The sequence below is a fragment of the Vipera berus genome (assembly GCF_964194415.1).
Source record: "Vipera berus genome assembly, chromosome: 3".
Classification (NCBI taxonomy): domain Eukaryota; kingdom Metazoa; phylum Chordata; class Lepidosauria; order Squamata; family Viperidae; genus Vipera; species Vipera berus.
In genome coordinates this window covers 125741676-125868958 of record NC_138204.1, presented here as the reverse complement: position 1 = coordinate 125868958, position 127283 = coordinate 125741676, and the positions used below count along the sequence as shown (strand labels likewise).

At 38.8% G+C, this 127283-nt stretch overlaps 1 protein-coding gene across 1 annotated transcript; it reads left to right on the top strand.

Annotated features, from left to right (window-relative positions):
* Positions 1-22727: 22727 nt before the first annotated feature.
* Positions 22728-118301, top strand: ADAMTS16 (ADAM metallopeptidase with thrombospondin type 1 motif 16; the record flags this gene model as incomplete). The annotated part of the gene is made up of 23 exons (XM_081323585.1): positions 22728-22787; positions 23066-23153; positions 31588-31913; positions 42848-43121; positions 47329-47528; positions 48507-48590; positions 53889-54048; positions 54633-54738; positions 55757-55894; positions 62115-62268; positions 63824-63919; positions 71051-71199; positions 73566-73738; positions 74808-74938; positions 79291-79414; positions 81586-81830; positions 85147-85285; positions 91893-92019; positions 102364-102565; positions 103271-103465; positions 107911-108129; positions 117381-117528; positions 118178-118301. 23 exons carry the CDS (start codon positions 22728-22730, stop codon positions 118291-118293), a joined length of 3654 nt encoding a protein of 1217 aa, XP_081179711.1. The 3' UTR covers positions 118294-118301.
* Positions 118302-127283: the final 8982 nt, after the last annotated feature.

Genomic DNA, 127283 nt, shown 5'->3' with positions numbered 1-127283 from the left:
GATTCCATAAATCCGGGGCGCCCACAGAGAAGGACCTCCCCCTGGGGGCCACCAGGCGACATTCTCTGACCGGTGGCACCCTGAGGAGGCCCTCTCTGTGGGAACGCACAGGGCGGAGGGAAGTTGACGTCGGCAATAAGTATTTACAGAATGTTAGTGTTTGTTTGATAGTGTAATCCTTAATTTACTTCCAAAGACTGCATGAAGTATTCTTTAAAATCTGCACCTCCTATTTTATATGCAAAGAATTCCTTACTGTATTTCTCTCTGGTGACATTGTATGATGTTTTTTACTGACTGTTTTAGATGGCCCGTTTATCTTCAATAATGACACTGTGGTACAGAACAATTCTGTTATTTAACTGCATGCAAACATTTCCCTAGCATTTTCAGAAAGTAAACATTTTTTTTGTTTCAGTGTACTTTTGGATATTGAGAAGGAACAGCTGACATCAGGTATTAGCAAGTGGGAAAAACAGTGAGATTAGATATTAGATCTCTGGTGGGTTGGATGGGATCCATTGGGATGTGTAAAGCTGATAATAGTTGTCTTATCTCATGCATCTGAAGGACCAAGCTAATTTAAGGATTCTTTCACTAGATGGAAAGGAGGTTAAGTTCTTTGCTCCCTAACTAAAGAGCTTTAGCAAAAGATAAGATTTTGTATTTATAGGATTTTTGTTATGAAACTGACAGTGGCATAAATGCTTGAAAATATGAGCAGGGATTACCCAAGAAAGATCAGTGATAAGCACAATGAACTTTTGCCCCAGAAAGACAACATGGCTGCCTGCATGAAACGACTGCCAGATGCAGATTTACAGGCTAAGTATACTTTTATAAATAGAGCAGATTGTCATCATAGATAGAAAATTATTTTTTTTAAAAAAAACCCTACTCAAATAACACAAGCAGTAGGGCATTAGGAAACCTAGGGAATAAATCCCATCCCTAGCAATCTTCTGAAAGCCACCTTCAGGTGCCAGGTGTGATACAAATGTTTCCAATGAAAGGATTTCCATAAGAAATGATAGCAATACTTTTATTTTATTTTTTTCTCATGTGCTCCTTTTGAATGCTTTCATAAACAATCCCAAGTTGCATTGAGTAATAATGGTTTAGTTTTAATCAAACACAAAGTTGGATCATTATGAATGAGAGACAATAAACTGTGAGAGCTGGGAAATTATGAAAGTATTGTGTGTTTAAAAGATGCTTTAAAAATCACATCCTTGGGCCAAAATGGTTACAAGAACAGCTTTCAGAAGACCCATAATAACGATCTTTGTCTGAAGAATTACAATTCAAGGCATAGGGGAAAAAAGAGTTGCCACGCTTTGCATGGCAGAATGCAAAATCAGGCAAAGGAAAAGAGCAAGTGAAGCTGGAGAGCTGGAAATGGCCAAATCACAACCATTAACTCTTAGCTACTTAGTGACCCACTGTAGTTTTATCCGTTGGAGTTTACCTGCCATCTCAGTTACTCTATTCTTTTTGCCTTGGACAGGGAATTATAAGTGAAGTTTAGAATCCTCAAATCCTATCTGGATGATTTCATTGCTTTATTTGTCAAATTTTATGGTACCACTTTATAATTCATACTACACTGGTTGTAAATCTCTTCTCTCTTTTGCAGCATATTACAGCATTTGGTTTTTAATATTGTTTTTAGTCAAAATTAAATGCAGAATTCCAAAGAATAGCTAGAAGAGATAAGAATGCCTTCTTAAATGAACAATGCAAAGAAATAGAAGAAAACAATAGAATAGGGAGGACCAGAGATCTTTTCAAGAAAATTGGAGAGATGAAGGGAACGTTTCATGCAAAAATGGGCACGATAAAGGACCAAAATGGCAGGGACCTAACAGAGGCAGAAGAGATTAAGAAGAGGTGGCAAAATTACACAGAAGAACTATACAAGAATGAGCTTAATGTCCCTGATAATCACAATGAGTTGGACACTGACCTCAAGCCAGACATCCTAGAATGTGAAGTGAAGTGGGCCTTAGAAAAGCTGAGCAACAACAAAGCTAGTGGAGGTGACAGTATTCCAGCTGAGCTATTCAAAATCTTAAAAGACGATGCAATAAAAGTGCTACACTCAATTTGCCAGCAAATTTGGAAAACTCAACAGTGGCCACAGGATTGGAAAAGATCAGTTTACATTCCAATTCCAAAGAAAGGCAGTGCCAAAGAATGTTCAAACTATCGCACCATTGCACTCATTTCTCATGCTAGTAAAGTTATGCTTAAAATTCTACAAGCTAGACTCCAGCAGTATGTGGATCGAGAACTACCAGAAGTACAGGCAGGATTTCGAAGAGGCAGAGGAACTAGAGATCAAATTGCTAACATACGCTGGATCATGGAGAAAGCTAGAGAGTTCCAGAAAAACATCTACTTCTGCTTCATTGACTATGCTAAAGCCTTTGACTGTGTGGATCATAACAAACTGTGGCAAGTCCTTAAAGAGATGGGCATACCAGACCATCTTATTTGTCTCTTGAGAAACCTATATGCAGGCCAAGAAGCAACAGTGAGAACTAGACACGGAACCACTGATTGGTTCAAAATTGGGAAAGGAGTCCGGCAAGGCTGTATACTGTCGCCTTGCCTATTTAACTTATATGCAGAGCACATCATGAGAAAGGCAGGGCTAGATGAATCAAAAGTTGGAATTAAGATTGCAGGAAGAAACATCAACAACCTAAGATATGCAGATGATACCACTCTAATGGCAGAAAGTGAAGAGGAACTAAAGAGCCTGTTGTTGCGAGTGAAGAAGGAGAGTGCAAATGTTGGGTTGAAACTAAACATTAAGAAAACCAAGATCATGGCATCCGGCCCTCTCAATTCCTGGCAAATAGATGGGGAAGAAATGGAGGTAGTGACAGATTTTATTTTCCTGGGCTCCAAGATCACTGCAGATGGGGACTGTAGCCAAGAAATTAAAAGACGCTTGCTCCTTGGGAGGAAAGCCATGGCAAATCTAGACAGCACACTAAAAAGCAGAGACATCACCCTGTCAACAAAAGTGCATATAGTCAAGGCTATGGTCTTCCCAGTTGCAATGTATGGCAGTGAAAGCTGGACCATAAGAAAGGCTGAGCGCCAAAGAATTGAAGCCTTTGAACTATGGTGCTGGAGAAGACTCCTGCGAGTCCCTTGGACTGCAAGGCGATCAAACCGGTCAGTCCTAGAGGAGATCAACCCTGACTGCTCTTTAGAAGGCCAGATCCTGAAGCTAAAACTCAAATACTTTGGCCACCTAATGAGAAGGAAGGACTCACTGGAGAAGAGCCTAATGCTGGGAAAGATCGAGGGCAATAGAAGAAGGGGACGACAGAGAATGAGGTGGCTGGATGGAGTCACTGAAGCAGTAGGCGTGAGCTTAAATGGACTCCAGAAGATGGTAGAGGACAGGAAGGCCTGGAGGAACATTGTCCATAGGGTCGCGATGGGTCAGACACGACTTCGCAACTAACAACAACAACAACAACAAATGCAGTATTGGGGTTTCTTCAACCAAAAGTTTTGGGATTTTGTATTGATGCTAATGGCATTCATCCAGCTGAGTCCAAAGTGAAGGCCATTCAAATGGCACCTAGCCCTAAATCAAAAGGAGAGCTACAAGCATTCTTGGGCCTCCTCAACTTCTACCATGCGTTTCTGCCTAACAAGGCTGCATTGGCAGAGCCACTTCACAGGCTCTTAGATAAAAAAAGCTTCATGAAAATGGACCAGCATTCACGAGAAAAGTTTCCAAGACCTAAAGGCACTTTTGTTGGTTAAATCTACTGTCACTCATTTTAGGGAGTCTAAACCAGTCTGTTTAGCATGTGATGCATCCCCTTATGGGGTGGGGGCAGTGTTGAGTCATTTAGAGAAGAATGGAATACAAGTTCCTATTGCAGTTTATTCAAGGACACTGTCCTCTGCTGAGCGTAACTATGCTCAAATTAACAAAGAGGCCTTAGCCATTGTAGCAGGAATTAAAAAATTCCATGACTATTTATATGGCAGGGACTTCACTGTCTTCACAAACCACAAACCACTACTGGGACTCTTTACAACAGACAAACACCCCACATACTTTCCCCAAGAATGTTGAGATGGTCTATTTTTCTGTCAGCCTACACGTTTAAACTGGTTCACAAACCCGGCAAAGAAATGGGCCATGCTGATGGCCTGAGCAGACTCCCACTGCCACTAATTGAACCAGATCCGGCCCCAGTGGCCAGAATCCTGTCCATTCAGGATTTGCCAGAATTTCCCCTCCACACAGGGGACATAGCTGCAGAAACAGCTACTGATAAAACACTTAGTAGAGTGCTTTCATGGGTACACACAGGGTGGTTAGATAAAAGCCCAGGCTCTGAATTCCAGAGTTATTTTGTTAGAAGACATGAGCTATCAACTCACAAGGGTTGTATCCTATGGGGAAACAGGGTCATAGTCCCCACTTCACTGAGAGATAGAGTTTTACAGTCACTACATGAAGGCCATCCAGGCATTGTCCGTATGAAAGCTTTAGCAAGAAGCTACCTATGGTGGCCAGGCCTAGACAAGGCCATTGAGGCACAGGTGCATGGATGTTATACATGCCAGCAATCAAGGCCTGAAATGCCACATGCTCCAGTTCACAGGTGGGAGGAAATGCACACTCCCTGGTCTAGAATTCACATAGACTTCACTCATAAGTGGTAGACAGCCATTCTAAATGGCTTGAAGTAATCCCGGTTGCAAACATGACTACTGCTAGGACCATCCAGGTGCTGAGAAAACTCTTTGCCACACATGGGTTGCCAGATATCTTAGTATCAGACAATGGGGCCCAATTCACTGCTGCTGAATTTCAGGCTTTCCTGAGAGCAAATCTCATCAGACATGCAACGTCTGCCCCATTTCTCCCATCCAGTAACGGTCAAGCTGAACATATGGTAAGGACCACAAAAGAGTCACTAAAACGCATAGTAACTGGAGACTGGCATTACAGATTAGCAGATTTTTTTACTTTGCTAGCATTCCATGCCCTGCACTGCTACTGGGAAAAGCCCAGCAGAATTACGTTGGGGAGACACCTGATCACGACACTGGACAGGTTGCATCCAGATAGAGTGGCAGCAGAAGCCTCTTGTCCAAAACCCCCAAGGGGGCTGCAAGTGGGTGATGGGGTGTGGGCTAGAAACTATGGGCATGGGAATCTGTGGGTTCCTGGAAAAATCACTAAATCATATGGTCCCATTACGAAGTGGGGCTGGAGGGAGGGCGACTTGTCAGATGCCACATTGACCAACTCAGAAAGCAGTTTCCAGAATGGCCACTAAGCGAGGACTGTGTCATAAGTCCTTCCCAAGGTTCCCAAACTGGCAACCAAGCCAGCCCATGCATAGACTCTGAAGACTCTCACAGCACAAGCAATGAGGAGTTGGCCGTATTTAATTTAATTTTAATTTAATTTTAATTCCATTTATATCCCGCCCTTCTCCGAAGACTCAGGGCGGCTTACAAGCTTAGCAGTACCCTTCATTCTATGTATATGCCTGCTTGTTAGGGCTTTCACACACCCCCAAGCGGCATTATTACAAAGTCAGCTTAATTGCCCCCAACAATCTGGGTCCTCATTTTACCTACCTCGGAAGGATGGAGTAGAGGAGAGGAGAGGAGTCCGGAAATGCATCATGGATCCCCTGATGGAGCAAGCCAACCTGACTTTCACAACCGCTGTGCCAACTCTACTGAACAGTCTGACTCTGGGGTGGGCCAACCTGGAGAGGCCAGCCAGAGAGCACCAAATCCTTCTGGCTCAAGTGCATCAAAGGACACTGGTCTGCCCAGCCCGGTGGGTAAGCTGGTAGACCAGAAAGTGACTGAACCCCTGAGGCGTACCACAAGGGCACGCAGTCCTCCTGCTTATTTAGCAGATTATATAGTAAAATAAAGGAACTATAATGTTGTATGTACTTGTGATAATTGTTGACTATGAGACTGTAGTAAAACAATGATGGAGCTATAATGTCAGTAACTCTCTTATTGTATTGTAATGGAAACCTATTCATACTATTGTTAAATCTTGTAATTTGTTATTTTCACACTTGTTGCTATGATGTTTGTTCATTCTAAGAGGGGAGGGGTGTTATGTATTGGGCTTAATTGTAACACCACGTGGTAGGCTGGAGCTAGCTAATAGCTCCCAGCAACTCAGACACCCCGTCTCCAGTGCTGCTATTGGCTGCCCCAAGGTGGCAATGGGTTGCTTTAAACCTATTGGCTGCCGCCTAGGGGCCAGGCTATAAATTGCTGCAGGCTGCAGCTCAGTTCCTCAGTTCAGATCCTGCAAGCAAATAAACATGCTCATTGCTGAACTCGCTCGCCTTGTCTTCATTCCTGTGCAACGAACTCACTACACAACAGTTCCTAACAGTGACATATTTTTGAACACTTCAGTGGATAGCTTTTTTCAGAATGCCACACACAGTGTTTTGAAAGACTCTGTCTTGTAAAGACTTATTTTCATGCGTATTAACGTGAAGTCATGATTTTGGTACACTTGGCAAATCTCACAGTGTCAGCCATCAAGTACTCTTAGTGTCGAAACTGGAGGGCAGCCAAAATTCCATCAGCTCTTTGGAAGTATACTCCTAGCAATTTAGAGATACTTTATTCCCAAGCTACCACAAAATGGGGATCAAAACCCAGCTCATATCTTTCGTGCATTGGCACAGTAGCAGTAGCAGCAATAACATGGAATGGTTCAAAATATAACTGTGTGTTCATGTAGAGAGACATTTCATAAGGAGCCAAAGAGGTTTAATTTCATTGGATACCCCTTTTTGTTGGAAGCAATGCCTTTTACAATACTTGGAAACAGCATAGACATTTTAAGAGCTAAAGGAATAAACGAAATATAATATCTGTAACTTACATAGGCTACATTACAAAGATGGACAATATCTGTCTATTTTTTCCTGCCTCTTTGTCATATAGTTAACAATCTGGCATCTGGAACTACATCAAAATCATGAGACAAAGAATATTTGTGTCCAACTTTCCAAAATAAGCACTCTGCCTACTGACTACTAGGTAACCAGAGTGTAAACTTGCCATACAGCATTAACATATTTAAGCATACATTTTCCTCTAAGGAGTACAATACAGCCACATACCATGTTTCCTCGAAAATAAGACCCAGTCTTATTTTATTTTCCTCCAAAAGAGGCACCAGGTCCTATTTTCTGGGGGTGTCTTCCACTCACCTCCAGCAACAACAGCCCCACCCAGCCAGCCCACTTTTTCTGCAGCCAAAGGAGCAGCTTCATTCTGTAGCTCAGGATGGAGCTCTGGCTTGCATTTCACAGTCAAAGGCCTTTCCAGAAGGTCTCTGCAGCTGAGAACTGAGCTATGGATTAGTTCTTGGCTGCATTGGCCTTCCAGAAAGGCCTCTGACTGCAAAATGCAGGCCTGGGGATGCCGCAGAAGTGGGCTGGCAAGGAGAGACCTGGCTGCAAGGTAAGTGTGTGGGCAGCCTGGGGCAGCTCCACCCCCCACCCCCCCTAGCTTAATTTTTAGGTGTGTGCCTCACCCCAAAACTAGGGCTTATTTTTGGGTAGGACTTATATTAGGCCCACCCCAAAAAATCAAGCTAGGGCTTATTTTGGGGGTAGGTCTTACTTTTGGGCAGTGCTTTTTTTCTAAAAAAAAAAGGTGCCAGAACTCTCATCTTGTTAATCTTTTATTTATATAATTTTATTTATATATTTATTTATTTCTTAATTGGCTTATACTCTTTGGTTGTGCTGTGCCCTGTTTGCAATTCCGCTACTTACTGAGAGACAGTTGGTGAAATAGCTTCCCGGGGGCACAAAAATGAGGAAAGATTGCAGAGAAGTGCACTTACCTGTATACTGGCATTGTGAAGATTCTGGATTTCCCTCTCAGCCTTCCTATCCTAGGAAGATCCAGCAGAGATTGACCAAAAAGTTCATCTTGGGTCTGAATTCCCATGCAGTGAAAAGGAGAGGGCTTGCAACTTCTGGTTGTAGTTATCCACGTTTCTGCACACTGAGATAATTGGGCACTTGTACAAATACAGAGCCTATCATGCTTTTATATTTATATGGAACAGATACATTACCTGAAAATTTAGGGGAGAAAAAATTGTGTATATATGTATTTTGGTTCTCACTTTAGAAGCATTTGGCATGTCTGCAGTGCCAATTGTACTGTTAATTATATACAACACTTGTGACATAATTTTGGGAATGTGTAAAAAATTTGAACCAGCCCAGAAACTCATTTCCTATTGTGTATATATAGAAAGTAAACTCTGAAATAGATTTGGAAAGAGCAAGGACTTTGATTAAATGTAAATGTTGCTAAGCATAGAACTGTTGAGTTAATTTGCAGCTGTTTCTTCTGTTTTCTTTTTATGTGCTTATGATTTTACATCACATTTTAAAATCAGCTAAATTGAATAGGAATAAGATTGTGACTGAAAGAATACTAATTCTGAAATATAGTAAATATCTTTAACAAGTAATGTTAACTTTAGCTTTAGTGTAATTTGCTTGCTTACTGTAGCTAAAACTGGAAATTATATTTCTAAAGCATTAGTATGGATCATTGAAAAGAACAAAGATTTAATATTTATGATTCAAAAATATAAATGTGTGAGAAACATGTTTTTAAAGACCTTTGCAGCTTGTTGTCATATATACCCTGCCAAAGGAATAACTAAAATTATGAATTTTAGAATCTACCAAACTTCCCTCCCATGGCCAGAAGACAATCCATGGGAAATGTGAATCAGTAATCCATAAGAATGATAGGCTCTGTATTTGTACAAGTGGCTGATTATCTCAGTGTGCAGAAACGTGGATAACTACAACCAGAAGTTGCAAGCCCTCTCCTTTTCAATGCATGGGAATTCAGACCTGAGATGAATTTTTTGGTCAACCTCTGCTGGATCTTCCTAGGATAGGAAGGCTGAGAGGGAAATCCAGAATCTTCACAATGCCAGTATACAGGTAAGTGCACTTCTCAGCAATCTTTCCTCCTTTTGTGCCCCCCGGGAAGCGATTTCACCAACTTTCTCTCAGTAAGTAGCGGAATTGCAAACAGGGCACAGCACAACCAAAGAGTATAAGCCAATTAAGAAAAAGGTGTTCAAATATTTCCCTCTCTTCTTTTCTCCTTCGAGTGGTAGGCCTGCTTTCGGGGGGAAAGCGGAGGCATCTATTTCTCATTTCTCCTGATGCGAGAGCGGGGCTGCCTTTCCAAGTCGAAGCCCCTCATAGGAGAGGGCACGGTAAAGGCAAATGATTCCAGAAAAGAACCGGCACATTCGGGGTTGCTATAGCAACGGACTCCTCATTGGAATTCACGGCAGCCGAGAGGGTGCCAAGGCCATGCCCTGACAGCGCAGCAGTTTGACATTGCTGCGGGCTGGATGCTAAGGTCGAAATTGACATTTAGCCATGCAAGGTTAGGGATTCCTCTTTTTTTCCCAGCACTCGGAAATCAGCAGTCACACATTTCTACAAAAGTGAGGGAACAGAACACAGTGGAAGTGTGCATCGCGTTGAGGACCAGGCGCTGCAGGGCAGCCACTTAGGCATGCAGGGAGAGGCGACGGTGGCCCAGGTCCAGCACTGGGTAGGTCACCAGCCTGGCTGACACAGGTGAGCACAAGGAAGGAGTCCACATGAACTCTGCAGAACCCACCTCCCAGTCCTTGTCCTCACTTACCTACTTGAGATGGTGTAGAAGGGTGCAAAGTTCCTGCCAACTCTCCTTTACTGCAGACAACTTGCCTGTCCAACGTTTGCTTGCCGGGTCCTTTGGCATGCTCAGCAGCATTTCCTATTGGCTTTCAAAAGCCAATAGGCTTTCAAAAGCCAATAGGCTTTCAAAAGCCAATAGAGGAAGTAGCACAACTTGTGCAATAGCTTTTTTTTTAATGCAAAAAAGGTGCCAGAACACCGTTCTGAGCATTCTATGAGAAAAAAGCCCTGCTTTTAGGGAAACACAGTATTTTATTATCTCAACAAACTTGGTAATAATTGTTCAAAGATAAGTCAAGAAATTTTTGAACTAAAAAAAATAATCCTATCCTTTTATCCTACACTCTAAAACAACAGAATGGTTACAGCAAACTGTCATAGACAAAAATGCTCTAGGAGAAAAAAAATCCTGAATAATTAAAACTTGGCAAGATTTGCTCTGAGTATATATTTCAATGTCACAGTTGTTATTCATGACTTTCCTTTGATAATCAAAGAAATGTTTTAAGAAAATTGAGGTTAAAATAAGTTTGTCGATTCTATAACACCCAAAATCAGTTTATACACAAGATATCATTTCTGCCTTTGCGTTTCTGTAGGAAAACTATATGAGGCAATTTCTTGGCACCAAGCAAATGTCTTAGAGTTTAGTTCTAGTTTACTAGCAGAAGGCAGTCTTTCTATATGTAATGAAAACACAATATGAACCATTGCTTACCTTCTCTCTGATGCTTTGTTAAGTATGTTATCTAAATCTCTAAAACAGACTCCCTAGATTGACAGCAACCAAAAATGTTTATTTCATGAGGAATGCTGGCAGATTCCATTGTAGAATGCATCTAAGTCTTAGTTTTAGGTCCCTCTTTAATAGCTGGAGACTTATACTATAATAAAGAGAACAGTGGCTTCAGGAATTCAAGGCAAAGATACAGGTCAACCAAAGAATGTTCCCCACATTTTATTACTTATTTTGTATGTTTCAGGGCATCCAGTGATATGAGAAATATATGATAAATCATTCAACTGAAATAGGAGAGGAAATGTTTGTCTGCTAACCCATCTAATTGGAGTATAATTTATTTTATTTTAGCCCTGTTCAAACATTCATCCTCATCATTTGGATGATCATATTTCCCAAATCTAGACCCTCAGTTACATTCATACTGATTGGACCTATATTCTGATTTTGACGGGATTGATTCCTTAATAATGAATGTACACATTTATTATTTAAGGCATTTCCTGTTGTTCTGTTTTTTGCAAACAAGTATGCTAAAAATAGGTTTTGAGCAAGTAGGAAGAAAAAGGACAGAAAAATTATCCCAGTGATTTGTACGGCACAGCATAGTTGCAGAGATTCCTTTTTAAATTCATTGTTTTATTTTGAATTTTTTTTTTTAAATAGAATGTTTAGTCAATCTGAAAAAGTTGCAAACTGAGGCCTGGGAAACAAGTCCCCAAGGAAATGCTGTGGTTTTTAATAGTCATTCTTGTCAATGGAAAAACTGTAGATTACTCAATTCAGTTTAAAATTTAAAATATTTATATTGCAACTGATATTTTTTTTAAAAAAATCAGACTAGTCCCATAAATGTAATGACAATACATGATTAAAGGAATCGAGGGGAGAGGGAGAGGGAGAGGGAGGGAAAGGAAAGGGAAGGGAAGGGAAGGGAAGGGAAGGGAAGGGAAGGGAAGGGAAGGGAAGGAAAGGAAAGGAAAGGAAAGGAAAGGAAAGGAAAGGAAAGGAAAGGAAAGGAAAGGAAAGGAAAGGAAAGGAAAGGAAAGGAAAGGAAAGGAAAGGAAAGGAAAGGAAAGGAAAGGAAAGGTCTAAGAATTCCCCAAGATCATTTATTTATAGACAAGTAAGTATTAATATTTTTTTCACTGGAGTTGGGAGTTGGAGTTGGACATTTCATTATCTGCTAGGTTGGTATTTTTTGCCTGCTAATATGCTGACACTATGTGTATTAATTCTAACATGGACCTTATATAGTCCAACAGAGTTACTTAAACTAAGCCTATGCAATGTCATTATGAATTTCTCCAAGAAGACTTACTTGGGAAAATATTGAACCTGACCAAAATATCATTACATGTTTCCAGATGAAGAGGGATAAAATACAAATTGTTCACTTTCTCTTCTAGCTAAAAGAAAGGGTGAGGCACAGGTATGTAGATGTGGTCAGAAAGCCAGGGGGTGGTGGTAGTGGGGTTCTGGATTAGATGTCTTCTTCACATATCCTTTTGGGCACTCCACCCTTCCATTTTCCCCTCTGTCAATCCTTACTCCTGTTACTATTTCTCCTTCTCTCCCCTCCTGCTCATTCTGCTTCTCCCTCTTTCCTCCCATCCTGCTTTGCTGGATAGTGGCCCAATCTTATTTCTTTCTCTTTCTAAAAAGTGGAGATCATACTAGGGATGATGCTATACAGCACCTTCATTTCTTCAGAGAGTGTCTAGGGGAAGGACCAAACGTGGATGTCTGTTGGGGGTCAAGGGGGGCAAATGATGTGACTTGAGTACATGTGTCCACTGTCATTATGTAATTATACAATTGTGCCATTTGCAAGATAATTTTTGTTTTTGAAATGGTAATGGCTTGTTATGAATGCCAATGAGTGCAACACAGGACATTTGCTACTGTTATTATTATAAGTAGGGCCCTGAACCTGAGAGGTCTGGACTGATGTCTGATGGCCCAGATCTAGCATCACTGCTGCATATAGGCATATATTTGACATGCTGAAGTTCCCAGGAATCAAAAGAAGTGACTTGGAGTGAAGTAAAAGAGAGAAGGTCAACCCTTAGAAGATATTGGGTGACCCAGGTTAGTGTGCTTTAAATTCTGTAGACCAAGCCAATAATCCACTATTTATAGCAGCATCTGAAGAGGACAGGATGGGAGAGCACCAGAACATATAGAATGATAAATTGGGAAGTTGAAAAAAAGACATCATGGAAGAAATTAATGGCAAGCTAAGATAACTACAAGAACATGTTCATTTAGTCACCAGGATTTGAACTGAAAGGAGAACTTTCCACATAGATGGAATTCCAGCCTCTTTTTAAAAACCAGCTTTTGGGAAATAATCCAAAAATGAACTGCCTTTTGGAAATTCCAATATCTTTGCCTTTTCCATCACTGCATAGTTTGTTTCTCAGAGTTTGTTATGGTAAATTATCTTACATGATAAGTGAAAAATAGGATGAATCACCATTTAGTATTCTTTTCATTCTTTTTTTGACTTATTTTTTTAAAAAAAATCAGTCGCACACTTCAAAAGACAATTTATTAAAAACTGATAAGAGAACTCTTGGTAATTTTTTTTTTAAAAAGTCAGTTGTGAACAATAAATGTCTTTGAAATATATAGCCATCACCCAGCACCACTTTTTCTGCTACACGTGTTAGTTACAAAGGTATGTGGATCAAGGATCACATTTTATTCATGGTCGTAGAGAACAACATTTTGTGCAAAACATTAAGCAACAAACATCTAATAAACTATTAAGAGAAAAAGCAGCTAACTGTATTTTGACATGGAATAACCAGATCTAATTTCATTAGAAGCAATTGTGCCTGAGTAGTATTGAACTTTGAAAAAGCAGAATAGGAAGGGTATTGATGCTTTCAAATTTTAGCTTTGGAGAAGACTTCTGTGAATGCTCTGGACAGAGAACAAAGAGATGGATCATCAAACAAATCAACCCAGAGCTCTCACTGAGGCACAAATGACCAGACTCAAATTATCCTACTTTAGATACATTATGTGATGATTCAGCTTCCTAAAGAAGCTTTAATGTTGAAAAAGGTAGAAGGAAAGAGAGAAGATAACCAACAGCAAGGTGAATGGATTGAGGTACAGTGGTAATAAGCAGGGCTTTTTTTCTCATAGAACGCTCAGAACGGAGTTCCGGCACCTTTTTTGGGTGGAACCTTGTAGAGTAGTCAAGGCAGGTTGCATGACATGTGTGAGTTCCGGCACCTTTTTCTTTTACAAAAAAAGCACAGGTAATAAGTACACCATTGGAGAACTGAAAGAAAAAAATAGGGACAGATGTATTCACTTTCATGATACAGTTGGAGGAATTGTTAGTGATATATCAGTTCAGAGTACCATGAATGATATAATGGGCAGCTTTAGCAGAATATGTGTTGCTGATTCAGTCCCACACTTCACCCAAGAGCAGATTTGTTTCTGTAAGGGAATGTTGCTATACCTTCCTTCTGGTTTCTTGATAGCAAAGCATTAAGCCTGGGAACAGTATAAGCTTTTCTGTTAGGAATGGAGATAATGTTATATAAATATTTAAGAGTAGATAAAGGCTTATTCCAAATGCCAAAATGACAGTGATCAGAAATTCTGTTCCTGTTTTTCTATAAGTCTGGATCTAAGATACATTACTTACTCTCTTGTAAGGCCCTCTCATTCTCTAGTGTTCCTGGTCATTGAACTGAAAATCTACAATAAGTCAAGGATGAGGCCATGATTTTTCCCCATGAGTCAAATTCATAGACAAGGATTAACTAGGATAGAGATCAATATGAAACAAATATATTTACTTAATTCTTCAATTGGAAAATCCCCATGCAGGTTTCTATTGATACACAACATAGTCTAGCCTTAAGTTTACACTTGAAATTCAGCAAGAGACATGCAATATTACTTCCATTTTTGTACGACCTTATAAGTACAAATTTATGTGACATAAATAACAGGCTTAGTATTTTGGCCCTAAAAGTATGATTGCAGTGGGAATATAATTGTTCCCTTGGTGGTTGACATGTCAAATTTTATTATGAATAAATTGTGTTATAAAGTGGAAAGCATTGTGGACCTATCAGTTACCATTCTTTAAAATTAGTTTTTTCAAAAAGCAGCTAAAAACTGCAAAGGAAAGCTCCTTAAAACTGATTAGAGAAGTTCAGTGAAAAGGTCAGTTGTGCACAAATGATGTCCTCACTACCAACATTTTTTTCTCTGCATAGGTTGCAGGGTGGCCTGCAATTTTTGTCTTTGCCTAAAGCATTCTAATAAAATAAAACAAAATAAAAGGCACACTGAAGTGGGGAAAAAAGAGCCTGATAGAAATTTTAATAGAGAAAATAAGTCACAAGAGGGTCATAAACCTTACTCCTACAAACCAAAGCTCTAATCAGTTTTGCTGTCTTAAGCCACAGTTAATTTCTTCAAGAGAAACAAGCCTGAGAAAAAATATACAATAAATACTGTCAGAAATATTCATTCTCCTGAGGAATAATCATAATAGGAACTTATGCCTCCAGTCCATATATAAGCTGCTGAGATAAAAAGTAAGGGAATAATCGTTACACTGATTGATAAAGGGTTTTTAACAAGAGGAACCCTAACATGTAACTTGTCAATTCACTTGTTATCAATGGGAAAAGAGATTTTTTTTTATTATTGTCATCAATTAGATATGGCTACTGGGTACAAAGCAGGGTGGTTTTCAGTGTCTTCTACCCTGAGTGGAGGCAAGATGGGGCTGGATGTTTTCTTTCAAACAATGCATCTTCATTAGACGGTTCTTAACTGCTTTGTCACCTTTGGCAAAGTAGCAAAAACTAATCACTCACCAGATTTTTTTTAATGGGAGGAGGAATGTGAGTATTCAAGTACTTTGTTTAAGGACCCAAATATATAGCACTAATTTATTTGTTGATAATTAAATGATTCATATAGCTCCTTATCTCGCGAATGTGACAATTTACTCTACTGTTCACAGAAAAATGCAGAAACATCTAACCTTCCTCTCATTGGCTGCTCGCACAACACCTACTTTGGGTTTCCTACAGGGGGTTAAACAGTTTGTTGGAAACCTACATTAAAAGCAGTCATGCTGTGAGGAACAAATCTTGCCCATGATTGGGCAAGAAAAGACATCTAGAACCATCTTGAAACATGGTTTGTAATTTGTAAGGGTACATAAACATAAAATTGTCTTAGCTGGAAACCTCAGTTTCACTTAGTTTAAGCATACCTATCTTTATATAAAGCTGGCCTGTATTGTACCTACCGGTAACTAAATGAGTAGGGAAATATTACTGAAGTTAAGCTTTTCGTGGTTATGCATACTCACACTGACACATTGCTTGGTTTCCCAATGTAACCTCCAGAATGACCACAACACAATGCATAACACAAATGCTATCACACCATCAGTCAAGCCAAAACACTGAGTTCCACATCAATAAAGCTTCCCTCTGACACTGGAACACTGTGGCTTTGCATGTTATTTTAGACTGGCTGGGAAGGACAAAAGAAACCATACCCACATGCCACAAGAGCAGGACAGTCAAAGGGAATTTGTAGAGTTATATACACATCTGGACAACATCAACTTGGGGGGACTGCATTACATTGTAACATGGCAGGGGGTACAAGTCTAGTCTCCTTCTAGCAATAAAACTAACTCTATGAGAAATGGTTGTAGCTTTTCCTTCCATGGGGAATAGGAAATAAAAGAAAACTAATTTTCTCTTTTGAATTCAGTTTACCAATACTGAACAATTCCCCTCCACGAAGCAAGCTGCCTGAGGAATCGTATATCAGCTGCAGATATTACCCAATGTACAGACTCTCCTTAAAGATAAATGGGGAACTCCCTGTCTTCAGCCCCTGATTTAAGTGTAAGACCACACAGAGAGGTGGGATTGGTGAGATCAGTTTCACATAATGATAAGCTTCTAAAGTTCCCATGGCTATCACAACCAGTCTGTTACACCTGGCCTGTGCAGAAATCCTGGGAGATAGTCATCTGTTTTGCTGATGTTGGCTGATATTGGTGTAGCTTGTTTCTTATCTAATGAATAGAATAATTTGTCCACTGCACAAGGAATTGGGGGGGAGGTGTTTCACATGTGAGAAATGAAGCAGCTGCGAGATGAGTTCAGTGGAGCAAATGTGTAACTGAGATCAAAAATTGGCACATTGGTTCTAGACATTTGTGCATAGTGTATGATTTTTTAAAAATGTGGCTATTCCTCTTCAAAAAAAATTTTTTTCCCCTAAACAACCTTCTCCAGGCACTGAAGTCAGTAAAAGGTGGATATGCTTTAATGAATAACTGGGAGGTGCTATGCTTACATGAAGTGTGAAATGCTTTTAAAAATAATAATTTCAGAATAGCTTTATTTTAAAATACAGTCAAGTTACTAGCTTAACTATAGAAGACAAATCGGTGGAGGAAATAGTCTATCAAGGATTACTACCCATGATGCCACTAGCCAAAAATAACTTATCCTTTCCCAAACCCACATTCTGAGTCATTTACGCGAGTTTGACATGCCTGTTCTAGAGGGCAGCTGCTGTAATAGAAAAGGCACATTTTCTTAATCTTCACAATAACACTGTTTTATCTAAAGAACCTGATTAAACCTGAAGGGATCCATTGATATATCCAAAGTGTTTCATTGACATTCAGATTTGGGGAATCTAATTTAACACTACATTAATATTTTAAATTTTACATTTCTCCCAAGAAAATTGCTGTAATAATAACTAACCAGTGGTGGGATTCAGCTGGTTTGCACCACTTCAGCAGAACTGGTAGCTGATTTTTTGTTGCCCAGGCCCAGAATGGACTTCCGGAAGCGGCATCCACACAGAGAACCGGTTGTTCACACGTTTGAATCCCACCACTGTAACTAACCATAAAAGAATTGCAATAGAAATAACTCAGGCATATACATTAATGTCCCTTTAGATTTATTACAACTCCAGCATAAGAAAGATTCAAGTGTTTTTGAATATCTGTTTTAAAAATATAATATACTCAAACAAGTTGTTTATTTGATTAACCTAATTTTTAAATCCTCCAAAATATATTTAGTGTTCCTTAAAATTTGAGAACATTGCCATTGTTATATAGGTAAAGGTAAAGGTTCCCCCGCACATGCATGCTAGTCGTTTCCGACTCTAGGGACCGGTGCTCATCTCCGTTTCAAAGCCAAAGAGCCAGCGCTTGTCCGAGGACGTCTCCGTGGTCATGTGGCCGGCATGACTGGATGCCAAAGGCGCACGGAACGCTGTTACCTTCCCACCATAGTGGTCCCTATTTTTCTACTTGCATTTTTACGTGCTTTTGAACTGCTAGGTTGGCAGAAGCTGGGACGAGTGTTATGCGGCACTCGGGATTTGACCCGCCAAACTGCCGACCTGGTCAGCAAGCCCAGCGTCCTAACCCACTGAGCCACCGCGTCCCTAGTGTTGTTATATAGATTATAACAATTTACTATTCCAAATTCCTTGCATATTATCCAGACAGGGAGATAGATAATACTGAATACTTTAGCTTCCACAAAAAAAATATAATATAGTCAAAGGTACCAGAGTTTCAGATTTTGCAATAGCATCTGGGCCAAAAAATATTTTATCTGATATATAGCTATTCAATTTGGGGGAAATTTTATTCTTTTTAATATTTTAATATTTTCCAAAGATTTTCATAGTCTCAGTACTTATTAAGAGTAACCAGCTCATTTTCACTTCATGTTTTATTTTTGTTTCTTTTTCAACAAACAAAATAGAAGTAAAATAGAAGTAAAAGTTATTTACTTCTATTTTTAAATTATTCAGTTAAATTATTCAATTAATTTCTCATAATAAATATCAAATTTTAATTTGTTTTCCGATAAAGTCCAAATATGTCAAACTGTCTTGAGGCCTTGAATATCTCTGGAATTCTTGTTAACACTGGAGCCAAGCACTTGCCAGCGTTTCAACAATATCAAATGTAATTCTCAAGTTAAACCCACAGTAGTATATATTTAATAACATTTTCCTTCTAATAAGTTATTGAAGTTAACAGCCTTGTTCAATGATAAACTTTAAAATCAAGAAACTAACATCTTATCAATAGGTTATCAATTTACTTAAAATATTTAAGGAAAACCAACATAGGTACAGTTTTCAGAATAATGTATGAATTTTGAAACCATAGTCATTTTCACCATGTTTATTCTTCCTCACAAACTCATGGTACTTTCATCCATCATGTAGACCCCTTTTATCAGGGTAATACAGTTTGAAATATTAACTTTCACTTTCATTTACCTTCCAAATATCACTAGATATCATGAGCTAGTTTTATTAAACTTGCCAAGCTCTCCAACCTCAAATGAAGTATTAGAGTATTAAAGATCCTTCTTTGGTGCAAATTTCAGCAGAAGAGTTGTCATGTAACCCAGGGATGGATAATGTTTTCCTGGTTTTCATTTGGTTTCCAGTCTTAGGGTTTATTTTGTTAGTTAGTTAAAACATTTTTATAACCACCCATCTTCTAACCAACTCTGGGCGGCTTCCAATCAGTTAGATGTTATATGCCCATTTGGATTACTTCAGTTTGCATCTTCTGTTCCCTCCACTGAAGGCACAGAGCAAATAAATTGTTCTGTAGCTGTAAGCATAAATAGGAGTTTAATGTTTTAGTGTGAGTTTGGGGAAGAGAGACTACTGAAGAGCAATTCTAATGCTGAGTCAACTATATAGTCTGTACAGACCCCAGCTCCCTCTTCTGGGTGAGCTCTCACTCCTACAGGCAGCCAAGTAATGTAATTTGCCACAGCACTGAAAACTATGTCATGCCTTATAGTGTGCCAATTTTTTTTATTCTCATGTTTTTGGTTTAGTCAGCTAGTAAACAGGGAGTTCCATAGTACGTAGCAGGTTAGCATCAAGGATTATTTTATATCTAAACATTTTTTACTATTGTCTAGAGAAGTAATAGGTGGATGAACAACACATTTTTTGAAATCCTCAAAAACTTTTTTTTTAAAGAAAAATAAAGCAGGAGGCAAAAAAGGCCCCAAGAGATACCACCATTCACTGCAGCAAATGTTGCAGGTGAGTGTTACACTGATTCTTTAATGTGCATTTGGAAATAAGCCTCACTCAGGGCTTTGAAGTGGGATATGTCAGGTGGAACAGCTAGACACAATCCATTTCCAGCTGCCATTATAATAAATTCTTATATCTAGCTCATACTAAATCAGATTGACCTCCCCCCCCCCAAATCCCATTGCAACGCATTGGTACATTCCTTTCCAAGTAGTTTAATGCACTTTATTATATAATTTCTCCTACTTATCCCAATGCACTGCAAGCACTGTGCATGAGAAAGGTAATCTCCAAATCTGGAGAGTTCAGATTTACAGAAGGCCCTCCATAGCCATTGATAGAGACCTCTTTATGAATAAACTGGGAGGAAGGCAGAAATATTTGTTGTCAATATTTCCTAGTGTGTGGTTGTAGGAAGAAGGATAAATTCACAGAAAGATTCTCTCTGTGTGTCTCTGTCTCTGTCTCTGTCTCTCTCTCTCTCTCTCTCTTTGGTTATTCTAGTCTACTTCTAGTTGCAGAGTCCCTGTCTGCATGCAGACAAGGATCTCTACATCCTCTGTTGAAGAAACAATGATTATTTCAATGTAAGCGTGTATTGAAATAATTTCAATATATAGAGATGTCTACAACTTCGGGCCATTTTTAGAACTGTCTCTTCAAATTAATGTCCCAATGGCCAGCGAGAATGGCAACACTTAACAAATCTTTGCTGATTGCAAATGGCTTGTCCGCATATGCCCTCACTGTGACACAAACGTGTGTTGCTAACCATTCTTTAAGGACATGTGTTCATGATGTAGTCCTTGTCTCATATCCAGCGCACAGCTGAACCCCCTGCCTAATTCTATGAGAAGCTGATCAAATGTCAAAGTGGCATTTTCTATCCAGAAACATGCTTTACTATATGCTCAATTTTCAATGCTTTGGTTGTGGCCATGGTGATGATGCAGTCATGGACTGGGATCTGCCCAGCTTCGGTGGCTGATTTCAGCTGCAGCACAGACACTCACACTTTTCAGGCCCAGCCTGTGGGGTTTAATCTTTGGAAAGAAAGAACTATTCTTTTCCCTGGGCAAAATCGTCTCTTCCCATTTGTTAAACACTTCTGTGAAACAGCTTACCGTACTGGTTATAGGCTGCACACATGAACCTAGAATAATCCAAACCTTCCCACTTTTCAAAATCCTTTCTTTCTGAAGTGAGTGGTGCTGCTGGATGCTATTCTGGCAGCACAGGTGGTGGAAATGACAAATTACAATGATGGAGCTAGGGAGATGGCAGAAATAGCAGGAAGTCTACCTTCCGATGACTATTAAGAGTCCACCTATCAGCCATATTTGAGAGAATGAGCAAGAACAAGCCAATGAGAAGAGTGCAAGAGAACCATCAACACGGACCAAGAAGAAAACCAAGATCAAGAGAGAGATAACAAGCAAGAGAGGTAATCTGCAGATAACAGAGGAAGAATGTGTACTGTAGCTCATAATCTGTGGATGAGCAGAGGCTTCTTGGCAAAGCAGGAGAGACCCATGACTCTAGACCTCTGTCGAAACTCATATTTTACACTAGCACCTCTACATGTTAGGTAGGAAGACTGACAGATCTTTTCCCTACTGGCAGGAAATCCAGCAAATGTAACATCCCACATGGATGTTACAGCACTCTACTGCCTTGTTTCTGAGGGAGCAGTGGCTTCCGGGACGGGGAGCATTAGATAGCAGACAGCGTTGTGATGCCCCTTTGAACATACTTGCAACTTCAGTGCATGTACAGAAAGGCTGGGGCCTGCATCATGATGCCACTCCTGCCATCTTACTCATTTTCACACATATACAGATGTCACTGTAAAGCAAATTGGAGTTTAACTGTCAGGACAGAGCAAATTATACTGGCATATTTTAGTGCTCCTTTACAAATGGGAAGGAAGCACATTAAAATGGCTGCCAGAATGAGGCCATACCTAAATTCACCAGAAAGAAATTATTGATAGTAATTAAACCTGTATGCTGCCCAACTCTCGGTGACTGGGACTTTATCTTATCAATGGATCAAGATGAGATTTTTAAAAACTTCCAAGAGAATCAAAGCACTTCCAAACGCTTCTGGTCAATTAAAACCAAGTGCAAGGACCTGCCTTCAAACAGAAAAGAATTACTTCACCCTGGCTTCTTTTTTTTCCTTCCATTTTAGTTTTTATTAATACTTTTAACCAGGGTAACTTTTAAAAAAGTTTATTCCCTCCCCGCACTCCATACCTTATACACATTTGCACTGAGGAATGGTAAGAGTTCAAATGTATGATTTTTTTTTCTTTTCTTTTCTGGTTCAGGCGGCTATCAGTCCTCCTTTCTAAAGGCCAGAAGACCTATATGCCCTCTGCAGATGCTGGAAAAAGCACTTGCAGGGCTGAAGAGCGTAGCGAGCCCCGGGGTCCCGAAACTCCTCTCCCGTCCGCCTTTTCCCATACCTGCCCGCCTCTTTGGCTCCGCAGGACAAAGGCGAGCTAGGCGGACGGCGAGAGCAGAGCCCCGCCCACCAGCCACCTCTCCCATCCGAGCGCGCCGGTTATTCGCAGCAGCGGCAGGTGCGGGAGGGGCGGGGCCGAACTGACTGTCATTCAGCGGGAGCCGGCTGGTTACCCTCAGCCGTGCCGCCAAGCGGAGGTCCTCGCAGAAGCTCGCATGGGGCGACGGGCTGGAGAGAGACACCTGGCGCGCCAAGGAGCCTCCAACCGTCTGTCCCATCCACGCCCGCTGCTGCCGCCGCCGCCGCCGCCGCCACCAGCAGCAACAGCAGCCGCCCCGCCACTTTTGGTCAGGCACCCTTTAACAGCCACTGGGCGTTCTCCTCGCCACGGAGCCGCCGCCGCCGGGAGAGAGATCTGTTCATTCCTGTCATTAAAGTCGCTTTAGGCTGCCTCTCTGCACAGCGCGCACACACACACACACACACACACACACACACGCAGATGCAGGTCTTTGCCACCCTGGAAGAGGGCTCCACTTCCCTTTCCAAATCAGGAGTCAGCCTCCCTCCGTCCGATTTTACCCACTGCTTACAATTCATCACTTCTCGGGAGGATGCCTTCAAACAGCTTAGCGGGCCTGTGGTTTTGGCTTTTCTTTGAAATACAGGTTAAGGTACGTTCGCCCAGAGCAACTAAGGCTGAAGTCGTTGCCTCCCGGTTTTGTTTTGTAGTTTTTTGTCGTTGTTTTGTTTTGGGTTTTTTTTTCTCGCATTAATGACGTCAACGCGAATATCTCAGGGATGTTCTCTGAAACAATGTTAAAAGTTGTTTGTATGTTGCGTTCCCTGAACCTTTGCAAAATATTGAGGGTAGGGGAAAGATTGTTGCGCTCTGCCTCTCTTTCAAATTTGCTTGGTTTCTTCTTCTTCTTCTTCTTCTTTAATTTCGTAGGGATGTGTGGGTCAAACAGCTGAAGGGAGCCAACATCTCCCGTTTTCCTCTTTGCGTTCAGAGTTGCTGCACTTCACAGATAATAGTGGTAAGTCAATAGAACTCAGGATATTTGTCAAGCACCTGAATTATACTAATTTCCTAAATGCTCAAGTTATGTAACCAAAGGTAGCAATACTGCATGTAAAGTGAGTTCCACCTGAGAAACAACCTTCTGACTTCCTTTGCAATCTTTTGCAAATGCACCAACTTTTCACTGATAGCATCTCCAGAGTATAAATGCAGTGCATGTTTACTTGGAAGTGAATTCCATAGTGTTTAGTAGTGTGGTTATAAGGAGTGCAATTTTAATGTGCTGTACTATGTTGTATGAACTTTCAGAGAAGCTAAACTAAGATTTCGTACATTAATGTGATCCTATGAGCAGTGCAAAAGCTTCTGTTTCGGAGCTAGGAGAACTGTAAAACTTGGGTTGTTTACATTGTTTAATCTTAAGCATGTTTGGCAATATATTCCAACATAATCACTGAGGGAAGTACACTTTCTTGGAATTTAGCCCCACCAAAATAATGGAACTACCTGTCAATTAAACTTGCATAATGTTGGCTGTCTCATTCTGTGGGGATTCAGATAAGAATAAGCTTAAATATTTAAAACAATTAACCTGTTAAATCTAATTTATCCAGTTGTAAACCCACATGGGAGTAAATGATATTGAATTTTGAGACTAATTCCAAATAAAATGCTTATAAGTGGGCTGTTAAGAAATCTTGCTGCTTTTTATAGGTGCCAAATTCTGTGTTTTATTAGTATTGAATTTATTTGCTGATATTTGGCAAGGTAATAATTGTGAAATGTGGGTTATATTTGATGTGTTTCATTGCTCTGTGTCAAAGGATTGAACATGACTTTCTTAAATTAAACTGATATATTTGTTACTGGCTTTTGTCCAGTCTAGAATTGCTGCCCTGCAACTTAAAACCTAACAATAATAACTTAATGGATGAGGAAATAACACCCACACAAACTGAAGCTAATGAATAACTGTTGCTCTCAGTGAGGTCTTATCACATAGCAATAGGAACCTAAATAAAGATCAGAGCCAATCAGTGACTTGCTCTGTTTGCCTTGCAAATATTTCAGAATAGGTGAGTAGCTATCCTGTGTGAGAACACAAACACATGCACCCTTTTCTCACATTCAGGATAGCAGGAAATCCAGCTTTTATTAAAGTCAAAAAACAACCAAGCAAATTAAATCCAACAGTAAAACTATCCAAATAATAGTAAATAACAAATACTCACAGACACCCAGAGACACACAAAATATAAGTAACACCTGGCGGGTGTTAATATTAATGAATAGTAATATTTTTGACTACTCATCTGGTCACTTTAAGTGCCAAGGAATATTAACCTAGTAGTGACTTCCAAAGGGGAGACCGATGCTTGCCCCATCTTCTACTGATATGCAGGAGAAGAACTGTGTCTTCCTTCTCTGGTATAAAAAGTGTTGGGATGTTCAGTCCTCTCACAAGTCATTTTTAGAGTAGACAGAGAACAGTGGAATCTCCTTCTTCTCTGACCGGCGTAAATACCTAAAGCATTTATCTGTTGATAAATGCTCATAATATCTCCAATGTTATCTGTATTTTTATCATGACCTGCTCAGTTAAAGTCCTAGCAACTCACCGTATAAGTATGCATTACATCTGACAATGAAACAATGCTTTAAAAAAAACAAGTTCACCCACTCTGTGAACTATGTTTGTAGAAGGTCAATAAAGAAGGAGCAAGCAAGTCTCGAGAGGCAAAGAGTTCAAGAGTGTGAGGCTAACCACAGAGAGGATTACTTTGGGGCTTACGTGTCTTACCCCTCTTGAACCCTATTCATGCAGGGATGGAAGCCTCAGCAGCCCCTCCCTGCTTCAAGGATGACCTCATCCAAAGCTAACAATGGAATTGTTGTGAACTGGGGTGCCTCTGGATCAACAGCTACAGCATCTTTTCGGATTCAGTCTGAGTTTATTTCTTCCTATCCAGATCCTTACAGTTCTGGACAGAATTGTTGTTGTTAGCTGTGAAGTTGTGTCCAACCCATCATGACCCCATGGACAATGTTCCTCCAGGCCTTCCTGTCCTCTACCATCTTCTGGAGTCCTTTTAAGCTCACGCCTACTGCTTCAGTGACTCCATCCAGCCATCTCATTCTCTGTCGTCCCCTTCTTCTATTGCCCTCAATCTTTCCCAGCATTAGGCTCTTCTCCAGTGAGTCCTTCCTTCTCATTAGGTGGCCAAAGTATTTGAGTTTCAACTTAAGGATCTGGCCTTCTAAAGAGCAGTCAGGGTTGATCTCCTCTAGGACTGTCCAGTTTGATTGCCTTGCAGTCCAAGGGACTCGCAGGAGTCTTCTCCAGCACCATAGTTCAAAGGCTTCAATTATTTGGTGCTCAGCCTTTCTTATGGTCCAACTTTCACTGCCATACATTGCAACTGGGAAGACCATAGCCTTGACTATACGCACTTTTGTTGGCAGGGTGATGTCTCTGCTTTTTAGTGTTCTGTCCAGATTTGCCATGGCTTTCCTCCACAGGAGCAAGCATCTTAATTTCTTGGCTACAGTCCCCATTTGCAGTGATCTTGGAGCCCAGGAAAATAAAATCTGTCACTACCTCCGTTTCTTCCCCATCTATTTGCCAGGAATTGAGAGGGCCAGATGCCATGATCTTGGTTTTCTTAATGTTAAGTTTCAACCCAACTTTTGCACACTCCTTCTTCACCTGCAACAAGAGGCTCTTTAGGACAGAATTAGGACTGTCACAATTTCTACAGCCTGGCTTGAGGGGATGATGCACAAATGAAGGTTATCAGCAAAACTGATAATTCCTCAACCAGAGTTGGTGAAAGAGCTTCCCCAACAGTTCCATGTGGATATTAAAATGCAGTAGGAAGCATACCAAGCCTATAGTACCCACATTAGAGCACTCACTAGTTCAACTGCTTTCCCCTTCAAATGGAAATGTAGCATCTCCAACACTAGTAGGCAATCCAGCAAGATAGCATGGCCAATGATAACAAAAGCCATTGAAAGATCTGACAGGACCAAATGGGTCATACCCACACCATTGAGATCCTGGTATATTCTATTTCTTTATTTTGCTTGGTTTAGTTTGATTTTTATCCTGCTTTTATTATTGTTTATAAATAAGTCAAGGCAACAAACATACCTAATATTCTTTCCTCCTCCTGTTTTCCCCACAATAACAACTCTGTGAGGTGGGTTGGACTGAGACAGTATGACTGTCCAAAGTCACACTCTGGTATCCACAAGAGTAACCAATACTGTTTCTGCCCTGATCTGAAACCTGGCAAAAACTCAAATAATCATTTTCATCTAGGCTCCTCTATAACTAGGACATTGCAACTTTTTCAGCAACATTCACCAATGGGGGTATTGGAAACAACATATATCGAGGTATGGTTCTTTGAGAACACACTTTTTTCAAGGCTGAAGACATCACATCCTTTCCCCCCCAAAAAAACCATAAATCATCTCTTGAATTCAGGCATGCATGCCTTCCAGATGGCTGAAGAGGATGTGGCTCTAAAGACATGTTGATTCATGCTGTAATCGTAGCCACTTCTCAGTCTCCACAATCTCAAATGAGTCCTATGTGACAGTGGAATACTTAGAATGTGATATGAATCACAGAGCAATCTATGTACAATTTAATTACCGGTACCAATGAATACGAATAATTCCATCTTCAGAAAACCTTGCTTCATTTCAATTCATTCATTCATTTCATTTTATTCATTCACTCATTCATCATTCATTCATTCATTGTCTTCAAGAAAGTTACCAATGCCTTCGCCAAAGGCAAAGCACTCAATTGGCTTAATCCCAGGCACTCTTGTCCTTCTGTTTTGGGAACCACCAAACATCTGATCCTTCTTTATTAAGCTACCTAGTAGTAGTATTAAGTGCCTACTAGTATTATAGTAGGCATAAATTCCCCTACCTGGTAAGAGTACATCTGGGCAGACAATACATGAACACATCTTGAGGACATCAGTCTTAAAAATATAGGACAGGAAGGACGATCAGAACCATGAATCGTGGCATTAGTATGTTACATCAACATAGCAAGAATTGGTGTTCTGCTAAGGATCCCTAATGTGAAAAGTCTCCAAGAGGGAAATTCATTCTTTCTTTCTTTCTTTCTTTCTTTCTTTCTTTCTTTCTTTCTTTCTTTCTTTCTTTCTTTCTTTCTTTCTTTCTTTCTTTCTTTCCTTTCTTTCTTTCTTTCTTTCTTTCTTTCTTTCTTTCTTTCTTTCTTTCTGCTACTTATCTGTTCTGCATTTGTGTTAAATATAAAACAGGGTTTCTCAACAACCTTAAGAGGTGGGACTTTAACTCCAAGAATTCCCCAGCCTGGTTTGGGTATAGAAATGTCCTCATCTTAAAGTTGCTGATATAGAGAAACATTAATGAAAATGTTTTTCATAACTGACGATAAAAGGATGTCTTCTGCATCTTTACTTTTCCTATGTGCTTGGCATGAAAAGCAAGTAAGCAAGAATACTTGATTTCTTCTCTGAAAAACATTGCTAGTTTGGCACTGCTTTATAAGAGTTTCTGGGGGGGAAAGGATGAACTCTGTTGAGAGTAAAAGGCAGACCAGTGAAAAAAGTTTGCAGTCCAATAACCTTTGGGTGATAATTTACTAGGATGTATTAAAGGAAAATAAATACAAATGGAGAAGAAATGTACCCTAAAGGGAGCTAAATGTGAATTTGTGTTAATATAAAGGGAAAAGAGAATGACATTGCCATAGGTGTACACTACAGACCACCCAACCAAGGAAATAGATTAACTTTGTGTTAATCAGTTAGCTAAGGTATGCAAGATGCACACTATAATAGCAATAGGGGACTTTAACTATCCTGACATCAACTGGGAGAGAAATTGCACATAGTGGGAGATCAGACTGGTCCCTGATGAACCTAACAGACAACTTTGTCTATCAAAAGATAAAGAAGGGAACTAGAGAATTGGCTATACTGGTCTTAATTCTCACTAACAGAAATGAAATGATAGAAGGGGTTGACGTTATGGGAACTTTGGGAGACAGTAATCATCTGATACTGGAATTCAATATACTGTAATGCAGGCACAAGCAATAGAACAAAATCAAACTAGCTTTAAGAGAATTGATTTCAACAACTTAGAGTTTGGGCCAAGATTCCATGGATGGTAATATTTAAGGGGAAAACGACTCAAGAAGGCTAGGAAACTCTGAAAAATGAGATTATAAAAGCCCAGTGTAGCACAATACTACTGAAAAAGAAGAATAACTGATCCCAGTGGAAACCAGCATTGTTACATAAAGAATTCTATGATAAATTGAAAGACAAAAAGGACAAGTATAAAAAGTAGAAAGAGAGTGATGTAACAAAGACAGAATATCAGCATATAGCCCAAATTTACAAAGAAGTCAGAAAATCTAAGGACACAATGAATTAAATTTGCAATAAATGTCAAAAATAATTTTTAAAAAGTTTCTTTCAATGTAAAAAACAAGAAAAAAAGTCAGAGAAATTATTAGTCCAATAATGGGAGGAGGTGACAAGACATGACAGGCAGCACATATAAAGTGGAACTGCTTAATTCATTATTTGCATCTGTCTTTACACAGAAGGGGGAAAAACAGTACAATGAAAGACAGATTACAAACGCAGGTCAAAACAGGCAACACCTATCCACTCTAGATAAGTTCTAATCACCAAGACCAGATGGATTACATCCTAAAATTCTGAAGGAGCTGGTAATGTGATTTCAGAATTACTGAACCATATCTTTCAAAATCCTGGAGAACTGGCTAATTACCAGCCGTTCATCTTCAAAAAAGGCGGAAAAAAATGGACCCAGGAAACTACAGACCAATGAACCTGGCATCAATACCTGGGAAGATCTTGGAAAAGATAATCAAGACACAGATCTACAAACACCTAGAAGCAAGCAAAGTTATAACCAGAAGCCATTATGGGTTTGTCAAAAAGAGATCATGTCAAGCAATTTTTTATTTCATTGTTTATTTCATAGTAGACCAACTTCTTGGTAAGGTAGAAAAATATGGGATAGACAGCATCACCACCAGATGGATTCATAACTGGCTGAAAAACAACATTCAAGGTGTAGTCTTCAGTGGAACTCCATCTACATGGAAGCATACAGTAGGATACCCAAGATTCTGTCATAGGCCTAGTACTCTTCAACTCCTTCATAAATGATTTAGATGAGGGGATAGAAAGAGAACTCATCAAATTTGCAGACAGCACCAAGCTGGGGAGTACACAACACTTTAGAAGATAGGTTCAAGATCCAGAAGGATCTTGACAGACTTGAACATTAGGCCTTTTCCACCAAAATGCAATCCAGTGGTAAAAAAAGAGTAAGTTTTACACTTAGGCAAGAAAAACTAAATGCACAGGTGTAAAATAGGTGATACCTATTAGGTGATACCTATTAGGTGATACCTAATAGCAGTAACTGTGAGAGGGATCTGGACACCCACTTAAAAATGAGCTAGCAGGATTTCCGGTTCTACCTTGTAGTGACACGGCTGAGGGATTACGGGGCTCCAGACCTCACAGCTGATTTCACTCTACCAGGGGACCCTAAAGTTGCCTTGGAGAGGCGACAAAGGAGGGCATCCTGATGATTGTGGAATGTTGACAGTTGATCTGCTAGATCTGGGAGAAGCCCCCCAACCCAACAGGAGAAAGGCTAGTTGCACATCAGTGTCTAGCCCAAGCTACTAGCAGCCAAAGTCCAAAAGTCCAAAGAACAACAGTGAACAGCGTGCTTGAAACTGGGTGAGAATATTGATCTTCTCTCTTCTATTTTTTAACTGATTCCCTGGAAACGATCCCCAAAACAAGAAATCCTTTGAAAGTGAGGGAGGGGACTAAATCCCCACCCCTTCGTAGACAGAAGTGGTGAATTAACTTCTAAGGGGGAAAGAAATATACTGAAATGAAATTAATAACACTATAGTCTGCATAAATTTGAAAATTAAGAAAACTGTTAAGATTTTACATCCTAAAGAGTTTCGATGAAATTATAAAAAAAAACTTTTTTGTCTGAAAAAGTTGGAAAATAAATAACTACTGACATCTAGTGGAGAATTAGAACATAGAACAACAGCAACTCTGACTCAGAAATTGGCAAGATGCAACTATTTGGTAATCTGAGAAACCTATTTACACTCACTTTATTCACTTCAAGCTTTGGATCAAGAGGCATTTGACTAGTCCAGGGGTAGGCAACCTCGGCTCTTTTATGATTCATGGACTTCAACTCCCAGAATTCCTGAGTCAGCTGACTCAGGAATTCTGGAAGTTGAAGTCCATGAGTCATAAAAGAGCCGAGGTTGCCTACCCCTGGACTAGTCAATAAAATGCTTTGAATTACTAAGTCATGATTAAACTGGGCACAAGTTTGGACTGAATTTCTTTTCCACCCCTTCCACCATCATTCTGTGATTCTGTGACTTTGTTGAACCTTACAGCATTTTTTTCATGTTCTTTCAGATAAAATGCTATATACAATCAGTATACCATAAGGTAGAAAATGTTTCGTCCTTTATGCATTTTTGTTTTTCATTTTTCATCCAAAATGTTCATCCATTCTGCTGAAAATGGCTCAAGTGCTGATAATTGCCTATTTTCTGATTGCACATCTAAGTGAATCTCAAGAAAAGTTTAATGAAATCTTTTTGTCTTTGAATCTTGAACCTCCAATTTGCATAGAAACTTGCTATCTCCAGATCTTGATTTCAAACTTGACATTAGCAAGAGAGCATGTCTCTGTTAAGTTCAAACAACCCCCTTTAGAAAATCAGAATATAATTCTGGGAGTTCTGAATTAGAATTATTGCTTTATGAAATGAAATGAATAAGTAGTGAACCTGAAGATACCCCTATGCACCCAGTGAAAAAACAGTTTCCAATATAACACACACAGTTCTTTTGAAACCCAAGTTAGTATATGAATCATTTTAAGTATCTCCTAGTCTGGGATGGATGTTTTTCAATATAAGTAATATAACACAAGATTCTATTGCCTTTCAGTATTTACACTAATGATATATATTAACTAGTATATAACATTATATAAACAAATTTGTTGTGGTTTAATATTTTTATCCTCTATATTTCAATATAGGGTACATTCCAAATGAATTTTCTCTTGAAAATCTGCAGTGATTGCTGATTGCAGCTGAATGATATAGCTGCATGAACCCTTAAGCAGGTCACTCTTTCCTCTTTAGCACTTACATCTCATTATCTCTGCCTTTTCATGGATATATCACTGACAGTTATCTGGAATTTTAATTTAATTTTAATTTAGATAAGGAGATAAGTTGCAAATTGAATTATATTTGTAGATGCTTTGAACTGTGCCTGCATTTTGGGCCTGCCATTTGCAATCTGATTCTATGCCTTGACTGATTTCAGAATATGACATTGTGACAGCATATGAAGTAGACCAAAATGGAGATTATATAAGCCATGCAATTGCACACCATGAAAGAAGGAAGCGATCAACTTCAGGGAGATCAACTGATTCATTACATCTCCATCTCCAAGGATTTGGCCATGACTTCCAAATTGATCTTAAGACCTCCAATTTTCTTGTGGCACCTGGATTTACAGTACAAACTCTGGGCAAAGGGAGAATCAAGTCAGTACAGACATTCCCATCTGAAGACTTTTGTTTTTATCAAGGCATTTTGCGATTGCACAAAAATTCAACTGTAGCACTTTCAACATGCGGAGGCTTGGTAAGTAGAGATGTGACAAATGCTACAATTTAAGGGTATGTGAAAGTGAAATGGGAAAGAAAATGTTCTAATAAGTAAAATATTTGTGAGCATTTCAGTAGCAAATCATGCATATAATCATTTGTGATAAATTAAAAACTCTGCTGTCTTGGGTATACTGGACAAAGAAGAATTTGGATCATGACATTATCCAAATATATTTTGAATAGATTTTCATTTACCAGGAATAGTAATGAATCCTCCATGAAACTCTTCTTTTCAGAGTTGGAAACAAGACTGGATCTACTTAGATAAGCTCACCATCGTCCCACCCAAAAAGTAAAAAAAAACAATTCAAGAATTGTAGTAGTAATTGAAAATTAACCCTGTTTAAAAAGTCATGTTTCAAGCCTTCATTTAGGTAGAAGTTTGGGGGTGTTTTTTTACCCTTGCCCATCCTAACAGGTGGACTGTTTGGTGCCCCCTTCTGAGCAAGCTGGCTCATTTCCATTTCATCTATGTTTTGACAATAATCAGATTTGTTCATTCCTTGCTTTTTACTGTCAGTGTGAGAACTAGTTCAGAAGAACTCTGTCTTCCTGTGAAGAATGGTCCTGTGGTAACCATGCCAATGCATTGGGGGCAGGACAGTTTGATTAGGTAGAATACCATACTAGGAAGTAGAAAAAGGGAAAGTATTGAATTTGGAAGTGACTCAGATCAGAGTATACTTTGTGATCAGACCACCGTTCGTTCATTCATTCATTCATTCATTCATTCATTCATTCATTCATTCATTCCATTCATTCACAACTTCTTATGTGGGAAGGAGAACAAAGATTTGCAGACTGAAAGAAGTTCACAGTTTTATCAATCATTCCATCTTATTGTTACCCAGTCTCCCATCCTGAGCCCTTGCATGTTGCTAGCCATCTGATGCAACTGATTTGTTTTACGGAAAAGACAAGTGAGTTAAGTTCTTATTCCAGCTTTACTAGGGAACCACGAATTTAAGATAATTTCTCATAAAAAATATTTGACCACCCAGAAAACATAAATAAACAGAAATGTTCTGTAAACAGTCTAGCTTTCATAACTTGTTATTTAGAGTTATTAACTCCCACAGAGACCAGTCCTGGAGATTTTATTCCTCCAATTAATGAGTGCATGTGACATACTTGTATTGAGCTATCCATATGCACACTTACACTTGCCAGAATCCATGCTCCCAAAAAAGACAGGGCCAGCACAAAATATTAAATTACTATGAATTGTACTAATGACTGTCAGTTAAGATTAATTGCTTGTAAAATATAACTTTCCGTTTGCAAAATTAATTTAGCCCCATTTTTACAACTACAATCATTGATTCACAGATAAGCTATCCTCTCAACCACAAGTATGAATATTCTCGGAGGGACTGTAGAAATTAGAGTTCAGGAAACCAAACAAATCTACATATGCTTACTCTTTGTTAAGTTATATTGACTTCAGCAGTCCCTATTCCCATTTAAGTATAGAAAGGGCTCTGCTACACTGGCTGTCAATCTCTTTAAGCTAGTGAAAACTGGGGAAGAAATCAGGTTTCATTTTCTCACAGTTTGCTCCCCCCCCCAAAAAAAAGTAGGGTCAAAAGAGGCATTGTAGTAGGCTTTCCCAATGCTGGATTATGAGCAAACTAATTACTTTTTCCAGTTCCCACTCTATATTATGCATTGAGTTAGAGGGGATAATCTCTAGCACAGGGGTTCCCAATCTGGGGTGCAAGATAATATTCCAGGGGGTGTGAAAACTTGGGTTTTGAAAATTATAGTGTATATGCATAATTTGTTGCCATTATTTCAAACTTTTGTAAGGGGTGCGAGAATACATCAGAGGAATTCTAAGGGTGCGGGGTATAGAAAAAGTTAGGAGCTGCTGCTCTGACACAACCTGGGCCAGATATGGCCCACCATTTAGATTTGGTTTGTTATTGCAGTTACTTAGATGAAGTCCTATACTGACTAGTGTGCTAAGAGATTCCTATACACTATGAAAGCGGTAGTCCTTATTTTTCTTTTTTTCTTTTTTGCCCTTAGCAGGTGATATCTTCTATCTGGAATACTGACATTCAGATTGGAGATTATGGCTATATTCTTGATCCTAGTAGACTGATACTAAATGAAGCTAATTCTTGAAGTTTCTTTAAGGCAATTTCCATCACTGAGTATCTTGTGGCAGCAAATCCCCTAAATCAATTGTGAGAGAAGTAATTTTTTTATCTGTTTGCAGAATAGTCATTCAAATCAGCAAGTAATCAAGTGCGATGAGGAAGACGGAAAATTTGCCTGCTTTATCTTCATTGTGCATAATTTTGTTAGTGGTATTGTTAGGGTTACACTTGTCTATACTGGGTGTACTGAAATTGGAATACAGACATGCATTTTCATTACTTGATGACTTGATGACCAGAGGCATCCAAGAACCAAGATATGGTTATGGTTATGGTTATGACTATGAAACTAAAGTTCTTGATTGACTGCCTGGCATCCTAACATCACATGAATATAAAAAGGGATTATGTTTTTGAAGATGCAATCATGACCATCATCCTGACATGTAGATGTTGACTACAGCATCAAACAAATATGATGTAATTTCAGAGGCTAATAGTGCATCCTAGTGGGGACTCAGCTGATATATTTGACTAGCAAATCATGGAAAATTAACTGAATGACATAATTTTTGAATATTATGTTCATACTTTATATGATACTTTGTTATATGGTTACTGAAGATATTGGCTAAAGTATTTGTGAACATCCATATATGGACCAGCATTGTGCTACCTATTTGTAACCAATGAATTGAAAGTAGGCATTCTACCTTAAAAAAAAATACAAGTTGTCAGCAAATTCAGGAATTTTATCAGAGCACTAATAAGCCTGTTAATGTGTTTTCAACCTATTTGAAATTTAACTGAAATTCTTCACTTTCATAAAGATAATATTCTCAATCTTCAGTGGAGATGGGGAATTTCAGAAAAAAATATGTGCGTGAGGAAAATCTGCATGTTCTGCAATATATTATATTATGGTAATTATGAATTCATTTTAAAACCAAAAATGTTGTGCCCTTTCAGTCTCCTTGTACTGCATGTCTTTCCTGGAATTCTGGAAAATATAACATCACTTGACCCCATGGCAGCAAGGAAAGAAGTTGGTGCTTACAAAAAAAAAATATAGAAAGTTACTTCTATTTTAAGATAAAAAGTTTTTTTAAAAAAAAATAAACTTTTTTTTCTTTCTAGGACATCTTACTTTTACAATGCCCAAGGAATGGCATTATGAAATGGGCAGTACAAGAAGCATAGATGAGAAGAGATTTGTGAAATTATTCAGATTATGTAAAAAACTAACCCTCCCTTCATATTACTACATGTTATTCTTCAGTGTATTAATGAACTGCAGTTAGTATCCGTATATTAATATTAAAAACTAGTGAAGCTAGATTTAATGTTCTATAGGGAGATGACTTCACTTAATTGCAGATATATTTTGTCATGAGATAACATGATGTTTCTTTATTAGAATGCCAGGATTATGTTATTTATTTTTACCAAAATCCCTTACTTCCACCCATAGGTTCCACCCAGGAAAGAAAGTCTAATTTATAGTCAGAAGTGCTAAAGTTTCAGCTTATTATTTATTGAAACATAATGTTGAAGGTGATTTGGGACTTTTTCCACTTTCAAAGTATAAAAGTACTGTTACACCATAAAAAGGCAATCAATTAATTAGCCATCCCTTCATACTCTTGGAGAAGATTTGTTTGAAAAGTGTTACCTCTTCTTTGGTGACTATAAGTCAGCAAAATAATTTCTTGCTCCCAGGGTTTATATTCTCAGTTTGATTACTTCATCTCAAGTTGTATTAATTAGAAAACTAAGGCAAGGAACTGACTTATGCTTAGTTGTAATAAGTTTCACAACTTAGTAAATGAGCTTCTCCATTTTGGATAGGGGAAAAAATGTCAGTGAATCTGTGATGAAACATCCACATAATGAAGGTAGTAATTAGTATTTTAGTAGTAATAAGGATTTTGTAGTGTATCAAAAATATAGATAGCGAAGTACATCATTCACCACCATAATTGGGACAGGAAAAATCATCATTAAGCAGTATGGTCATAAAGTGAGGCATCAAGTGACCTCACCTGATTTTACAGCCTTTTTTGCCCCAGTCATTAGGCAAATTACCATGGTCTTTAAAAAAGAATATCACGTGACCACAATTTGCAACCTTCCCTGATGATTTTCCAGTGAATGAAGGCAAATGTACATGTCCCAGGATAATATTACAAGATCCAATCTGAGTCGGTCACCAGGACCAGAGATTTTTGTCTTCTGAGCTTTCAGACTTCTGCTAGAGCCCATCCTCAGAGAAATTCTCTCTACTGGAATATGCCGGACAGCTAAGAAGACTAAACCTCTGGTCCCGGTGACCAACCTAGATTGGGTCTTACTTCCCAATGACTTTACTTATCAGAAACCAACTGGAAAGGTTCCAAATGGCAATCACATCACTGCAGGACATTGCAATTGTCATAAATGCAGAGCCCAAATTGTGTTCTTGTGACTGCAGCGGTCTCATTATAAGTCACCATTTTCAGCACCAATGTAATTCGGAACAATCAGTAAATGAATAGTTATAAGTCGAGGACTACCTGTATGGGGAGGGAAACCCTAAACAATGAGCATAACATGGTATTATAAGGACCAACTGGAAAATATATAGCAGAAAAAGCTTCTGAGTTCCAACATTTACATTCCTTAAGGTGGGCAATGAACAAAAACAGGAGGAAGAAGAGAAAAGGACAGGAAGGAGTTTCAAGACTAACAATTTGGGTTTTCTTCAAAAAAAATGTAGTAAAGAATCGATGGATTTGTCTTCAAAATTATTTGCATCATCTCTAGCATTATCAGAAAGTAAATTCCTTTGTAAATCTAGCACCTTAGTGTTCTAAAATGTCCTAAAAAAAATCTGAGGAACTATTTTTATTATTTACATGAACCAATCCTATGTCCAGGTAATCTTGTTCCTGAGTTAATTTACAATAGATCTAAAAACATATACAGTATGTACACCCATCCCATCTTGTCATTATTACTTTTAATGCTGTTAAAAGTGAATTCTTCAAATTTTGGACAAATATTTATGTATGTGACATTTAATCTGAGGATGACCGCTTCAGCCTAGAAATATCTGAGCTATCTCATATCTTATCACAAGAACTAATCCAATACTTCCTGAAATCAAATAGTCTTTGGTTCCATTTGGAATATATTTTGTCAATCCGGATTTCAGGTTCAATTTTCTTTTTCTCCCTAGTCATATGTTTCCCTGGATATGGAACTTTCACTTAGTGTTCCCACACCATCATCAGGTGTATGCTAATAATGCAGCACATTGAGATCCATGATGTTTTGTAAGTTGTTATGGCAACACAATAACAAGTCCGAATCTTTCCTGATAAATAAGAGCTTGAAAACTCCAAAAGCTACTACAGGTTTGACCCAGCAAACAAAAGAACGCTTGACCTTATTATTATGAAATATAAATTCATAGTGGTCAGTGGTGCAAAAGACCTATTAGCTGGTTCAGTCTTCCATTGTCATATTTTCCTTTGATAGGATTTTTAACGCTATCACCAATGTCATTTGGAATTTCCAAATGACTAGGTTTCTACACTTTTCCCACTGTTCATATTAAATAGCTGCAAAGTCGCATGGTCGCACAGAGAGACAGACACTTGAGCTGGGTAATACTTCTTTATTTGGATCGTGAATGAAGCTGGGGCAAAGGGGTTTACCTGGCATCTCTTATACCTGCCCAGGTGAATGGTGACCAATAGATTTGAACCTGGGCTTCCCGCCAGTGCAGGTGGCCAATGGATTTAAACCCTGGCTTCCCGCCAGAGCTGACCATGCCTGGGGCTGTCAACGACTCCCTCTATTCAGGCTTTCCCGCCAAAGCGGTTATAGCCTGGAGCTGTCCAGCCCCCTGCTGTGCTGGTATTTCCTGTGTGTGCTTAACAGCATACACTACAATAGCCCTGTGCAGTGCTTCATATTAAATTCCTAAACAGTCCTTTGCACCATACAAGGGCACAAGCAGAACATTTATCTGCTATATTTTAAAGCAGTTGCATTTTTTTTCTGGACCCTATGGCAGTGCATGGCTGCTTTTAAGTGTTGTAGACAGGTGGTACATTTGGACCCCTCACTCACTCTGGAAGGCCTCTTGTCAATCAAATCCCAATGGTTACATAACCCTAACATTACCGTAATTATAAATATGAGGAAGATTCCTGCCACTTCAGTTTTCAGAAACATTAGATAACATTTTGCAGTAAATCTTTACCTGCTCCTGTCCGTTAAATGGAGAACAGATCTGCTACCAAAATTATGTTGATCTGCAGAGCTTGTTAATGTAAATTGGACCTAAATTCATGCCTGAAAATGATGTTAGATAGTGTTCCTTCTTCCCCACTGGCAATAGGCATTGATATGGAATCAAGACAAAGAAAACTTATAATTCTGGAGATAACTTTGTAGTCAATATGTAATTGGTGGGTTCTGCCCAATTTGTTTTATTCTGAAACTATTCTGATTGCAGGTTAAAACCCAAGAAATACTACCTTAATCTGGAATGTTCTCAGATGTGATATTTGCCAAATTCAGGACACTATAAGAACAGACATGGTTATACTTAAGGCAGCTTTCACTTTTGGTCTTTCCTACTCTACTAACAAATCTATAAAAAACATCATTGTGACCTTTTCCTGTACATGCTATGGGGATGTTTTCTGCTTCTCCTCTACAATTTCTGAAGCTGCCTTTCAGCTCCTTTGCCATCTGGTGTGCCATACTGCAGCAGGAATATAGTTGCTGGGTGGTAATCTTGGGCCTTACATGAGGATGAAGGTATGGTTACCTTTCATCACCACCAAAGGACATCTTGTATTTTTGAACACTATAAGAAACTAAAAGCTTACAAGATTCCTACCTTGCCAAACTTTGTTTTCTCCATTACACAGCTAGGAATCAAATGGGGCAAATCTTTGACATGTATCCTGTAAATCCACTTTGGGGGAACATAGCTCTTGGAACAGATCATATTAAAGAGAGGCTTTTCGAAAGAGATGCCAGTAAAGATGCTAGTACAGTAAATCTTCATTTTGGTTTTATCACTTTAGAAATCCTAGAAGTCTCCCTCAGTATCTGAAAAAGGCTTTACCAACGTTTACATGCAGGCCATGCCTTCAGCATGTTTTGAAGGGAGATTTTGTAAGTGCCTTATTGAACGGTGGTGACAGTCGAGTGGAATTTATTATTCACTACATCCTCCATTCTCCTATTTACAATAAGATTATGTACCAAATTATTCATGATAGGTTAACGCAAAGTCTCCAGCCTCAAAAAGTTGAATTATCTTCTTGGAGATAATGTAGATGTATTCCCACCTTTTACCAGTACAGTTGCTAATTTTGCATGTAGTCATTTAAAATACATGGAAAAGTAAACACATAAATATTTTTAAGGTCTTAATCATAGCCCTCCTTTTATCTTGTTTTGACCTCTTTGTAACTTCTCTTCTCTTCTCTTCTCTACACTACACTACACTACACTACACTACACTACACTACACTACACTACACTACTGTACCCTAGTAATCTATTGTTTTGTGCTATGTTGCATCATTATGACCTATGATTAAAACAATAATGCAAGTCAATATAAACAACCCGGTCCTGTCCTTATTGCAGTTGCAGTCATAGCAAAATTTTCTCTTTTCTCGGCAGACTTCAAAATTTTCTCTTAACTTGAAATTACAGACCAATATCACTTTTGAATACGGACTACAAGATATTTGCTAAGGTTTTAGCTAATAGATTGATGAGGGTATTGCAACAGATAATTCATGGTGATCAAACTGGGTTTATTAGTGGCAGACAAATGAAAAATAATGTGAGGCATATAGTAGACTTGTTGGAATTTTTGGAAAGGAACAACCAGATCCCTGCGGCGCTGATCTTTCTAGATGCTGAAAAAGCCTTTGATCAACTGGATTGGCAATTTTTGATGGAAGTATTAGATAAAATGAATTTTGGGGATAAATTTTTACAACCAATTAGGGCATTATATCAAAAGCAAACAGCCCGTATAATAGTAAATAACAGTTTGACTGAAGTATGTAATATTGAAAAGGGCACAAGGCAAGGGTGTCCGCTATCACCTCTATTATTTGTTTTAACATTGGAGATATTATTGATTAAAATACGGAATTCGGGAAAAATTAAGGGAATTCAAATAAGAGATCAGGATTATAGATTGAGGGCGTTTGCAGATGATCTGGTTGTTACGGTGACCCAGCCAGAAAATTCTGTTGTGGACCTGATGGAGATAATAATGCAATATGGGAAAGTTTCTGGATTTAAGGTTAACATACAAAAAACTAAAATATTGGCTAAAAATATGACAGTATTACAAAAGGCTGTTTTAGAAGGGTTAACTGGATTTGAAATTGTCAAAAGGGTTAAATATTTGGGGGTTTATTTGTCACCCTCAAATGCAAAGTTATATAAAAATAATTATGAAAAGTTATGGGGTAAAGTTCAAAAAGAATTGGACAGTTGGAAAAAGTTACAATTGTCATTACTGGGAAGAATCGCAGCAGTGAAAATGAATGTTTTGCCGAAATTTCTGTTCTTATTTCAAATGATACCCATTCTTAAAAAGGACTTAAACTTGGAGGAATGGCAAAAGGGTATCAATAAATTTGTATGGGCAGGGAAAAGGCCACGAGTTAAATTTAAGATTATGCAGGATACGCATGAAAGAGGTGGTCTTAAAATGCCCAACTTTAAATTATACTATGAAGCTGCTGCGTTGTCAGCGATAAGTGATTGGATTAATTTAACACAAGGGAGATTATTAAATCTTGAAGGCCATGACTTGTTATTTGGCTGGCATGCATATTTACTGTATGATAAGAAGGTAGATAATGTATTTAAGGTGCATATTTTAAGACATGCTTTGTTGCGAGTTTGGAAAAAGTATAGACATAAGTTAAATTACAAGATACCTTTATGGGCAATACCGAAACACGCAATAGAAAACATAAATGTTGGGTTCAAACATGATGTGACTACATATAAGGAAATCTTAAGTTTGGAGAGGAACGTATGGTGTTTGAAGCCGTATAATCTTCTACGAGAAGAGAAGATTGTTCAAACCTGGTTTCAATATGGGCAATTACGGGCCAGGTGGAAAGAAGATCAGAAAATTGGTTTTTCAATGACTGATGAAAATCTGGTGAAGCAAATTAGAAATCAGGGTCCAGCACATATCAAACGGATATATCTTGCATTGATAGAAATTGACTCAGAAACAGAACTTGTTAAAGATTGTATGATAAAGTGGGCTCAGAATATTCAAGAAGTTATCACAATGGACACTTGGGAAAAGATCTGGGTGAGGAACGTAAAATTTACGCAAGCTCAAAATTTAAGAGAGAACTTTTATAAAATGTTTTATAGGTGGCATTTAGATCCTAAAAAGCTTGCAAGTATGTATCCGAACTATCAACCTAAATGTTGGAGATGTGGTGGCGAAGACGCAACGTATTTCCATATCTGGTGGACCTGTAAAAAGTTTAAAGCTTTTTGGATTAAAATCTGGTGGAATATGCAGAAGATATTTAAGCAAAGGATAAAGTTTTGTCCGCAATTGTTTTTATTGGGCATAATTACGGATACTACTGTTGTGGACACTAAGTTGATGTTGAATTTAATTATGGCAGCAAGACTTTTAGTAGGTCAATATTGGAAGAAGGAGGAACTGCCGACTATAGAAGAATGGACTTTAAAAGTTTCTGACCTGGCGGAAATGGCAAAGATATCGACTTATTTGAAAGACCATTCGCAACAACGTTATATTACGGAGTGGAAAAAGTGGATTGATTACATCCAGAACAAATATGGGACCAAAAAGTTTCATTTAGCATTTGCATAAGTTTTGATGTGATAATAGTGCTTGTAGTCATTTTATATGAGCTAGAGTGCGATAGACTTAATAGTTTATTGTTGTTAGCATATGGTTGTTTATGATTGCTTTTATTTTTATACCTTGTATTTAGCTCTGGGAAGTTGGGGATGGGGAGGGGGGAAGGGGAGGGGGGAGGGTTAGGAGGGGTTGGGTAGGGGGTGGGGGGAGGGGTTGTTAAAGATAAAATGTATTGAAAAACTTTTCAATAAAAAAAAATTTCTCTTAACTTATCACATATCTTGTTTCATGCTCTTCTCTTATACTCTTAACTTGGTAAGGGATGAAAGGCTATACATATTTGTCTCACTCCCATTGTCCCCCACCTCTGCCATTCCTCTGCCCCCTTTGTCTCTGATCTTCACTTATTCAAAGTGATGGCCTGATGACAGCTTACACAAGTAAGAATTCCTATCCCATGGAAACCTATAACTGCATTCAGGTGAATGCAGATAGAGTTCTCTCAGACCTTTATCCTCAAAGTGCAAAGATCTATGACTGAACTGGAATTGGGAGCTTAAGTGATACTCCAGATATCTTATATTTCTTACTACACCTTATTCAATCATAACACCTGTACAGAGCTACTGAAACCTGGGCTGGTGTAAATTGTGCTAGCATTGGAATAAAGATGTTAGATCATTATTACAAGTAACCAGATAGTAAGAAAAAGTAGCTTAGAGAGGAGACAAAATTTATCCTTAGACTTTCTGCTTTGAAAATACTGGTTTGCATAGAGCCACCACGAGGTTTAAGAAATTTGTAAAAGGGGAAGCAGAAAGCTGAGCATAGGAAAAGAACTGAAGGGAACTTTCACTAGGATCATTAACAGTCACTGCACTTGTTCCTAACTATGTTTTCTTTTTCCAGTCAGGTTTGATCAGGACGCAGGAAGCGGATTACTTTTTGAAACCACTACCTCCAAATATTGCACTTAAACATAACATTTCTGCTCCTGGTGGTCACCATACTCATGTACTGTATAAGAGATCGACTGAACCTAAACTAGTAATCAATAATAATGAGGTAATTGGGACTGATGAAAGTCAGCAAGAGGCTCACAATTATGTCTTTCAAGATAGCCAACCATCTCACAATTCTGAGTGGCGTCAAAAACAGCACTTTTGTGGAAGGCGTAAAAAATGTATGTAAAGACGTCTCTTCCTCTGTTTATTACTTAATCTACGTATTTTAAGATTGCCAATTTGACATTCAGTTCTGCTTTTTCCAGCAAATAAATATTTTCCCACATAAAGATGTGATCTAGAAGTGAAGTTCAACTGAACATTTGCTACTGCTTTGTATAATGTAATGTAGCAACGGCTCTACCCAGGCTACTTGACGCCCTCTCGGGATTGGCGGTTGAATTTCCCAGATTTATGGTTCTGGGAGATTTTAATCTGCCTTCCCTGGGTGGTGCATCGGAGGTGGCCCGAGAGTTCATGGCTTTCATGATGGCCATGGACCTGACCCAAATTATTCAGGACCCAACTCACGAGGGGGGAAGCACGCCTGATCTTATTTTTATCTCTGGGCAGTGGCTTAATGGTCTGGAGGGGGTTACTCCAACATCTCAACCCCTTTCATGGACAGACCATTATCTCCTGCAGTTGAGCCTCCGTCACATCACCCCCCGCTGTCAGGAGGCAGAACCGACCAGATGGTTCCACCCCAGGCGCCTGATGGACCCAGATAGGTTCCAGACGGCGCTTGGATTGATTCCTACCTCCCTCTCCCACAGCCCGGTCGAGTCCTTAGTTAATGCCTGGCAACAGGCTGCTTCGGAGGCTCTCGACCGCATTGTGCCTTTGCGGCCTCTGACCCGGCGCAGGTCCCGGCTTGCACCTTGGTTCTCCAAGGACCTGCGGGAGATGAAACACCGGAGAAGGGGCCAAGAGAGCATTTGGAGAACCAGTCGGTCCAAGTCTGACCGAACACAGTTAAGATCCTTTTCTAGATCTTATCTTGTGGCAATGGAGGTGGCAAAGCGTGCTTACTTCACCACCCTCATTGCGTCCACAGATAACCACCCGGCCGCTCTGTTTAGGGTAGCCCGCTCCCTTTTAAATCAAGGGACGGGAGAGGACCCCTTACGAGGACAGGCCGAGGAATTTAGTAAATATCTGGTGGACAAAATTGCTCAGATTCGGGCTGGTCTGGACTTTGACTGGGCAGTATCTGACGAGAGGAAAACAATGAGTTTGGCCGAGAACATTTGGGAAGAGTTTGATCCTGTGACTCCGGATGAAGTGGACAGGATCATGGGGAAATTAAGTGCCGCCACGTGTTTGTTGGACCCGTGTCCCTCCTGGCTGGTCTATGCATCTCGGGAGGTTACACGAGGCTGGCTCCTAGCAGTTATCAATGCCTCACTGAGTGAAGGGTACTTCCCTGCCACCTTGAAAGAGGCGGTGGTAAGGCCCCTCCTTAAGAAACCTGCATTGGATCCAGCTATTTTAAATAACTTTCATCCTGTCTCCAACCTTCGCTTTCTTGCGAAGGTCGTTGAGAGCGTGGTGGCACGGCAGCTCCCTTTGGTTCTGGAGGAAACTGAATATCTGGATCCGTACCAATTGGGTTTCAGGCCAGGGTATAGCACGGAGACGGCATTGGTCGGGCTGGTGAATGATCTCTGGCGGGCCCAAGATAGGGGTTATTCCTCTATCCTGGTCCTATTAGATCTCTCAGCGGCTTTTGATACCATCGACCACGGTATCTTGCTGCATCGTCTTGAGGAGTTGGGAGTGGGAGGCACCGTTCTGCGGTGGTTCTCCTCCTACCTCTCAGGCCATTCGCAGACGGTGTTGGCAGGGGCACAGAGGTCAACCCCTAGGCCCCTTAGTTGTGGGGTGCCTTAGGGGTTGGTACTCTCGCCTCTCCTGTTCAACATCTATATGAAGCCGCTGGGAGAGATCATCCGTGGCTTAGGGGTGAAATATCATCAATATGCTGATGATACCCAGCTTTTCATCTCCACCCCGAACCAACCCAGTGATGCCCTCGATGTGATGTCCTGTTGCCTGGAAGCGGTACAGATTTGGATGGGAAAGAACAGGCTCCGGCTCAACCCGGCCAAGACTGAGTGGCTTTACGTACCGGCATCTCGTTTAGTCCAAGAGGTTCCATCTTTGGTTATAGGAGGAGAGATGTTACCTCCCATTGATAGAGCATGCAATCTAGGCGTCCTCCTGGATTCACGACTCAGTTTTGAAGATCATATTGGAGTCGTGGCTAGGGGGGCATTTGCCCAGATTCGCCTAGTACGCCAGTTGCACCCCTTTCTGGACTGAGATACCCTACGTACAGTCACCCACGCACTCGTTACCTCCCATATAGATTACTGCAATGCTCTCTACATGGGGCTGCCCTTGAAGACCACCCGGAGGCTTCAGCTGGTGCAGAGTGCAGCTGCACGGGTAGTGATGGGAGCACCCCGATACTCCCATATTACACCCCTCCTGCATGATCTGCATTGGTTACCGGTTGCCCTCCGGGTGAGATTTAAGGTGCTGGTACTTACCTTTAAAGCCCTACATGGCTTAGGCCCGGGATACTTGCAGGACCATCTGCTACCGGGAACGAATTTCCATCGCCCAGTACGCTCACACAGAGAAGGCCTCCTCAGGGTACCGTCGGCTAGACAATGTCGGCTGGCGACCCCCAGGGGGAGGGCCTTCTCTGTGGAAGCCCCAGCCCTGTGGAACCAGCTCCCCCCTGAGCTTCGGATGGCCCTGGATCTCCAGTCCTTTCGCTGCGGCCTCAAAACACTCCTTTTCCACCTGGCTGACCTGGACTGACAGGGATTTAATTATGTTTTTAATTTTTTAACTCTAATTTTTAATTTATTTTAATTTTAATTTTAATTTATTGTACAGGGGCCTTTAATTTTAATTTTATCTTAACTTCTGTATTTATTGTATGTTATTGTTGTTAGCCGCCCTGAGTCCTTCGGGAGATAGGGCGGCATATAAGTCCCAATAATAAATAAAATAAATAAATAAATGTGTGAAATGTTTGTTCTAATGTAATTCCGTATCAAATGTACAAGCAAATTGATATCACAGTATTTGTAAACTTATTATCACATTAAGCTTCACTGTTCAAAATTCTCTTTTCCTAATGCTTTAACTCCTTAATTGGGAACAAACAATCATGTCTTGAATCTAATGCTTTCTCCTAGTTTTTTCATTATTATTAGGGCCTCCTTGAAATTTACATTGGCTTTTGAATACATTTGCATATTTCCCCATTTTTAATCTTAAGAGGAAATAACCTGATAGGAAAGATGTTTTGGATCCAAATCCCATCAGTCCCCAGCCAATGGGACAGAAGACATAGTTTAAATCACCTTGGAGGGGAAAAACAGACAGTCATGTTATACTTAATTTAAGTATCTTTGGCCCAACCCAGTCAAATGAAGCACTCTTAAGCTGCATTGATTTAACCAGGGAAAATGTATGTGCAATTTAAATCAATGGTAATTTGATTATCATTGGCCTATAATAATATTTCTGTTCTGCTGATTTCAATTAATACACAAAGTATGCTTTCTGTCTTTTGTTTTCACTCATTTTTCATTCATTTCATATGTTTAATGGGGGCTATTCAAGATATTAATTTACTTTGCAATTTCTATAACTGTTTGCAAAAAATTTTCACAATTCAACAAAATCAGGGGGTTTGCAAATGCCCGGACCAGTCCTTATGCACATAACTTAAGAATACACTAAGAGGGCTCATCTTAATATTATAGAATGTTGAGAATTCTTCTATATCATTCAAGATAAATAGAAACACACTGTGATTTTCTGTATACTTAGTATATACAAAGCATTGGTAGAAACAGGATTGCAGGTAGTCCTCAACTCACAACCATTTGTTTAGTGATCATTCAAAGTTACAATGGCACTGAAAGAAATAACTGTCACAGCATCCTCACAGTCATGTTATTAAAATTTGGGCACTTTGACAAACGATCTGTACTTAACAACAGTTGCAGCGTCTCCAGATCATGTGATTGTCAGTTGCAACCATCCCAGCCAGCTTCCAACAAGCAAAGTCAATGGGGGAGGATGGATTTGCTTAATGACTATATGATTCATTTAACAACTGCAGTGGTTCACTTAACAACCATGGCTAAAAAGGTTTTAATAATGCGGTATTACTTAAAAATGTTAAAAACTGTAAATTAGTGCAGCCACAAACTTGGGAATACATGTAGAGCTCCATATTATGACACTGTAAATCATAATATCCTTGACCTATCCTTGCTTATTTTCAGTTTGTTGGTTTGGTTTGGTCAACCTATATAACTGAGCGTTGTTTGAACATCTTTTGTCTTGTTCTTGCAGATATGCCTCAGCCTCCAGGTGGAGACACCTATATCTTGCCAGATGAATATAAACCTCTGCTGAGAAACAAGCGATCTCTTCTGAAAGTGCATAAGACCAAAGAGTTCAATGTTGAGACTTTGGTGGTGGTTGACAAAAAGATGATGCAAAACCACGGCTATGAGAATATTACTACTTATGTTCTAACTGTACTTAATATGGTACGGATGTTCCTTTAAGTTGATTACTGAACATTTATACAGAATCCATATTCTAATTGTCTAAGATTCCTACATGAGAATGTATCTCCCCTTGCTCCCAGACAAAAGACTCTTCTTGTTGTGATACTGAAAACATTTGATTTCTGCGCTGCCCTTAATATCACGTCTGGGATATGAGTGACATTTATCAAGTATGTTGTCACACCAGATCTTAAAGGTATAGCTTGAATACATAGCCCCACACTGATGCCTCACCTCTTCCTAACTCATTCCTCATGGCACAGTAAGATTCTTGCAATGACTCTTCTTAAACCTCAGCTCCCCTCCTACTTTTCCCTTTGAGAAAAGCAAGGAATGAGTACAGTCACTTCAAACCACTGCAAATCCTTGAAGCAGAACCTGCAGGGTCACTTTGACCAAAAGAAGGAGTCATGTCTCTAGGATTTTCATAACATTAATGGGTAGAAACAAGTATCAGGAAAAAGGAGGAACTTAGGGGGGGGTTATCTGTAGCTATCATTCAGCTGGAAAGACACATCTTGTTTCCCATTGCTGACCTCAGTACACATGTGTGCCTGTATCTGCAGGTGGATGGACACAAGCACATGCAGGCATATTTTCAAATATCTTTCAATAAATAGGAACATAGTGATTGCGTATGGATAATTACAATGAAACATGGCCCTCTTCCATTGAAAATGCTATGTAAAACTTTATGTGTATTCATGTTTGAGTAACAATAACAGTCAATACACCCACAATCACTCACACACACACATATACATCTTGTGTGTGCGTGTGTGTGTGTGTGCATGCGTGCACTTTTTTCCTCCTTTTCTGTGCTGTTTAAATAAAGGCAAAAATAGGAGACTACATCAGAGCTATGGACAAAATCAAACATTATATTCTCATCATAATTTACTGATATTCATTTAACAAAGTCTAATTGCTTCATGATTTCTTAAAAATATGTTTCAGGTTTCTGCATTGTTCAGAGATGGAACAATTGGAGGTAATATCAACATTGCAATTGTTGGCTTGATACTTTTGGAAGAAGAGCAGGTATAGCGTATTAAATATTTTAAAGTAAATTAAACTTGATTTTTAATCATGATCTTGGATTAAATTCTTGACATAAGTGCAGAAGCATCTGAGTAGCATTATAAGATTAAACCAATCTTTTCTTAACTTGGTGCCTGCCATATGTGTCAAATCACAATTTTTAGAAATGCATGCTGTAAGGCAACTTCGGAGAAATTATCTTTTATCATTGTAGTATTTGTACAATGTTGTATTTATCTTTATGCAAATGTAAATTTAAAGAGAATAAACATATGAAAAAGTATGTTCAGAATTGAGCTTGTTAGTTTTGTGTGCAGATACAATGTGATGAGAACACTTCTATACAGTGGGTGTGTGAGTGTGTGCATATTTATATGTGTAAGTAAATAAGCTATCAATGGGCAGGACAGCCATTATATATGTACATTTTTAAGCACTTAGGTGGAGAAAATCATAAATGGGCATTTATTTATTTATTCCACAGGTGTAATCATGACCCTTCCTCCCATTCTATTTCATCCATACATTTTTCTTTTGCCTGCATGTCATCTACCTTTTAATACCCCAATTATGTTGTACAATTAATTTGTATGTTTCAAATTACTCATTCCCATCATAAGAACTTGCCTTCTTTTTTATCCTAAATATTTGGTATTGAAACTTGGTCTTTGTTCTCGGGGAAGCTGCAAGCTCAATACTTCATCCACTGTCCCAGTTGAAGCCAAATGTAATCTTCTTGTCAAATTAGAGGCAGGGTATCAAGTATGGTATGGTATCTCCCATCTCCTTGGCTACACTAGATCATTCCTCTGAGCAATGCACAGTTGGAAAGGAAGAGGCCAGGACTATGCTTGTCAGGGCTATGGAAAACTAATTTTTAAGTGCTTTCAGGGTAAAGGAGTCCCATTATGACAGATCAAATTAAGCTGCTTGGCTCTTCTCTCATAAAAGTATCGATTTAGAAGCAAAAGTGCTTAACAATGTTCAAAGGATCTGGGCCAGACCACAGCATCACACATTGGCTGCTTCACAGAAGTGTTTAGCCAGAATCTTTTTAACCACAAGTCAACAAATAATTAGGGACTGATTCACACCTCTGGCTCAACTACGATGTGTGATATTTCACATCCAGTAAAGCCTGGAACAGACAAACCTCAGTATGGCTTTATGTCTTGTACGAAGAGCCATTCTCTCAGGGGTTAACCCAGGTCAGATTCTTTGTAGCCAAAGTTCAGAGAGAACTAGATTTCAGTCCAGTGAAGCCAGAGGTGAATAGGGCAGCCCTTAGCAAAAAGAAGAGTTAATTTGTGTAAGCAATAACAGTCAAGCAAGGTATCAAGTGTCAAAAGCTGCAACTGAAATTCAGCATAGCTAGAGGGAAACAGAGAACACCAGGGCAGGGGTCAAGTTCCAAAGGGAGAGACAACTGGGGGAAAGGGAATATCACCAGGTAAGACTGTTTCTCTGAGAAGACAAAAAAAATGCATATTTACGTTGGAATATTGTAGAGGTGATAGAATCATGTTATGATTCAGAATTGGTTGACAGAGTGGATCAGAGTCAGTAGTGGGATTCAGCCGGTTCACACCAGTTCAGCAGAACCAGTAGCTAATTTTATGTTGCTCAGGCCCAGAATGGACTTCCAGAAGCGGTATCCACACAGAGAACTGGTTGTTCACATATTTGAATCCCACCACTGGTCAGACTGATGGGCTTCTCTGGCAGAAATGCTGCGTGATTCAAGACTTCTAGGTCAGTTCACTCAGAGTTCCTCCTCATTTCAAAGACCATTTTGGCCTCTCTCATTCTAGGTTATGAGAGATTGCCACTTCTGGACTTGTTTGAATCAGAATTGTTAACCATGTTTCATAATTGTCATGCATCATGATTAACCATGGTAACATCACAAGAATGAAGGAATTTCAGATTTATTACAACCCTACGGCCAGATACAAACTTGAAGGAAAAATCTCCATATCAATGAGGAAAGAATAAGTTTATGGCTACTATTCAATTGCAATTGAAGGACTATATATGCATAGCCCCACCAGGAGACATGTTTTACGGTAAAAGAAAAGCCAGAACTTTTTATCTTCTTCCATTGACTTTAATGAACATTTTTATTCTAAGCGCATTTCTGGAGCATCCAATGAAATACTTGAAGGCACTAAAACGTGTTAGTTTGAGGTATCATCCTTTCCTTGTTAAGCCATGAAAGACAAACTTGAGATTATCATCATTCCAGCTGTTACAACTGTGTTGATGGAATATTAAAGTCTATTTTCCCATCATTTATTTCTCTTCTTCCTTGGTTTTTTTTTCTTTTGAATTGATTCCAAACTCCTGTGCAGTAGAAAACTCTACTAGCAATGTAATACTTCATTTTATGTGCTGAGCGATCAGGTTCCTAACTTGACAGCTTAATTACACTGAATGTTTAGATTTTCATGCTTGGACCATGTCCAACCTGAAAAAGTAGGAAGAATAATCTTTTGATCTTACACCTGTGACATAATTTTCCTTTATATCTCTGGCTTGGAAGTGCTACTTCCCTAAATCTTTTGCTTGCTATTCTGTTGCTTTTGAGACTACCCATAACCATATTTGTGCACTATTGATCATATAAACAAAGCAAAAGGAGCTAAAAAATTAACTAGCAAATGGGAAAAAACTTACAGTTCAAAACCAACCAAATTTTATAGTTCAGCTTTGAATTGATTAATCACTTAGAATTATACATCAGAAAATGCCTTTGGGTAGATCTTTCTCATTGTTTTTCCCTATTTTTTCTCTCTACATGTTATTCTAAGAGAAAGAAATAGTATTGGACAGACATAATATGATAATCTCTTCAGAGATTTGTCTATCTCCCTCCCTATAAAGACATTAAAGATTTATTTGACATTCTTTGCTAAAGTGAGGTGTGTCTTCTGGATTAATTTATGATTCAGTGTCTATGCATTAGCTTTAGTCTAATGCTCAGAAACCATACATTTTGGACTTGATGCTTTGGTAGTTGACACATTTGGGAAACAACTGATTTTGCTGTATAAATTACATTATGCTAATATGGTGGAAAAGATCCAGCAGTAGATGTGGCCAACTTTTAAGAGCTCTTAGTGGCTGATACAGATATATGTTCCTCAAAAGGCTTATTTCATAAGTACCAAGGGCTTGAATAGGTACAAAAATACCAATAAAGTGTCCAAACATGTCAATCTGTTTTATTGGAATTCTAGTCTTTAAAGTTAATTAACCCTTCATAAAATCTTTTCTTTCTTATATAACTTATTCATAAATACAGACATTAACCCCATTTATGCAATAATGCTTTCCAAGATATTTGAACAAAATTCCTAGATAAAATGAAGTTCACTTCACCTCTTCTCCATGTAGCCAGTCACCTTGCTTCAGCATTAAAGAAGAAGATGGCAATGGCTTCATATATCCTGTCTGCATTCAACACTCTTCTCTTCTAATCACAGATATTTCAGGTATTTAGGTATACAGAACAGCAGGCAAAGAGAGAAGAGAAGAGATAATCTTAAACCCAGTATGTTTTTCTTCCAGAATTTTTGGAGTAAAACCTGAATGGCTTTAATTACCATAGTCAGCCATCAGCTGTGAAGGGTGATATCCTAAACAAATGGAGGTACCTGATCTCTTAACATTGCTTTTGAGAACTATTTCACAAACCTGAATCATGAGTACAAGCAAGCATAGAGGAATTAGCACCACCCTATCTGGCAGTCCTAATCTCAACATTTCTTTGCCACCTAGCCATATACAGGATACTGTGATACTCCATTTTTGGGAGCATGGTCCCTTGTCCACTATTATTAAATTATAGGTGAATGCTGGAAATTCCTTATTGATCAAAAATGAAATTATTTAGATTTCCAAGGAGAAAGCAAATAGTCCACTGCAATCCAGGTAAACTGTACATATCACAAACCTCACTGTGCATATACAATTAGCTAACAAAGAATTAGAATCTGTTGGAGTCTGGTAATTCCAAGGATGAAATTATGACTTTGGAAAGTCAAAATGTTTTCTGCAGGAAGTTTCTGGAAAATATCTGAAAATGGTGGAATAGTTTGTTTGTTTTTAATTGAGGAAAGTGAAGGTTTGCCACTAATCTTGTAAAAATAATAAAGATTCTAGAATTCCATACCTATTATCTCTTGTAATCATATTTTTCATAATCTTCATTAGTACTGGGTGATGGAAGGGTTCAGTGGTTAAGATGCTGGGCTTGTCGGCTGGAAAGCCGACAGCCCAGGTTTGAGACCCGAGAGTTGTACAATGGGGTGAGAGCCCATTTTTGCCTGGCTCCTACCCACCTAGCAATTTGAAAGGATGCAAATGTGAGTAGATAAATGGGTACAACTTTGATGGAGAGGAAACCGCACTTCATGTCATGCTGGCCACATGACCTCAGAAATGTCTTTGAACAGTGCTGGCCCAATGGCCTTGAAAAGGAGATGAGTGCCGGCCCCTATAGTCAGCAATGACTTGCAGAGTAAAATCTGCAAGGACTCCTCTCCTTTTCCTTTCCTTATGAACACTACATCATTTGGTGAAGTCAATGGCTGCAATTTAAAAATACTACTCTATACTCTTGTTTCTCTGCTTCTAGTGGCGAAAAAACTGTTGAGTAACTTGTAATATCGGAAAGAGAAAACAACAACAACGAACAAAACAACAAATATTCTGTGTTCCAAGATGCTATATCGACCCACTGGATAAGCCATAACAGAGAGTTAATGAATCAGCTGAAGAGAGTTTGGGCAATAGTAATCAATGCTGATTGTTTATTGATCACTTGGCAGGAGGCAAACCAGGCTTACCAATCTGGGTGCATCCAAGGCAAATACTTTTGCTAGGCAAGTCTGGTACTTTACTAAGTGCTTGGTAAATATACTGGTTTTCCAGTCCTAGAAAGACCTCCTGTATGAAGGCTCTGATGGATTGCCTGGCCTTGGCTGGTGAGTTGCATTAGGCAACACAACCCTTTCTAATGAGTTTACATTAACAATAGGTCTTTGAAGTTCCTAAAAATGTCAGGTTGATTTTGCAAAGTAGACCAAAGCGTGGGAGATCAATTTATTTTGTCTAAGCTGTTTTTGTAGAAGAAAAATATTGGTGTTCTGTTGTTTCTCAAATCTTTCCCCAAAGTGCTGGTCTGTTTTTATTCAGTTGCAAACTGTATTTTTAAAAAAATAATCCCTGCTCATTTTTACTTTCCAATTAAAAAAAAACTGAGTGGAGGTGCTCTTTTATTTGACTTGTCTGCAGCCAGGCCTTGTGATTAATCACCATGCTGACCATACCCTGAGTAGCTTTTGTCAGTGGCAGTCTGGGCTGATGGGAAAGGATGGCAGCCGCCACGACCATGCAATTTTACTGACTGGCTTTGACATCTGTTCCTGGAAAAATGAGCCTTGTGATACTTTAGGTAAGTCCTTTTATTTATTTATTTTGCTTGCATTGGACCACAAATGCACCAAGGAGCCTTTGGCAAGACTAATATCTTCAAATGCAGGTCTTGAATACCTACAGTCTGCAGAACGTAGACATTATCTAAGTCCTGATGCTTAGATGATGAGAAAAGCAGTATTCCCATTATTTAAAATATTTTTATACCTTTGTACAATGATAACAATCCAGCAATTGCAGTTCCAAACAGAGGCTAAATAATGTCAAGTACATAGAGATTTCTCCATGCTCTCCTTGTGATGCTGCTTGGAGTAGCAATATCTGATAGGAAAGGACACAAATCTTATTAATAAATGAGAATAATCTGCTCCAGCATCTTTCTACTCAAAGACAAATCTGGTTTGTAATGCATCATTGGGACTTGTAATACATCTCAGTTGAAGCTTCTAGGGATTGCAGGAAATAAATAGGTGAATCAAACCCAATGGCTATATTAAATTTTACCACCTTTTGTGATTAAAAAAGGGAGGAGTCTTAATTGTCTAATCCCAATTCTTTCCCTAAGGCATGCTGTTTAATCTTTTTTTCACTTAAACTCTCCAGGATTTGCACCCATAAGTGGCATGTGCAGCAAATACCGCAGTTGTACTATTAATGAAGATACTGGACTTGGACTTGCTTTTACTGTTGCTCATGAATCTGGACATAAGTAAGTCTGTCAACCTGTTTTTGGAAAAATGAAAGAGTTTTAATCTTAATTTTTTTCCTGCCCAAAAATGACCAATAGATGATTCTTTTAGATATCCAACCATGCTATGATTTCCAAAAACTAGGATTACTGCTTACATTTTAATCACAGTTCGAACTTTAAGTATAAAAGGAAAAATACTGAGGCTATTGATCTGCCCCATGTTCCACCTTCTTAGCATTTAGGGTTGTCCTTTAGGGTGGCTGCAATGGCTATAACTAAAATATTAAAAAATCCTATTTAAACTATAGATACTGGCTCCTGGCTCTAATTTGCCATTGACATCTGTTATAAACACCTCAGTAACATATCTTAAGATTTTTACTGATTTTTTAAAAATATAATTCATTCAATTGTTTTACTTTATCAATATGTAAAATCTCTGTCTCTTACATCCACAGCTTTATTGCAGAACAAAGCAAAAAAATTAGGACAACTTGTAGTTGTATGCACAGTTCCTGTGCCATTGTATCTGTGCTAGTGTATAAAAAGTGTTTTAAGCCATAATCTTGTCTGTCTGTGACTTAATGTATTTTGCAATCACCAGCAGTTAACCCTCATTAAATACACCATTGGATATCAGGTTTTATGATCCAATGCATATTATTAAACAAATTAAGCCAGCCCACCTAATGCAGGTTACAGTTCTGTAGGTGCAAATAAATCAATACGCTTGTCTGTCTAAATTCTTTCCTTCCTAAAATTACTTATAGCCTGTAAAAACACAAAAATTGATAAGCATATATGAAACTATGTAGTCTAAGCTCTAGGTTTATGCTGAATGAAATTATTTAGATAGAATGTTTAAAGGGTCCCTAGAAATGTATTGGAAAATCATTGTGTTTCAAAAGTATATCCAGATTAAGACTGTGCACAATACTGAAAAGAATAGTTAAGATTCCTCTTCTGCTCAATTTAAATTCTGCCATTATGCGACAGTACTTATAAAAGTATAAAGTTAACATTTTGCCTCTTACAGCTTTGGCATGGTCCATGATGGAGAAGGAAATATTTGCAAAAAGTCTGAAGGTAATATTATGTCACCCACACTAGCAGGACACAATGGAGTCTTCTCCTGGTCAGCTTGTAGTCGTCAATATCTCTACACATTTCTAAGGTACATGTGCCAAGTGAGTGATTTCAGTGAGGAAAAAGCATAAGCTATGAGAAAGTTGCTTTTGTCCCTTAAAATGAGAAAGTTTCATTATTGAAAGCTGTAGGTACCTATATACATGCAGTGAGATCTGGTGAGTTTCAGACTCAGCGTTTAAAATTACACGAGGTGATAAATTTAGTATGATTCTATGATCCATATAGAATGGATTGATGGATTATATTTCCTCAGTTTATTTTCTGGGAGCAAAGAACATATTGCAGGAATTTGGTTAATGCATTCAAGGAACATATGAGGGAGGAGACTGCATGCCTCCAAACTTACCTGGGAATTCTCCATATGAGTTGAACTACAAGTATTAATGTCCTCAGCCACCCAACATGGGACTTTAGTCCCTGCAGATGGAGAAGACTCTTATTTATTATGTATAAATAAATACATTTAGCTCCGTGCTAATGGCAGCTATAAGTGTGAGTTTTATAATTATTGCAAAACAACTAAGAAGTCTGAATCGAAGGTCTAGTGTCTCTTTCTCCTATTTGGAAAATTCCATCATTGATCTGTTAGATACTGGGTTCATTGCTTGATTGACGAGATGAGGCGAGTGAGTTCAGCAAAGATCATTGTTTATTGCTTGCAGGAACTGAACTGAGAAACAGGGCTGCGAATGCAGCAATTTATACCCTGGCCTCTAGGCAGTGGCCAATAGGTTTGAAGCAACCTATTGCTGCCCTAGAGGCAGCCAATGGTGGCGCTGGAGACGGGTTGTCTGAGGATCTGGGAGCCGTTAGCCAGCTTAAGCAACCTTCCAGCAATTAACCCCACGTGATATTCCAAAGCAAGAAAAAGCCCAATACATTACACCCATCCCCCCTAGAATGTACACACATTATAACAACAAAGGGAATGATTACAGCAATTACAAGTTTTACAGCAATACAGAAGTAGTATGCAAACGTACACATTTTCCATACTTGCCAATACAGAGGCTCTCCTGGCTAGTAGCAAATCAATGACACATACAACATTATAGCTTCATTATTTTGGAACAAAATCTTGTAAATATGCAGGAGGCTTGCGAACCCTCGTGGAGCGCCTGGGAGAACCAGGCACTCCTTGGACTACCAGCTTGCCCGCTGGGTTGGGTAAACCAGGGTCCATAAGTTCAAACAAGTCTGGCTGACTCGGAATTCTCTGGCTCGCCATTCCAGGTCAGCCCACCCCAGAGTCCAATCCTTCCGCAGAGTTAGCACAGCGGCTGTAGTGTTCTCGTTGACTTTCTCCATCAGGGGTCCCATGTTGCACTCCTGGGCTTTGCCCCCCTAAGACCACCTCCCCGTTGCTCTGACTGCTTGGGACCTCAGAGCATATGGATTGATCAGCCTGGCTGCCGGTTTGCGGTCTGTGACTGGGACCTGTAACAAAGTCCTCGCTTTGTGGCCTTTCTGGAAAACGCTTTCTAAGCTGATCGATATGGTGACAAACGACTTGCCCACCCTCTAGGCCCACTTCGTATGAGAGAGGGCCCAACATTTGGTGATTTTCCCTGGCACCCACAAGTTCCCATGCCCATAGTTCCGGGCCCACACCCCATCACCCACTTGCAACCCCCTCGGGGGTTTTGGGCAAGAGGCCTCAGCTGCCACCCAGTCTGGGTGCAACCTGTCCAGTTTTGTGATTAGTCACCTCCCCCAGCACAGCTCTGCTGGGCTTTTGCGTGTTGCCGTGCATGGCGTGGAATGTTGGCAGAGCAAAAAGTCAGCCAGTCTGTGGTGCCAGTCTCCGGTCACTGTGCATTTCAATGATTCTTTTGTGGTGCACACCGTTCATTCGGCTTGACCATTACTAGATGGGTGAAATGGAGCCAATGTCGCATGCCTAATGAGGTTTGCCCTCAGAAAAGACTGAAATTCAGTAAATTGGGCCCCATTATCAGACACTATGATGTCCAGTAGCCCGTGCATTGCAAGGTGTTTCCTAAGCACCTGGATGGTCCTAGCAGTAGTCATATTTGCAATTGGTATAACTTCCAGCCATTTAGAGTGGCTGTCGACCACTATAAAAAAGAGCTGTCCCTGAAAGGGTCCAGCGAAGTTTGTATGAATCCTCGACCAGGGGTGTGTGTCTCATCCCACCTGTGGACGGGAGCATGTGGCATTTCAGGCCTAGATTTCTGGCATGTGTAACACCTGTGTACTTGAGCCTCAATGGCTTTATCTAATCCTGGCCACCATAAATAGCTTCATGCCAAAGCTTTCATGCGAACAATACCCAGATGACTTTCATGAAGTGATTGCAATACCCTGTCCCTTAATAAGGTGGGAACAATGACCCTGTTCCCCCAAAGAATACAGCCCTTATGAGCTGAGAGCTCATGTCTCCTTGTGAAGTAGCTCTGAAACTCAGAAAATGGGCTTTTCTCTAGCCACCCTGTGTGGACCCAAGATAGCACTCTGCTTAGAGTCTTGTCTGCTGCCATTTCTGCGGCTATGTCCCCCGCGTGGAGGGGAAACTCTGGCAAGTCCTAAATGGACAAAACGTGGGCCGCTGGGGCCGGACCTGGCTCAATTTGAGGCAGTGGAAGCCTGCTCAGGCTATCTGCATGTCCCATATCCTTGCCGGATTTGTGAATTAGCTTAAAACTGTAAGCCGATAAAAAAATGGACCATCTTAACATTCTAGGGGATAAGATGTGGGGTGTCTGTCTGTCTGTAGTGAATAACCCCAATAGCAGTTTATGGTCTGTGAAGACCGTGAAGTCCCTGCCACTTAAGTAGTCATGGAATTTTTTTATTCCAGCTACTATTGCCAATACCTCCTTGTCAATTTGTGCATAATTACGCTCAGTGGAGGACAGTGTCCTCGAATAAAAAGCAATTGGAACTTGAGTTCCATTGCTCTCCAAGTGACTTAGGACAGCCCCCACCCTGTATGGGGATGTCTCACACACAAGGCATACCGGCATCGATTCCTTAAAGTGAGTGATCATGGAACTGACCAACAGAAGAGCCTTCAGTTCCTGAAAACTTCTTTCATGAACACTAGTCCACTTCCATGCAGTATTTTTGTCCAAGAGCCAGTGTAACAGCTCTGCCACTGCGGCCTTGTTACAAAGGAACGCATGGTAAAAATTTAGGAGGCCTAGGAATGCCTTAAGCTCTCCCTTAGTTTTGGGGCTGGGTCCATCTGAATGGCTTTAACCTTTGACTTGGCAAGTTGGATGCCGTTGGCATCTATACGGAACCCCAAGAACTCAGTTGAGGGAACTCCAATACTACACTTATTCTTTTTAAGCTTGAGGCCTGCTTCGCGCAGCATTTGAAGGACGGCTCTGAGCCTCCTTGCTAGTACCTCAGTGGACTCACCAGCGATGAGCACATCATCAAAATAGGGACAAACCCCCAGAATGCCCTTGAGTGTCCACTCCATAATGCCTTGAAAAATGCCAGGGGCTACGCTGACCCTGAATTGCAGGCGTTTCACTTTAAATGTCCCCCTGTGGATTACAATTGTCTGTGCCATGGTTGTGGCCTCATCAACAGGAAGCTGCTGGTAGGCCTGAGTCAAGTCTAATTTTGCAAAAATTGTACCACCTTGCAAGGATGCCAGGATGTGGCTTACTACTGGTATTGGGAATGCATGCTGTTTGAGTGCATGATTGATTGTGCATTTATAATCGGCACAGATTCTGACCTCCCCATTGGCTTTTAGTGGCATTATGATTGGGGTCTCCCATTCACCCCCATCTACTGGATGCAGTACTCCCTGTTCTACAAGTTTATCTAACTCAGCGTCTATCTTGTGTTTGAGAGCAAATGGCACTCTACGAGGTTTAATCCTGACTGGCATTACAGTAGGATCTAGTTTAAATGTTATTGGCGGGCCCATGTACATCCCAAGGGCTGAGTCAAACACATCTGCGAATTCCTTGCATACTATTGCTAGACTCACGACTTGCATCCGGTTGATTTCGGTTACTTGGATGCCTAGTGCATCAAACCAGTTGAGCCCGATCAGGCTCGTTCGCTCACCCCCTACTACGACAACATCCAGGTGCCCAGAAAACCCCTTAAATTTAACAGCTAGTGTGGCCTCACCCTTGACTGCGACTCTGGCATTCTGGAAATCAGTTAGTATAATGTCAGATGGCCTCAGCTTGGCCCATCTCTTACTGTGACTGCAGACAAAATTAAATGTCTCAAGTGAAATAATGGATACGGCTGAGCCCGTATCCAGCTCCATGTTGCAGGGGACCCCTTGCAGCACCACTTGAAGTCTAAACTTTGGCTTAATAGGGTGGCGAGCTCCCGTATGGCAAATGCTTCTGCCGCTGAAGCAAAACCCTACGCTATACTGTCCCGGGGCCCCGGTACCTCTCCTGGTTGGGATGTCCAACTGGCCATTCGATGGCCGGTCCCTCTAGCGACCTCTGCAGATGGATACAATGTGCCAGTCTTTCCGCAGGCCCAGCACATAGCTGTCCGTAGCCTACAGTCCATGCGTTGGTGGCAGCCGCCACACCCTGAGCACCTAAGGAAGGGATCTGCCCTGTAAGTCGCCCCTTGTTGCTTGTTGCTGCGACACTGTTGGTCATTGTGTCTTTGTAGCTTGTCAACTTCTGTGTTGTCTTTGGGGTCTTCTACATGTTCGGCGTCCTTGTGCTGGATGGCTTCCTCGTGCCATGCTGTTTTGGCTGGCTGCATGGCTCATATGGCCACGGCAGTGGCTTCATCTGCCATGATCTCTTTCAGTGCATCTGGAAACGACAGAGTCTCTTTGGCAAAGAGTTTTTGCTGTAACTCTCGATTCCAGAGACCGCAGACAAGCCAGTCTCGTAGCCTTTTCTCGATGTCAGAGAACTGGCAAAGGCATGCGGCCTGCCTCAATGCTGCGATGAATTCATACGCTGTTTCCCCTGGTTGCTGAACTCTCTGTTCGAATGCATGGCGCCAAGTGATTACCGATAGCTTGGGCTGGAAGTGGTCTCCGAGCCTTTTCTTCAAGTCCGTGAACGTTACGGACTCCAATGGTGTTGGCACGAACAAGTTCTCTTCAATGTTGAATGTGGCTGGGCCGCACACACACAGGAGTGTGGCGGCCTTCAGGCCGTCCTCAACAACTTGATTCACACATAGATAGTTCTCGACCCTGGATAGATACAAAGACCATCTTTCTGGGTGAGCTATGTCAAATTCTTCCAGCTTTCTGACCTTTGCCATTTCTGCTGGTCTTCGCAGCTGGGGCTCATTGTCTTCTTGTCTTGCTCCTCCGTTGCCCAGGGACTGGTCCTCTGGGTGCGTGGTCGCTAGCATGGCTGTGCTAGACTGACTGTGGGGGGTAATTGCTTTCCCCCCAGGTTTGTTCAGCCTCTCCCCTAGTGACTCTTCAGCTCAGTTGGAGGAGCAAGATCCCACCCTCGTTGCCAGTGTTAGATACTGGGTTTGTTGCTTGATTGACGAGACGAGGTGAGTGAGTTCAGTAAATATCATTGTTTGGTTGCAGGAACTGAACTGAGAAACAGGGCTGCGAATGCAGCAATTTATACCCTGGCCTCTAGGCAGCGGCCAATAGGTTTAAAGCAACCTATTGCCGCCCTAGAGGCAGCCAATGGCGGCGCTGGAGACGGGTTGTCTGAGGAGCTGGGAGCCATTAGCCAGCTTCCGTGCTTGAGCAACCTTCCAGCAATTAACCCCACATGATATTCCAAAGCAAGACAAAGCCCAATACATTACAGATCTGAGTCATTTAGCAGAAAAACATACATCTTCTACATATGCCTCATCCCAAACTTGGCTGCCTCCTATTCCTGCTTCCTTCCATTTAATGGACATATGTAGAAGGCAGAGGAAATGTTCTTGAAGGACAGTAGAAAGGAAATGATTAGATAAAAGGGGCGGAAGCCTGAATCAAGAAGGTAACATAAGTAAATATCTCAGAAAAGCCCCTCCCTATTTTTCACAAGATAAAGGATTAAAGGGGAAAGCACACTAAGACTTGCAAGATTCTCTTATTATAATTTTAGAATAAAAGTAGTACTACCTATATGTCATTGGTTTCCTGGACTGGTCTATCTTGGAAGGCTGATATCATGTTACCGTATACTGAATTTCTATGCAGTTTGTGATCTAAAACTGTCCTCTTTCAGAAATGACTAGCTATTAGAAGAGTCACTGTTAAATCTGAATGTGATATAACCAAATATGTCTTGTTTGGATCTCTTTAGCTCTCCTCAGTCCTTATGTCTTGCTGATCAACCTAAGCCTGTGCAGGAATACAAATATCCAGAGAAGCTTCCAGGGGAACTTTATGATGCAACTATTCAATGCAAATGGCAGTTTGGAGAAAAAGCTAAGCTATGCATGATGGATTTTAAAAAGGTATATCTATCTATCTATCTATCTATCTATCTATCTATCTATCTATCTATCTATCTCAATATCTATATCTCTATCTATCTATCTATCTATCTATCTCTATCTGTCTGTCTATGTCTATGTCTCTCTCTCATATATATATATATATATATATATATATATATATATATATATATATATATATATATATATATATATATATAGAGAGAGAGAGAGAGAGAGAGAGAGAGAGAGAGAGAGTCTTATTCTAGATTAAATTTAGTAAATTATTTAACCTAGGGCAGGAGTGTCAATCTGCCAGCCCATGGGCTGGATGCATCATGGTGAAACCACACCCACCCCATTGCCAGCAATGGGAAAAAAGTCACAATAGGTCATGACACGTGACGTTGCGTGTGTGACCCCTTGATCTAGGGGCTCAGAATAATGTATGTGCATTATTAGATCTTCCTCCTCATTTTATTCCCACAGGAAAGTGTGAGATACATTAGTTTGAAAATAGTGACTTTCCTAATTATCATAAACTATTATTCCACCCAGATTAGAAATTAATAAACTGATTTTGATTTATATATTTATTTGCATGTATAAATACATACTCTCAGATTTCATACGACTTCCCCATTCAAACTAGTTTTTAGATCAGCTTAAAATAGTGCAATAATGACAGAGAAAATAAAAACTAGCTAACAGTCTGAGATTTTCCAAAGTATTCATTTGTGCTGCAAAAGGCCTTGAAATAAGTAGTGTCCTGGGAAAGAGCAATCCAAAGTTGGATTGACATCCCTGGGGAAACCCCTTTCCTAATAGCTTTGTGGGATAGAAATCCAGAAAGAATCTCTTCGTTTGGTCTGAAACATTTGTATTGATCCTGTGTACAATATTTGGATAGAAAACCCGTTTACATGTAGTCCTCAACTTACAAGCACAACTGAGCCCAACATTTCCGTAGCTAGTTGACACAGTTGTTAAGTGAGTTTTGCCCCATTTTACAGCCTTCCTTGCCATCATTGTTAAGTGAATCACTGCAGTTGTTAAGCTAGTAATATGGTTATTAAGTGACTCTGGCTTCCCCATAGACTTTGCTTGTCAGAAGGTTGTAAAAGATTATCATGTGACCCTGGGACACTGCAGCCATCATAAATATGAATCAGTTGCCAAGCATCTGAATTTTGTTCATGTGACCCTGGGATGCTGCAATGGTCATGAGAAAAACAGTAATGTCACTTTTTCAGTACTTCAAACAGTCAGTTAATGCACTGTTGTAACTCAAGGACCATCTGTATTTCAGTAACATTTCTTGTCATCAGGGAATTAAAATTCCATGGATGTTATACATGCAGAGGTTCTGTCATTGCCATTGTTGCCCCTCCATGTAGTTCTCATCCTGTTTTAAGACAGACAAGAAAAAAAACAATTTTGTATGTAGACGTTGTATGGTATGTACCTACTAACAGAATGACTTTGCTTCCTTCTATAGGCCATTTTTTGTTCTAACTATTCTTAATGCAGTATTTCTGTTATTGCTATTTTTCCATCTACTCTTTTACTCCACCAGGATATTTGTAAAGCATTGTGGTGCCATCGAGTTGGTAGAAAATGTGAAACCAAATTTATGCCAGCTGCAGAAGGTACAATCTGTGGTTACGATATGGTAAGAAAATATTTGATAGATGTTATTTATATAAATAAATGGTGGAAGCTATGAAGTGGAAGTTATGATGAAAGTGAGTTGAAATGGGAAATAAAATGCCCTGCATCACTATTTTAATTGAACTGAATGCAATTGAATATTTTTTTGGCCACGTCTGCTAAGATATAAAGGCATTTAATATCTGTTAATCACTTTTAGTACATCTGAATCATTTGAATTTAGATATATGTTTGTTCCTTTCCTTACCTAGAGCTTTTCATATTATCCTATGAATAATGAGTATTCTTTTAATTATTTGATGTATTGAAGAACCAGACCTGCATGTTCATAATTCATGGAAATCCTCTTTCCTCAGTAATGCCACAATTAAAAATGTAAGATGCTGGTTAGGCTTTCCTACAGCTGATAGAAAGTTTGGACTTCCCCAAAGGATAGACTAGATTGTATGGGAAATCATTTTATTAGAATCACTGCACCCTTGGGATCAGGTTATGGTCCTGAGTATCCTCATGTGATCTTGGAAGTCACATCGAAATAAAGTTTAAATATCCTCTTAACTCCCTAAGCTCTAGTTGGCTTCTGGTCATTTTTGGTGAAAGAACACATCTATGAATATCTTATCACTGATTAATCCCAGGCTTTGTAGAACAAAGAATAGTTTTTCAAAGAAAAACTGCATGAGAAGAAGTCTGGAATAATCAAATGATAAGCATCTGTTTGGGTTTTTATTTAAACATCTTATATTCTGCCCAATCCATCAGTGGGTCTGAAGATTGTTTTTTATACATTGCTTATTTAAAAGGGCAAGGTCACAATAATATCAGTGAAAAGCCATGTTTCTTTCTTTTCATTTAACAATTCTTCCCCTCTGTTTAATCTATTCAGTGTTAGCAGTCAATCCTCCAACTTCTTCCCCCCCTTACATACCTTTTCTCTACATGTTATTTGCCATGGGGGGGTGGTGGTACCATTACAGATCTCTCTGAAGTTATTTAGCTATTAATTCACCCTACCTTTTCCTAACTTATCTCCAACTAATTTTGCACCTGTGTCCTCCTTCTTTTCCAAATTCCATATCCTCCTTCTGTTGCTTTAGGACAGAAACCTCTCTGCAATCCCAATTCTCTTTTCCTTCCTGCTTGTCTGTCTATCTTCTTTTTGTGTGCCTATCTCAAACGGCTTCTTCTAACCTTAGTTAAATTTTAGTAGCATTCTCCCAGTACTTCTCAATAATTCAGCATCAAATATCAGATGTAAGTAGTTTAACCCAGATTGGACCCAGATAAGTAAGGGGAGCTGGCAGAGGGTTGGGGGAGTCTTAAACTTGCAATTTATTCCAGAAGGAGCTTCTGTTTACATGTGTGGAGGTTTTCATTCTAATGCAAGTAGCAGGTGTGGAGAGCTGATCTGTACCAAGATTACAGCAGAGAACAAAAATTAAAAACCTCTTTCTGTCATGGCATTACAAAACCATTTGCAAACATATTATTTGTGTGAATTAAATAATAAGGCTGAGCCTCAAACAGACATGCTGTGTAACTGCAACAAGCTGCAAACACTACCTCTCAGAATACACAGATTAAAAAAATTAAATTTGTGAGGTGTAAACATTGTTACAAACAGTGGGATAGGAGATTTTTACCCTTCGGAAGTTGCTGGACTCCAGTACCCATCATCTGAAGATAGTATGGTCAATGAGCAGCAGTGATGGAAGATGTAGTTCATTGTCATAGAGAGAGTCATAGGTTGCCTATCTCAAAGCAGCCAATCGTTTTCATTATGATTATTTTTAGCTTCAATTCTTAGAAGAAGAAATATCATATCAGGCTCTTTTTCCAAACCAAACTATAGGGTCATTTGACTCCAGACAAGATTTCAAGGATATATCATAAACAAGGAACATGTCAAGTTGAATGCAGACAGACTCAGTTTAAACTTTCACATCAAAGCCAGTGTGTACTTTTAGGTTAAATGGGGTGTAATCCTGACTGACAGTCCCAAGAGATGTGCTGTGTGTGAGTGTGTGTGTTTGTCCAAGAATAACAGACAGGAACAATTAATCTCAAACAAATGACTTCATTTATAAATCAGATAGCGTACACGATCTCTTTGCTTTCTTTACTATGTGCACATTTACTATTTTTAACATGTCACTTGCCATAAATCATTCTCATAAATATAAGGGGATACAATCTAGAACAATAACATAAAATCTGACAAGATGACTGTAGATAGTCTCTTTGAAATATAAGATTTTAAACACAGTCCCCTGGTCCAAGCGGGGAAAAAGCCAGGAATCTAATATGGAAGCAGGCTGCTGTGTCCACCTAAATACATACTCAAATACTCTATACTCTTTTTACAAAGCATCCTTTTGAATATACAACAAAACAAACACTGAGCGTAACAAATAGCACCCATTCAGGTGTGCATCAGATTCAAATTCAATATGATACATATGCAAAATCCTGCTTTTCTGCATGATTTATTGCCTCCATCCAGGATCAGAAATATTCCCAACAATGGTTACAAAATAAAAAATAAAAACACAGAATATATTAAATGACTTATTTTTGTGAATGAAACATGTCTTTTCCTGCAAAGTGAATAAAATAGAATCATGGTCCACCTCCAGCTCCTTCTGTTGTTAAATTATCTCATAAGTATATATTATCTGATGCCTAAGCATATACAGTAAGATTAAAAAGATTTTCCTGGTTTAGCTGATGTGTGTTGATGTTATCCACTTTGTCTGATGCATGGAAAAATCTCACATTTATACTATGAAGCTTATGGGATAGAATTTGAGATATGGAGCTGCTTCAGACCTAAGTGCTTAATAGCCAGCTTCAGCTGTTAAGATGAAACTCACTCTCAGCAAATAAGCCATTAATTTCTAGTGTAACATTAATGCTTTGCCTTCTAAACTCTCACGATGTATAATACAATAGGCCATATTCACTCTTTTCTTTTTTGACTTTTAAGGGAGAGCATTTTTTTATTTCACATATAAACTAATTCATTTCATGGATAAGAGGCAGAAAGCATTTAGTCGATACTCACTGTATAACTGGAAATAAAATATTATCTTTTCAGTACATAGAAATTATTACCACAAGTAATAGATGAAGAAGATAGGAACATATGGATTCGTGCAAATTTGGTTGAGGCAGTTATATCAATATAATTCATCAGTGTCAATGTGGGTTACAAGTCAAGAAACAGAACATTCAGCAATTATTATATAGAAGTTTTTCCATAATGTATTCATTTTATATTTCAAATGTACATATTATTGCATATTATTACATATTACACAATTTTACATTGTTAAGTTATGTTTGCAGTAAGGCTATGATTATTCCAGCAATAACTCCAGGTTCTTCTCTCACTGTATATTGCAATGTTTGCCTGGCTAGTATGTTACAAAAATTTAGATAGGCTAGATAGAAGCTGCAAGAAATAGCATGAAAAAAGCACAAGATGATAGGAACCATATTGTTCAAATTAATGTATTAATGAACCAAACATTCATTCATTAATATGAGGAAATTACAGGTGACAAGACAAACTTAAACAGAAAGTAATGATCTAAAGCAGGAGTGTCAAACTGCCAGACCATGGGCCGGTTACATCATATGGAGGCCACGCCTACCCCAGCTCCGGCAATGCAAAATAAGTCATGATATGTTGCAACATGTCACTTGACACGGCAAGTTTGACATCCGTGGTCCAAAGGCAATCAACTCTAGTCAACATCTGACTGGAATGAACTATTCCAGCCTTTTCAATCTGGTAATCTCCAGATGTGTTGAGTCTTCAACTCCCTAAATTCTGAACCAACTGTATGAGACATAGATATTTTCTAAGATTTAACTCTTTTATCATTGCCGACTAAGATTTCTTTCTAAAAGAAAAGTGAAATATAGATATTGATAGTAGCACCAAGACTTTTTATAGACTGAGATCTAAAGTCTGAAATATTTAAACTGAAATAACTCTTTAAGTAGTTGACAAGAGTACTGAGTAGTCAAAGACCATAAAAAATGAATGTACATTTGAATTGTTTTTCCAATTGTTGTTTTTCTTCCTTTATTGCCATTTTAAAAATACTTATCTTTTCATATTTTTAGCATAGGGAAAAGTTAGATAATATACAGTAAGACACTTATGTTGTGTTTGTTGCATACCAAGGTATCTGTCTTCAAGAAAAATAATGTGCACCAACAATGATTTCATTTTAGAAGTGGTGATATATACAGGAGTACTACTTTTAAATTCTCACTTCCCAGAATTGACATTCTGGGCATTAAGTTTAGGAATAACCATAAAGATACAGAAATTAAAATCAACATTGACCACTATGGTCATCTATTTTTACACCAAACATGACTGAAGTTGAGACAATGGCAGTAACATCTCAAATGAAGGTGTGGATATAGTGAAAAGAAATGAAGTTTTTATTGTTTTGTCTACTGGACAAGCTGTGTGACCTTGGACATGCTGTAGTTTGTCACAAAGACCAGGTGTCTCAGAGGAAAACATAAATCTTCTTGCAAAAATGAACTAAACCCCAAGCATCTCATGTTTTTAGTTATTGCTCAGCTGAAGCAGGAATTCTGAATTGTAATAAATCAGTTTAAATGAACCTAGCTTTTCAAAACCTTTTACATTAGAAATTAGGTATAGAACTTTTAAATTTTTTGAATATCGATGAGTAGTACTTGCTCAACATAGACATATCACCAAACATAATGCATATATTAAGACTATGTTTAGCAGCCAACATTTGTATTAATACTTGCTATTTCTCATGTTTACGTGTAAACCCATCCTTGAGAGAGAGATGGGCAGTCTACAAACATGACATATAGAATAAATAAATAACAAAATAAAGAAATAATTAAATAAATCAATAAGCCTTTTTCATGTTCTGTCACAAATGCATGAAGAGGAGAAAAGTGGTAGAACAGAGACTTTTATTCTAGTCTACTTATCTTTGGCACATGCCTTCATGCCTGTTGTGGGCATACTAGGAAGAGACTGGCACAAGTTGCTCTAAAGCTTTCTGCTCTTTCCACCTCCCCCCCCCAAAAAAATGCCTACTTGAGTAAAATGATGCCTGAAAATTAACAAAATGATTATATAAAATGTCTCCTATAACTGACCGAGGGCTTTGTTCTGCTTAGGAAACTGATTAAGAGTAAAGTGCCCCCCCCCGCATTTGCAAACATCATTATAAAGAACTGTATAATTATTATAAAGAACTACTTCATAGCAAGAAATGAATTAGAAACAGGTTAAGAAACTGTTATCTTTTTTAATAATTGCATGGTCAGAGGACTTCTTCACATGCGATGTGTTTTTGTATATACCTAAAATGAAATTTACCATACATGAGCAATCATTATTTTTTAAAAAGAAAAGTCTTTGTTTTCACTTATTCCCAGTGCTTTTTTTTTTTTTTTGTAAAAGAAAAAGGTGCCGGAACTCACACATGTCATACAACCCGCCTTGCCTATCCTACAAGATTCCATCCAAAAAAGGTGCCGGAACTCCGTTCTGAGCGTTCTATGACAAAAAAAGCCCTGCTTATTCCCCTCCCTACTACTCCATCATGGCATCAAGCACATGAAAGGGCATTAAAGGCCATTGAAACAATGTGCCTTAGGACCTCCAGGAGACCTATGGTGTTTCACAACAATGGCTGGGCTTCTGTAAACCATCCAAATGTAATTTATCTGGTTCCTGACTTTTCTAATAATAAGTACATTGTTATTTATTCCCACTAATTCTAGCTAGAAGGAGCAGTGTAGAAATTTGTCCTTGGGCCTGTGTCTACTGATAGACAGCCTTATGGAAAAATCAAATTATATTTGATTTGGCTTGTTGCAGGTTTATTATTAAGATCTCTACTGGATCTAGGCAAAACTTGGACTTAGGTCAAGTAGAGAGCCTTAAATTGTGATATGCAAAGGAATAGAGTTGATACTCTATTCATTACAATTAGACATGCATCTGCCTCTTAATACTCTCAAATTCTTTTACAACATTTGTGTGCCTTCAAATAGTGTTTACACTGCATATATTAATGCTTTACCCTCAGGGGTGTCAATGGGGTGTTTTATTTAACATCCTTGCCAAGTTGTTTATATTCAGTCACTGAAATTGAATCAGTAGTTTTGAATTGCTTCATATTCTTGGAGATCATAGTTAATATCCCCTCTGACTCAAATTCTGTCAAATTTTGTACTGTAGTAATAGCTGGGATACAAACAAAATGAAGTCATTCTATGTTTAGTTTTTGCTATGAACTGTTGTTTTTAATGTTAGATACTTAATATTGGAGAGTTTTGTTTATGATTGTACACAGATAATATTAACAACTCAAATGCTGTAAATCCAGCCTAGATTAGACTTCAGATTTTACAAATAAGATTGATTGATTGATTGATTGATTGATTGATTGATTGATTTACTTTTAAAACCCTTGTTCTTTGAAAAGTCCACCTTATTGCAAAAATCCAATGAGTGGGGGAAAGGTGTATGAAAATAATTGCATCTTATCTGTACGTTTATTAGAGATGTAAGATTACCTTATTTGCATGTTGATTGTAACTTAAAAGTAAACTCTTCTTTCAATTAAGCTTAACCCCTAGTGATTTCAGGAACAGCATTCATTAATATTCTTGGTAACCGTCTGGAAGTGATTTGCCAATCTAGTCTTCCACCTGGCAAAGTTCACCAGACCCAACCTTGCCTAGCTTCTGAGCCCAAATAAAGATTGCTGGGTGCTTTTGCCAGATGATTATAAATTGGGTAGTAAGCTGGGCTTATTATAATTTTTTTCACTATTACATCAATGCATTGCATAGCCAAAACCACTTAATGCACTTTAAGTTGAGCCATCTCAAAAAAAGTCCAAAATCTGCAATTACTCCTCAATGCAGTAACTAGTCTGCTATCAGATGCTTATAGGTGGTATGGTATTATTCCATTACTGTTCAGTGTCGGAGGCCCCCATGTTGTTTCCAAGATAATTCAAAGTACTGCCAGGCCCTATATTATTTGAATTTGCAGTCTATTAATAATTGCTTAATCTCACCCAAACAAATTTGTTGTACGTTATAGTGGTGCCGTGGCGGCCAATGTGTGAAATATGGTGATGAAGGACCGAAACCAATCCATGGACATTGGTCCGAGTGGTCTAGCTGGTCATCCTGTTCTAGAACCTGTGGAGGAGGTATATCTCATCGAGAACGAAACTGTTCTAATCCAAGGTGACTGAGTATTACCTTGTTTTGGGTCTAAGCGCTATGAGATGCAATCTAAATTGTTAAAGCTAATCATAACTATTTATGGTAAGAGCTATTGTTTTTAAAAGTAGCCCAGGATTAGGACACAATGCTGGACTTCCAAAAGATGCACTGGATCTATTTGCTTGTTGAACTTATAGTTTATTTATCTGGTCATGTGCAGGAGAGCTTACAGCTTATTCATCCTCTTGTGCAGTAGAGGATGTTTTATTTGAAGGCTTGTAAAGGGCGAAACTTTAATTTGAAGTAATCCTGTTTCTTTTCAAAAATAAAAAGCAGTAGGGAAACTAAAGGACTTGAAGTTAGTATCTGAGAAGACAACTAAGCAGGTATGCAAATCATTGATGACAGGATTACAAATTTATTGTTGGTCCTTGAAACTAAATTCTTGTGCTGAAAATCTAATGAATCCCTGTTGTATATCCCCATAATTTTAAATAGGAGTTTCTATCCTTAGTTAAACACCTGGCACTGTCCATTGCTCTGCACATGCATTGTTACTTGTGAACATGAGTTAGAATAAAGAGGCACTCATGTACATTCAGAATTAAAATACACAGAGATAGGCTCCAAAAAAATCTTTAACTTTGCAGAGGATGTTCCATGAGCATTTAAAAGCTGCATTTCTATTTGCATTTGCAAGGGGTGCATTCCGATCCATCATTCAGGAGTCTGCTTCGTTTAATTTTATGGTATGCATCATTAAAAATTTGATCTGTTCAGCAGCCATATTGCTTTTATTTATTTAAGTATCCCTCACATAGAAGAGCTCTGCCACTTCAGTCTCCTTTCTCCACCTTCTCAGATCAGATCAGCCAGTTTCAAAAAAAGATATATATACTAAAATTGGCAGAGCTTTGTCCATTCTCCATCTGACTGTCATAAGTGAATGGAAAGGATACTTTCTCAACATCTTTGGAACACTTTCACCACAATGAAACCTTAGCAGGGGGTTAGACTAGATGACCTCCAAAGTCCCTTCCAACTTCCAATCATCATCATCATCATTATTATTATTATTATTATTATTATTATTATTATTATTATTATTATTATTATTATTATTATTCTAAGGACACAAGTGACAATAGGGAGCGGGAAATGCTTATATTTTAGTTGAAGGTGGCACACTTAGGATATAATACACAGTCCACTTTTACTAAGCTTCTCACTTGACTTTCCTTGGCACAAGGAGCAATAGCTGAAGAACATTTAGCACATTCTCCACACCCCACCCCACCCCCTCAACATGACACATACTTAACTGGAGAATATATATAGATGAGTTAATGTCACAACCAATGCTCAGGAATAAAACTTTGCATATCATTTTTCCTTGAATTGTATGGCTTTCCATTTCATAGAAAAAGAATCAGTTCATGATGAAAAGAGAAATTCTCAATGTAGTGCAACACCAACATCACCTCTCAAAAAAAGAAATGAAAATTACTGACAGGTTTTTTTCTGGCAAGGAAAAATGATATGCAAAATTTTATTCCTGAGCAAGTATCCTGTCATTGCACCACTTGAAGGTGCTAATTTCCCAACTGTCTGCAGCCTGTGAATTGGGTGATAAATTAGGGGCAATCATTTTGGCCTATTTCTAGATGAATCATGTTCATATGGAAAACAGTGAGCAGAACAGTGAGGACCCAGATTGTTGGGGGCAATAAGCTGACTTTGTAATAATGCCGCTTGGGGGCATTATTATAAAAAGAATGTGAGTAAATGGGGAACTGTCCTGTGCGTCTCTCGCTGAACCTTGCAAATTTTATGCAGACAGCAATGACTTTGTAAAACTGATTTTTATCATAATTATATGCATATTATAGGGACGCGATGGCTCAGTGGGTTAGGACGCTGAGCTTGTCGATCAGAAGGTCGGCAGTTTGGCAGGTCGAATCCCGAGTGCCGCGTAGCAGGGTGAGCGCCTGTTACTCGTCCCAGCTTCTGCCAACCTAGCAGTTCGAAAGCACATAAAAATGCAAGTAGAAAAATAGGGACCTCTACAGTGGGAAGGTAACAGCATTCCGTGCGCCTTTGACATCTAGTCATGCCGGCCACATGACCACGGAGACGTCCTCAGACAAGCGCTGGCTCTTCGGCTTTGAAACAGAGATGAGCACCGGCCCCTAGAGTTGGAAATGACTAGCACGCATGTGCGGGGGAACCTTTACCTTTTATGCATATTAGGCTGATCGGATAAGAACATTTCAGTCACAAAGCTTCTTCTGTGTGAATGTCTCATGCATTTTCCACTGTCTGTTGGGTTATTTAAATTTATGTTATTAATAACTGATTTGAGGTAGCTTTTCCCATTAATGTTGTAGACCTTCGCATCGAGGAAAATTCTGTGAAGGTTCCTCTCGGGTGTTGAAGCTTTGTAACATTCAGAAGTGTCCCCCAAACAGCATTAGCTTTAGAGCTGCTCAGTGTGCAGAATTCAACAGCAAGCGGTTCAGAGGCTGGCACTATAAGTGGAAACCATATACTCAAGTAGAAGGTGAGTTTAAATATGTTTGAAAGTGTCAGAAGAATGACATTGCACATGTGATAGGACCAGCCCCCGAACCCAAGAAATCAGACCAGCTGCAGTCAGCCAGAGGGCTTCAGATTGTACACATTTCTGTTTTTAAATTGTGAAATAGTTCATTTTGCAAATTTAATTGTTAAAAATCAAGAGAATGCATTTTATAAAGATGACCTCTAATATTAAGCATTCTATCTAGGGAGTGTTTGGGATGTATTAGATGCACCACCACAAGGAAAAGCATAGAAGGAAGATCACAATCTAGGAGTGTAAAAGTTGTTGCCTTCCAGGAATCTCATGCATTTGCATATGTTTTTTCTCTCTCTCTCTTCTCTGCTTTATTTATTTAATAAAAGAGGACAAAGTGAAAAAGAATAACATAGGAGGAAAAGAAAAAGAATAAAATAAAGCAATGCAACAACATAAGCTTTGTTAATGTATATATAAGAAAAATATGTTTTAATTCTTCTTCCGAATATACATGGTATGAATTTGCATAATGTTCTTGGTTTAATGCCATTGTAATGGTTTGCCCTTTTCCCAACAGCTTTAAAATTACAAATGCATTTTAAAATCAAAACTTCAATGTATCCTTATTTAAATGTATTTATTTTACAATAAATAGCACTAAAAGCAGGGTAAAAGCCCTTATTCTTTCATTTAGGACTTAATCCAGCCAAATGTAAGCACTTCTTTAGCTAACTTATTTCATTTGGAGATACGCATGAGGTGAAATTTCTCATCTTTTAAGTTAATAAACACTCAGCTTTTAATTTCATCAGGCCTTTGATTTATACATTTTCCTTCTTCTGTTTAGAGTTATTTTAAGTATTAAAAATCACAAATGTAAACAATCAGAAAAGCAGAAAGACACAATTTATTTCAGTTACCAGGTTTACCATTTCTAATAAATGACTTATGAAAATTGTCCCATTGGATCACTTGCAGTCTTTAGGTAGCTTTAGGTTTATTCATATTTTACTTCCAGCAATAGTGATGTAGAAAAAATAAAAGAAGGCTTCTTGTTCTCTTTCCATTTCAGATCAATATATGTGCAAACTATACTGTATTGCGGAAGGCTTTGATTTCTTCTTTTCTTTATCAAACAAAGTAAAAGATGGGACACCCTGTTCAGAGGATAGCCGCAATGTTTGTATTGATGGTATTTGTGAGGTAATGATGAAATCAGGTACTTTTCTTTGTTGTTACTATGCATTTCGTATCTCTAATTAGTATTTACAGAGTCAGTTTGGTGTAGTGGTTTAGGCACCAGGCTAGAAACTGAGAAACTGTGAGTTCTAATCCTGCCTTAGGCTTAAAGCAGATGGGTAATCTTTGGCCAATCATTCTCTCTCAGCCCAAAATGTCTGAACCAAAGTCTCTCTTTGGTTCTAAAAATAACATTGATGATGATGTCATCCATTCAGTCATGTCCAACTCTTGGTGATTCTATGGGGCAGGTCTCTCCACATGTTCCGATCTTGCATGAAGTCTTTGAGTTTTTCTATGGACTAGCTGGTGTCAGCTTTCATAGTATCCAGCCACTGTGTTCTTTGGTGGCCTAGTTTCCTTTTATAGCTAAATCTTTCAAACGTAATTGTTTTCCCCAATGAATTCCTTCACATGACATGTCCAAAATAAGTGAGGCACAATTTTGTTATTTTGCCTTCTAGTGACATGTCTGGTGTTATGTGCTCCAGTACTTGCTTGTTAGTCACCTTTGCTGTCCAAGAAATACACAGGAGCTTCTCCAGCACTGCAGCTCAAATGAGTTAATTTTCTTTTTGTCTTGCTTTTTAAAGTTCCAGCTTTCATAACCATAGGTAGCTACAGAGAACACAATAAAGCGGACCAACCTACATTTGGTTGCCAGGCTGATGTCCTTGCTTTTCCATAGTCAGTTCATGTTCATCATTGCTGTGCAACTGACATTGTATTTCTGGGTTGCATAAAAATAACATTACAAAACAGAAATAGAGCCAAATCACAAAGGAAACAGGGAGCCCACAAATATAAAGCTAGAATTAGGAAAGCAAAAAAAATTAAAATGAACTGAAGTTGGTGAAAGACACTGAAAATAACAAAAATGGTTTCCATAGATATTTTCAAAATAAAAGGAAATGGCAAAAATCTATATACCAGCTGCTATTGAACGTGGTGGCTCAGTGGGTTAGGACGCTGAGCTTGTCGATCAGAAGGTCGGCAGTTTGGCGGGTCAAATCCTGAGTGCTGCGTAGCAGAGTGAGCGCCTGTTACTCGTCCCAGCTTCTGCCAACCTAGCAGTTCGAAAGCATGTAAAAATGCAAGTAGAAAAATAGGGACCACTCCGGTGGGAAGATAACAGCGTTCCGTGCGCCTTTGGCGTCTAGTCATGCCGGCCACATGACCACGGAGACATCCTTGGACAAGCGCTGGCTCTTCGGCTTTGAAACGGAGATGAGCACCAGCCCCTAGTGTCGGAAACGATTAGCACGCATGTGCGGGGGAACCTTTACCTTTACCTTATTGAAGAAGACAAAATGATAACAAGATATTATTAACTTCTGATGAGAAATTAATTAAGAAATTGTATAATTTTTTTGTTAACTTTAGAGATGGAAAGTGAACAAATTAAAGGGACAATGATAAGGTGGGCAGAAAACTTTGGTTATAATATAGAATTAGAAAAATGGCAAAAATTGTGGGAGAGAAATCATAAATTGACAATGTCAACTGCGTATAAAGAAAATTTGTATAAAATGTTTTATAGATGGCACTTACCTCCAGCTAGACTAGCAAAAATGTTTAAAAATGTATCAGGTAAATGTTGGAAATGTAAACATAACTTAGGTACATATTATCATCCCTGGTGGACATGTGACAAGGTAAAGGCCTATTGGAAAAAAAATCATGCTTGGCTAGAAAAAATATTAGGAGAACATGTAGTATTTAATCCTGATTTTTTTAAATTAGGTATAGTACCAGAAAAGATTAATAAGCAAAATTTATACTTGATTTTACATATTGTAACCGCAGCAAGAATAAGCTATGCGCAATGTTGGAAAAATGAACAAATACCTTCAGAAGAAGAGGTAATAAAAAAGATACTGGAATGCGCAGAGATGGACAGATTAACTATGAGGCTGAAAGATAAAGAAGAAACGGAATATTACCAAAGCTGGAATTTATTCTACAAATGGTTAGAAGAGAGAACCAAAGAATAGGGCTTGATTATGTATTAGCGTTTTATGAATCCAGATCGCACGCTGTTTGAAAAACTAACATATGTATGTAGAGGTTAAAAAATAATAAAAAAAACTTTATACAAAAAAAAGTCAAAATGAAAACAGAGTACAAAGAAAAGGCAAAGTTCCTCAACTTCTACGTTGGTTCAGCTGTCTCCAAGAAAAAAATGTGTCTTTCACTAGAAAATTGTGAAGAGCAGGAGGAAGGGCAGGAGTGAAGCTTGAGATGGATAGAAATGTGGTCAGACAATATCTTTTTACTTTGAAAGAGCTTAAATCTCCATGATCAGATGAAGTTGTTCAGTTAAATCGAATACATAGGGGATACCAGGAAAAAGTTCTTGGAATATTAATTGGCTACAAAGAGAATCTGAGTCAGTAGTGCAATAGGTACAAAAAAGGCAAATGTACTTTTAGGTTATATCAATAGAATTATAATTTCCAATTCTTGGGAATTAACCATTCACTTTACAGGTAGTCATTTAGTGATGATTCAAAGTTATGGTACATCCTCCAAAAGCTATTTACTACCCAGTTCGAGTTTCAACGGCTGCACACACCCCTGAAATCACATGACCACATTTAAGGCACATGGCAATTGGCTCACTTTTTTAGCCAGTTGCAGTGTTCAGCAGTCACATGAATGCAAAATACTGTGATTTGTGCCAGTTTCTGGCCTTTTTGGCTGGTTTCCACCAAAAAGAAAACACTTATAGGAATGCATTGATTTGGTTAAAAATTGTAGCATTTGCTTAACAACTGCTGGATTCACTTAATGACTGTGGCATTCAGTAAGTAACCACCACAATCAAAGTTATAAAATCAGGTCCAGTCACATAGATGCCTCAACTTATGGCCTCATGATTTATAAAATTCCAGGCTCCATTATGGTCATACAATGACTACCTGTACACTGCTTTGGGTTCTAAGCATCACAACTGAAGAACAATTCTAAGAAATTTGAATAGGCTCAGAGAAGGGCAACAATGATATAAACTAAGTCCTGTGGAGAAAGATTGAAGGAGCAGGGTATTTGGAGACATGACTGAGCACATGTAATTGCATTCTTCACGTACCTAAAGGATGTCATAGAAGGTCAAGACCTCTTCTCTCTCATTCAGAATTAGGACTCAGAATAATGGATTTAAGGTGCAATGATGGATTCATCTTCATTGGGTATGTTCAAGGAAAATATAGACAGCTCTGTTTTTGGGATGCTTTAATTTGTATTTACTTTCCAAGATTTTTTATTTATCTACTTTGTAATTACTTTGTTCATCAGTTTTGAAATTGTGTTGATCCTTTAATGTTATTATATGCATGGATTTTTATTGTCCTTAATTGGTGTAGCATAAATTTAAAACAATTAAAAATGGATTCCAGCAATGGCAGGGAACTGGATTTAAGTAGCCCTTACCAGCACTATGGGCATGCAAAGGGCCATCTCTATTGTTCTATGAACAAACAGAGAATTTAACTTTCAAATTAATGGTTATTCCTATTTATTTCACAAAAACTGCTGTTTTTATAACTAATTCAGAGTTCAATTCAATTTCAAAGAATTTCAGAACACCTACCATAAAATACCACATAGAAGGAGTCAACAGTCAACAGTCAACAGTGGAACTACTATATTTTTAATAGTAGGGGCTACTTAGAAAACAGCTAAGGTCTTTGTCCATGATCCTGCTCCAAACCTTTACACAGAAGAAGATAAAAATAAAAAAATGCAAGTGTGAAGCCTCCATTCCTTCTATCAATAGCATCTCTGCAAACCCTTTTCCTCAAATATTTTTTCTCCAATTTAGCTATTAATTAAGATAGGGGGAAAAATACTGAAGAAAAATACTCATGTAGGGTGAGGTCCTTTGGAAGGAGCAGGGAATGGCAAAGGTATTAGCTATTTCTCTGTTAAACGGTAAATGAAATGTTCAGCACTGCGTTCAATTTTTTTATTTTTCTTTCACATTTTGACAGCCTAAAATGGCAAGAAGGGCCAGGTAAACACTTTGAAAAGACTCACAGTATATGCAAGAGGGAGAAGCCATGTTTTAGATGTAACACAAATGAAAATAGTTTGGTATTAATAAAATATAGGAAAATATGTAAACAATGGAGATAATACATAAACATAATGCAAAAATATGTAAACAAAAGATGCAGGCTTTTTCTCCATAAGATTTCTTATATACCAAAATGTCCAGCAAAATGAAATGTTTTGATTCTTATCTGTAAACTTTTAGATTAAACTACTGTATGTTACGTAACTTTAGATGCATCAAGGGAGTCCTTTTTTTGCAGGTGGTTGGCTGTGATCATGTCTTAGGCTCCAGTGCTGTAGAAGATGCTTGTGGAGTATGCAAAGGAGATAATTCAAGTTGCAGAATGTACAAAGGGCAGTACACAAAACAACACACTACGAATCGTAAGAATTTAAAAATATTTTCAATATAATGAATAATTAAAAATTATCTACATGAAATTATTAGAGGAAAAATATTCCCATGCTTATTTACAGAAAAAGGCATACATGCCTTTTACAGAAAAAGGCATACAGGCATAAATAAGAATGATAAAAACAAATTAAATGAGCAGTTTTATGAAGACTCAGCACATATGATTTGCTTCCATAAAAGTGACAATAAAGCTGCTTTCTAAACATTTTTGTCCTTTCTTCTCTGAAGGCTAGAAAACTACATTTAATACATGTCTGGGATTAAAGGTAATGACTTGTAAAAAAATCTCTCCATCACCCAACTGGATAAAGACATTAATGGGTCTACTGAGGAATAGAGAGGATGAAGGGGTTCAGCTTTTTCAGTTTGCTTTCTTGTAAATTGGTCTGTTACTGATCATATCCTTGTAGCAGCCAATTATACAAGCCAAATAGGGCAGTGCTTTTTACTGAAATTCCACAATATGCTTCCAAAAACATCAAATGAATCTGCTACCCTATGAGCTTGTACAGCCCCATGTGATACTGTAGTTTCCCTACTGTATTTTCATATTGACTCCAGGTTTCTGTTATCTTTTATCAAATGACATGATGCGTAATGCTCTTGGTAGTTAGTCCATTATTAAGTTCTTACCCCTCTTCCCTGCAGAATAAGAGGCAAGAACATGGTTGGTGTAACACTGTGCTCAAGGCCCAACACCATTTCTTGCTGTCATAGGAGGCTATGAGCTTATCTGTTGGTTTCATTGTTTAAAATAATAGAAACACTTTTTGTTTTTCAAGTATCTCCAAGACCCAGTATCCTTTTGAGAAAAGGCTGCATCCTTCGGGTACAGAAACAGTGCGAGATTCTCCTCCATGTTGCCTCTGTAGTTTATGTGCCCAGCAAGATGATGAGTCTACAGTATTGCTATTTGAAACTTCAGGAATAGATGGCGTGTTATCCTGTTTAGAATATCACAGTTTCAAAACAGAGAGAAATCTAGGTCAGTTTGGCCTCAACTGAAACACTATGTTTCAGTTTTGCAAAATAAATAAATAAATCAAGGACAGGCTTTAATCCCACTCCAACATAATTGGTGTTGCTTTTATCCCATTGTTATTGCTTAACTACTTAAGAGAAACAGCCTATTTTTGAGGAGGCTTTAAAGGACGCTTATTTTTCCCAACAATGTGGCACTTCTTTCTAGATCTGCTTTCCAGTGTTTAACTAAAAAGAAAGAAAGAAAGATGATTTAACACGCATGTCTATAAACTTGTTTCAGAACCTGACTTCAGGATGGCAGGATCAGGGTTGAGAGGAACTTTGACCAAGACTTCAGAAACAGACTTCTCGGGATTTATTTCTTTATCCTCATGTAGGCTCTGCATCACGTTGGAAAGGGATTTATCTGGAGGACTGTAACCATTATTCGCAAGAATCAATGTCCTATATCTAAAGATGCCTTTAAAGTCTGAATTCATGCAGTTGAAGTAGCTCCCTGTAGAATGCTAAAGGGATGACTTTGGAGAATCTACCGTATGTAGCAACAGTTTCAAAAACCTACTTCAAGCCTGGGAAATGAAGAGAGCGTTATAAAGAAATTCACACTAGCTCTGCCCTAAGTCCTTGGGCTATAAGAGGGAGAGAAAGGAAAACAGTGAGACTTTCAGGATAGAAGCCCTTTGAGATACAGTAGATCGGATCAGGAAACAGACTCATCTAGAATGTATTGATATAAATCTTAAAACTTCTTTTTGTAATGGTTATAATATAATTTCTACAGGGTCAACAGTGTTGGCCCTCTGCCTGCTAAAGCTGCAATTCTGAATATATCTCTCAGTGAACTCTCTACTGCAGGGGTGTCAAACTCACAACGTCACGTGTCGTGACGTTTCACTTTTTTGCCATTGCCAGCAATGGGGTGGGCGCAGTTTCTCTATGATGCATCCAACCCACAGGCCAGCAGTTTAACACCCCTGCATATATAATTTAATATAAAAGAATAATTATGTCATGAGGTCTTCACTTTAACTCTCCAGATTCCTAGCAGAAACCTAAATTGAGGTTATTAGATCTTTATTTATTTATTTCTTAGTCCATAGTTTCATCTGGACCTGGCTATTGCATTACGGAGTGTCTCTCTTCTTCCTTTATCTAGAATACTACACATTAGTCACAATCCCTGCTGGAGCAAGAAGCATTCATGTGTATGAGATGAATGTATCCAACTCCTATATTGCTGTCCGTACTTCCAGTAAAAAATACCACCTCAATGGCTATTGGACTGTTGACTGGCCTGGGAAATACAAATTTGCTGGGACTCTGTTTGTCTATCAAAGACCACATAACCACCCAGAGACATTAAGTGCTTCTGGACCTACAAATGAAAGCATTGTAATAGAGGTAGGTGATATTGTCATGGAATATTGTTCACTGTATAAAAATAATTAGAATTCCTGATTTGGGAAGGACTCATTTTTTTATCATATCGACTAAGAAGTCCAATGCATGAATAATGCAGGTTAAGAAAACCTGATCTCTGTTTATAGCCTCTCCATTGTTATTCACCCTGGAACAGTCATAATACAATACTGGAACATAGCATATTGAGTAAGGAACATAATTTTATTAGGCTTCATAGCTCTGTTCCTTCTTCCTGAATTGATGACTTATTGCAATTTAACCTATACTATAGCAAGCCATGGGATATTTATGACTGACATTATGGCTTCGTCTCGGAATCTGCACTGTAGTCAAAATACAAGCTTCAGCAATTCCTAATGTTCTCTTATAAATATTATGTAGATTTTATACAGACCTAGAGAAGAACTTAACTCCCTTCCTCCTTTCCTGCTGCTGCTAGACCAAATCTCAGTGAGAAGACAGAATGAGGTCACAAAGAACATAAAAGGAATCTGATCGTTTTGTACACTTTCACATGTTGTTGGAGCACAATCAATTCCTGACTGTGAGAACAATTAACCGGTGGAACAACCTGCCTCCAGAAGCAGTGAATGCTCCATCACTGGAAGTTTTTAAGAAGAGGCTGGACAGCCATTGGTCCAAAATGGTACAGGGTTTCCTGCCTGAGCAGGGGGTTGGACTAGATGACCTCCAAGGTCCCTTCCAACTTTAGTAGTAGTAGTAGTAGTAGTAGTAGTAGTAGTAGTAGTAGTAGTAGTATTTATAATCTTGGAATAATCCAAGTTTTCCCCTATTTGGGGAATTTAGTTTCAATTTCAATTAGTAGGATAGAGTATACTTATATTATTTGTTTGATAAGAAGGACTGGGGATATCTATGGACAAAATCTCAAAACAAACAAAAGGCAAATTAAAAATAGAGCATTCAAGTAAAAGGAAGGAAGGAAGGAAGGAAGGAAGGAAGGAAGGAAGGAAGGAAGGAAGGAAGGAAGGAAGGAAGGAAGGAAGGAGTTCCTACTCTAAAATCCTGAGAAGCTTGGGCCAACATAGATTATTCCAAGAGAACATAAAACACTGAAGCTGAAACACTGAACTAGCGCAGGGATGTTATTTTCAAAAACATATTTCTGAGTAATATTTCTGAGATTTTTTTCATCACCTCACCCTCCAAGCAACAACAACTAAATTATCCAATTTTCTACACCTTCAAAGTTGTTGGGGGAGTTGCAGTTTTCTTTCTGTGTTGCCCTTGAATTGTAATAAGCTTGGATAACTATGGAGAATGCAGTGGAGGGGTAGGATGTCCATACATTTGTTTCTTCTGGAAATCTATTTATTTATTAAACATAATTCTATGCAGCCATCATTAAAGTTATTCCCAGAAGCTTATACAGAAAAATGCAAAGTAAAATATGCCCCATAAAAATGATAGGATACATTTGATTAACTCATTAATATAGTACCAGCTATATTATAAGATAAGCAGTAATTGCAGTAATGAAATAGTCCATTAAAATTCTGTGCCATAAATGTTCAAGAGTGATTAGATCCTTCTTACAAACAATTTGGATTTTGGGAGGGTGGTTATATTCCTATTGCATCTGCCTTCATTAATTTATAACCTAATTGCTCTACAATTCAGAGATTAACTCTCTGTCTGCCAACAACAGTATTGCTTCTGCTAAAATGACAATGTGGTTATCTTATAATATAGCTGCTGCTAAATTCCCCAACAAATTAATCAAGGGTTGTAATCAAAACTTAGCTAGAAAAACCTGGATCTTCTTATTTTGTTTCATTTTCTTTCTTTAGTTATCTGTGCAAGGTACACAAATTCCATCTCATGTTGTTCCCTTGGCATAGCAGCCCCTATGCCAAATCCTTTTTAATGATCCTGAGTCACCTTGGAACTTACATTTCTTCAACAGTCTGCATGTATCTAATTCCCACAGTGCATGCCATCAAATACTTGGGAGGTTGTTGCTATCAATTTATTTATGCTATGCATACTAATTTAAATACCAAAATTAACTTGCCATAGCTTGTATTGGAATGGCATACTATAAATAAATTTACCTTATTAAAAGAGCTCTCCTAAATCAGTGCCACTAATTTTTTTTTAAAAAAAAACAGTTCTCTCCACTTCTTGTTCAGTGCTAAGCAACTGGAAGATTAGTCAAACTGGATGGGTGTCTTGCACTTACTCAGCAAACTGTCCTTGTGGGTAAGGCTTCCTTCAGGCATAGCCAATTAGATATTCAACACATTTCCATGACCTGAGGAACTGTAATAGAAGAAAAGAATTCATTAGTCATATCTAAAACTGTGAACAGACAAGACGGATTCCAATGGCATAAGATTTTATTTGTAAAAAAGAAAGTCGTTAATATATATATAGATCGATCTTAACTCTGGCTGTTTCATGTGATTTTTTTATATATATGTTATGATATTTAAACCTGTTTTAATGTGTCTTATCACTTTGTAGGGAATGTAATGGGAATAGCCAGACAACCAGCAGGCTTCTAAGAGTACCTACCATATGCTAATTGTACTAATGTGCTAATTGTGCTAATGCAGCAGCTCAAGTCATTCTCCCTATCATGATGTGATCTAAGTCAAAATTTGCTGCCAGAGAAATAGAAATATGAAGGTCAGGTGGTATGGAGCCAATATTTCTGCCTGATATCATTTGGGTCACTCTGTAGTCTCCAGCTCTAACAAGCAGTTATTGGCTAATTAGCTGAATTTTCTCAGGTGTTAAGACTTTCATCCATTGGCCACACCATGATCAGTACCTCTTCCCCAGAATACTGCTGCCAACTTGAATTATTCCATCCTCCCAAGAGCAATGAAAACAGCATTTATGGATCACCCACAACATTTCTGATTATAGCCACAGGATGATCAAATCAAATGGTTTAATTTTATACACATTTCATTAAGTATAAAACCTGGAGATCTCAACAGGATATTTACTAGTTTGTGCTGATGGACCAGATCTAGTCACTGGGACACACTTGCCCTACTTTGCTAAGCAAATCCATTTTTCGTGAACTAAAAGAGACAAATTAAGATCCTTACCTCTATGCCAGAGATTTGTGCATATTGTACTTTCACAAATATTGTAATTCTCTAGATTCACCTCAGTTCTACCTGAACCATTCCAGATATTTTCCAAGCATGATTTTATGTTTTATTTATTTATCTGGCCAGGAATTCCTAATTATGGAAGCATTTATATTTTAGCACACTCTAAGCATGAACTGATAGCTTCCTTTGTTTCCTTTTATCAGCTTCTCTTACAAGGTAAAAATCTAGGAATTGCATGGGAATATTCTCTTCCTAAATTGGAAACCGAAAAAACAAAAATATTAAAACATAACTATACATGGGCCATCATCCGTTCTAGATGCTCAGTGTCATGTGGAGCAGGTAAGATATCTTTGAAATGTTTTAAAATATAGCTTTATTGCAGACTACAAATTGTTCCATTTTCAGAAATCAGACCTTCCTAGGCTCATTCAATCAATTCTGAAATATAGTCCACTTGGATAATAATCTCCTTAATGAGATATTTATTTCAGCTACCTCTTAGGTTTATCTTAAATATTAGAGGCAAAGGGAAAGACACCTGATATTTTGTTATGCTGGTCATTTTTTGTTAACAAACTGAGAAAAATAATACCAATATTTCTAGAAACTCAAAATATTTTTACAATTCACCCCAATACTATTTTTTGAACAGGAAATTGATGACAAAAGTTAAAGAATGTAGTATGTCTATATAATAATTTTAATAAAGATTATAACAGTAAAAACTAATACAAACTAAAGTAGAAAATTAAAAGGAAGAGTAGAAATGCAGAAAAGAAAGGAGACAAGGAAGAAAGAGAAATACAAAAAAGGAAAAATAAGAATACAGTAAAGAAATAGAGAGAGAGAGAGAGAGAGAGAGAGAGAGAGAGAGAGAGAGAGAGAGAGAGAGAGAGAGAGAGAGAGAGAGGGAGGGAGGGAGGGAGGGAGGGAGGAGAGAGAGAGAGAGAGAGAGAGAGAGAGAGAGAGAGAGAGAGAGAGAGAGAGAGAGAGAGAGAGAGAGAGAAGTGAGTTCCTATCTTCATCAATAGAAGTATAAATAATTTTAGTAACTCATCACATCTTAAAGTACAATAAGTGGCTTCTTCTTTCCGTATCCCATTTCTTATCTACAAACAAATCCATAAAGCATTGTCATTTCAGTCCTGGCGTCAACAAAAATCCATTTAAGGTTACCAGAGATAACAACATATATATTCCTTCCTTTAACAACTGTAATCTTTAGTCCATTCAAATCATGTCTTAGCACTTGATTTTTTTTCATTTTTCTTTGTTCCTTCTCATGAGGTTCTTCAAAATTTTAATGTCTCTTTTCTAAATTTTCTAAATCCAATGCAGGAAAATTATCCAGGTCACTTTCTTGGTTTATTATTTGTATATCACTTTTAATTATTAAATACCAGCCAGTTTCTTTTGCATGTCCAATACAGCATCTTTTTCCATGTCATTCTTGCAGCCTGACCTTCGTAAATCCTCTTTCAACTTAGTCTCAATCTTGTCAAGTAAAACTTGTTCCTCTTCGATAACATCTTTTACACACAGTCCTTCCTGTGAGGCAGGTGTCTCTGTCGACACTATAGCATTAATTTCTGAGTTCATTTTCCAAAAACATCCTTCAATATGTCATATGTTAGATTATTTTGTTCACTTCTATAAATGTAATTCAGATTTGTGAGTTCTTCTCCTTTAATTGTAATTGTCTTTAATTGTAATTTTACACTTAGGCAAAAAAAACCCAAATGTGTAGGTATAGAATATGTGGTAACTGGCTGGACAGCAGTAACTTTGAGAAGGATCAGGAGTCCTAGTGGACAATTACTTAAGTATGAGCCAGCAGTGTACTGTAGCTGCCACAAGATCCAATTCAGCAATGTTCTGTAATAACTTCTGCCTCTATTGCCTAATTTTTAAATCTTACTTTAAAAAAAATCAAAACAAAAATATTTTCCCATGGGAAGGATTTATTAGAATTAATTCCAAAATTTTATTTCAAATTTATTTGGACCCTTATTCCATTTATAACTTTCTGAAATCAAAGTTTTAGGCACTCTTTGGTGAATTATTCCAATTTAAATTCTTATAGTTAAAACTTCCTTTTACTAAGGATTGAAGGAAACTCACCCAGTGCTATGTAACCATAAATCATAATTTGATTTTTTTCTGTTTTATGCAAAAAGTTTATAAGGGGTTTCCAGTAACAAGCAATTTCCAAAAGTGATTAGAGGAGGTAATATGTAAACTGGTGTCCTTTCAATGGCATTGACTTTGGTTTGAGCAAGATTCCCTCATCTCACAGAACTCTAAACCCACAGAGGCCATTAATCTTATGGTCTCCTTGTGAGCTATCTGGAGCACTTGTGGGCAATCTCAAATCCTCTCCTTGTCCAGAGAGGTTTCAAAGAGCCAGTTTACTATCCAGGTCTTCTTCCACTGCAATTTTTGGGTCCACTTTTCATGGAGTAGTCTTTAGTCTGCTATTTCTTATCTGGAAGTTCAAAATTAAACAGTACCTCTCAAAAGGATTTACAAATAGTTATTTTTTATTCAACTTAATGATAACTTGGATTGGGTCTGCAGTGGCAATAGTCAGAAACACTTCATGTGTGTATCTATTTATAGTGTATTTATCTACAATGTATCTTTGTTGTATCTATTTATAGATCTGTCTAACTGAGCAAAATTTTGAGTTTTGGATTCAAGGCTGAAACTAGATTTTTGTTATTCTTCAAAAGACAGTAATTTTCTTTTTTGGCATTGTTTTATGTTACTGAAGAAGGAAATTAAAGGACTCTGTTTTGCTTAAGGTATAATAATGCAAAAGATGAGATGCTTGGACAGACTGAGAACTAGATGGTAAAACTGGAGGCTCAAAATGACCTCTGAAATAGTTAGCTGCTTTCCTCTATTCCAGAATAATATCCCCCAATCTATTGCCTTTCAGGTGTATTGGTTTACAACTCTTGTTATTGCTTTGTGGACTGAGATAGAGTTAAAGTTCAACCTAATCTGAAAACAGGGTGGGGAAATCTGTAAGAGGACCCCATGAAGACACATGCCTATTATTATCCATTTAAGATGCTGTCACCTAGACTAGTCTGGGTAGCTACCAGTGATTGACAAGATGAAAATTACATTGTTAGAGGCCAGAATCTGCATCTGAGCTGTCTGTTTATGGGTGAATAATCCCCTACTGCTTGTTCTGTGTAAACATCTGCCACCTGGAGGATGAAGAGGTGATGTCATGTAAAAGGTAAAGGTCAAAATGACTGTGATCCTTAAAAACTGAAGCTGATCTTTGTCTCAGCAGCTTCAATACAGTTACCTCTGCCTTTGACCTAAGAAGGTTATGCTTGTCAAACTGTAGCAGAATTTTAAAGTGATCATTTGCCCTTCTTCAATCTTTCCTTTTAATCTCATTTTAGATTTTTTTTAAAAAATTTATTGGTATGTGTTAGTATCACCTGGATGGATTTATTAGTTAACCATTACTAAATTACATATTGCTAAGGCTGGAATTAAATGCTTAGTAGGGAGTGTTTTTTCAGAAAATTTCTGCTGCAAGTATAAAAAGAAAAAAGAATGGCAAAAAGCAAACTTCATCCTGAGCCCAATTTCATTTTGGTTGTAATAAACATCCCTCCCCCACCCCGCCCCCAATAAGTAGGAAGCTTCAGTGGACAAACATTGGAATCCAATGTGTTACATGCACACACATTTCTTCAGTGAAGAAGCACAGCTGGACACACTGGCAGCTGGATATTTATTGTTCCAAGTATTTTATCAGTTTGTTTTTTCTTTGTCCATTTAAGCTTCCAGAGATCTACTCATTTCAATAAAATGTAGGTCCACTGATGCAATTCTGAACTTTGTAAATTGTAGCAATGTCCATAAGTCAGTGCTAATAATTTTTAGCTTGTTTGTTCATCTCAATAATTGTATGGTGTTATAGTAACACTTCAGACAGAATAGCGACAGATAACCTTTTGTTGTCTGAGAGCAACACTTAATATTACTTTCCTGGCCAAGTGTTCAATGGCTTCAGTGATATATTGGGTGGAGAAGGTGACAATTATTTGAAAGCGGGTGGGGCAGAATTTCCTAAAAAAAATATATTCTAAGAATTATTTAAAATCAATGCAGTGTAGCTAAACAAAGAAACATTACAGGTCACACAATGGCCTTGATAATTACTCCACTAGATTTAAAAATAGTCATGGAAACAACTCTAGGGTCCAGAACTAATGAATTACAACTTATGAGATAGAGCTTCATTCGAAATTAGTTTCTTCCTATATCAGTTTTAAAAATGATGATCCATATTTTATTATTTTGGGAGCCAATTCTTCCCCTGAATGTTTGTACATATTGGGGGGGGGGGAGAGTCTGATTTATTTGTCAAACTGAAAAGTTGTTGCCTTCTTCCCAGTTCAGAGTCACTCACCTTGCTGGGAAGATGACATGCTGCCAGCTGTTTTCTGAGCTTCTTGTTAGTCACTGCACAGACAGCATGTGATGGGCAGGTCCATAAAATGCATGACTAAGTTGTCTGGACGTCTGGCAGGCCATTTATTATGTAACTATCAAAAATAGCAGAGTCTGCATGGGGAGACTACATTGGTAAAGAGACTGATAATAGAACTAGAATAAATTGTAGAATAGAGTCCTTCCATCTCTGAATGTTAAATGGCCACCATTGCCCTCACTCACTCTTTGTATTAGTAGACTGATTACATCAGTCGTGCAAAATGTTATGAAAAAAAAGTACATACACACAAAAAAATTAAGGAAAGGATAAACTTACACTGAGCGAAGTGTTCATAGAAGGGATGAAGAAACAGGGAAACTCCCACAATAGGGGGAAAGGAGAAGATAAAAGCTGAGGAGAGTAAGTCTGCCATATGGATCTCCGTACCCACCTTAGTAGTCTGAGGTGGTTCCCTTCAGGCAAAGTCTCCCTGGTAGCCATTTTATAAAGGCCCTCTTAATATTGAGACAGGGTTGGAGGATTAAAAACAGGAGATGATGAGTGTTCATGTTTAGAGAAGACTTGAACTCAGTGGAGAAGGCACCAAATAATGACAACTGGGTTTCTTCCAGCTGAAGTCGACATAAGTTGAAACCTGCCCCATCTCATCCTTTCTTTCTTCTTCATAGAGCATCAGTGGATTCTGTAACTATAATATGGTAATTCCCTGCAGTGAGAATCCTTAAAAGACTAAAGACAAGTTTGAACTGTAGGAGCTGAGTAACATGGGGAAGTAGAATGGTAATGATTCTGCCCACCAGGCCATTGTCTATCTCATCCTAAGGCTGTTTACATACAGTTTGTCAAACTATATATAGCAGAATGTAAGTTTAAACATGTTAATGAAATGGGTCAAACATTCCTTCAGACTAGTAGTGTGTGTCGGACCAAACTGTATTTTGCTTTTACAAATTTTATGAGGGTTGATCACTATGTAGCCTTCCATATATTATTTTAAGGCATAAAAAAGTACTCAGATTTGCAAAGAAAAAAACTCTAAATTGGAATCACAGCTACTCAGAACAATAAAGCAGTTGCCTGCACTGAGCTAAATGCTGCCTGAATTAACACAATGGAAAATTTGGAGTAGATAGATAGATAATCCCTATTTGCAAACTTCAAATCCAATACTCTAAACTTTTATCTAATTCAAATATAGTCAACAAAACTGTTCTCATGATATAAGATCTATACAGTTGTTCTTGAACTCTGCATCCTACATTTTTGTAGTTAGTTGATTTATAAATTAGCAGATGCTGTTTCATTTTATTACCTTTTTCTGATTTTGTTGTCTTTTCATCCTTTGGCATTACTTTCTGATATATTTGAGAACTGGTATGTGCTCAGATTATCAGTTTCCTGTTCATTTTTTCCTTTAAAGTTATCAGAATCATTATAAAACATCAATCATTATCAGATCACAAAATATGTTTTGTGGTGTGATTTAATTAGTGCTTGATGCTGAGCTTGTCGATCAGAAGGTCGGCAGTTTGGCGGGTCAAATCCCGAGTGCCGCGTAGCAGAGTGAGCCCCTGTTACTCGTCCCAGCTTCTGCCAACCTAGCAGTTCGAAAGCACGTAAAAAATGCAAGTAGAAAAATAGGGACCACTACGGTGGGAAGGTAACAGCGTTCCGTGCGCCTTTGGCATCTAGTCATGCCGGCCACATGACCACGGAGACGTCCTCAGACAAGCGCTGGCTCTTCAGCTTTGAAATGGAGATGAGCACCGGCCCCTAGAGTCGGAAACGACTAGCACGCATGTGCAGGGGAACCTTTACCTTTTTATGTAGTCATATGTATTGATGATTTATAAGAATAGGGTAAGAAATGTAAACTGAGCTGTAACAAACTGCAGACATTGTCTGACAATAAAATTTAAAAATGGAGTGATGGATTAATAAGAAATAATCCAGAAATAAAATCAAAATATTTGAATTGGTAGAACTTTGTAAATAATCCCCTTGTTTCCTTTCTCTGAAGAAATTTGTCTGAATTATACATTCCTGTGACTGAAAAAGGAAGCTGCATCCCTTTTCTGCTAATACAGAGCTAACAACAAGCTAACTTGTGTAGACACAACTGAGTTTACATTTTAGCAAAGAATCGTGGATGGAAATTTTAAAAAAAAAGGCTGCAGAAAGGAAAAACAACTGTGGAGCAGCAAATAGGAGCAAATGATACGTCATATTCCCAAGAATTGTTTGTCAAATAGTCATGAGAATTAGTTAATACGTAAGGAACAAAGCATATCTTTGACCTGGGAAATCAAACCATGGGAGGTAGTCATATAAGTGTGCTTATTGTTTGCATAGGATTGTGTAAGATGGACACCATGGCTTGAGATAATCAAAAAATGGAGTTCCAAATGTAAACAGTTGTTCATGATTTTGTATTTGCCATTTATGCTGTGTTATATGCAGGTCAAATGGTGACAAAAGAAACCTGCTACAAAGATTTTCAAGTACAAGTCGATACGTCTTTATGTGACCACAAGAGTCGACCAGCTACTGGAGCCATCCCTTGCAAAATGCCACCTTGTCCTCCCAGGTAATAAAATGCACAACAAAGTGTATATTTCCTAAAAAAGTATGAGGCATTACATATACCTGTTCAATGAATTTGCAACACCTTTCAACTGCAACTCTGTTTGGAATGTATTTGTAATATGCACTGGCTTCCAAGTTTGTTTCCAGGGATGGTTCAAGTCCTGGTCATTAAGGCTTTTGCAAGTGAATGAATATATGTACTTCTTGGTGTGATAAGCTTTGGGAAGTCTAGGCTGGAATATATTACCAATAGCAAAACATTTTCTAAATCTTTGGACTGAACATTCATGCCAAAGCTGGCCATGAAAAGCCCTGGTGGCACAGTATTGCAGGCAAACATCCTGGAGTTTGATCCTGACCAGCTCACATTTGACTCATCTTCCATCCTTCTGGGATCGGTAAAATGGGGACTCAGATTATTAGAGGCAATATGCAGAATGAACCCACCCAGAGAATTCTGTAAAGTGCTATGGGGTGGTATTTCTATTTGCCTTTCTGGACCCTGAAAGGCTTTCTGCTTAGGCTGGAACCTTTTCTGTAGAACAAACTGTTCCTGACTCTGCTGTGGTGCTATGTGCCCTTTCTGTCTTCCTCCTGCTTTTTCTGCAGTTACATTTTCTATTATTTGGTTCTGACTAGTGCTTGTTCCTTGAGTCTTAACAAGTTGTCCCTTGGCTCTGACCTCAAGTTCAGTTTCTGCTTCCCCATCTTCTTCTCACTATCATTCAGCTGATGGTCTACATCAGGGATGTCAAACTCAATTTCATTGAGGGCCGCATCAGCATTGCGGTTGCCCTCAGGGGGCTGGGTGGGCATGGCCAGGGTAGGCATGGCCTACTGGGTGGGTGTGGCCAGAGTGCATATGGCCTACTGGGTGGGCGTGGCCAGCTCTACATTGTTCGCATCAAGGGTGCCTATGGGGGCCTGGGCAGGAGTGGGAAAGATCTGAGGGTGTCTGGCAGAAGGACGGTCTCTGGGCCAGGACCAAGGCAGTGGGGGCCGTTCCCTCACTGTTTCCAGGATGGCTTCACGGGCCACATGAAACCACTTCGCAGGCCGGATCCGGCCCCCGGGCCTTGTGTTTGACATGTCTGGTCTACATGTAGGATAGAACCTTTTCGCTTAGGTCACCTAAGCTGTAAGTGATAACTTAAGTCACCCCTTCCCCTGAAGCCCATTTGCCCTCACTATTAGCATTTAAGCATGCTATGGATAACAATTTAAGTTCCAACCTATCTTAAATTTCACTTAGCTCTTTAACTCCTATATTGCTATGGAGTCTTATGGCTTTGCATTACAACTGATATTTATTTTATTTATTGTACTGATTAATGCATTTGTTTTCAGTTAACACTCTCTATCTTCTTGCAGTCCCATATAAGAGTATAATAGTAAAAAATAATCTTTACCAGTTAGTTGGGGGGGGTGTTCTTCCCCGACTGTGATGGATTTTGTAACTCAAAAGCTTAACAATGATTACTGATCATTAATACCCTAATCGTCCATGAACAACAATAAAGCCTTTCATTAGAATTTGAATGGACTAATGTAGGTCATATTGTATAATTGACCCCAGTCATATCATAAACTGGCAATTTTTTCTTGTGTACACTAGGTTGGAGGCAGGTACCAGGGCATTCAAGGACATATTATTTCTGATAAGGTGTATCTCAGAGAACCTGATATAGGTGTTATGGGATAATTTCAGTAACTTCTATGTATCAGATGAAATAGTGGTTTCAGTAAAAATAGGAGATTAATTTCTTGTGCTTAATTCTCCTGTCTGTACAGTCTGATAGGTTTGAAGTTATTCTTTTTTTGGCAGAGGAGATGGTTTCCACCTGTCCTTTTCTTTGGTAATGAACTAGTCTGGATGTAGATTGTTTACCTGCATCCCCTTATAAGAATTTTCTCCATCATAATCTCAATGTAGATCAAGAAATGCCATAGAATTCAAGCCAATGAACTAATATTTATGGAGTGCCAGTTCAAAACTCATGTTAATTTTGGTATTTTGTTGAGCATCTCTAAAGTTATTATTCCTAAGTTTTATCCTTCTCTCCAAGGTAAAATAAGGAAATAATATAATACTTATAATAGTAAGGATGACTATCACCACTTTTGGTGCTTCAACAGCCTCCCATCCTTAGATGTACCTTGGCTGTACCCCAATAGTGGAAATCCAAGGGTAGTGTTGAGAGAGAGAAAGAGAGAGAAAGAAAGAGACAGAGACAGAGAGAGGGAGGAAGGGAAGGAGAGAGAGAGGGAGAGAGGGAAGGAGAGAATATCCATATGCAGATCTTTTTATCTTGACTTGTGATGCCAAGCATGTATATTTCCATGTGTCTTTGTGCCACTCGTAGCTTTTGTATTGATTGTGAGGCTAGTGTCCATGTTTCACTGGCATATGCTAGAACTACATTCATGTTTTCAAGTAACAGCAAGTAGCAATACCTAACCAGTTTTTGCTGATCACAAAAAAAATTTTTTAAAAAAAGTATTGTTGAACCTTGAATGGAAGTTCCATCAAGAAATTCTAGGGATATGGATTATATTGGGAAATTGAAAGCAAAATAATCCAGAAAAAAGGTAAAGGCAAACTATTTTAGTACTACTTGCAAAAAAGCAACACCACCTTAAGAGGACTTGGCCTTTATAACATATATGAGAAGCTATTACTTGAGCTCCTATCAGAAAAACTGCATAGTCAAGATTAAGTGCTTTGGTGTAGCATTTTCTTGGAGATACAATTTGGCTCCAGCAGTGCTGGGATTAAGGAAAGCTATTAAAATCTGGTTAACCTTTGGGCTGATATATCATGAGTCTGTACCCACTGGTAGTGGGGTTTAACAGTGTTTTTCATGTTCTTGGTGCATAACAAGACTTGCTATTTTATTCTTACTTGTTATTATTTTATTGTTTTAATCTTGTTTGCAGATGACAAGTATGTGATCTATTCAATGATAGGAGTGGCATATAATTCCATGAAATTAAATAAATATAAAAATAAATAAATAATAAATAAATAACTGAAACAGTTCCTACCTAGAGCTGTTAGAATTCCTGTTTAAGTAACATATGACCTGTTTAATTTTTAGGTTCTCAAACTAGTTGTGCAGACCCTTCTAATTTCATTGAACCCGAGTCATCATAGTAAAACAGCTATTTAGTTGCAGCACATACCCGAAATACCCAAGCAGTTATTTTATGGTTCCTTATGCAGATATAGTGAGTTACCTCATTTAGATGCCGTCTGTCAAGTTAAAAGAGACATTGCTATACCGTCTGGAACCTCCAGACATCATTTCTCTGTTGTGCATAAGATATTTTGGAATTCATGGCCACAAGCTCCAAAGTTGGCTGTAATCCCAGTTTTGAGCATTTAAACTAACTGAGCTAACACATTAAATTTATAAATATTAGATTTACACTAGCTAGCCTTAAGCCAGTTTTTTTTAGCTGTTGAGCATGTCCCAAAAATGTCTACCATAAACATTTATGTTGTGTTCTCCTCATGTAATATTACAAGCTGAAGATAGAATTCCAATTAAATCCATTAGTGTTACTGCTGCTGCTGCTGCTGCTGCTGCTGCTGCATGATTGACAGCTGCAAAAACATGCATTCATTTCAGAGCTTTCTTGGGTCACTTCTGTGTTTGCCCGATATATATTTTGTAGCCTAATTTTAACTATGTTCATTTAAAAAAGTTCCATTTTCTCCTGCCCCCTACCCTACAGGTTGAGGCAAGATTTCCTCATGTCTAATTCTTCCTGAGAACTCCTTTCTTTCTTTCTTTCTTTCTTTCTTTCTTTCTTTCTTTCTTTCTTTCTTTCTTTCTTTCTTTCTTTCTTTCTTTCTTTCTTTCTTTCTTTCCCACAATTATCAACATAGAGATCATCACTGGAAGAGGAACTAGAACATCCTTCTATCACAGATGGACCTGGCTTCAGAGAGGGACTCCTCCATTTCTATGACATGAAGGATTGTAGTAGAAAAGGATGGGAAAACCTTGTTCTGAATGTGTGCATTATAATATATTGCTAATTTTTAGAAAGTGTTTTAATATTGCTCTTCATGTCACAGCAGAAGAAAATTAAATTCATTTTAAAATGGGTAAAAATAAATCAATCCATCTTAGGATGCAACAATAAAAGGCAAATATAAATACTGTAATAATTAAAACATCTCAAATGTTTAGCCAACAAAGTTGAACCGCCCCCCCCCCAAAAAAACCAATAAAATTTTAGTGTTAGTTGTACCCTAATAATATGGGTGGGGCAAGATGGCAATCACAGTTTGCAATCAAAGCTTCACTGCACTGGCATCATACCCTGTATCAAAGTGGCAGACTTTAATCATAATGTCATTTTGCCTCATTTTGCCCACCTTCCACCCCTGGTGAGTACTGTTGCGTGAGCTCAATTCCTGGTGCATTCAAAAACATGCCTGTTCTGATTTCTTGGTGGTGGTAGTTTGTCATTGTGCCTTCTAGGCTGTTTGGGATACCCAGTAATCTAACCTACTGTCCTGAGTATCTCTGATCTTTGGAGAAAAGCTTTCCCTAATTATTTTAGAAAGGCTCAGATTTAAAAGAGAAGAGCTCCTTGAGAAATGTGGAACTCGAGTTATTTAAGGCATTGACAGTATGGAGTATGCATCAGCTTCTCTAATTAGAACGTTGTGAGAACATAAATAATTGTGGTCAAACTGTATCACTTCTCTAGCAAACTAAGTGAGACTGGTGGAAGGCATTCCTAGCCACCGAGGCTACTAAGCCCACGGTGGCGAACCTAGCCCCAGTCCTACGCCTTCAGCTGGGTTTTATAAAACCTTTTCACTTTAGGCCTCCGCCGCCATCTACAAAAAAAGGTTCAGTAAATCAATTTCAACTTCTCATGGGGAAAAAAAGTTCTCACAAAGTTGGAATTGATTGGTTGAACTTTTTAGTCCCACCCAGTCTGCCATTACCACTGTAGCCACGCCCACCCAATGGGCCACATCGACCCAATTGGCCAAACCCACCCAAACGACCATGCCCACCCAGCACCCGATGATACTTAAGTGGGTTTTGGGTTGCAGTTTGGGCACTTGGTCTCTAAATGGTTCGCCATCACTGTACTAAGCCTCTCAAATGGCAAAACTAAGTCAAGCTATTCTGGGAAAGTTCATCTCCATCTGGAATAAATTGAAGTTCAGATCTAAGAATCTCTCATTCAGACAACTCTTGACAGGATTCAGCCTTAGTTTATTGTCTCAATTTTGACCATTATTGAATCTCGTCACTGGTGGAGCCCCAATGATCAACATATGTGATTTAGGAAAAAGATGAAAATAATCTTCTCAGCTTCTTTTCAATATCTTAATCCTTTAATTCTTTTATCATCTAGCAATTCAGGCAGTTTCTTCATTCTGCAATTTTGTTAATTGGGAATTTTTTAAAAAAAAACAGTTCTGATCTTAAAATGGTATTAACATCCTGTATGTATTTCAGGACTCTTTTTCTGCATCCTTTATTGTCATCTTGCATTTTTTTCATACAACTGTGGAGAAACTCTTCTCTAATAAGTTCCTTGAAGCTGATAACTCTCTTGGATACTTTTTTGTTGTATATTAGCTGAATATCTATTACTGTGTTTTTCAGCATACACAAACACACACACACACACACACAGGCACACAAACACTGAGAGAGAAAGAGAGAAGGAGAGAGAAGGAGAGAGAAATTTTATAAAGACATCTGATTTATCAAGTTGTTTGGCTCTAAGCCAAAATTAACATAATGTTTTAACTTACTGATACCCCGAATTCATAGAAGGAAGGAATGTTCAAGTATTGCATTGCATTCTGTAGGCGCAGACAGAGCATGGTGCTTTTTTTCTGACTGTTCCATACTTCTTCCACCACGTCAATCTATTCCCAGGCTAATCTTAGGACTTCATTAAAAAAACATATAAAATCATATAGATCCTATTACCGGTAATTTCAATTCATTTTCTTTTTTGTAAATATGCATATGAGTTTAGACTTACCATAAAATTTATTAATCTGAAATTGATCTATATATTAATATAGATCCTAAAAGTCACTTAAATACAGTACCATTTTTCCTCTATGTTCAGCATACAGGTATCTGATAGCTTGAATAGCAATTTGCAAGTAACTGAACATTATTATAAGGTTTTTGATGATGCCAATATTCTGGTTGCATTTTACTACATTCATATACAGTATATTTAAAACATAGCATTGTGTCTGAATCTTCCTCTATTGCAGAATTTACTAGCATTCCCAAATCAGCTTTTTAAAAAGGATATAAGATAAAGATGTTGAGATTAATGAAATAAAACAGACAGCCCAGATCTATGGTTTGGATGAAAATACAGATAGCCTCGACTTACAACCATAACTGAGCCCAAAATTTCTGTTGCTAAGTAAGATATTTGTTAAGTGAGCTTTGCCCCATTTATGACCTTTCTTGCCATAGTTGCTAAGTGAATCACTGCAGTGGTTAAGTTAGTAACACGGTTGTTAAGTGAATTTGGCTTCCCCATTGGCTTTGCTTGTCAGAAGTTCGCAAAAAGTGATCACGTGACCCTGAGCCATTGCAACTGTCATAAAAATGAATCAGTTGCAAAGCATCTGAATTTTGATCACATGACCATGGGTATGCTGCAGTGGTCGTAAATGTGAAAAACAGTCATAAGTCACTTTTTCAGTGCCGCGGATTTGAATGGTCACTAAATGAACTGTTGTAAGTTGAGGATTAGTTGTACTCTGTGAGGTTTTCTATAGCAACACGAGCCCCTTTCTAACGACCTCTTTGATTTAGAGCAGGGGTAGGCAACCTTGGCTATTTTATGACTCGTGGACTTCAACTCCCAGAATTCCTGAGCCAGCACAATTTCCACAGCTGGGAGTTGAAGACCACGAGTCATAAAAGAGCCAAGGTTGCCTACCCCTGGTTTAGAGCCTCAATAGAAAACTGTACAATCTGAGGTCATAAGACGGTATTTGAGCCCTCAAAACTGTGAATCCTTCCCTCAGAAAACATATACCTTATGTTGTCCTCAGTGCTTTTTTTGTAAAAGAAAAAGGTGCCGGAACTCACACATGTCATACAACCCGCCTTGCCTATCCTACAAGGTTCCATCCAAAAAAGGTGCCGGAACTCTGTTCTGAGCGTTCTATGAGGAAAAAAGCCGTGGTTGTCCTCATAAATTGCAGGATGGGTTTCTCTTTCACGTCCTAGCATTTCCCAACATTTTCTAGTCACTATTAGAAGCAGGGGCAAGGTGCACGGGTCCTGAACGAACAGCAGTCACGTAAAGCTGTACCTATCAGTCTTCATTCTCATCTGAATGTCCCATCAACAATTATTCTAAAAACATATTTTACGGGTAATCAAAGATATTAATGGGTGGGTGGGTGGAACAAAGAGAGGGAGTAAGGAAAGGCTAGCTTGTTTCTTCTATCTGAGATCTGGAAATACTAACAGTTCCAATCCTTAGTTCATTTATTGTAGTCCACAAAATACAATGTGTTGATAGAAATCAATAGAGCATTCACAAGCTTTATCAAGTGCACAAGCAGCTACCCATTATAGGGTACAAGCGAACTAAACTGTTAAAAATAAAAAGGAACTGTGAAGAATCCAACAATGTTGATGGGAATGTTTTAGATCACTAACTGAGGGCTTGTTCCAGGAGTCTGCCTTTCCACGCTCTTTGCCAATCACCTGTCATCAACCCCCGTCTTTTCCATGCCAAGGTTTGATATTGGGCAGTAACTTGGGAAAAGAGAAAAGAGCATAAGCAGATTCCTGGGGGAGTCTGACACCTGCCCCTAAGGTCAATAAGTTGAACATCTGTTCAAACAGAAGAAATGGGGAAAATGTGACAGAAGCGGTATCTTCTGGTTTGCTTTTGTTTTTCCTGCAGTTGCATATTCATTCCTTTATAAAGCAGCAAAAGCAGAATATGGATGAGACTATTATATGTAGCAAAACAAGTCTGAACCCTGGTAAATCTACTCACCAATATATGATGAAAGCCCTGTCAACAATTATAGATAGTCCTCAACTGACAACAGTTCATTTAGTGACCATTCAAAGTTACAATAACCCTGAAAAAAGTGACTTATGACTGTTTTTCACACTTACGACCGTTACAGCATCCCCATGGTCATGTGATCAAAATTTGGATGTTTGGCAATAGCTTGTATTTATGACATTCTGCAGTGTCCCAGGGTCATGTGTGATCAGCTTTCGCAACCTTCTGATAAGCAAAGTCACTTAACAACCATGTTACTAATTTAACAACTGCAGTGATTCACTTAATAATTGTGGCAAGAAAGGTTATAAAATGGGCCCAAACTCACAAAACTCACTCTCACTTAGCAAAAGGAATGTTGGGTTCAATTGTGGTCACAATGACTATCTGCATTTCTCCTGTAGCAAGACTAGGATGAGGCATAAACAATATAATATGTATTTGATTTCTATGATGTTGTCTTTGAAATCACTAAAAGTAAAGCAACCATATTTCGTGTTTTAAGAAATATTATAGGAAGAGAAATGCCTTGGTTTTTTCAATTAGGAGATACAATCTCCTTCAAATCCAGCCTGACCCTAGATGGCTGCATGGACACGTTCTTCTGGTTTTCTTGGAAACAATACAGAAGGGTTTTGCTGGAATTGTATTTTCAGACTCCCAGTGTAACCTGAAAACTTTGGATTTTCTGATAGTCTTCCACTTACATACTTACCAGGCCCAACCCTACTTTGCTTTCAGATTAGGCCAGATTAGCCACATGCTGCCATCTGCTGAGGCATCCTTTCAGTTACTGGACTGCATATAGTCATCCAGTGAGTTCATATACTGTATAAGAAGAAGCTGGCTCAAGGATGTCTGGCTCTCAGATCATGCTCTTAATTGTGTACACATTATATCATTCATTGGGGTAAAGTATCTGAACATATTGTGATTGCTATTAGACTATAATTATTGTCAAAAAATTTCCTGCTTGCCAAAAAAAAATCTAAATTAAAATATTGCTAGGGACAAAATGAATGATTTAAATCAAATTACATTGCTTTCACTATGTAGAATCATTGCCATATATTAATTTACAAAATACACTTCAGAATGTCAGAAATATTTATGTTTAGAAAAGCGACATATTTCCATCATTAAAGAATAATAATCTATATCTGCTGTGTTCTTTCATTCTTTCTTTTGTTCTTTTTCATTCTTCTCTTCCCCCACTCTCCAAATCATATGATGTGAGTGACATTGAAACAATGGAAATCTAAAAACAATCTGAAATAGCATCTGAGGTTTCAGGTTTCATGAACCTATGGAATATACTGAAAGTCGGTGTCTTTTACTTACTTTCTTATCATAATGAGAAAATAAAATACAGGTAGTCCTTGACTTACATTAGTTTGCTTAGTGACCGTTCAGAGTTACAAGACCACTGAAAAAAGTGACTTATGACCACGACCGTTGCAGCTACCCCATGGTTATGTGATTAAAATTTGGATGCCTAGCAACTGGCGTGTGTGTGTGTGTGTGTGTGTGTGTGTGTGTATACACACACACAAACACACAAACACATACATATATTATTTTTTTACAATAACAATCCTTAGTGCTTAATAAACAACACATTGTCTGGGTTCACATATTTAACATTAATAGTAATACAGTTTCCATTCCTACTCTTGATTCCATTTTTCTAGCCATTTATAAAAATTATCCCACATTTGAAAGTATTCTGAATCTTGTTTACCTTTCATTTTCAATGTAAGCCGCAACTGGCATGTATTTATGACAGCTGCAGTATCTCAGGGTCATGCGATCATCTTTTGCAACTTTCTGACCAGCAAAATCAATGGGAAGCCCAGATTCACTTAACAACTGTATTACTAACTTAATAACTGCAGTCAGTCACTGAGGCAAGAAAGGTTCTAAAATGACGCAAAACCAGTGGTGGGATTCAGCCGGTTCGGCACCACTTCGGCAAAACTGGTAGCTAATTTTTTGTTGCCCAGACCCGGAATGGACTTCCGGAAGAGGCATCCGCACAGAGAACTGATTGTTCACATATTTGAATCCCACCACTGGGCAAAACTCACTTAAGAAGCACCTTGCTTAGCAAGAGAAATTTTTGGCTCAATTGTAGTTGCAAATCGAGCTCTTAAATGTTTGGAGAAAAGCTGTGGTACAAATGTGATTCCCTACAAATAAATCAAATTCCCCTTATGCTGCGTTAGACAAGCTGGTCAGATCTGCAAGTGCAAACTGTGTTTGTTTGTTTTTTGTTTTTTTTTTAATCCTCTTCTAGCTGGTCTGTTGGGAACTGGAGTGGGTGCAGCTTGACTTGTGGAGGAGGAGAGATGTTTCGGGGTGTTCACTGCATGCAGAGAATTCAATACGAGCCAGAAAGGGTATCAGACTCCCTTTGTCAAATCCCTGCCCCAATCACCAGAGAGCTATGTAACACTCAAAGATGTCCGCCTACATGGAGCACCGGGCCATGGTCTGAGGTACATTAAATTCACACTTGTATACTTCACAATTACATCCAACAGATGAATAAATAACTACATGCATTTCAGGGTAACTTTGATTTCTTGGATAGAATTTGTAAGAAGACCTTACTGGAAGTGTGTAAAGAGGGAAGTTTCCCCCCCACCCCACCCCCCATCGGTATGAGAGATACAATTCAGGGAAAGTTATATAAGAATTCATTACTGGAAATGTAGTTTGTCATCAGATATTACACACATGTAAGTCACCTGCAAATTTTAACAGCAATTAAAATATAATACACTTTAGGTAGAAATGGGCCTATACTCTGCTATAATCATTAGAGTGGATTTAATTCCAGTATGTTTTTAAATATTTTTAAACTAAGCATTTTTCAATTTAAAAGAGATCAGACTAAGAAACAAGAATTAGTACCATTTACATTTATATGCTGTAATATAAATTTAGAACTAATGTGGAAAGATTAGTCGTCCTGACGCCATGCTTGCACACTTTCCTTCCATATGAAAATGGACTAAATGGGCACTTGATTCTTCTTCAATTCTATTCTAAATATTATGAGAAGGTAAGAATATTCTGGTGGAAAAGCAAAGTATACAACACACACCAAACTGCTACATATTTTATTTACTTCAAATTCTTTTCTCTTATTTTTGAGAAACATTTTGCTATCATGTGTGTTGTCCATTCTACACTCCCAGTGCTCTCGAACATGTGGGAAAGGCTGGAGGAAAAGAAATATTCTGTGCAAAAGCTTCTCTTCCTCTCACTGGGATCAAATTTTACCCGATGCTGCTTGTGCCGCAGAACTGAAACCAAACATGCAAGAAACCTGCCTCCTGAAACGATGCTATAAAAACAAGAAACTTCAGTGGTTTGTGTCTGCATGGACCGAGGTGAGAATACTTTCTTTTTTAAAAAAAAATATGTATGCTACTGAATATACAATCGCTTCCATTCATGATGGATAACTTTGCAAGTAAGATTTACTACTCTTGAGGATTCAATTACTATCCTGAAGAATGGGCTCCTTGGTGCTCTCTGAACTTGGTTGTTTCCTGCAGATCTTTCATTACCCAAGTAGGTAACATCATCAGTTTAAGTTGGTAATGAAGTCATCAGTGCATCTCAGTGCTAGTAAAACATCTGCAAATAAACAACTAGGCTCAGAGAGTACCAGCAACTCCACATTCAACTCTGAGGTACGCATATTCTCTTCTATTGGAACAAGAATGTATTTTTTGCCCCGGGGGTGTGGGAGGGCAGACCCCTGAGCTCAGGCTGGTTTATTTGAATGCCAGGTCTGTGGTGAATAAAGCTCCCCTCATCCGGGAAGTGATCGAGGAGGAAGGCACGGACCTGGCATGCATTACGGAAACTTGGTTGGGCCCAGAAGGAGGGGTTCCTCTGATTGAATTGTGCCCACCAGGTTTCCATGTGCTGCACCAGCCTCGGGCTCAGGGTAGGGGCAGTGGGGTGGCAGTTGTCATTAAGGAGGCCCTTTGTCCGTGGGAGGCCTCTGCCCCTCAGATAGACGGGTGTGAGTCTCTCCTTCTGAGGTGGGGCCCTGGAGGTCAGTTGGGCCTGTTGCTCGCATACCTATCTCCCAGCTGCATGACAACGGCCCTACCTGGGCTACTCGACGCTCTCTCGGGGTTGGCGGTTGAGTTTCCCAGACTTATTGTTCTGGGTGATTTCAACCTACCTTCCCTGGGGGGGGCGTCGGGTGTGGCTGGAGAGTTCATGGCTTCCATGATGGCCGTGGACCTGACCCAGATAATTCAGGGTCTGACTCATGAGGGGGGAAATGCACCCGACCTTATTTTTATTTCTTGGCAGTGGCTTAATGATCTGGGTGGGGGTTCCCCAACTGTTCGACCCCTTTCATGGACCGATCATTATCTCCTATGGCTTGGCCTCTGTTATGCCACCTCCCGTCTCTGGGATGCAGAACCGACTCAGTGGTTCCGCCCCAGGCGCCTGATGGACCTGGAAAGGTTCCAGACGGCGCTTGGGTTGATTCCTGCCTCCCTTTCCCACAGCCCGGTCAGAACCTTGGTGGACGCCTGGCAACGGGCTGCCTCTGAGGCTCTCGACCATGTTGTGCCTTTGCAGCCTCTGACCCGGCGCAGGTCCCGGTTAGCCCCTTGGTTCTCCGTGGACCTGAGAGAGATGAAGCGCCGGAGAAGGGGCCTAGAGAGCAGTTGGAGATCCAGTCAGTCCGAATCTGACCGAGCACAGTTTAAGATCTTTTACTAGATCTTATCTTGTGGCAATGGAAGTGGCGAAGCATGCTTACTTCGCCACTCTCATTGCATCTGCAGATAACTGCCCGGCTGCCCTGTTTAGAGTGACCCATTCCCTATTGAATCAGGGGATGAGGGAGGACCCTTTGCGGGGACGAGTTGAGGAATTTAGTCAGCATCTGCTGGACAAAATCGCTCAGATCTGGACCGGCCTGGACTCCGAATGGGCAGTATCTGACGGGGGGGAAGCGACTGGTCTTGTTGATACCATTTGGGAGGAGTTTGACCCTGTGACTCCGGATGAAGTGGACAGAATCATGGGAAGACTGAGTGCCGCCACGTGTTTGTTGGACCCGTGTCCCTCCTGGCTGGTGTATGTGACTCGGGAGGTTACACAAGGCTGGCTCCAAGCGGTTATTAACACTTCTTTGAGTGAGGGGTGCTTCCCTGCCGCCTTGAAGGAGGTGGTGGTGAGGCCCCTCCTCAAGAAGCCTCTCCTGGACCCAGCTAATTTGAACAACTTTCGTCCTGTCTCCAACCTTCCCTTTATTGCGAAGGTTGTTGAGAGCGTGGTGGCGCGGCAGCTCCCGCTGGTTCTGGAGGAAACTGAGTATCTGGACCTGTGCCAATCGGGTTTCAGGCCTGGGTACAGCACGGAGATGGCATTGGTCGCGCTGGTGGATGATCTCTGGCAGGCCCGGGATAGGGGTTATTCCTCAGTCCTGGTCCTATTAGATCTCTCAGTGGCTTTTGATACCATCGACCATGGTATCTTGCTGCGACGTCTCGAGGGGTTGGGAGTGGGAGGCACCATTTTACGGTGGTTCTCCTCTTACCTCTCGGGCCATTCTCAGTCGGTGTTGGCAGGGGGGCAGAGGTCGACCCCGAGGCCCCTCACATGTGGGGTGCCTCAGAGGCCGGTCCTCTCTCCCCTCCTGTTCAACATCTATATGAAGCCACTGGGTGAGATCATCCGTGGTTTTGGAGTAAGGTATCATCAATATGCTGATGATACCCAGCTTTTCATCTCTACCCCAAACCAACCAAGTGATGCCCTCGAGGTGATATCCCATTGCCTGGAAGCGGTACGGGTCTGGATGGGGAAGAACAGGCTCCAACTCAACCCAGCCAAGACCGAGTGGCTATACGTACCGGCATCTCAGGTAATCCAGGATACTCCATCTTTGGTTATGGGGGGAGAGGTGTTACCCCCGGTTGAGAGGGTGCGCAACTTAGGCATCCTCCTGGATGCACGACTCAGTTTAGAAGATCATATAGGAGCCGTGGCCAGGGGGGCATTTGCGCAGGTTCACCTGGTGCACCAGTTGCGCCCCTATCTGGACCGAGATGCCCTATGTACGGTCACTCATGTGCTCGTTACCTCCCGTATAGACTACTGCAATGCTCTCTACATGGGACTGCCCTTGAAGACCACCCGAAGGCTTCAACTGGTGCAGAATGCGGCTGCGCGGGTTGTGATGGGAGCGTCCCAATACTCCCATATTACACTCCTCCTGCATGAGCTGCATTGGTTACCAGTTGTCCTCCAGGTGAGATTTAAGGTGCTGGTTCTTACCTATAAAGCCCTACATGGCTTAGGTCCGGGATATTTGCAGGACCGTCTGCTGCCAGGAACAACTGCCCATCGCCCTGTGCGCTCACACAGGGAGGGCCTCCTCAGGGTGCCGTCGGCCAGACAATGTTGACTGGCGACCCCCAGGGGGAGGGCCTTCTCTGTGGGGGCACCTGCCCTTTGGAATCAACTCCCCTTGGAGCTCCAGATGGCCCCGGATCTCCGTTCCTTTCGTTGCGACCTTAAAACATGGCTTTTTGAACAGGCCGACCTGGACTGATGGAAGGGAGGTTTTCTTAATTTTGTTTTATTGTGTTTTTAATCGGACTATTTATGGGATATTTTGATTTAATACCTTTTAATGTTTGTATTTTGTGTTTTTATTGTTGTTAGCTGCCCTGAGTCCTTTGGGAGATAGGGCAGCATACAAATCCCATAAATTAAATAAATAAATAAAAATAAATATGTTTAATTTTTACATCATGAAAGCCCTGTCCAAGGGAGAGTTTTACCCATTAATGCTAAGCAACAACCCTATTTCCATCTCACTACATGACAACATTGCTGGAATCTTTTCATTAACTTTCAGTGAAGCTTGCTTGTTATTGCAACATTTTGTTGCAATGAAAAAAAGGAAATAAATATTCCAAACTAAACCTGTCCTGTATACCAAACATAATGCAAACTACCACTATAACTACAACATCAGTAGCAGGTAAATGCAACAGTCTAATGTATTTAAATATACAGCATGTCCCCAGGTTAGAATGGTTCATGATGCTTACATAATATTTATACACAGAGCTTTTTTTGTAAAGAAAAAGGTGCCAGAACTCACACATGTCATACAACCCGCCTTGCCTACCCTACAAGGTTCCATCCAAAAAAGGTGCCAGAACTCTATTCTGAGTGTTCTATGACCAAAAAAGCCCTGCTTATACATTATTGTACAATAATACTGCTCCAACCTATATACAAATTCACCTTAAGGACAAATCTTGGGAATGGATCTTGTTCTTAAACTGGGATCTAGCTGTACGTGGGAATCTACTTTCAGTTGCCCACTGCATGAAGATATTAAGCATATGCCCATTCAATCCATGCCCAGAAATCTTTGAATACTACCATAAGTTTCACCAGATGTAATAGTAGCTGTATGCCTATTGCCCTTCTATATTTGGAACTTGGTTTTGCTTTCTATTGAGACTCACATGAGAAAGACGAAAATGCCAGTTATTTTGACCCACATATAATGGCTGTAGAATTGAAAAGAAAAATGGATGATCAGCTGGAATGGAGTATATTAGAAGAAGATGTGTTGTTTGGAACACTTAACTCGTAATACGTGAGTTGAAATGTGATCTATTGCATTTGGAATAATTCTGAGGTTGTCCACACGACTGATCAAAGACAAAATAAAGGCAAGTTTATATCGACTTGAAAAGGTCAAATATTTCACATGGAATAAAACAAGGGACTACCTTGCTTTGCACTAACTGTTGCTATTAAATTCTCTTTTCAGTGTTCTGTGACATGTGGAACGGGAATACAGAGGAGAAGCCTGAACTGTGCTGAAAAATATCTTTCTGGAAAGTACCGAGAACTTGTCCCTAAAAAATGTTCCTATCTTCAAAAACCAAACATAGAGATGGAAAAAGTTTGCATCCTACATCCTTGTTACAAGCACTCTGCATATTTATCAATAAATCAAGGCAGCTGGTTTTCCTCCTCTTGGTCTCAGGTAAAGGACATAGGTAAACTCTGAAATATTTTAAGCTTCATATCAAGTCTTGGTTACCTTTTTTTTTCTTTCAATGCTTCCAGTGTCCTAGATTCATACCTGTAGCACAAATGCATTCTATGGAGAGGGGGGGGGCTCTGTGGTTCAGAAATGAGCGCTTTGAGCTCTGGAATGTTTCAGTTCCTTCATAAACATATATATATATATATATATATATATATATAGTAGTTCAAATGAAATGGAGTATGCGCAGAAGTAAGCAGAAGTCCACAGCGTCCACAGTTCATGAAATAGAACCATTGGCAATGATGTATAATTTCCAAATTCAGAATCAGGGCTTCTAGATAATAATAATAATAATAATAATAATAATAATAATAATAATAATAATAATAATAATAATAATAATAATAATAATAATAATAATAATAATAATAATAATAGAGACTTAATATATGTTAAGGCTGTAAATATGACTGATGCCAGAAAAGATTTGATTCATCATTTGGGAAACAAGAGATTATTATTTTTTTTGAACTATTATCTTCCAACTGAATTGGATTACAACTTTTGCCATCCCTGTTCAGGAAGATACGGTACATAAATGGGTGACTTTTTCAGCCTGGAGACTACCAGTGGCAAACCCTGCTTCAGGGCTCCAGGTGGCAAGCTGATGGTTCAAAATGTTACCAGAGTGAGTAGAGAAAAGACCAGGAAAGGTTGACTAGAAATTTCACTGGCAAGGGTTCTTCTAAAGCAGACATGTCAAACACAAGGCCTGGGGGCCAGATCCAGCCCGCGAAGTGGTTTCATGTGGCCCACGAAGCCATCCTGGAAACAGTGAGGGAACAGCCCGCACTGCCTTGGCCCTGGCCCAGAGACCCTCCTCCTGCCAGAGACCCTCAGATCTGTCCCACTCCTGCCCAGGCCCCCATAGGCACCCTTGATGCGAACGATGTAGAGCTGGCCACGCCCACCCAGTAGGCCATACGCACTCTAGCCAGTAGGCCACGCCCACCCTGGCCATATCCACCCGGCCCCCTGAGGGCAACCGCAATGCTGATGCGGCCCTCAATGAAATTGAGTTTGACACGCCTGTTCTAAAGTATTTACAGGAAGCTGCCCACCTTTGGATATGTTCTTGACTGGCTGGCTGCAGACTTGTTAGCCCTTCTACCAAGGATTTCTCCTTTCAACCCAATTCTAGAAAAAGTAAGAAGCTGAACAAATCTTGTGCTATAGTTTTGCATATGTGGGAAAACTGATGGGAAAATTTTTCATTCAAAATGTCCTATAAGGCCAAATCAACCTGTATTAAAGAGTTTCTGGGAAAGGGGTCATATAATAAAATACAGTAAAGTATCAATCATATAAACAGAATTTCAAATAAAATAAACACAGTCTGTCTAACTGAATTAAGTACTTGCTATTTGCTTGCACAGGAACTTGGATTTTAGTGTAAGTCCCAAGTTCACTTCAGAAAAATAGTTGAAGAGGGAACATTTAGGCCTTTAGCTTGGATGGTTCATGCTAGGCAATTCTGTGCTGTTGTAATATTTGAGGAAAACTGTTGCTTTTTTGAATTAAGTACATTACTTTTTTAAAAAATATATTTTATTGATTTCTTACAATAACAATATTTGGTGTTTAGTAAACAGCGTGTTGTCTGGGTTCATATATTTGAAAAACATTTAATAGTGATTAATAGTAATTCTCCTTTGTCAACATTAGATAAATATAATTATTAATATTTTCAATGTATATAAGGTTGGATATAAACATTTTTTGTGTTTGTACAAATAACAACGACATACATATCTTTTCAAGTTAACTTATGTTTAAATTGTATTTGTAAAAGTCATCTTGTTAGGTCACTATGTGTCCTGTTTTCAAATTTCTTATTTAAACTTAATTTCTCCTCAGTATTCAAACCATTCTTATCAGTCATAGTTTTCTCAAAATTGATTACCTAAATAGCCAAACTTTCCATTCACATACATCATCCCAATACTTTTCATTTACATACACCATCCCAATATTTTCATATTTTATATATTATAAAAATACTATACTACTTATATATCCTATAACATCCAGATGTAACATCTTTTCTGAATGGCTTATATTTCAACTATATTTGTAAAAGTCATCTTGTTGAATCATTATATGTCCTGTTTTCAAAATTCTTATTTAAGCTTAATTTCCCCTTGGTATTTAAATCATTCTTCTCGGTCATAATTCTCTCAAAGTTAATTACCTTTAAATGTCCAAACTTTCCATTCACATACATCATCCCAGTATTTTTACATTTCATATATTGTAAAAAATACTATACTACTTATATATCTTATCCCTCTTATTATAGGGCCCCTTTATATCCAAAATTATCTATTCTTTTAACCATTATTCAAACAAATGTTTAATCATGTAGTGCTCCATCTGGTAAGTCGAATTAGATCTCTTAAGTCTAACTCTAGCCTTCTTTGGCCAAATTGCTTTCCAGGTTAGTATATTCTGCTTGCCAGGAAGTTCCTGTATTTTTGTAAGTGTTGTTGGGAGCGAGAAGGACAAGTTGAGTAGGATGTATGCTTTTTGTCTCCCACACTCTGATGGTTTTTCTGGCAGCTCTATAATACATTTTGTTAAATCTTCTTTCTTATCCTCAAATTTATTTTGAAGTCCTGACTGATAAAATATATTTTCCACTTTTATTGTTGTGGTAAAATCTTGTAGATTTTTTTCTGTTTGTGTTAAGTTGTAGTTCTCTTCATTTGTAGCTTCTCTATTAACTTCCTGACAGGGAGGACAATTAACCAGTGGAACAGCTCGCCTCCAGAAATTGTGGGCGCTCCATCCCTGGAGATTTTTAAGAAGGTTCTCCTGCTTAAGTGGGGGGCTGGACTAGAAGACCTCCAAGGTCCCTTCCAGATCTATTCTATTCTATTTAAGTCACTTTCTTCTAGTTTGTGTTCTGTTATCTGTTAATTCATTCTTTATCATTGTTTTCTGAGAGTTTTTTAATTGTAAGTCTAGATTGAAGATGTGCTCTTCTATGTCTTCAAAGTTGTTTTTGATCTCATCGTGGTTTGAAACTATTGTCATTTGAATCTGTCATAGCATTGCGTACATTTCCTCCTGAAAAGTACTTGTCTTGACTTGGAGTATTACTCCTGCAGATCTCTGATGTTTCAGGCTAGGTCTTTCAGAAGGGAATATTAGGTGTTGTTTCCTGTCCCCTTTAGATAAATATGCAATGTCCATTTTCTCTTAATTAGCCTTATCAAACCAGACAATCTCAAAATCCAAACAACCACATCTTATAGTGATGCGACAAAGGGATCACGGGGCTCTGCACCCCACAGATGATTTTGCCCTACCAAGGGACCCTAAATGGGTCAAAGTCACGCCAGAGAGGCAACAAAGGAGGGGTGCCCCAAAGATTGTGGTACGATGGCAGTCAATCCGCTTGATCTAGGGGAAGTCCTCCAACCTGACAGGAGAAAGGCTAGCTGCACATCAGTGTCTAGCCTAAGTTACTAGCAGCCGAAGTCCAAAAACATGAACCAGAACAAAGGTGAACAGCATGTTTGAAACCAGGTGAGAGTATAGATCTTCTCTCTTCTATTTTGTAACTGATTACCTGGAAAAGATCCCCAAAGCAAGAAATCCTCTGAAAGTGAGGGAGGGGACTAAATCCCCACCCCTCCCTAAACGGAACTGGCAAATTAACTTCTAAGCGGGGAAAATATTCTGAAATGAAATAAATATCACTATTGTCTGGATAAATCTGAAAATTAAGAAAACTGTTAATATTTTACACCCTAAAGAGTTTTGATGAAAATAAATAATAATAATAATAATAATAATAATAATAATAATAATAATAATAATAATAATAATATTTTTGTTTGAAAAAGTTGGAAAATAAATAACTACTGACATCTAGTGGAGAACTAGAGCATAGAACAACAGCAACGCTAACTCAGAAATTGGCAAGATGCCCAGAAACAAAGAATAATCTGTTCCCTTGAACTTTAACAACCTTCAGCCAAATAGAAAACAGCTGGGAACAAAGAAAGAAAACATACCATCTATATAAGCTTAAAAAGTATCTGCAGGAAAAGAAAACTTTAACTGTTAAGCTCAAGAATTGTTTGCAGAAAAAGAAAAACTTTGACTCTTGGCAAATCTTCTAGGGGGGGAATTTACTAGAAGGCTACAAGGTGGCTGATGCCTTGACAATTGGAAACGCATTGGATTGCAAAAACCATATATAAAGATATGAATTAAGTACATTATTATTATAGTTTGTCACACAGTATTTACTGATGTTTGGACTAGATTTGGCATTTTTATCTACTTAAATCAAGTCCTTCCCAAGGACTTGGGATAGACAGATGCTGTTTGATCCTGTTAAAGGTATCTTCACAGGTAAGAGGGTAAAGCTGCCTTTTGCAATCAATTAGTGATTTTGTCAACGCGGATGGTATTCAAGCAGTGCTCCAGATGTTTTGGAATTGCAATGAAGGCACCTATCACTAGTGGTACTATCTTTGCCTTATTTTGCCACAGTCATTTAAAACATAAAGCATTGAACATATAACATATAACAATAACAGTAATATTGTAAAGAAATCATTAACAGTGTTACGTGTCGCATCTTCTTTCTCGCTGAACTATACAGAATATGTGTAGAAAAGAGGCAGGCTGAAAGAAAAATCCTAAAATTTGCCCAAAGTAAATTCACTCTAGATTCAAGTGGAGCTGCAGCTGTTAGAGGTTGCTGAGAGATGGGGGGAGAGAGAACAAGAAGGATGAAGGATTTTGGTCTCCCTAGATTTTATTCTTTGCATAGAGGAGAAAAACAAAGCAAAAAAGTTATTGGCAGAAATAGCAACTGATATTCCAGCAGGTTAATGTTGCTGGTTGCACCTAAAAGTAGGAGTGGGATAGTTTCCTGGGGAGATTTTGGTATTTCTCGTAGCCAAAACCGAAATGGCTGTGGGCAGATGGAAGCAGCAGCCCTTCCACAAACCAGTTGGAGCTGTGCTGGTCACCAGCCTGTGAATCCCAATGTTTGTGTAGAAGACTATATTGTATTTTCTAACTTTCCGGTTGGATCCCTCCAATTTAGCTTCAGGATGACTGAGAGGTAGGTTAGCACTGAGATGGAGGCACAGAGGGAGCTCATTCTAATCCGTTCAGTTACACATTTTCAATGCTGGAGTGCAGATCAAGGTCTAATAAATGTCTCTTTTCCCCAGAACTGTCATCACTTTCATTCCCCTTTTTTCCTTTTTTTTCTTTTGATATGGAATAAAATAAGATGCAACAGCAACCCTTTTCTATCCAGTGTAGGCAAAATGCTATTAAGGCTTCTGGAGAATCCTGTGCCTTTAAGTGAAACATTTCCTCTTGGCACCTCAACTAATTTAATTATTTTGCATGAATCTGATTTATGGGACTAGTGAATATTTTTTTCTTTGAATAGTTGCTATATCTAATGGCCCAAATCATTTTTTCCGACATTATGATAGCATTTCTCTTTGTAAGTTAAAGTAAGATTTAGATTTACTTACTTTCAAGCTAGAATTGGCAGCTATTTAAACTGTTGGGCTTCAAAGCTGCCAATCATCAAGCAAAGAGTCATTTCATTCATAGGGAGGCTATTCAAATGTCCAACTACTATGGGATGCTCAAATTACATTTAAACTACTGTTAGATATTAAGAGGGAGACTGCAACCTTGGCTTTCCCTCAGTAGGCCAAGTGTTTCATTGGGCTTCATTCTTGTTTGCAACAAAGGACCTAGTCATATCTGTAAGATATTTGCCAAATATTAGAGATTTTTTGAGTCTTATTGCAGTATTCTTTAAAAGAAAAATTAAGAACAATGCTTGGAAGTTCAGAATCAGAATAGAATAAAGCTGGAAGGGACCTTGGAGGTCTTCTAGTCCAGCCCTCTGCTCAAGCAGGAAAACCTATACCTATACCATCTCAGACAGATTGTCCAGTCTCTTCTTGAAAATGTCCAGGGATAGAGCACCCATGATTTCTGGGAATAAGCTGTTCCACTAGTTGATTGTCCTCACTGTCAAGAAGTTTCTCCTTAATTGCTTCTCTCTTTGATCAGTTTCCAACCATTGTTTCTCGTCCTTCCCTCTGGTTAGTTAGTTATATTGGTTCTGTTATTCTTAGTTTAGCTTTTAGGAATAAGTTCTGATTCCAAGATTCAGTTTGGGATTCATTTGGAAAATAACCCAATTTAATTAGGATTGTATCAAGATAAACACGTCAATTAAAGCTCAGTCTGAGACCACCATAAATTATTCTAATATTTTATTTTTTGGAGGTAATCAAAGTATAGGATATCATTTGTAGGAACAATAGGCAATTTTGGGGGATAAAGACTGTCCAGGCAGCAGGTGCAACAAAACCAGATTCCTTTAAATTTTGTTTTGGTCATGCTGTATAAGTACTTCTTGACTTACAACCATAATTAGGAGCAGAATTCAGTGCAGTCATAAGTCATCACACGGCCAAACTCGATTTTATAACCATTTTTATGGCAGTCGCAAAGCAAATCACCTCAGTTGTTAAGCACTCATATGGTCATTAAGTAAATCATGTGGTCATAAAACAAATCCAACTTCTAATGGACTTTTTTTAAAGGGTTGCAAATTGCCAGTGCATGATCACAGGACTCTGCAACCATTTATGTATGAAGGTAATCGCCAAGTGCTTGAATTGCAATCATATTACCACAGGGTTGGTATGATGGTCATAAATGCAAATACAAATCACAAGACACTTTTTCTGAGGCCACTGTAAATTTGAATCATCATTGAGCAGTCATAAACTGAGGATTATCTGTAAGTTTTGTTTTATTATTTAATTCTATTTATGCTTGCAACTTTGTTAACTTTGACCAGAATTATATGCTATTTGCAGTTGTAGTTGCTCCAGTACTATAAACCCTTCTAACATTTTGAGCAGACAAATTGAGGAGACATTATGTGAAGGAAGATAGACTTCAGGATGAGAGAATCTTCCCATTTCCTTACTTACTGTAAGTGAGCAATACTGATGAATTAAGAGAGAAGGCAGGTTTCTCAGCCCATTACAGGGACCATACCAACAATTTCTGGACTCTTCTATTGGAAGGCCACTGGATGTAGAGGGAAAATTTTGTTTGTTCCTCAACTCATCTTGCTTAAGATCACTGAAAGGATGGAGCAGAATTGCTGGGAGGGTGAGTTATCTATGATGAGCCTTTGGATTTAGACATGGTTCCTAAATCTTCCATCAGTAGGACAATTTATTATAAAGTATGAGGAGATATTTTTAGCAATATATTCATTTGAAGAATTCTAATTAGAAAGCCTCCGCTGAACAATTTTTCACTATTAAAAATAAGATCTGCCCCTCTCTTGATTTTATCTTTCTCCTTTCTTTCACTTCCCAATCTTAGATTTTATTTTTCTAAAAAAAATGTAGTTGGCTGTTTATCAACTCAACAGATGGCTTTCTAAAGAACTGAATCATCCCCCAACCTCTTGACTTTGGGCTGATATGAGATTCAGCTTCACCTCATACAATGACAGGTTTGGCTCAAAGCTGCTGGCTTTTATCTTGTTATTCAGGACTCATAGGAATCGTAGCACTCCATGCTTTTATTGCATGTTTTCTTGAAAGTTGTTGCTATCAAATGAGCAAAGTTAAAATTAAATAATTCCCCTTCTCTGTGAAATAATAGCTGATCTGATCTAAATAATTCTCCTTGACACTGTTCACACAGAAATCAGTGTTCCTCTAGACTGGATCAATAACAAACTGTAAATCTGTCTGAGGTCGCAAATGTTACACTTTTATTGCCCAGGAGTAAATTTACACAAGCAAGCATTGCAAAATAATCCTGCCATGGAGAAGAGCATGCACGTTACCTGAATAATGTATTAAACACTGCAGATTCTCCATTTCCATTATTGAAAGAAAAACAATGCAGTTAAACAGTATTGAAAGTCCTAGTGTGGAAATACTTAAGGCAGCTTGTATCTGTTTGGGAAGGGCAACATCTGTGCCTTGGCTAATACAGTTTAATAGCACTTCTGATTTCCCTCTTTCACTTTCTGCCAATGCATTCTCCTCATCACCTTTATTCCCTTAAAGATGGTAATTTTAGACTGGACATTTATTGCACAATTCTCCTGTTTCATTTGCAGAATTTCACAAAATGCTTAGGCATGTTGTATCCTTCCCTTTTCCCACTGTGTCCCACATTGTGTGTGTGTGTGTGTGTGTGTGTGTGTGTGTTGTAAAATAATACTGTGATAGAGCAGAAGGGAGATATGGAATAGCTGGCTTGGTACAGTAGTACTAGAAGAAGAGGAAGCACCTGTGTGCAGCAGAGCACTGTGCTTGTGGTTATTGGGTCTAAGTGGAGAATGGATACAGGAAAATCATGTTTCTCTCAGTTCCAACCACTCAGATTTTACAGGAGAAAGGAGGTTCCATTATTTTAGGATCCCTGCAGTGTACATTTTGAGATTTCATGACATATTTGCTTGGAAGGGCATGATAGGTAAGCATATGAAAAAGAGGTAGCACTATCTTAAATAAGTAATATCAAGAAAAATCAATTTAACTTAAGGAGGTTCTAGGTTTAGTCATGTATTCCCATGCAAACACACCAAGGCAATGTCGATGATTGACATTGTCGATGATTGACAAGTTAAGAGATTCCGGAAAAGGCATCTTTTTTTTTTAACACAAGAATCCTTTTTCTAAGACAGATGGATGCATTTGCTTCAGTGAATATTTTGTTTTCCTCAGAAGGATTATTTTAGTCATGTGTTCATTTGCAGAAATTTAATTCATTAAAACCCATGCGATTAGTTGTACAATATTTATTTTATTAAGTGACAGCTTAATAGGTTTGTAAATATTAATATCTGAAATTGAACCATGCAGGTACTTTTGAGGACAGCTGGGACTCCAATCAATAATTGTGTACACAGGACCTTTCTGGCTATCTATGTGACAACATGCATAACATTTAGCTTTTATGAAAAGGCTTTATTGTGGAAATAAATAGTTGAATATTGTCCAGAACCTCTTGCTGAAAATGCATTGATGAACTCAGCAGAGATTTATAATCTTGTATTGGTTGTTCTACTTCCATATGGAGATTTTCATAAGACTTTCTGTCCAGTTGTAGTTAGCCATATTGATTAACTTTGTTGTACCCTGCAGTGCACAGTGACCTGTGGAAGTGGCATGCAAGTGAGGTCCGTTCAGTGCCTAGCAAATGGGAGATCAGCTACCGGATGCCTCCTGCACCAGAAGCCCATTGCATCGCAAGCCTGTAATATAAACCTCTGTCCTCTTCCAGAAGCAAAAGGTATAGTCAAACTGGTTTTTTTTCTTCTGGACCTCCATTTTTGTCTTTAAAGGATCCCTTCCTCAACACTATCTTTTGAATTCTACTTGGGAATCATGAGATGTGCAATCCCAAGGATCAGATTGAGGAGGGCTGCTTTAAATTTGGTTCTAAAGATCTTGCTTAAAGATATTGTGAGTATTCCACCAGGACTGCTTGGCAAAGAGCATTTAGAGACTTCAAGTACAATCATAACCTTCAAGGGCAAATCCAAAACCAGAAAGAATCTTAGATAGTAAGTTAGTAAGTAAGAGTAAGTTATGTATGTAATTAGTTGCAGAACTATTTAGTTTAAAACAATTCAGAGGGAATTAGAGAGCATCTTTCAACTATTATTTGAAGAAAGATGGAGACAATTTTGAGAGGAGTTTCCCAACAGAAAAAAAAATGAGATTTACCTCAGGTCCTTGTTTTCTTATTTTCATAACCCATTTAAATAAAAACACCAGTCATTGAATTAAAATGTTCTATCTCCCAAGCTTCAAGCAAATCAAGTCTTTTTTATTTTAAATGCTGCATTTACATTTATTCAATACACATGGAAACCTAACTCTTCATGAAATGTATATTTGACTACATTCACAATGTCTTTTCTTTTCATTATTTCTAGATGTCTTCTGTAAGGATTATTTTAACTGGTGCCACTTGGTTCCCCAACATGGCGTTTGTAGTCATAGTTTCTATGGGAAGCAATGCTGCAGGTCTTGTATCAATTCTAATTTGTGAGCATTGCCTATAAAATATAAGGCATAGCTCTGAATGAGCTTCACCTCTTAACTGGCATCTAAGCTGATAAACAAGAGAATCTCAAGAGCGACTGGAACACTCTGAAGCATCCTTCTTGGCAAGCAATATGACTCCAGGTTAAAAAAAAAACAGCCAAGAATCACGTGCATGGCGGAGGTCACATCCCAAATCCTTTTCGGTATTCTAATGTGACCTGAGGGAATACCCAGTTCTTAAAATAAACCAAAAGAAGGGGCTTTTAATGTAAACGGGGCATGGTTTAGTTTTCCCCAAGAAAGTTGGAAGGAAGTTGATTGTTGAAAATATAACCAATTTCTTTTTGAGGAGCTGATGAGAGCAGAACATCTATGAACAACAACAGAGCTATTGGTTGAGACTGAGGGTTGAGTATTCTTTATACCTCAGTTTCTCCTGCTAAATAAATACTTTGGGCACTGTTGACCAGCAGGTTTTTCTGACATGAGTCCTGTTGAAATTAGCAAGAACTATTAAAGTACACTCTTGTAGAGGAGCATATTAGTGGGGGTCTCACGGAAGTCCCCGACATTAGTGGCCTTGCTTACTCCCAGCCACTTCACTGAAATCTTGTGAAGGAGATACTAGAACTAGATTGCATGGTTCACCTGCAGTTTCCTGCTTACAAAGATCCTATAAGAATAAATACGGTAACAGATTGCAGCAACTGAAACATGCTTAAGGCACTACTGCCCAAAAATAGAAATTAATTGATTTACTTAGATTTAAAGCTTTTGTTGAATATGCAGGATGCAGAGAAAAGCAAAGCCTAAAGATTCCTTTCGCTTTTTCAAAGTGTGTTGGATGATGGGATCTTTTATATTTGTCACTGTCAAATGAGCAACCATATTTAAATGTCCTTATTTTATGCTTTACTCTTAAATATAAAAAGAGTGTTCTGCTATCAGTGTTACAGAAATGGCTGATTATACCAAAAGTATGTTGTTTGTATTTAAACACAAGGTACTGTCGTGTTAGATTTCAGCACCAGAATAGCATAATAACCATGATTTTTTTCCCCTCTTCTTTTCTGGTTATAATGGCTGTTCAACATAACCGGAAATTATTTTCAAATTTAGAACTACACAGAAAATCAATACTTCTGCTGACTGCTGGCTGACTGCAGTTTGGCAGTTCAATTCTCACCAGCTCAAGGTTGACTCAGCTTTCCATACTTCCGAGGTCGGTAAAATGAGGACCCAGATTGTTGGGGGCAATATGCTGACTCTGTAAACCGCTTAGAGAGGGCTGGAAAGCAAGGAAAGCGCTACATAAGTGCTATTGCTATTAGAAAACAGGTGTCTTGCAACTGAAAACATGAACACACAAAATACTAGTTAGAGCACTGAGGACTTTAGTTTTCACTAAACAAAGCAAGTTTCTGGTCCTCATGACTGTAAAGAAATATTCAAATGCACATGTACAATCCATTTGAACAATCTTAGACACCAAGCAATGGCTGGTAGAATTGAATAAAACGTGTCTTTAATTTCCTACCACATTACAGAAATTAACAAAAAACTGAATACAATTGACAGACTTTTTAAAAACACAAATATGGACTACTTACAATAACATAGACAAAATCAACTTTTCTTTGTCCAAAATTATTGGTGCTTTTCTCTGTCCAGAATTATTGGTGCTTTTCTTTGTCCAGAATTATTGGTGCTGTCCTCAGATTTTTTTTTAACTTTTTTTCTTTTTGGTGCTGCCAATGAAAATGGGAATTTGAAAATTTATATTACCTGATATTTAATAAAAAATATTTCTGTATTATCACTCATTATTTATTTCATTGATCATATTGAAAGATTCATTTGGAAGTACCGGTATATATTTTACCATTTTATTTCTGATACTATGGTTGCATTACTGTATTCATTTTCTTGCTTCATTTATTATATGCGAACATTAAATCCCATTAGATATTTACATAACACAGGCCCACTTCCAGAATCCATAGCAAAATAATACAGACATAGAGACAAATTGAAACGTGTTGCTCAGTAATTATCATGGGGCAAAATAAACTGAAGTCATGGAGAAGGGTTTATCTTTTACCTAATGGCAGCTGTGTATGTATGTAGATGTAAATTCATGTAGACTCATTTTCTTTAATAAATACATATGAATATATACAGTATATTCAGTTTCTATTCACAATTCCTCAAAGTTTGAAGACTATCTGCCATAATCTTCTATATGCTATACACGGCGCTCAAAGAAGCATTACCCCACCCAAACTCATACATGTTAACAAATATCCCTTACCCTGAACCAGGGGTCTTCAAACTCGGCCCTTTTATGACTCATGGACTTCAACTCCCAGAATTCCTCAGCCAGCATGCCTGGCTGAGAAATTCTGGGAGTTGAAGTCCATGAGTCATAAAAGGGCCGGGTTTGAAGACCTCTACCCTGAACCCCACATAAAAGGGATCTAAAATAAATTGTGGCTTCCCATCCCATCCACATAATTACTTCATATTGTGTTAATTTATCTTGCTAAGCCATAAATAAAATCCTAGTGATTCCTGTGAGGGAGAGCTGAAAAGATCTCAGGCCACCCTTCCACTTGAAAGACCTGAAGTTCAGGAGCGAAAGGACATGCTGAATTAGAAATTATAGCCAATGGAGAAACAGACCTGCTCAGCCTTAGGGGAACTAACTCTACCTTTATTCTGGCTTCAAATGTACTGCAACTGAGCCAGAAATAAATCAGCCCAGCTCTCAAATGCACTGTCAATGTTGTGGGATTACCAAGGTCTGGACCAGCACACATATATGGGAAAGTTTGCTAAGCATTTAAAAAAGGTATGTGAAAATCTACATTAAAACCCATCTACCTCCTGAGCCTTATTACATATTACATCAAATATGCGGCAAGGGTTTTGGACATCGATAGGAATGAAGTTTGTTTCTTTATCCATATTATAATATCTTTTCTACTGAGAGTTCAGTTGAGGGTTTGTTTGTTTGTTTGTTTTAAACAGGCAGGATTTGCAGCTGCTTAAAGTTAAAAGAATAAACTAGTAAAGCAACAAAATGTGGCTGAGCCTCTTGAGTCTCCTTTTAACTGAGAAAATTCTAGCCCTCGTTGTTGCAAAGATATTCAGAAGCCACAGAATTGCTGAAGATTTTCACAGTCAGATTTAATACTTCTGAGCAGGCTAGGAACTGCAAAATAGACGGAGCTATATCAGGCATGTAAGAAAGGTGGAAACTACAAATATTTTAAAGATATTTGTTATTGTTGCTTTTTAACTATGATGACTTTATTTTAAGGCATTTCAGTTTTCATCAATACCCAGCCTCAAAAGAAAATAAACTTTCAGTAATCATGACCAGAGGAGATTTAGAAGGCTGCAAAAAGAAAAGTTGTTACTTATCCTTTAGGTTACGTTTTAATACCTTGCTTTCAATATACCATGTAAAAGGTGCTGGTAATTACCTTTAAAGCCCTACATGGCTTAGGCCCGGGGTACTTGCAAGACCACCTGCTGCCATTGTCAACCTCCCATCGCCCGGTTCGCTCCCACAGAGTCGGCCTCCTCAGGATTCCGTCGGCTAAGCAATGCCAGCTGGCAACCCCCAGGGGAAGAGCCTTCTCTGTGGGTGCGCCGACCCTCTGGAATGAGTTGCCTCCGGAGCTGCCGATGGCCCCTGACCTTCGGTCCTTCCGCCGTGACCTGAAGACATGGATGTTCCAACAATCGGGCCTGGACTGACTATAGTTTTAAATTTGGTTTTATTGGGTTAATTGTTCTGTATTTATTATATTTATGGTTTAATTCTTTTTTAAATTTTGTATTTTATGTTTTTTAACTTTTTATTGTTGTGAGCCACCCTGAGTCCTTAGGGAGAAGGGCGGCATATAAATTTAATAAATTCAATTCAAATTCAATTCAAAAGCCAACAGAAAATGCAGACAAAACCGATGAACCTAACAAATAGGGAATGCATAATTCATATATTAGTCATAAGTAGAATTATGAATATTAAAGCTACATTCAGCTAAATATAACAACAAATTGCCTTTCCATAGAACATACAGTGCAAAATGTGTCAGAAAATCTATTAAATAATGGAAGCTACAGGAAGGATCCATCCATCCATCAAACCTTTATTTCAGCCATTGATCAGAAATCCAGTGTAATTAATAAAAATCTAATACATAATAAAACATTCAGTATATTTTCACATGCAAGCAAGGTTACCTCTGCAGATAGTTATTTGGTCCGACGGTATATCTGAATTGTTAAGTAGCAATCATATTGCCTTTCTTGCTTTACAGATAGTCCTTGACTTATAATCACAGTGAGTTTTGTCACATTTTATGACTTCTACGACTTTTCTTGCCACAGTTAAGTGAATCACTGCAGTTGTTAAATTAGTAACACAGTTGTCAAGCGAAACTGGCTTTCCCATTGAATTTGCTTGTCAGATCATATGTAGTGATCATATGACTCCAGGACACTGCAATTGTCATAAATATGAATCAGTTGCCAAACATCCTAATTTTGATCACATAAACATGGTGATGCGGCGATGGACGTAAGTATGAAAACCGGTCATAAATCACTTTTTTCAGTGCTGTTGTAACTTTGAACGGTCATTAAACAAAATATTGTAAGTCCAGGATTAACTATGTTGCTTCTTAGTAAAAAAAAAAACCTACAAAAATTCAACCAAGTTTTTCATTATTGGTTCTGAGGCAATTCTTGTTCTTGTTTGATAGGAAGGCTAGTATAGAAGCAGTGTAGGAATAATGTTTTTTTAAAAAAATCTTTTTTTCTATTGTAAAAGATCCATAGTAAATAGGAACGTTCATATAACTGGGCATTTGGACAGGGGCTAGGAGAGCCAGTCCATTATAACAGCTTTATAGCAGGAAAGGCGAATATATGGATTCCAGGAAAGTCAGCTTTATATTTTAAAGATGCTAAGAACAAAGTTCCCATTTCTGGTGCTGGTGATGACCTATAAAGCCCTAAATGGCGAGGGTCCGGGATATTTGAGGGAACACCTGCTGCCAGCATCAAGCTCCCTTCGTCCAGTGCGCTCCCACAGGGAGGGTCTTCTCAGGGTGCCGCCGGTTAAAGATTGCCAGCGGGTAACACTCACGGATAGGGCCTTCTCAGTGGGCGTGCCTGCCCTTTGGAACCAGCTGCCTGCGGAGCTTAGGACTGCCCCCGACCTCCGTTCATTCCGCCGGGACCTAAAGACCTGGCTCTTCGAGCTCTCTGGCCCAGGCTGAGAATTTTTTAATTTTTAATTTTAACTGGGTTTTTACTTTTTCTCAGGGTTTCATTTAATCTTTTTTAATTTGTTTTAACGTTTGTATTGATTTTCTTTTAAATACCCTGTAAACCGCCCTGAGTCCTTCGGGAAAGGGCGGTTTATAAATCTAAATAAATAAAATAAATAAATAAATTTCCCATTGCTTAACAAATATATCATCTCTTTATTGTTCTTAATTTTTACTGCGGTATGTGTTCAGTGTTTCCGAGTGGAAGAAACCGATCCTTCCATGCAGCTATTCTTATGGTTTTCCATGTAGGAGGCTTCCCAGTTTTCCCATTTCGTGCCATGACAAATTTATAATCAAATGTAGAATCTCAACAGAAGATTATATAGAGCCTGTCAGGAGTCCCATATTTTCCTCTCCCCTCCCCCTCCCCCATTTTTTCCCCTTTCCTTCCTCTGTCCTCTGTTCTAATTCCCTGTCTCAGTCCATTCTGTTCTGCCTAGCAACTGTCTCCTAGCATTATTCGTTGGAAGTTTTCTACTGCTCAACATTTCACACTTGTGAAACTCTATTATGTAATATCCTAATTCACGCTAAGCTACCCTGCCATGAGAAGGGGTTTTCAGTTTTTATTAAATAAACAATGCAGTGTGGGAAAGAACACTTAATTCTTTTCCAGCCATAGTGTTTTTCCAAAACTATACCACATAGGCATGCACATGTATCCTGAAGTTACTGTAAGTCACATTGGCATAAACATTACAGACAGAATCCAGATTTCTTCATTTTTCCATACTATGAATCCAGTAGCATATTAGAAGACAGTTACATGCATCTGGAAAAAGGGCTAAGGCACTGTCTTAATGTTGCTTCTCTAAATCGAAACCAAAGTATTCTTGCCTGTTTTACTCTGTTTTAGTCTCAGGTGGCTCATGGATTACATGTGGCTTCAGCCTTTTTGACATCTAAGAACATACACTGAACCTCTGGGCAAATTGGTAGCATCTCTCTCTCTCTTTCTCCCTCTCCCTCCCCCCACCCCTGCCCTGCATTAGATGTGAATAGATTTGACTAAAGAGTTTGGATTTGACTTTCCAACTGCATCACTATCACCATCACCACCCCATAATTCTTCAAGGGGAAAAAATGGGATTCCCAACCAGATGAAAAGTATCCATCTTCTCTTTAAAAACTCTGTACGTATCTGTGTATGTGTGCCTATGCATATACACATACATACACACCACAGACACACATACTTATGCAGACACCTACATAGTAGCCTGTATGCTAGTATTTTGTTTGCATGTATGATCTCCAGGTCCTGACACTTGCCTATAAGACCAGAACCCAATCTGTCATATGCTGAGGTGACTGTGGTATGTTAGATTTTATGCTTACAATGAGAATATATAGTTAGTAAAGCAAGAGTGTTACTTGTGTTACTTCCTATTTTCCCATCAGAAATTCATCCAGTGCTGTTTTGAAATAACTCATGAGCTAACCTTTGTAAACATCTGAGCAAGGCATTAGAGAGGGTAATTTGAAGTCAGAGGACTTGCTGGTTTGCAAGTATTGGTTCAATATTTATATTACTCCCGCAATAGTAGTACTATACTTAATCCATGATGTCTTTGTCCTCCACCACATTAATCTATCGGTTACTAGCCAGCACTTCATGAATATTAGGTTCTCATCTTTGTTCAGCAGTGGTGAGCATGGATTTAAATTTGTTATAGGGAAAGTGACAGCAGCTACAGAGAAATCACAAGACTGCCAAATAACTGCCAAGAACTTATATTGCTAAGAGGAAATTATTTTTGCTTTTATAATTGCTATACCATCAGGTTCTCTGTTGTTGATTCTGAGCAAACCATTTAAGCCAAACTTAACAGAATTTGCAACCCCTTGTGTCCTTTGGGATTCAAGGGACATTGCCTACTGGACATCTCAGACACAGTGGCAGTTGCAGGAGCAGTAAATTTTTAGAAATCATTTACCATGTTCAAGTTGAACAAAGTTGAACAAAAAGTCATCTTAACTCCAGCTACCTGAAATCCAGCTAGCTTCATGATTCTGAATCCAGTCCTATGTAAACATCTGACTCATCCACCCACAAGTGTCAGGACTTGGCAGGGAATACCTTTCTGTAGTTGAGGAATTCTGCTGCTCTCATCATTTTGGGGCCATTTCAGGTCCTGTCCCTAGTTATGCTCTCGAAAATGTTGGAATCCTGCAATAACTAAATGATGGCTAAGGTCAGGAGGGGAAAGTGAAAAGCCTAGATTTACTCATCCCATTCTCTGCACTGAATAAATATTTCCACTTCTCTCCAAACACAGAGATAATTATCTATTACTAAGAATTTAAAACTTGTTTTCATTCAAAAAAAAAAGAAAATATTTTGCAGTAGTCAGGGCACACACAGAAACTATTCCTGAGTTGGATAAGATAAGGTAATCTTTATTGTCATTTTTTTTTTTACTGTGGGCACAACGGCACACATCAAAAATGAAATTTAGTTGCCCAAAGTGAAACACACACATGACACACACCTAAAACATACTATATACAACATATGTATAAACCCACACCCCTACATATACATAACAATAAAATATTAAATACTGTCCATCTTGAATATATAATGGAAGGAGGAAGCCTGAGAGTTCACAAGGTTAATGCGGTGTGGAATGAAACTGTGGCTGAATCTGGATGTTCTGTTAAGGATACCACTTTTAGCAAGCTTTGAAATTAGAAACAGCCCTTCCATGTAGACCTTCTTCAACCAAAACCACTAAGGACAAGATAGAGAAACGACAGTAGAAACAATTACTTTAATAGTTCTGTAAAGTATCAAGCATTGGTTCAGAGTAGAAAAAAGTACAGCCTCGGGGCACTTAAAAACTCAGTTCCATAGCAGTCTTACACACACGCATGCACACACACACACAGAGCATGGCCTAGAATATCTCTCATGTATAGAACATACTGAGAGGTCCTTGGTGCTCTCTGAGCCTGCTTAATTTTTTGCAGACATTCCATTACCCAAACTAGGTAACGTCTGCAAGAAAACAAGCAGGCTCAGAGAGCACCAAGGACCCCTCATTTCAATCCTAAACTACAAATATTCTCCTTCATAAAAGACACTGCGTGACAACACTGATCATCCCCCCCCCAAGTAATGAATTAAAGGAATAAAGGTGACCTTTGATATGATTCCTTGAAAAGGAAGAAGGGACTAAAGTATATCATAAGCTGATAGAAGGGATGGTGAATGTTCCTCTAATGCAGACATGTCAAACACAAGGCCCGGGGGCCAGACCCGGCCCGCAAAGTGGTTTCATGTGGCCCGCGAAGCCATCCTGGAAACAGTGAGGGAACGGCCCCCACTGCCTTGGCCCTGGCCAAGAGACCCTCCTTCTGCCAGAGACCCTCAGATCTGTCCCACTCCTGCCCAGGGCCCCATAGGCACCCGTGATTCGAACGATGTAGAGCTGGCCACACCCACCCAGTAGGCCATACACACTCTAGCCACACCCACCCTGTAGGCCACGCCCACCCTAGCCATACCCACCAGGTCCCCTGAGGGCAACTGCAATGCTGATGCGGCCCTCAATGAAATTGACTTTGACACCCCTGCTATAATGCACACTTTTTTCATCTCAAATAGCTTTTAGATAGAGATAGAGATAGAGATAGAGATAGA